The sequence below is a fragment of the Rhinolophus ferrumequinum genome, chromosome 21 (assembly GCF_004115265.2).
Source record: "Rhinolophus ferrumequinum isolate MPI-CBG mRhiFer1 chromosome 21, mRhiFer1_v1.p, whole genome shotgun sequence".
Taxonomy (NCBI): Eukaryota; Metazoa; Chordata; class Mammalia; order Chiroptera; family Rhinolophidae; genus Rhinolophus; species Rhinolophus ferrumequinum.
Window position 1 is genome coordinate 10,259,137 of NC_046304.1, and position 138,537 is coordinate 10,397,673.

The 138,537-nt window shown below is 44.7% G+C and overlaps 2 protein-coding genes and 1 long non-coding RNA gene across 5 annotated transcripts; all 3 read left to right on the forward strand.

Annotated features, from left to right (window-relative positions):
- Positions 1-2,457: 2,457 nt before the first annotated feature.
- On the forward strand, positions 2,458-61,153 carry PIK3R6 (phosphoinositide-3-kinase regulatory subunit 6). Of its 3 annotated transcripts, XM_033089093.1 has the most exons (20): positions 2,458-2,618; positions 18,274-18,375; positions 27,658-27,741; positions 28,365-28,456; positions 29,172-29,240; positions 29,738-29,870; positions 30,041-30,110; positions 31,128-31,311; positions 36,187-36,352; positions 38,559-38,645; positions 40,464-40,887; positions 41,186-41,264; positions 41,973-42,095; positions 45,077-45,187; positions 46,824-46,914; positions 47,216-47,286; positions 47,766-47,856; positions 50,563-50,633; positions 59,890-60,002; positions 60,594-61,153. In XM_033089093.1, exons 2-20 carry the CDS (start codon positions 18,363-18,365, stop codon positions 60,748-60,750), a joined length of 2,229 nt encoding a protein of 742 aa, XP_032944984.1. In that variant the 5' UTR covers positions 2,458-2,618; positions 18,274-18,362; the 3' UTR covers positions 60,751-61,153. The 3 variants fall into 3 exon arrangements, with proteins under 3 accessions (XP_032944984.1, XP_032944985.1, XP_032944986.1); XM_033089094.1 differs by lacking the exons at positions 50,563-50,633; positions 59,890-60,002; positions 60,594-61,153 and adding an exon at positions 50,221-50,505; XM_033089095.1 differs by lacking the exons at positions 2,458-2,618; positions 18,274-18,375; positions 27,658-27,741 and having other exon boundaries at positions 28,379-28,456; positions 29,172-29,224.
- Positions 61,154-63,534: 2,381 nt separating this feature from the next.
- LOC117012690 (major facilitator superfamily domain-containing protein 6-like) lies at positions 63,535-103,291 on the forward strand. The gene is made up of 6 exons (XM_033089072.1): positions 63,535-64,737; positions 94,499-94,603; positions 96,173-96,370; positions 99,304-99,525; positions 99,667-99,825; positions 103,095-103,291. The coding sequence occupies exons 1-6, from the start codon at positions 63,712-63,714 to the stop codon at positions 103,170-103,172; spliced, it is 1,788 nt and encodes a 595-aa protein (XP_032944963.1). The 5' UTR covers positions 63,535-63,711; the 3' UTR covers positions 103,173-103,291.
- Positions 103,292-128,170: 24,879 nt separating this feature from the next.
- On the forward strand, positions 128,171-128,910 carry LOC117012715 (uncharacterized). The gene is made up of 3 exons (XR_004421224.1): positions 128,171-128,294; positions 128,436-128,540; positions 128,654-128,910. It is a non-coding gene; the product is annotated as an uncharacterized LOC117012715 (long non-coding RNA).
- The last annotated feature ends 9,627 nt before the right edge of the window (positions 128,911-138,537 follow it).

The window sequence follows — 138,537 nt, forward strand, 5'->3', positions numbered from 1 at the left end:
AATCCCCTTGATGGAATCTTCCATAAAATCTACATTGCTTATTATTATTTTCTGTGAGTGGGTTCCTCAGAAAACTCAGAGATGATGAATTCGGCATCTGCTGCTGAACGATCCCAGAGACAACTCCCTGAGAAGATGGAGCTGGAGCAAGGACACAGGTTACCCTGGGTTGCTTGTTTCCAAAGCAAATATTTCTTTCCTGACTCCAATAACTTGGTCCTTCAGATCCCAGCACTGGTCCCCCTGCCCTCATGGCTTGGTTCACATTTGCAAGAGGATTTAGTTTTTGATTAAAGCTCTCAGATGCTTTGTAATAGATAAGAAGTATTTTTCTGAATAGAAGGGACTGGGGGCGGGAGGTTGTTCTCCTGAAGAGAGGGATGAGGATGGAACAGAACAGTCCATTGTCTTCAGAAAAGATCAGTAACTTCACAGCCCAAGGCGAGTTACTGAATACACTTCCCAGTGCCCAGGCTGAGATAGAGGAACCTGAGAAGAAGCCTCAGCTCCTCTTTGCAGGGGACAGCTCTGGAGCTGTCCTCAGGCACCGAGCTGTCCCCTTCGTGGTTACCACACCCAATGCCGTCTTGGACACAGCAGCTAATGATAAGAGGAGCAGGGCAGCCGCAAGAGGCAACATCAGCTTGTGATTTCCGATTCAGTTAGGCCATAGTTGATAAGGAGAGGGGCTGCCCTCGATGGCCACACTGCCTGGCTGTTGCTGAATCTTGAACCTACGGTGGCTGAGTTCTTGGTCTTTGTTCATTTCCTTCCTTCCTCCATTCACCCATTCATCAATTTGCTTTATTTAATGAGCCATGCATTCTCTTAACATTCTCTTGTCTTAATGAAAAAGACCCACTCTCTGCTTTCCCAGAACTTATTGTGCAAGGGCAGAGGGACAAGGCAGATATGGGACCTAGGAACTCTAATACAAAGATGCAAGATAGGACGTGATTCCAGTCACATGAGGGGGACAGAAAAGTACACGTGGGAGGGAAGCAGAGTCACAGAGTAAATGATTCAAATTTCTGGACCTTTTTTTTTCCCCCCCAAATGTCCTCTTCTGGGAAATGAGGGGATAGAACAGAATGCATTCAAGGCCTTGCAGAAAAAGTGACTTATCCTTTGGTTGCAAGTGACAGAAACCCAACTCAAAGTTTAATTTTAAAAAAGGGTGAATTTATTGGATCACATGGTTGAGCCACTTAAGAGTAGATCTAGGCATCAGGGTTTCAGGCATAGCTGAATCCACATGTTCAAACAAAGCTGTCAGCCATCTGTCTCTCTCCATTTACCTATTAGGCCAAATCAATGACAGCATAGAGTCATGAGAGCTTTACAAAGCTCTAGAAATGTGTCGGAGATTCCCCCAAACATTGCTTGGCTTTAAAACGTGAGAAAAAGAAAGAATGTGACAAACTAGCAAATATGTCCCACTGGCGGGAATCTGTTTCCCAGCACTGCTGTCTCCTAATTGTCCGGGCCAGCAGATGCTTTCTCATCCTCCACACCTTGTTCTCTTTGCAATCTTTGGCAGACTTGATTGTCATCTCCTTGACACTCTCTCCTCCCCCAGCTGGTGCAGCATTTCACTTTTCCTCCTTCCTCTTTTTTCGCTCTTCTCTGCTGAATGAAGGATAAGTAGGGATGAGCCAGGAGAAGGGTTGGGAAGAGAATCCCACAGCATAGGTGAAGGCCTGGATCACTGGGAGCTGCTGGGCGGGGTCAGAGTGAGGAGAGAAAGCCTGAGGCTGGAGATTTAAGGAAGGACCAGATCACGAAGTTCCTCGCAAGTCATGCTAAGGACTTTGGCAGTTCTCTTAAAGGTAATAGGGAGCCATTGAAGGTATAAAGTGATCAGATTGTGTTTCACTATTAGAAAGAGACCTTTGGCTGCAAGGTGGAGGCAGCATTAGATGATGACATCAGGCTGTTGCTGTAACTTAGGAGAAGGACAATGGTGGCCTGAGATGAAGCAGTGATGAGTGAGAAAAAGGGGTCGACTTACAAGATAGTGACTGGACTTGGTGCTGTTTAGATGTAAGAGGTGAGGGAGACAGAGGTGTTAAGAATGATACTTCTGATTCTAAGAAGAGGAGCAGAAAAGTGGCTTTAGATGGGGAAATGATGAGGTTGGTTCATATACATTGAGTTGGAGGTGCTTGCAGGCCATCTGGCTGACAACGTCCAGAAGTGGGGGTGGTTAGTGTGTCTGGAGCTCCAGAGAGAAGTCAGGGTTCCCCGCATCACTGCCCATGGGCATCAGAGGGGAACACTATGGAAATTTTCCTCTCCTGCCTGATAAGAATGGAGAACCTCCGGTGACCATGGGTGACCACAGATGCTTCTCTAAGAGCAACCTCACAGCAGGATGTGTTCAGGGAGGAGCTCTGAGGCCCTTGGGGAAGGGGAAGGAAGAGGAGGGGACAGAGCCAGGCCTGTGCGACACTGGGCTTTTCTCTGCAGATCTGGTGTCTGTAGCTGAGACTGAAAACACCAGTGTGGGATCCTCTAAAAGATCAGGTCCTCTGGGACAGACGGCCTCCCCGAGCAGGACTGTGGAGAGCTAATTGACTGACGGACTTGGGGAGTTGAGCTGCAGCAGCTGAACCGAGGTAGGTACTGGCTAGTGTGGGGTCTCCAGGGAGGCAGCCAGAAGAGGCAGATCTGAGCAGAACAGATGGGGGTGCCTGAAAAAGGATGCTGGAAGGGGCTCCTGTGAAGGGTTGAGACACCCCCAGCTCTTATAAACACAGGGCCCAGCCTTTCTGAGAAGGGTTACCCAGATCTGGGGGCTACAAGGATCGCTGCCAAATTAAGATCGTTCAGCCCTTTTTCACAAGAAGAAAGGACACAGGACGCTGTGAGAAGACCTCTCTTTTCTTCTCGGAATCCTGTGAATGTTAATAATAATAAGACTAATTATACATGCCTGGTGCTGTAGAGTGCACTCATTATCCCACTGAATTCTCACAAGCAATTGGAGGTAGTCTGAATATGTATTTTAACGCCCATTTTATAGGTTGGGAAACTGAGGCTTAAAGAGATAAAGCAACTTGCAAAGATTGCAGAGTGGATAAGCCGGGCACAGGACTCAGAATGAACCTTCTGGGTTCCCCTCTGCGTCCCTTCTGGGACATCATTTTTCTATTCCTCTGGTGGGGAATTTGGAGCCAGTCATGTTGGACTGGCCTTTCTTTCCACATACATGGATCGAGCGCATTTTCTACATGTGCAGCCAGTGCCAGAGTCCAAACGAGGCCAGGTCTCCATCCTTGAGAAGCTGACCAGCTGGTGTGGGGGTTGAGACATGGCTACAAATGACTAACCCAGAAAGTAAAATGTACCAAGGCCCTGGGCCAGGCAGTGTGTGAAGGCTGAGAGAGACCTTTGGATGCAGGATCAGGGAGGGCTCTGCAACAGGTACCCCTGGACCTTGAGGCAGGTGGATGGTTTGTGTGCCGACATGAGGCAACAGACATCCAGGTGAGGGGAACACTGTGCAAACCCATGGAGTAGGAAAGTGGTTGTGAAAGTTGGGATTAAAGGAAAAACAGCTCTAGATTCAATTTGGCTGCTAAAGTGGAGAGTTTATGGAGGAGTTACAGGCAGGGGACTGTTCCGTTTGTTTGGCTCTAAATGGTTTTCGAATATCATTTCATCTGGTCTTCACAGTATTTCTATGACGTAGGTGCTATTATTACGTCTCCTTCAAAGATATGGAAACTGAGGCATAAAGGTTTTAAGCAACTAGCCCAATTGCCATAGCAACAGAGGGTTGAACCCAGGCAGTCCAGCACCAAATGCTACCTCCCAGGCCACTTTGCCACAAAGCCTCTCCCCAGGGCCTGCTGCTTGCCTCTGTTCTCTGCGAGAGTGCTCGTGGGCTGACGTGGTACACATGAATGCCAGGCTTCGGTTATCACCATCTGGTCCCCTAGGCTTCCCAGTCTGCATCCAGGTCCCATCAGATTCCTCCCAGGCTCCCTGCCCCCAGGAACAATGCTCTCCTTCCCACCCCACCCCAATCTGGCTCTCCAACGTCCGAGTGTTTCCTTTCCAGCCAGTGGCAGACATAGAAGAGGAAATAGGCCTGCACCATCCACAGGGGAGCAGGTCTCTCACATCCCTGACCCCTCAGGATCTGGAAAGCCCAAGTGGGCCTCTTGGGATGAGGGTTAAGGGTTGAGGGAGCCTTCTCAGAACTCCGAGCTCTACGTTTCCACTCCCTTCCCCCCTCACTGGGAGTCCACTAATCACATGCTCTAAACTGGAAAACCAGGTATGTTGTCGGGCAAGTATGATTGTCTCAGTGGAGAGAAAAGGTCAGAGTACTGGAAATAGCATCTGCTCCTGAAACACTGGGGGTCTAAAGCAGCACACGTGGGAGGAGAGGAAAGCGGACTGACGTGGGGAGCAAGGAAGTGGCAGGCTCAGAAGTTTCCTTCTCTCTGTGCCAGAGTGCTGGGTAGAGGACAGGAGGGAATCAGAGGTGCCGTCCTCAGAAACTCTGTGTCTTTCTTCCCAGGTTTTAATCCGAGAGGGGTGGCCACAGGAAAGTCTGGGTGGTGGTTCTTCTGTTTGAACAGCCTGCCCTAGGAGCCAGCAATGGGCGATTGGAGTGCTGGGGTGGGTGGGGGATTGTCAGAACCTGAGATCTTCGTTGTGAAGCATTGACTCTGAGCCAGGCCATTTCACATCCTCTAAATCTTGCTTTCTTCAGTTCTTCCTCTATCCGGAAGACTTCACCATGTTTTCTTGCACGAACTTATGGGCAGCAGCAGCTGTGAACGTACTCCCATCGGCTTCTTCCTGCTGCGTCCCATAAAGCCACACCTATGGTTCTGTGGACAGTCCTGAGATCTACTTTACCCCAAGGCAGTGACCAGCTGTGTATTTGCACCTGCCCTGAGAAATGTTTATTGTGAATGTTCTGTATTTTAGGAGGAATGCCCTCTGAATCCCAGTTCATTCATTGACTCATCTTTTTCTCCGATCTTGTCCCTCTGTCAAGAACTGTAAAGGGCCCAAGATTTTACCCTACTTGTAACTAACAAGTTAACCATTCACAGTTTCAGAAACGCTGGCAGAAAACATGAGACTCTGGGATCAGAGACAAAGGACTTTATTACTCAAAGCACAACCAGCAACATGAGTGTTAGACTTTTTGGTTCCCTTTGACCCCAAGTCCCATGAAGGCAGTGCAGAGGTGGAGCCAAGTGTATGCTATGTGTCACAACCCAGGACCCCTGAGCTTAGGAAACCCAGTTTTCACAATGGGCTGCCAGCAAACCAGCCCAACCTTTGCCCTGGAAGGAGACATTGTCTTTACTACATTGGGTGGCAAATAAATCTGCCCTCTGCCCTGAAGGGAGATACCCTCTCTCCTTTCTTTCTTGATGAATCTGGTTAAAGATTTATTGATTTTGTTTATCTTTTCAAAGAACCACCTCTTGGTTTCACTAATCTTTTGTATTGTTTTTTTAAGACTCTATTTTGTTTAGTTCCACTTTGATCTTTATTATTTCTTCCTTCTACTCACTTTGGGCTTTGTTTGCTTTTCTTTCGCTAGTTCTTTTAAGTGTAAAGTTAGATTGTTCATTTGAACTTTTTCTTTTCTTGAGGTAGGTCTGTATTGCTATGAATTTCCCTCTTAGGACTGCTTTTGCTGTGTCTCATAGATTTGGGGTTGTTGTGTTTTCATTTTTATTTGTCTCGAGTTATCTTTTGGTTTCTTCCTTGATCTTGTTCTTGACCCATTCATTGTTTAGTAGCATGTTGTTTAGCATCCATGTGCTTGTGTGTTTTCTTTTCTTTCCTTTCCTTTCCACCCCCCTTCTTGTAATTGATTTCTCATTTCACACCATAGTGGTCAGGGAAGACGTTTGATATGATTTCAATCTTCTTAAATTTACTGAGACTTGTTTTCAGGCCTAACATATGGTCTATCTTGGAAAATGTTCCATGTGCACTTGAAAATAATGTATATTCTGCTGCTTTGAGGTGAAATGCTCTAAAAATATCAATTAAACCCATCTGGTCTAGTGTGTCATTTAAGGCCATTGTTTCCTTGTTGATTTTCTGTCTGGAAGATATGTTCACTGGTGTCAATGTGGTGTTAAAGTCACCTACTATTGTATTACTCTCCCTTTATGGCAGTCTCTCCCTTTATGGCAGTCATCATTTGCCTTATATGTTTTGGTGCTTCTATATTGGGTCCATAGATGTTTACAAGGATTATACCCTCTTGTTGGATTGATCCCTTCATCACTACGTAATGTTCCTCTTTGTCTCTTATTATAGCCTTTGTTTTAAACTCTATTTTGTCTGGTATAAGTATTGCTACCCCAGCATTTTTCTTTTTTCCATTTGCATGAAATACTTTTTTCCATTCTTTTACTTTTAGTTTGTGTGTGTCTTTCGATCTGCAGTGGGTCTCTTATAGACAGAATATGGATGGGTCTTGTTTTCTTATCCATTCAGCTACTCTATATCTTTTGATTGGTGATTTTAATCAATTTACATTTAAAGTGATTATTGATAGATGCATAGTTAATTCCATTTCATTATGCATATTTATATTCTTCCCCCCGCCTTCTTCTTTAAAAAGTCTCTTTAATATTTCTTGTGCTACTGGTTTGGTGATGATAAACTCCTTTAGATTTTTCTTGTCTGTGAAGCTCTTTATCTCTCCTTCAATTTTAAATGATAGACTTGCTGAGTAGAGTAGTCTTGGTTGTAGGTCCTTTTTTTTCCATCACTTTGAATATTTTGTGCCAATCCCTTCTTGCTTGCAAAGTTTTTGTTGAGAAATCTGTTGACAATCTTATGGGAGCTTGCTTTTAAGTAACTAGTTGCCTTTCTCTTGCTGCTTGTAAGATTCTTTCTTTGTCTTTAACCTTTGCCATTTTAATTATAATGTGTCTTGGTGTGGGCCTTTTTGGGTTCATCTTGTTTGGAACTCTCTGCACTTCCTGGGCTTGTATGTCTAGTTCCTTTACCAGATTAGGAAAGTTTTCAGTCATTATTTCTTGGAATAGGTTCTTGATATCTTGCTTTCTTTCTTCTCCTTCTGGTACTCTTCTGATATGAATGTTGTCATGCTTGATGTGGACACTGAGGTCCCTTAAATTATTCTCATGTTTTTTATTCTTTTTTCCTTTGCTCTTCTGATTTGGTGTTTCCTGCTACCTCCTCTTCCAAATTGCTGATTCGATCCTCTAGTCTGCTGGTGATTCCTTCCAGTGCATTCTTCATTTCAATTATTGTATTCTTCACTTCTGACTTGTTCTTTTTTATGGTTTCTATGTCCTTTTATGCTTCCTATCTCTTTGTTGAAGTTCTCACTGAGTTCATGTATTCTTCTAAATTAATTGAGCATCCTTATAAAGTCTGTCTCTGATAGTTTGCTTGCCTCTGTTTCATTTAGTTCTTTTTCTGGAGTTTACTCCTGTTCCTTCATTTGGGACATTATTTCTTTGTTTCCTCATTTTGGCTGCCTCTCTGTGTTTGTTTCTATGTATTAGGTAGGTCTGTCTTCCAGTCTGGGCTGGTGGCCTCATGTAGTAGATGCCTTGTGGGGCCCAGTGGTGCAGTCTCCATGGTCACCTGTATTGGGTGTTCCAGAAGTGTCCCTTGTGTGTGCCCTTCTATTATAGTTGAGCTTGGATTGCTATTGGCATGTCAGTGGGTGAGATTGACCCTCAGGCTGACCAGCTATTCTGTTTGGCCAAGTCCATAGCTTACAGGTTGTTGTGCAGGGGGCTTACCCCAGGGAGCAGGATTTGTCCCAGTGGGTCTGCTGAGACCACCTTTTAGGTGTGCTACTTCTGGGGCTAATTGGGTGTTGATCTGCTGTTGTCTGAAGCCAAACTCTAGGTATGTTGGTTCTGGGGCTTCTTGGGAGGGGGTCCAGTGTAGGCCCAGGTCAGCCACTGCCTGTGACCAGCTGGGAGTGACTACCTGGTAGGAGCTACAAGTGATTCACAGTTTGTCACTCCCTCTGCGGGACCTGGAGGCACATGGAAGAGGCCATGCTGTGAACCAGGGAAAACTGCCACCAGTACCGGGTCTGGGATAGCTCTGCAAAAACCCCAGGGCACCTCGAGGCCTGCTGCTGCCTGCCAGCCTTTGTAGGCTCAGACGCTGATAGAGCCTTGTGTGGTATATGAGTTGGGTGAGGTGGGATCTCAGGGAGTCACCAGGGTGGGGCGAATGGTGCTCACAAAATTAATGCAGATTCTGGTTTGGTGCCAGTGCTGAGCCTGGAGCTACTCAGCAAAAGTCTCAGAACATACCGAAGCCAGCTGCCACCCGCCTATGAAATCCCAAGAGTTGTCCAAGAAAGAGTACAACATGGGTGGGGCTGGCTGCTTGCCAAGAATGTGCCTCTGGCATTGTGTGAATTGGGTGGGGTGGGGGTCCCAAAGAGTCACCAGGGTGGAGCGAGCAGAGCTCATCAGGCCAGTGCAGATTCAGATTTGGCCTTGTCAGGGAGGGTTCAACACAGGAAAGATGACACCCACTTACCAGTTGCACAGGGGAAGAATTCTACACAGGGAGAATGGTGACTGTCCCTCCAGTCCTCACCCTGCAGCCACACAACTCAGTCTCTCCCCATATGTCTCTGACTCCTCCCAAGTAACCACTCCTCCACGGGAGCCCAGAGTGAGTGCCTGTGAGCTAGTGACTTTGTGCATGGGCCCTTTAAGAGGATATCTGGGTTTCCTACAGCCACTGTCTCACCCAGATGGTTGAAATCCCCACTGTTTTTCACAGCAGATGTTGTGGGAGCTCTGCTCCTCTTCCCGGCACCAGTAATCCAGGCTAGGGAACCCGGTGTGGGGTTGGGGTCCCTTACTTCTCTGGGGGGGAACTCTGTGGCTGAGATATCCCTCCTGATTTTCAACTGCCACATGCAGGTGTGGGCCAACTCCTTCTGCATCTCTGCCCTTTCTGCCACTCTTGACGTGGCTTCTTCTTGATATCACCAGTTATAGGACTTTTGTTCAGCTAGACTTAAGATGGTTCTCCAGGTCAATTGTTCTAAAATTTAGTTATAATTTTAATGTGCCCCCTCATGGGAGGAGGCAAGCATAGCATTTATTTACTCCACCGTTGGACCCTTCCCTCAGCTTTATTCTTATAGTACTGACCATCATCTAATATACAATTTAATTAGTGAGTTTGTGCCCTCCACCCTCACTACATGCCCACTAGAGAGCAACCTTTATGAGAACAGGTGTCTTTGTCTACTTTAAGTTTTTGCCATATCCCCAGGACCTAGAACAGTGTCTGACATATAGAAAGGGCTCAATAAATATTCATTGAAAGAATGAGTAAATCCATCCATTCATTTATTTGGTCTTCAATTGCAGACCTAGTTTTCTTCCATTGTGTCTGTAGGACAGTGTCCAGCATATAATAAGGCTCAATAACTATTGAACAAATGAAACAAATGAATGAATGCTGCTGGCAGCGTAGGGTAAGAGGCCACAGTGTGATGACCAGGAGTCTTCTCCCAGGTTGATGCAATTTGCCCCTTGACCACTTTCCCTGCTGTCTAGGCCAGAATCGTCCTAACTGGTGGCAGAGGCTGGTATATTTCTTTCCTGTGATGTTACATTCTTGCTGTGATGTGACTGGAAGAACTGGGAGAGGGCAGGACATGTGAGCGGAGCTCTGACGTGCCATTTGCTTGGTCAATGGCACAAATGCAGCAGTCGGACATTGCAGCCAGGTTGTCCAAGATGGGGCATGAGAAAGACCCCTGTGAAGAGGTGGCAGAGGTGCCCGCCATGTGAGTGTGGAAGAGCACAATGTCCTTCTCACCACTGAGTCTGTGTCCCCCCTTCCCATGGGATGACTGCCTGCTTTGCCAATACTCTGAGCATCAACATAATCTATTACCCCTGCCAGTTGTCCTACCAGCCAGGTCCGACAGTCTTGTTTCTGCTCCCCAGCCTGAGTGCAGCTTGGGGACACTGATCCAATCTGGTCTTTATATGAGTGCCTGCCAGTCATGTAAATATTCAGTGATATTTATCAAGGGCTTTTGATGTGGTAAAACTATGTTAACTAATGGGGACACAGCAGTGAACATAACAGAGTCCTGCCCTCATGGAGCTTGCAGTCTAATGGAGTCAATCAGGCAATTCACAAACACAACACAACATGTCAGGTGCTGTGGAGAAGTAGAGAGGTGCCCTGTAAGTGTTTGTCAAATGACTCACATGTGCACCGTGGGGCAACCCCAATGCCCAACTCACATCAGGCATTCTGTAACTAACTCTTTGAGAACTAGGACTCGAGCCACAATGTAACTCATAGATTGCAGACTTGTCTGCATCCAAGAGCCCAGCAGGGAGCCTGAATGATGTACAGACAAGGTGATAGTAATGGGTGCAGTAGGGAGGGTGGGTATTGAGGCCTTGGGAGCACATAGCCCTTCCCCAGGGGCAGCTACATCTCAACACCCATTGCTGTGTGAATTGTGGGACCAGTGTCGCCAGGTCTTCCAGTTCTTCCTTTAAACAAAAGCTGAGAATCTTGATTTTTATGTGAAATATGATTTGTGAATGTTGGCTGCAGATTCAGATTTTCTAACTTTATGGCTTCTTTTGGGGGAAGGGAACTGATGGGCCAGAGAATGGGTTTGCTTTTCACTGTATAAGCCACTTGTGTCTTGTAGATGTTTACCATAGGCATGCTTTTTATGTAAAAAGTGTATTTTAACAATATACTAGGCAGAGCTCGTCTCCAGTTCCTCTGTGTGAATCTGCGTGTTGTGAGCATGTTTTGAACATCGGGTCTGTAAGAGTGCCATGTGATATGCTGGTCATGCACTGGGAGCATGACAAGCAGGGCCACACTGCATTCATTAAGAAGTCACAGGCTGGTAGAGCCCCTAGCTCCTAAGGGCAAGGACTATGTCTCATTCATTTATCTCTTAGCTCTCGGGCCCCGCACACTTTCTGCCACATGGACTGTGTTCCACAGATGCTCTTTGATTTACTCAGCAACCTCAGTCGATCAAAACACTGCCAGAAACTAGGAAAAGAGCCAGAGGGCTTCTGAACAGCCCAAATTGATGTTCCAAGTCCATGGATGGAAATTTCATGCTCTTTGCATAGATCGGTGTCTCAGGCTTTGTTTTGTACGAGACAAGCCCATGTGTTCCTCTGGCTTCCCAGCCTTCCACAAATTGGCAGTTGGGTGGGAGAACAGAGACAGCTTGGACAGGGCTGCTGCCAGCACAGAGGGGCCTGTGTGCAAATTAGAAAGAAGCATCCCTCTGAGCAAATGACCACAAGCGCCTCTTTGGATGGATAAATTACAAAACCTCGTCCTCCCTGGCTGGGTAAATTACCAAAAGGTAAATTACCAAAAGGCCAATGAAATGGTGGGCTGGATGGCAGCCCCCATTCACCCACTATGTGCAAAGTGCAGCCCCCATTGCTGAAACAGAAATCATACGTGAGAAGTCAGAAAGTAGGAGCCATGCAGTGTAGGATGGAGATTTCCTTTCCCGACCAACAGCTCCTGAGATTTTCACTGTGTTATGGCATGGTACAGGCAGTTAGCTCCCATGAGATTAGTGAGAAAACCTTCAGAGGTGCATATAGGTGCTTAACAGGCAACTTTTATTTCCTAAAAATCTTGTGTCATCATGAAGTGAAGACAAATGAGATGTTAATGCCTTTTGAGAATGACCTATGTTCTGCTTGTTTCCATTTCCTGTCTCGGTGCAAACTTGTCCCCTGACAGCTCTCCCCCAACACTGGTGTGGTCAGCAGCCCCCAAAGACAGGAAATAGATTACAGAGGTCCCTGCGGGGGAGTTAGTGTGGCACAAAGCATCCCTAGCACCTGCACAACTATATATGCGCACTGAATAAATGTTTGATGAATGAATGAGCAGCTGAATAGACAAATGACTAAGGAGGCTTTCTAACAGTGACTGTTTATGCTTCTTAAAATTTTACTTTCAATGAAAAATCAGTCTGGAACATCCTAACTTTACACAGTAAAAGAGGACATACACTCCTCTTTTAATCTATATTTTTGTTATTTCTTTTCCTTCGAGGCTACTCGATGTTCATTATTAGCTGGTTCCACCTAGACAGAAGTTCACCTGTGTGTTCCTTTTATTTCACTAGGACAGAGTTTTGGAGGGGGGAGAAGAGGGGTGCAGAGGGTAAGGGAGGTGGCCATAATTGTACACCTCTCGTCGAGATCTAAGCTCTAGCTCTGGTTTTATCATTCACTGGCCATGGGACTTTTGGCAAGATACTTGACCTTCATTCATTCATCACATGTTTCTCCAAAATACATATTTATTGTCTACTGGGTGCCAATAGGTGCTGGACATGCTGCAGTAAATAAGACACACCAGGACCCAGTGTTTGTGGAGCTCACAGTCTAATGAGTAGCCAAGAAAATTAATCATTACACACACAAATTTCTGATACTGATAAATGCTATGAATATAATTAAAGCGTGTGCTAGAGCATGGCTGGGAGAGCTATTTCAGATAGATTAGTCAGGAAAGTCCCCTCATAGGAGGTGACAACGTAAAATGAGTCCTGAACATTGAGAAGGAGCCAGCTGTGGGGAAGCTGGGAGAAAGGTGCTCCAGGCAGAGGCATGCAAAGGCCCTGAGGTAGGATTGAGCTTGGCGAGTTGGAACAGCACAGAGAGCCATGAGGTGAGAGCCTGATGAGCCAGAGGGCGAGGGGAGGCTGGAGAGGGACACTGGGGCCAGATCAGGCAAACAGAATTGTGGAGTTCACTGTAAGATCTAAGAGAAGCCATTGGTGGGGCTTTAGTCTGGGACTGAATTGTGGGGGAACAGTGGAAGCTGGTAGATCCACTGGGGACACTGCCATAATCTGAGTAAGAGATGATGGTGGCTTGGACCCAGTGGGGGCAGTGGGGTTGGAGTAGAGGTTACTAAGATCATTCTTCACAACTACATAGCTTATATGGGGGGACCTGGTAACCTGGCTTCCTGGGTCCCACTTGGGAAGGTTCTCTTGGCCTCCCTCCACCACTGGATTTAGGGTCAGGACACAGATCTGCCCTCTCACCACTGCCTGTCCACCCTGTGTAGTGGCTCCTCTCCCTAGACTGGGAGCACCCAAGGTCAACCATAATCTTTGATTTACAGTTGAATTTTATGTTTGAGTTTTCATGGTTTATTCAGATATCAATGTCTACTCTTACCACAAAAACATGCCACGGAGCATTTTTAGAGAGAACAAACAGCATGAATGTTGACAGACACATTCCTCTCTTTAGCAGAGTGTTGGGTCCCTGAACTCCATACCCAGTCCTTGAACAAAACTATCATGAAATCGTCTGACATTCTATCTGGCACTTCGGGGTGCCCACCTCAAAAAGAAATGTTTTCATTTCTCTAGAGGAAACAGTTAAGAGTGGGATTGCAGGATCATATAGTAAGTGATGTTTAACTTTATGATAAATTGCCAGACTGTTTCCAGAATGGCTGTGCCATTTTGCATTCCAACCTGTAATGGATGAGAGTTCCAGTTTCTCCACATCCTCTCCAGTACTTGGTATTGTCCACTTTTAAATTTTAATCACGCTAATAAGTATATAGTGGTATCTCATGATTTTAATCTGCATTTCCCTGGCGGCTAATAACATACATTTTTTTTCTCGGGCTTCTTTGCCATCCACTTACATTATTCTTTTCCATCGATCTGTGTCTAGTTTTCATTGATAACTTTATAGTAATTCTTAAAATAAGGAAATGAGCACTCAAATGTTTTTTGTTTTTTTTCAAAATTGTTTGGCTGTTTCAGTTCCTTATACATTTTAGAATTTGCTTATCTGTATCTACAAAAAAATACTGCTGGTATTTTTATTAGAATTGATTACATTAAATGTATACATCAATTCGGGGAGAATTGACATCATCACTTTATTGGGTCTTCCAAATCATGAACACAGAGTGTGTCTCCCTTTATTTAGGTCTTCTTTGATTTCTTTCACCAGCATTTTATAGTTTTTATGATAGAGATCCTACATGTTTTGTTAGATTTATACCTAAATATTTCTGGTTTTTTTTTTTTTTGGAGCTATTTTCAATGGCATTGTATTTCAAATTTTGGTTTTCAAGTGCTCATTTTTAACATGTGTAAATACAACTGATGTATGTTGACATTATATTCTTTGACCCTGTCAAGGCTTCCAATATTATGTTGAATTGTTGAATAGGAATGGTGAGAGTGAGTGGTCTGGCCTTTTCCTAATCTCTGAGGGGAAACATTTAGTCTTTGACTATTACATATGTTAACTATGGTTTGTTGGGGTTTTTTTTTTGGTAGATTCCTTTTATCAGATTAATGACATTCTCTTATATTTCTAATTTGCTGTAAGTTTTTATCACGAATGATATTTTTGTCAAATGCTTTTACTGCATCAATTGATAGGATCACGTGGTTTTTCTTTTTTAGTCTTTAATATGGTGGTGTACACAGATTGACTTTTTAAGATTGAACAAGTCTTGCATCCCTGGGATAAACCCCATCATGTTGTTATGCATTATTCTTTTTCTGTTTTGCTGGACTTGGTTTACTAATATTTTGGTGAACATTTTTTCATATACGTTCATAAGGGATATTGGTCTGTTTTCTTGTACTATCTTTGGTATAAGAATAATGCTGAACTCATAAAATGAGTTGGGAAGTGCTTGCTCCTCTTTTATTTTCTGGGTCCATGGATTATTTAGAAATGTGTTGTTTAATATTCAAGTATTTGGATGTTGTCTGGTTTTCTTTATGTTATTGATTTCAAGTTTAATTTCATTATGATCAGCAAACCAGCTTTGTATAACTTCAATTATTTTAAATTTGTTAAGGTTTGTTTTACGACCCTATCTGGGTGAATGTTTCATGTGCACTTGAAAAGAATTTATATTCTGCTATTGTTGTGTGTAGTGTTTTATAAATGCTAGTAAAATTCAATTGGTTCGAGGTATGATTCAGTTTTTCTCTAACCTTGCTGATTTTCCATGTGCTTGCTCTGTCGATTACTGAGAGAGTACTGTTAAAATCTTCAACTATAATTGAAGATTTGTCCACTTATCCTTTAGTTTTATTAGTTATTCCTTCATGTATTTTGAATCCCTGTTGTTAGGTGCATACTTGTTTAGGATTGTTACAGCTTCTTCATGAATTGGCCCTTTCATCATTATGCAATTTCTCCCTTTATTCCTGGTAATTTTCCTTGCTCTGAAATCTACTTTTCACATATTAACATAAACACTCAGCTTTCTTTTGATTAGTGTTTGTATAGTATATTTTTTTCTGTTCTTTTACTTTTAACTTATCTATGGTATTTTAAAGTGACTTTATTGTAAACAGCTTTAAAAAGCTGGGTAAGTTTTGTTTTTTAATCTATGCTGACAATCTGTGTTTTAATGGGTGTTTAGATATTTAATGTAATTATTGATATTTAGATATATCATTTTATTATTCATTTTGTTTGTTATTTCTGGGTTTTGTTCCTCTAATAGAGGAAAAAAACAATAAGGATTCTTCCCATGCCCTTGGGACCACAGTTGGCTCTAGTCAAAGGGAAGACTTCCCCTCATGTTTTAGGTACCTGCATGTCCACCAGAGCCATCACTGCTGCGTGGAAGCTAGAGTGGGAGAAAATGGAAAAGAAAAAGGGAACTCCCCCCTTCTCTCCAATCCTGAGGGAACATGTTTCTGCTCCTCAGGCCAGAAAAAGAAGGCTTTTCTTCTAGCTTTTTCTGCCATCAGTGTGCACTTCTGAGTTTCAGGCTACATTTGTGTCCAGGTCAGGGTACAATGGGAGTGGGGGCAAAAAAATCATTGCCAGGTTGTTCTTACTTCAGGTACTGGTTTCCTTTCCCATTCTGCCTGCTACTATTTCCTTTCCAGAATCCTTAGATAGCTGTTCATGCATGTTATCCGGAGAGCTTTTAGTTGCATTCAGTGGGAGAGTCACACAGCATAGTGTACTTACTCCATCTAAACCAGGTCGAGAAACTCCAATGCCACATTTTGATGTTTAGTTTTTCCTGACTTTTTAAATGTATATATGCAAGTTTAGAAATCTACTTTTCAAAATTAATGTGTTAGAAATGTGTTTGCTGTTTTAGTACTGTTTAAAATGAACACTTCTAAAAATCTTTTCAATTCAGTAACTATAGATGTACATTATCATTTTTATGTATGTATAGTATTCCATTGCACAGATTACTCCAATTTGCTTAATTGATACTCTATAAGTTTCTTCTGGTTTTTCTTCATTATAAACAACATTTTAATGAACATTGTTGTTCTCACTCCTTAGTCACTAGTCCAATTATTTCCTTAGGATAAATTCTTAAAAGTGGGATTGCTTAGACAAAAAGTATGCACATTTTGAATTTTGATACTTATTGCCCAACTGCCCTCCAGAAAAGCTATACCAATTTCCATTCTCACTGAGTATCCTCACCAACAGTTGATGTTATTATCTTTTCTAGCCTTTGCCAATGGTGTATCATGTTTCAATATTCATCTCTATGATTAGCAATAGGCTAAAATTCTTCAGAGTACATTATAATTTGAATACTTTGAATTCAATTCATTGATATTTAAAATGTTTACATCTATATTTATAGGTGAGCCGATCTATTTATTTTATTGTAGCAAAATACCATAAAATGTACCATTTTAACCATTTTAAAATGTACAATTCAGTGGCATTAAGTATATTCACAATGTTGTACAACCATCACCACTGTCCATTTCCAGAATGTCATCCTAAACTGAAGTCCGTACTCATTCAACAATACCTCCCCGTTCTTCCCTCCTCATCACCCTTAGTAATCTCTATTATACTTTCTGTCTCTATGAATTTGCCTATTCTAGGTGTCTCATATAGAGGGGAATCATATGTTTGTCCTTTTGTGTCTGACTTGTTTCACTTAGCGTGAAGTTTTCAAGGTTCATCTACATTATAGCATGTTATGAGAATTTCATTCTTTTTTAAGGCTGAAAAATTTTCCTTTGTATGTATATACCACATTCTGTCTATTCATTCATCTGTTGGGTATTTGGAGTGTTTGCATCTTTTGGCTATTTTGAATAGTGCTGCTATGAACATTGGTGCGCAAGTATCTGTTGGAATCTGTTTTCCATTATTTGAGGGTATTTATTCACCTAGGAGTGGAATTGCTGGGTCATACGGGAACTCTATGTTGAACTTTTTGAGGAATTACCGTACTGTTTCCCACAGCAGCTGCTCCATTTTAAATACTAACCAACAATGCACCAGTGCTCTAACGTCTCCACATCCTTGCCAACACTTGTTATTTTCTGTTGTTTTTCTTTTTGAAATAGATATTCTGATGGGTGTGAAATACTTCATCTATTATTTTTAACTATCTTTATTAGATTTTGATATCAAGGATAAGCTGGCTTCTTCAGAGAATCTTTCCTTCTTTCTCCTGCTTTGGGACAGTTTAAATAACACAGCAAATTTCTTTACTCTGCAGGTTTGAGAAAACTTATGACAGGAACCATCTGAGCCAGCCAGACACCACTTTTTAAGAGCTAGTTCTTTGACACCTTTCTCTATTTCCTCACAGGTTACTAATATACGCAGTTTTTCTAATTCTTCTGGAGCCTTTTGAGTCATTTTTATTTTCCTAGGAAACTATGTATGACATAGCAGGTTCAGATTATGTGTGTGTGTGTGTGTGTGTGTGTGTGTGTGTGTGTGTGTGTGTGTTTATGTGATTTATTTTTCTTTAGGGAACAAGGTCTTGGGTTCATTCAGTTCTCTGCTTTTCAGTTGTGGAGTTTGTTGCTCTGGGAAGCAGACTTTGGGAGCCCCTCCCATTGGGGTCACAGTGGGGCAGCCTGGGTCATGATTGAGGTCACGGCCTCTAGAGCCAGATGGTCTGAGTTCAAGTGCTCATTCCTTTCCTTGACCTTGAATCGTCATTTAAGCTCTCTGTGCTTTAATTTCTCCATCTGTAGATGGGGAGGAAACAGCACCTACCTCACAAGGTTAATATTAATATTAAGGAGTTAACCATTTTTAAGTGCTTAGAAGACTGCTTGGCATATAGCAAGCACCATAGAAAGTTTCTTAAATAAATCTAGACTTCCCTCTAGTGTGCTAAAAGCCTAGGTCCCCTGGAAGCCTCTCCATTTCTCAAATATATTTTCTGCGTCTTCCTATCATTTACACTGACTGCCTCTTTTTTTTTTTTTTTTTTTTGCAGAACTACCTCTGTGCAGAAAAACAACCATTTTACTTTCCATTCTGCTGCCTGAGACAACCACATCCTCCTCACACATACCCCAGGCTCTAATGGAGAGCTCAGGTCAGTATGGTCAGGGGAGAGGAGTCCAGTGCACCTGGCTGCATTGTGGGGAAGGCCCCTCTTGCAGGTGAGAATGACCCCAGGGCTGGCAGGACCACCGCCACCCAGCCAGGCTGTGAGATGCCAATTCAGCTGCCCCAATGTGAGCACATCTTGAGAGATGGACATCCACACACTTGTATGAGCCGCAACTGTTTGCAGGTCACTGAGCTGGACATTGGGAGTAACGACAACAATGGCCAATGAGTTACTAAACACTTGCATTTGTTTAACAAAATATCTCTATAAAGCTCTATAGAGCTTACAATATATCAAGAAGTAATAAAAGCACTTGACAAATATTAACTCATTTAGTCTTTATAAAGACCCCACAAGATAAATATTATCATTACTCTCATTTTAGAGAAGGAGAAAGTGTAAGAAGACAGGCATTATTCCCAAGATCACCTAGATACTGTATGGTCAAATCAGGATTTGAACCCAACCATCTAGCTCCAGTATCCATGCTCTTAGTGATTTCACTACGGATTGCCTCATGCAAACATCAGAAGGATTCTGTGAGGGAGGGATATCAGTGTGATTATCCTCATTTTACTGAAAGGGAAACGGAGACTCAGAGAGGTTAGGTAATGTACTCAAAGCTAGGAAGTGGCAGAATCAGGTTTGGGACCCAGGTCTGGCTGATTCCAAAGTCCAGACTCTTCTCCCTATCTCCCTATATCAACCTGAGACAACAAGGGGAGATGACCCTTCCCCCAAGACATGTATCAACTAATGCTCATCTAACAAGTCAGAGCCTACTCTCCTCAGGTCACAGGCATCAACTCTAGTGCCCTTGAAGGGTGCTGTCCTGGGGAAGGAGAGAAGACACCCCACGGAGGCACAGCTCCCAGGTTATCACTCCTAAGACATACACCCTTTCCACACCCCACTCACCATCAGAGAGCTTCGCCCAGTCCAAAGATCCAGCTGACACAGACAAGCCCTGTGAATCCTGGTGTTGCAATATCTCAGGTTGTCTCAAACCAGCAGGGGTTTGCACTGGGAGGATAGCAACGAAGCCAACACTACAAAAATCTCCCAAACGTTTCAAAGCCAACTTACTTTGCACCCACTTTAATTATAACGATAAACATACATCGTGCCGTGTTTTAGTAAGAGAGGTGTACCCATAATGGTTCTTTGGATACAGGCAATAAAAACCCACATGGCTAATTTAATTTTTTTAAATTAATTTTTTTAATTTAATTTTTTTAAAAAGTGGCCAAGCATTAAAGGAACAGCTAAAGCACTAGATAGCAGAAAGGGCAAGGAACAGGACGGATCTGCCAGCAGGACAGGAAGAGGGAGACAGCGACCTCGGAGAGCTCTCCAGGTGTTCTTCCCTCTTGGCTGTTATTGGAATAGGGTTCACCTAGAAGGAAAGAGAGTTGCTAGCTGGCCTGGTCCTGTGCCCACTCCGAGGCCAGTGCAAAGCAGGGCACCTGGGCCGCAGTCTCATCAGGACTATAGTGAGTAGGAAAGGCTGCTGGGCAGGTGATACCACTGACATCCACTCCCAAAGATGTAACAAATGACACCCCCCTCCCCTAATTCCAATAGGTGAAAGAAATGTCCCCAAATTAGCATGTTTGCCTTGGGAGGTCTGAAGGGTAGTTTTCCTATTTTGACCAGGCTGTCTTCCCAAATTGCTGTTGTTTAAAACTTTTCCTACCTTCCTATAGCTTTTAGAGCCCCAGAGTTAAGAAGAGGGGCATCTGAAACGTAAGATATTTATTCTGAAGGATGCAAAAGAGCAATGTTTCAAGGGCACCAAAGGTATTATTATTTTGCCATCCCTGCAAACATGGGCAAGATTGCAAACATTTTTACAACAATCTTGAGCCTTTATTCCTTATTGAAGGTGAAGGGGCTGAGGGAGGATTAGGCATGGATGAAGGAGGAGCATGAGCCGTGTTGCTCTAGCCACTGGAGCATCTGGGTGCTGAGCTGGTGTCATTCAGGGTGTCATGCGGGGTCTCAGCTCCCGCTCCCCACACAAGAACGCAGGATATGGTGAGGTCAAAAAGGAACACCAACGGAGCCATAGATAGGGGAGTCATACCACTATAGTCTCTCTGGCAGCTGGATTGGAGACATAGGAAGCAGGATCCACATGACCTGCAACCTGCTGTCTGCTTCTCTGTCAACCAACCAACCCCACTTGCTAGCCACAATCCGCCATGCTAACTACAATCTGCACTTGCTAGCTCAGCCACCATCTTCTTGCTAGCCCCCATTTGCTGCTAGCGTAGCCACGGCAGTTATATTAGCGGCCAATGGCTCACTGGTTACAGCTGACAGCCAACTAGCCACAGCTGATAGCCATCCAATCACAGTTGATGGCCATTTACTACCCAAGTGAGCACCTTTCCACGTGAGGCCAAGATCCTGGAAACTGCTCTCTGGGGCTCTGTCCCCACACTGGGATGCTGAGCTGGAGCTGTCTGCACACCAAAGGATTCTCAGACAAGTCCTTACTCCTGGTTGGAAAGGCAGTCAGTGAGGTCCAGGTGTCAGCGGGTGGGGACCCATGGGCTCCAGGAGGATGGACCCCAGCTCAAGGGTCAAAGTTAGGAAGTCACCCTTTGAAATGAAAACTAATAAATGTAACACGTACCAAATGACATTCACCTGTACAGAACTAACCTACCTTGGGAACTACATTCTGAATTACATAAACAAACCATAATCTTCTCAATTGTATTAAGGCTCACCTGGCATGAGGTAATGGGACCCAGGGTTAGTGATTTTATAGTGATTTTTTTAAAGGAGTAGACCGGAAAGGGTTCATTGGGGCTTTTCCATTTCCACTTCAGGGAGGGGGTGTCAGTTCTGATGGCTGACATCCAGAGAGTGGAAAAGGACAATTCTCCTCAACACCCTAGTTTGAAGGAAATATTCCTTAGGAATTACAAATTCAATTCCTTTGGCAATCATTTTGGGTAAACCAAATAACCTGACGGTCCCTGGAATCCTTTCACCTGGATGTCCACCCTTCTCACTCTCTACTCCTCAGCTGGGGAAGCCTGAGGATAGATTAAGTTGATTGTTCCACCAGCTTTCCCCAGAGGACTGATGCCACAGTCCTCTATGGGTGTTTTAGTTAAGGGGTTTCCACAGAGAAAGAGAACCAGCAAGATGTATGTACAAATATAGAATGAAATTTATTATAAGGAACTAGCTCACATGATTATGGCAGCTGGCAAGTCCCAAGATCTGCCAGCTGGAGGCCAATGAGGTAGCTCTAATTCAAAGGCCAGCAGGCTCAAGACTCAGGAAGAACCAATGTTTCAGTTCAAGTCCAAAGGCAGGAAAAAAAAATAGGATGTCCCAGCTGGAAGGCAGTTAGGCAGAAGGAGTTTCCTCTTATTTGGGGGAGGGTCAGCCTTTTGTTCTATTTAGGCCTTCAACTGATTGGATGACGCCCACCAACATTAGGGAGAGCAATCTGCTTTGCTCAGTCTGTTGATTTAAACTCATGTAAAACACCCTCACAGACACCCCCACAATGATGTCTGACCAAATTCATGGACACTCTGTGGCCCAATCAATCTGACACATAAAAATTAACCATCACAAGTGGGTATGAGATAATTTCAAAAAGACAAAAACTGGTCTGCTGGAAAAAAATCGTAGATTTTATTAATGTCATGGCTGCACCCAAGGAGCATTAGAGCACTGGTATCTGCAAGGGTTACATTTCTGAACAAAGCTTTTACAAAGTAAGCTAATGAACAACAACATAAATAAATGAATAATAAATAAATGAATGAATAAATAAATAATAACTTTCCCCAATTCTATTTTTAAAAATCCCTCCCACAACCATGATAGCCAGGAGCATTGCCAGGAGGGGCTGTCCTGACACTGTGACCTTCATCCTTAATTCGGGGATGATTGTCTTCTGTGAACTCTGAGCATCTTGTCACTTGACTCCTTCCTTGACTAACAGGTCAAGTATCCACAATTCCAAGCTTATCACCTAAGACAGTAATTCTCCTTCTGGCTGTACATTAGATTCCCCTGGGGAGTTCTTTTAAAAATTGATTATTAGGCCCCACCCTCAGAGATCTGATTTAATTGGTTCGGGGTGGGCTGTGCATTGGTATTTTTAAAGCTTTGCAGGTGATTCTAACGTGCAGCCAAGGTTGGAAACCAGGAGAAATGCAAACAATCCTAAGAGGGAGCTGGGGAGAGATTTGACTCTGTCTAGGATCACAAGGCAATGGCCACCTTTGTCAAGTCCTAGGACAGCTTTCAGTGGCCTGAAACTGAGGAGTGGACAGTGAACTATGAGGGAGCTACCAGGTCAGCACCTTGTCAGCCTTTCTTCTCTTTCCTTCCCTGCTGTTTCTCTAGTTATAATGACATCCACCTTGGTCTTAGAGCTGAGAACATTTTTTTTCAGGCAACTTAGCAGGGCATTTATTTCTGCATTCAAACCCCAAGCTCTGACTATTAAGTTCGCGAACTTGTTGCAACAATGTTGCTAATCTTTTTTGATATCAGAGGGATTATTCATTATGAATTTGTACCAATTGGATAAACAGTTAACCAAGTTTACTGTTTGGAAGTGCTGAAAAGGCTGCGTGAAAAAGTTAGACGACTTGAACTTGTCACCAACAATTCATGGCTCTTGCATCGCGACAATGCACCAACGCACAGGGCACTGTCCGTGAGGAAGTTTTCAGCCAGTAAACAAATAACTGTATTGGAACACCCTCCCTACTCACCTGATCTGACCCCCAGTGACTTCTTTCTTTACTCGAAGATAAAGGAAATATTGAAAGGAAGACATTTTGATAATGTTCAGGACATCAAGGGTACTACGACAACAGCTCTGATGGCCATTCCAGAAAAAGAGTTCCAAAATTGCTTTGAAGGGTGGACTAGGCACTGGCATTGGTGCATAGCTTCCCAAGGGGAGTACTTCGAAGGTGACCATACTGATATTCAGCAATGAGGTATGTAGCACTTTTTCTAGGATGAGTTCACGAACCTAACTGTCAGACCTCGTAAGTTATAAAACACTTTACATAACCATGAGTCAGTTAGAGAATGCTAGCTAGCTGCTATAACAAATGACCCCAACATCAGAGGATTAACACAACAAATGCTCATTTCTCATAGCATTATCCAACCTCAGGTCCAAACAGTCTTTCAGTGACTGTGGCCTCTTCCCTCTCATGGTGCTATCATCTTCAACACGTCTTCCAAAGTCACCACAGAATGTCTGGAGAGAATATGGAGGATAGCGCAGAGGAGTTTATGACCAGGGCTGAAAGTGGTATATATCACTTCCACCACATTCCATAGGCCAGAATTCAATAATATGGCTCCTATCTGATTCCGGAGGAATCTGAGAAATGCAGTCTTCCCATCTACCTATGATAAAAATGAAATTGGTTTGATGAACACATAATATCGTCTTGCCACACCTACGAGTATGTAAGACTCCCTGAGTGTATGCCTTTCAAGTGCTATTTAAATGTTAGGTATTAATGTTAGGCAATATGGATACCTGATAGTAGTAATTTATATGCCTGGATGGAGGAGAAGATAATAATAATTAATGCCATTTATTTATCGGTGGTTCTGAATCAAGAATAATGTTAGACATGCATATCATATATGAACAACCCGGAGACTCTTGAAGCACAAGAAATGTCCTGTTCATTTCTTTTACTTAAATCAAATCAAATCCAACTTCGAGCTCTCATTTTCCAAAATTAGTATGGATTCCAATGTCATTTATTTGAGGTGCCTCCCCCCAACTTGGGAGCATGTGAAAAGCCCAGGGCTTGTAAGTCTGGATGGTGAGAAAAGTCTGTGGTCTTTAGTCAACTGTGGCTGCAGCCCCCAGAACAGCTTGGCCAGGCTTGCATGGTCTATAAGGAGAGAGAGGGCTCCTTTGAGGACATTCTTGTGCTCTGGCAAAGGTGGCCCAGGAGACCATAGCAGTGGCATTCAAGGGCACAATTTGTTGCTTAGTTGCCCTCCTGTGAGATCTTGCCACCACCAGTAAGCTATGTCCCAGCCAGGTCTTCTTCATTCCCGGGGTCCCCATAACCCTTGTACGCCATAATCTTTGGTGAATCCATCCTTACACTCTTGGGTTGCCACTTTCCTCTTTAACTAAAGGCAGCAGTCTTCCTCCCCATCCCCTTAAGACAATCCAGTTTGATTATCTCAATCGCATAGCCGGGAGTCTCAAACTTCTGGGCCTGGGGAGAGGATGCAGATGAGTGAAACAAGGAGAATGGGAACTAAGAAGAACTAGAGAACCTGTGCCCCCTCTCAAAGGGGCAGCTGCTCCCAGCCCGTCGATTGTCACATGGGAGAAGAATGCATGTCCTGTGTCAGCAGACTTTCAAGAGATGCCAGAAACCCCAACTTTAATGCAAAGTCTCCTGATTTGTGAATGTTGGCAGCTAATTCATTTTTTAAGACACTGTACAAGCTCAAACGAAACATGTCTGCAAGCCAGATGTGGACGAAAGCCTGAGAGCTTGTTCCAGCTGCCCAGACTTTTGAAAACAAAGTTTATTTGGGACTGTCTCCCAGGGCTACTGGCAACTTCTCTATTTTTCTCTGAAACATAAAAACTTAACTCCCTTTGCAAAGCAGGGGTAACGAAAGCTCAGAGGACAAAACGTGTCTGCCCTTCTAGTGAGGGGGCAGGGAGGAGATCACGGTTATCACAGTTGTAAGTCTTTGTGTGCAGTCCACAGGAAAAGAAAGAAATAGAGATGGGGAGAGAGAGAAGGAAGGGAGGGGTGAGGGAGGAGGAAAGAAGGAAGGAAGGAAGGAAGGAAGGAAGGAAGGAAGGAAGGAAGGAAGGAAGGAAGGAAGGAAGGGACACTTGAAACCAATTACTTTTTAATAACTCACTCTGCATTATTAAAGTTTCGTGCAAGGTGGAGATGGGCAGATGGAAGGAGAGCTAGTGACCAGCCTCCATGCCAGGCTAAATGATTTCCTGTCCAGTTTTGGGAGATGCTGCACTGCCCCGCAGAGTTGCCAGGTGGGCAAACATGAGCTGTAACAGCCTGCCCACTCGCTGCCTGCTCTCAGCCTGGAGGGGACTTAGCATCAGGTCTTGACGTGATCCAGGGGGACAAGTGAGAGGCAGGAGGAAAGTGTGCATTTCAGAGATGTCAGGTGGCCCCAGCACACTTTGCACAAGCCCATGCCAGAGCCATGGAGGGGCCAGTCTGCTCCAGGGCACGGGGTGCCTTGGCCTAAACACCTTTTGATTCCTGGACGGCAACCTGTTGATTTTTTCAATTGGTAATTTCTATCCCATCCACTTCAGAGGCACCAGAGGTATCTGAGGCAATTAAGACACATGTTAAGTTGAACATAAAGCAGGAACAACAAAGAGGAACAAAGAAGAAATGAGGTGATTTTTGAGGCTCGGCTGCAGTTTGGCTGTAAGTTTCGTGACAGCTAAGGCAAAAAGGGAACCCCTGAGGCATGTGGCTTGTATTGTCTGACAACCAGAGAATGCACACTTGTCTATAAAGTGAAACTCTTGGTTGGCTTTAATCATAATGGGGAAATTATGGTACAAGTAGTGTCTACTGTTCTTCCTGTGCTAGTCGGATCCTCCAAGAGGCAGATACCAAGACAGGATTAGATATGCGAGGATTTACTGTGTTGCCCTGAAAATAAGACCGGGTCTTATACCGTATTTCCCCAAAAATAAGACCTAGTCTTATATTAATTTTTGCTCCAAGAGATACAGTAGGGCGTATTTTCAGGGGATGTCTTATTTTTTCATGTATAACAATTTACATTTATTCAAATACAGTCATGTCATCTTCTTCTGGAACATCGTCATAACGTACTAAATGCGTCCGTATGGCTGACGATCTTAACTGGGGCTTATTTTCGGGGTAGGTCTTATTTTCAGGGAAACATGGTATGTGGGGAAACATCTGTGGGAGAGAAAATGGAGAGGCTGGGAGAGCAAGCTGTCAAACTATGATGCAAAACTGACTCTGAAGGAGAAAGGGAGGAAAGGTTGCGTGGAAATGTCTTAGACTGACAGGTAATCGAGAAAGGCTCAGCAGGGCGGCTGGGGAATCCCTGCGCCAAAGTCAATCACCAGAGAAGGCTTGCATCTCCCCCAGGAGGAGCTTGCTTTAGAATCCCTGCTGCTCTCTGTGTTGCCTGGGAAGGGTGGCTGTGGCACAACACGATGGATTTCACAGCACAGCAACCCAAAGCTCCCCCACCCTGGTCCATTAAACTTCTTGTAGTAGGAGATCAGGGGTGCTTTCTCACAGCTACCACACTTTCCAAATGTGAGTTACTTAGTTTTGTACCACCTTCACGGTTTTGCCATGTCAACATACCACTGTGAAAGAAAAAAATTATTCTGACACTTGTTAAAGCCCTAAGGAAGACTTTATTCAAGACAATTTCAATAGAGGAGAGACGTTGGCTCAACTCTGAATAAGGCGAACATAGCTGGGGATTTACAGCCAGTAAACAGAGTGCGGGGGCCAGTGGATGGACAATTGCTAGGAAGAGATGTCAACAGGGGAGGAATTCTTATTCAACTGACCTGACAGGATTCTTGCTAGAGGCATGTCAAGGACTTATACGTCAAAGGTGGGGGGGTGAAGAACTTGATCAATATCAAGTGGGGGATTCTCTATAAACTGACAGCAGGATTCTTGCTAAAACTGGGCGAGGCAAGCCAAAGACAGGACTGGGGCCAAGGTCAGGGCCCGCTGGAGAAGAGGGCTCTCAAGAGCCTGAGTGAAGTTTGGTCAGGGAGAGTCTTTGTCACTTCCTGGTATTATCTGGTAAGTTTCTTTAAATTGACTTTAATTTTATCTTCATTCATAGGTTGAGGAACTAGTCATATATATATTTTTCTAATACAAATAAAATTGAGTGCACCATTATTCAAAATCAAAAAAAGTTGCATCCAAATTTTAGGATCATTTGTGTACCATCTGAAACGCTCGTGTGCCACCGGTGGTATACATACTGCGCTTTGGGAAATGGTGCTTTTACAAAGAACAGAGATGCTGATTACAAAGCTCTATTCCAGCCCTGGCCCGTATGCTGGCTGCCAGCTCTAAGGTGATTACTTCCGGGCACCTCTTGAGGCTCATAGAAGGAGCTAAAGACCTTTTCAGGGAGAGTGCAGGTGGGTGAGGATAAGGCCAGGGGGGCTGAGTTCCAAAGCGCCTGGCCTAAAGCTCTCCCCACCCCTGCTGCCAGATGTGGAGCTGGACCTCCAGCGGAGCGTGCATGCTGTGCTCCGGGAGCTCAGCGCCCAGGCCCCGGCCCTGCAGAAGCACCAAGGTAAGGGCCTCTAGGCCTCACCTGTCTGCCCCCACTGCTCCCCCACCCACACCAGCCAGCTCTTCCCACACATTCTTGGGAAAGGGCCTGGCTTGGAGCTCACAGAGTGAGGGGCTTCCAGCCGAGCCCCCATCCTGCTGGAAATCCTTGGAGCCCAAAGGACCCAGAAGACTTCTCTGCCCTTGGCTCACTCTGCCAGCAACTATGACAGAGCCCTTTGGGGATCCACAGCCCTCTTTCCTAACCTCCTTCCCCATCTCCAAATAACACTCCCCTGGGCCCCCCAGGCCACATGACTTCCAGAACATAGCATGAGGCGCTGATCAGGAAGCACTGCTGATCCACAAACCACACGCACACACCCCTCCCCACTAACGTCCCACCTCCCCTTCTTTCTATCCTGGGAATCCCAGTCCACCTCGGGCAGCAGATCAGAGCTCCCCCACACATGAGAAGCCCACTCATGTGCACCTGGAGCCAAGCACCCAGCTGAGTCGTCAGCCCTGTGGCTGGTCAAAATCATGGTCTGGGGCTCCAGAACTGAGCGTCCTGCTCAGAGGCGTCTCCTCTGAGAGCTGCCCGGCCCGCCTGCTTGTGCGGGGCTCCCCTTTCTTCTGGCCCAGGTATGTGGAGATGGTCCCTGCACAAGAAGGTCGAGCGAGATCCTGGTAAGAGTCCGGCGCTGGTCCGAATTCTGCTCCGAGAACTGGAGAAGGTGGGTTCTCGGGCTTTGGGAGGCCAACAGGGATTAGATAAGGAGAAGCCAATCCATTGGGGACAATGTCCCATCAGTGCTGCATCCCTCAAACTGTGGTCCTTTGTGGACCATCTGCATGATTTTTACCACATGTGTCTCCCTCCCGTACTTTTCTACAAGCAGTGTTTTCTTTACATAGACTCACATTGTTTAACCTGAGCTAACATATTTTAAAAAGAAACCATAATATGACCATCAATGGAAAACCCGTATCACTCGATAGAAACAGAAAACACCTATAAACCTAAATGCATAACTATTAAAAGTGTTCAAAATTATCCTTGTACCCCCTGAGGTTATCCTCCATACCGCTCAATGCTCTGAATACAACTGTTGGGGAAACGCTGCACTGAAGGGAGCCTCCAAGCTGGGGACTTCCTTGTTGCTTTGCTGCCAGCTCCTGCCCTGGGTCAATGCTGCCCCGCCCCCACGGAGTTCCCTGCATCCTCCCTCTCCCCTCACACCCTCATACTCGGACTCCCACACCTGTGCACTCTCCACATCCCATTTCTCCTCGACCAGGGCAGACTGTAGCCCCTGGCATGGTGGGACGCTGCCTTCCACCCCGTCTCTTGCCCACCCCTCTACCCCCTCAAACTACATGCTTCTGGGATGTAGTGAGCCTCCCTCAACCTCCAGCCCAATAAATGTCTCGTGATCCCCTGTTTTCTAGGCAGAAAGGGAGGACGTCCGGCATGTCATCATTCCCTTGCTGCACACTCTAATGTACGTGCTCACTAAGGTGAGCTGGGATGAGGGTCCGGGTGGTCGTGGTGATCCACGACGAGCGACTGGGCTGGATGCTGTCCTCTCCCCTCAGTGGACACCCACTCTTGGCCAGGCAGCAGCCTAGAAAACCTCTTGGCTTGCCTGCCCCAAATTGGCTTCTCTGCACTAGCTGTGCCCTCTCCCTTTTAGATGAAGATAAACCTGTGGAGCCAGTGGAGTCATGGGTGGCCCGAGCGAGCAAAAGGGTTGGGAGAGGAGCTGCTTTGCTAGAGGAACAGGATGGGATGAATTCCCCTCTTAGAAAGTTTGAGTGGGGTGTCAAACAGGTGATGTCTTACAGACGCTGGGGGAAGAGGCTGAAGGTGTAGATTTGGGAAGTGTAGCCCAGGTCCAGCTGCCAGGCCCTACCTTCCTCCTCTCCCACCCCACCCCACCCCACCCCACCCCACCCCAGCCAGGACCCTTTGTGACCTGCGGCTCTAGGTACCTCAACTCCTCCCTCTCGCCCAGGCCACCGGCATCACGGAGGAGCTCTACCGGAGGACCTACGCCTTTTGCATGAAGTCACTGACCCTGCCCGCCCCCTACTGTACGGTTGCCCTGGACTGCGCCATAAGGCTGAAAACAGAGAAGGCCGTCCCAGGTAGGAGCTGTGCAGCTTCCTCTCCCATGCTGCAACTCCAGCTGTGCCCAAGGTCTTTTGTTTGTCTCCAGGACTCTGGGGAGCTCAAAAAATCCTGGCACCTCCTTTGGGAAGGTGGGGAGTAGGGGTCAGAGACTCGGGCTGGCTGGCTAAAGTGGTCTGCTTTGCAGGAACCCTGTACCAACGGCTGATCATTGCTGAGCAGAACTTGAGGAGTGAACTGTATCCCTACCAGGAGAGGTGAGTGGCCCCAGACCACGTGCTGCCTTCCGCCCCCTGAGTGACTGCTCACTGACAGGAGGACAAAAGAGGAGGCTGGATTGAGAGGAGCCCCAGCAGAGTTTTTGTCCAGCAATGGGGGGGTGTTTTCAAGGTGGACGGGGCATGTGCTTCTCTGGAGACCACTGAAAGCAGGATAGGTCTTTCTTCTGGGGCCGGATTCAGAGCTATCCTGCTCACATGCAGAGGTTGGGCAGGACCACTGGCCTCTGGAGTTCTCTTGTTTCACCTCCATCCTGCCTTTGACCATGGTGCAGCATCAACCATCCAGGCAGCCAGAGGCAGCTCAGAACGTCTGTATAATGGAAGGGGTTCAGGCCACAGTCACACCATAAAATCTTCAGGCTTTGTGTGTGTGCCTCACCCTTTAGATAAGATTGAGGAAATATCCACTGTTCGTGTTGGGGACAGGGACTGAAGGTGTTGGGGGTACATAGCTTCCTCCCCTACAGGTACATACCTCTGAGGCTCTGTGTTCAGGGAGGCTGCAGGGAGGTGAAGGGATCCTTAGGAATAAGCACTGGAGAGGTTGGAAGGACAGAGTTGAGTGAAGAGGAGAAGGTGGGTGAGGTTGGTTTTCTGGTGTGATAAGGGTGATGAGAGAAGATGGGACTCACTCAGCGCTCAGAGTTCCAGTTTTGGAAGGAAAGGTTTAGGGCCTCTGGAGGATATGGTCGATGAGCCAGGACACTGAGGGAGGGAGCAGGATTTAGGTGAGACCTTACCTAGATGTGAAACTAGAGGGACGGAGACGGACTAGCTGCCCCTGTAGAAGGGTCATTCATTCTCCTATTTGCCACAGTCCCCACCACTCCCTATAGCTCCCCCATAGAATTTTTAAATTTGTGGCTCCTGGTTTTGGAGGGGCTAAATAACTGGGGTGGAGGGTGCTGCATGGTTCTGAGGGTACCCCTCCTGTCGCTCCACTCCCCGTAGTCAGCCTCATCAGCACCGCCTTCCCTCCACTTCTGCCCTCAGAGTGTTCCTCTTCGTGGATCCTGAGCTGATATCTCCCTCGGTGTGCAGTGCCCTGCTGCTGGAGATCGAGGCAGCCCAGGTGCAGCAGACACCCGAGGCCTGCATGCGCCATGTGGTCTCCCACGCCCTGCAGGCAGCCCTGGGGGAGGCCTGCCACACAGGTGCTCTGCAAAGGAAGCTGCAGGTAATTGCCCTGCCCCTGCCCATGTTGGTTCCAGCCCAGGGCCCTGCACGCCCACACCAGTTGCTCACTCTATTCATCTTCCTCCCTCTCCTGTTGCCATATCACCCTCCTCCCCCCAAATCAAAAATTAAAACACTTTCAATAAGCAACATCGGAAAAAATGCAGATAAGTCACAGAAGAAAATAAAAATCACTCACACCCCTCTACCCAGACATATTAGCAATTAACATTTTGGTATATTTTCTTAATAATAATGACAATGATAGTTGTAATAGCTACTGTGTATTGAATGCCTGTTATGTTCCAGGCACTGTGTTAAACATCTCAGATGTATCATATTTTAAAATTCTCACCGCAACATTGTGAAATGGATAGCTTTTTCAAAACTAAGGCCCAGAGAAATTGATAACCTACTTGTGGTCACACGTGCAGCGTCACTGAGTCAGGATTTGAACTCAGATCGATCTGACGGCAAGCCTATGTTCAGTCGCCTCCTAGCCCCACTCTCCTGTCTCTTTTTTGACAAATTGAGATGTCAAACTCTGCATACAGTTTTATATACTGTATATATATATATGTGCACACATATAATCTTTATTTTCCCATGCCATTGGAAATGTGCCATGTGGAAATATTTTCCTTGGAAAATAGGTACTTCTAGTAGGCAAATATTCTCTCTCGTGAAGGTGCTATTATTTGTGTAACTACTCGCCTGTTCCTGTTGCGGGTATTTAGTTTGTTTCCAACACTTACCCATTTATTCCCTAGCTTTCTCTCTGACTCAGCTGTGACCCCATCCACAGCCAAGGCTCCAGAAGGTTGGAAATCCTCTGGCCAAGGGTTGTACCAGGGGCTGGATTTCTTGGGTGGGAGAAGATGCTGCCCGGGGCACTGTTGGGAACAACCTTTTTGCAGGGAAAGGTGCCTGTCCTCCAGGAAGGCTGGACTGGATAATGGCTAAGTTTCTGGGCTGCTTGGACTCAGGGCTGTGGTGTTGCCACTGCAGGAGGGAGCAGGTGCCAGTAGGGAAGGTGACCACGAGGGGTCAGCTATCCCCTGCTTGTCCTGCCCCAGAAAGTGGGTACTCGTCCTTTTGCCGATCCATGTCTCAGACCCTGCTTTGCCCATCAAAATGCATTGGAGGTGTTGCTCTTCCTTCTTTCGTTTTCCATCTGGAATCATCTCTATCCTGAGCATTCCATCTTGGGTCCTTTCTTTGACGGATGTGTTTCATGTATGGCTGGGTCCCTCCTTAAACCATGTTGATTTCATTGATATCATTCCTTTCCTCTAAAAGTAGTACCATGCACACCTTGAAAATACCATTCTTTTGTGGTTGCCCACCCACTTGGGCCTGTAGAAGGTTCTTGACTCACTGCCCCCCACCCCACCAAACTTGGACGTCTCTCCTTCTACAACACCTCCTTTGGGGAGTTCAGAACACACAGCGCATTGTGGAGGAATTTCCACATACACACACTAACTCGTACCTAAACCTCATTTTGGTTCTAGCACAGATTATCTATGGCCCCTCTGTGGGCTACTGTCCCCTCTCCCTGCGATTGGCTGTGGCTCTTGGAAAGGTAAGGAGGGGAGAAGCCCTCCTGACCAGAGTTTGTCTGCTGACCCAGCAGCCCCACCACCCGTCCAGTGGCTCTGGAGGTTGATTTTGGCCGTAGTGATGGCGCCATTTTGACAAAACCACGTCAAACAAGGAAGAACATTCATTTTTGTTTCTCAGTGATGTGGCGAATAGACGATGCCAAGCCGCATTCCATCACTCAGGTGGCTGCAGCGGGGGTTCAGGGGTAGACTTAGGAATGAGGCTAGGCTGGGTTTCAGGGTGTCAGGAATGGGATGGGATTGGGAGATGTCAGGTCAAGAATAAAGTGGGGCTCATGGCTGGAATTAGCAGGTCTGTTGCATAAACTATTTTGCAATAGAAAAAAGAAATGCTGAAAGTAAAGGCTGTATTTAGGCACAGTCAAAATGTTAGGCACTCCACCCCCTACCTCACGTTATCCAGAGCCCAGTGCTCTGAGTCTTCACTGTTGTGTATAGAGAACTGGGGGGAAGGGAGGAAGACGAGCAGGGAGAGACTTGGGGAATGCATCATTGAGCTCATGTTAGAGACCCTCAGAAGCTTAGAGTTAAGCTTCAGGGGACCTCAACAGTCCCCTGGCATCTATCTTCCCCTATTGGGTGCAGGGGCTCCTAGATATCAGCCTGGCCTGGGGACGTTGACCACTCTGCATCCTACTGAGAACTCCGGCCCCCTTATCTGGAATTCTGCCTCTTAAGGCAGCTTTAGGGATGCCCTTCCCGTCATACCTGCTGGCTAAAGGACAAGTGGGGCCTGGGAGAGATGGCTCAGCCAGTCCTAGTCTGGTGGGTAAGCCTTATCTGACCACCAGCCCACATCCTTTCTGCTGAGGGCCTGGTCTGAGGCCCAGGTGGGAAGTACATCTGTCTCTCCACATGTTTAGGGAACCAGCTGACAAGGCCTTGAGACTGGGAGGTTAGCTTGGGATAAGCCATCTCTCTGACGCTCTGCACTGTGTTATGGGTACTACAGCTGGGTGTCTCCAGCTAGGGCTGCCAAATGTGGGGTCAGGGTAGCAAGAACCAGGGGAGGCTTCTTTGCAAAGCCTGAAGCCAGGGATTTCTGGAGGGACGTGGGAATGAGGCCAAGGAAGGAGTCTGGGGACACACCTTTGTCAGTCACCTCTCGGTGGGTTGGCAGCAGGACTGCGAACCAGCCACAGCTTCTCGACGTCTAATTTTCCTCATTCTTTTGTTCTACTGAGCTTCAGAAAGAGCTCACCCACAGCGGATTCTATAGGAGCCTCTGGAGCTGAGCTGGCCTTTCAGAGTTGTCCCGAATTGGGGTGAGGGGACCAGGCCTTTATACTTCCATGTCTACTAGTTATTAGATGTGGACTGTCCTCGGGAAGGGGCATGACCTTGGAGAGGTGGCTTTCTTCAGCTGAGGGCAATTTTGGAGAGGGACTCAGTTGAGAGCTATCAGCTGCCAACACTCCCAGCAGCGAGGCTAAGGAATGCCTCCGTCCTGAAAGTGGGGAACGGGGGAGCCACCATGGTATTTATCACACCATCTCACTCAGAGTCAAAGCCAAAGTCATTACAATGGCCAGAAGACCCTCATGATGCCCCACTTCCTCCTTTCCATCACTGATCCATCTCCTACACTCTCCCTCTGTCTCTGCTTCAGCTACACAGGCCTCCTTATTGCTGCTCAAACATGCCAGACACACTTACACCCCAGGGCCCTTGCACTTGCTGTTCCCCATGCTGGGAATGTTCTCTCAGATATCCACGTGGCTCGCTCACTTCCTTTAGGTCTTTACTCAAAAGTCACCTTTCAGTGAGGCTTCTCTGATCACACTAAAATTTAGCCCCGCCCCCAAATTTCACATCCTCCTTTCCTGCTTTATTTTTTCTTCAGCACTTATTGTTATTTACAATACTATAAATTGTACTTACCTTGTTTATTATCTCCCCCAACCTCCCCCCGCCCCACTACCACCACCCACAGAGACACACTATAATATGAGCTCCATGAGGACAGGACTTTTTATCTGTTTTGTTCACTGCTGTACCCCAGCACCTAGAACAGTGCCCGGCACATAAGAGGTGCTTGATAAATATTTAATTCACTTATTTATAATGAATTTATAAAATGAAGCAACAAGATGAGATTCTCCTTGTGGCCCTTTCCAACTTTGATTCCATATCCCTCTAATTGCCTTTGTTCATTCAGTTGCTCATTCAATAAATATTAGAGCCCTAGCTAGTCAGAAGGACCCACTCTCCCTTATCCCGGGAAGGTAAGACCCCGCGCAGCACATCCCCAGCACAGAACAGATTAGAGCAAGTCCTGTTGTACCTGCCCATGTCACTTGTTTGGACCCTGCAACCCCAGCGATGAGATGGGATTGGTTGGTGGTGGGTGGGGTGAGGAAAGACAGCCAGAAAATATGATCCAGGGCAGTTCTTCTTAGGGTGTCAGAGCTGTACCGCTGGAGGCAGGAGGCCACGTGCTAAGGAGCATGGAATGGCACCGTGAGAAACTCTTTCAGAACCTGTTTCTATTAAGATGAAAGGCTCAGCTTGGTGCTTTACCTGTAACCTCTTTAACACTTACTAATCTCCCTTTTTAAAAAGAGAAAGCAAACTTCAAGCTTGAAAGCCTTGGCAGGCCATGGTACGTGGCTAGAATTTAATGATGCTTTGTGATCATCTTAGTTATTTTCTATTTACTACAGGTGACACTAGCCTTTTTATTTAGAGTAGCAATATAAAATTTCCTTTTAAAATAATTTTGAACCAAAACAGTGAGATGATTTAAATAAAAATAATGAGTAAATAACAGTATAGGTGCTATGACAAGGCAGTATAGGAATGACAGAAGTTAAGGAAATACTCGACAAATATTTATTGAACACCTACTACGTGCCAGGTGCTGTTCTAGGTGCTTGGGATACGGCTGTAAACAAAACAGACAAAACCCCTAATATTCCTGGAGTTTACAGATCCGAGGGCTTGGTGATGCTCCAAGGAGGGTGGGCGCCAGAGGCCATTCCTGTCCCTCTGGGTTCCCGACATTGCTGGGCACCAGCTGTCTCCCCACACCAGGTAGAGGGGACCTGCAGTTGCAGGCAGCTTCTGGCAACAGCGGTGGAGAGTCAGGAGCGGTGCCCTGGTTGTGGGGCGCAGACGCCTTGGCGGGGAAGCTCCGCCCAGACCCCAGCACAGAGGGGAGGTGCCAGATAGAGCAATCCGTGCACCTGTGGACTTGGCTGGGGTGGGTGGGTACTGGGCTGGATCGAGGCTCTGACGCTCCTCCCCGACAGGCCAGTCCCCGCCGCGCCCTGGAGCGCTATTTCCACGCCGTGGTGACAGCCGTGGAGCAGATGGCTAGCGAGCCCAGCCCGAGTCGGGAGGGACACCTGAGAACGCTGGAAGAGATTTACCGCTCGTTGCTGGGGCCGGCGGTGGCCTCCAGGGGGCGCTGCAGCGGTAAGCGGCCGACGGACGGGCGCGGGCAGCGAGGCCCCTCCCAGCGCCGTGGGCGGCGGTCGGGGGACCCTGAAGGAAGGGCCAGAAAGCAGCGCTGTCCCTGCTCAGAGACTGCGTAGCTGAGGCCGGGTGGGACCCTTGGCCGCTCCTAGGAGCCTGGGGAACTGAGGGTGGCAGGAACTTGGAAGGTTCTGGGCTAAGAAGGTGGGTAATTTGTCATGATAACAGTTGACACCAACAGGGCACCTACTATACTCCAGTTGCTGTTCTAAGCACTTTACATATATTCAAATATATTACATATATTAAATCAATTAATCCTCATAGTAAATTTATGAGGTAGGAAAGCATTATCCCCATCTTATGATGAGAAAACTGAGTTATAAAGAGGCTATCCATCTTGCCCAAGATCACACAACTACAAGATTCAAACCCAGGATGACTGGTTCTTAACCACTGTACTAATCAAAGGATCTCATGGTCCAGTAGCCGGATCAACATCACTGACATCTGGTATCATCGATTTTTATTCCACACACTTCCTTTCTATTTGCATTTTTATAAGACAATATCATACACTGATGGGAAGCAAGCCCATGTGGATTGGGAACCCCTAAGGAGCCCTGAGAAGTGTCCTGCAACATGTATTTCCGGAGAATGGTTCTAATGTATTTCCTGTTTCATGGTCGCCCATGGAATTCATCAACCTGCATGTCCCAGAACACAATGTGCCCCCCCATGGGTACATGGCACTGGCCTAAGGACTAGAAACCGCGGGCAGGGGTCAGTGTGTCAGCCCTGGCCTGGCACTTGACCTTGGCAGCCCAGGGATGATAGAGGCTGCAGAAGTCACGATGAGGCAGGCAGGATGCCCCCGCCCCAAAGATTTCCTCCATCTTCTCAGTCTTCTGTGTTTTGTTTTGCTTTAATATTCTATATCGCTGATTACCTCTGTGCCTCTAACACCTACATAGAAAGGTCTGCTCAAGAAGCCTCCCTCCTCCTGAAGCTGGGACATACTCTGGGGCAAATCTGGCTTTGCTCTCCTTGGATACCACTTGTTAACTCAGCAGTAATTCTGTTTAGACAGGATGAGGTCTGAGCTGGGCCACCCCCACCATCCCAGCCACATTCAGCACCTGTCTCCTACCTTGACTTGTCCAGCACATCTTAATGGCCAGCCAGCACCCCTTTGAGCCCCTGCTGCTACAGGGACAGCATGGGACAGTGATGATGAGCACAGTGTCTTGGGTGAGAGCATGCACTTTGAAGCTGGGCTGCCTGGGCTCAAATTCTGGCTCTGCCACTTACTGTGTGACCTTGGGCCCGTTACTTAACCTCTCTGTGCCTTCGGCTCCTCTGTAAAGTGAGGATAATGATATTACCTGTGGCCCAGGGTCACTGGCCAGGATCCAGTGAGATGATGGCAGTGTGTACAAGGTGAGGAGAACAGTGTCTGGCAGTAGTAAGTGTTCTGTGAACACTGGTTGCTCTCCCCTGAGGAAGCTTGCAGCCTCATTAGGGAGGGAGGCATGCTATGTAGAAGTTAGGTGTGCCCAGTGAACAGCCAGTAAGGTCTGCTGGGGAGGGAATGACCGCTGGGCCTGGAGTGGTCAGGAAGGCTTCCAGAAGGAGGAGGGGAGGAGGGGCAGGCCCTGGTCTCTGCCAGACCCTGGTCGGCAGGCTTCCTGCTGCCCTTAGTCCTTGGCTGATGAGATCTCTTCAGCATCACCCACAGGAGCAAACATTAATTGTCTATTGTATGCAAGCTATTGGATGAGACCCTGAGAAATACAGCAGCAGTTTTCCCACCTCCTCTGGATGTAGGCAGGGCATCTAAGAACAATGATAGAGGCAGCACGGCTGCAGCACGGAGTTGGGGGAGGGACCAACCATAGAAGAAAAGGTTGGGAAAGACCGTGAGCTGTTTTGTGAAGACTCCGAAAGGCTCAGTTAGGAAGTTTGCAGGAAACAGGGAGCTTCTAAGCATTCCCGAGCAGGGAGGGGACTCCTGCATGCAGCGTTAGGCCCCCAATGAGCTGATGGCGGCAGAGGGACAGAAATGGAACAAAACCAGACACGGGAGGGCCAGGGTCTCTGCCACCCGCTCTAGGCCCCACCGGGAGCTGGAGGTGGGTTGGGGAGGGCTGAGGAAAATCCAACAATGCTCTCCTTCGTGGTCTCCACAGCTTGCTCCTTCCTTCAGGTGACCCCGTCCCAGATCGGCCGCCGAGCACCCCTCTGCCCAGCCCGCACATCACCTTCCGCCTGTGGACGGATGAGGAGCAGCTGTGTAAGTGCCACGCCTTCGACCTCCTCCGCGGGAGCTGGCTGCGAGCAGTGGCACGTGTGTGTGCGCTTCTGTGTATGCGTGTGTGTATACATGTGTCTGTGTGTGTCTCCATATGTCTGTGTGTGCACGTGTGTCTGAGCGTGTCTGTGTATGTGTATGTGCCTGTGTGTAGCTGTGGTGTCGGCGTGTGTCTATGTATCTGTGTATGTGCTGTGTGTGTCAATGTCTGTGTCGAGGTGTAGCTGTGTCTGTGTGTCTGTGTGTACATCTGCTGTATGGCTGTACGTGTGCTCCTCGTACCCTGAGTTGTTCTGCACGTCTGGCAGAAGGATGCATTTTCTGTACGTCAGAATAGCTCAGTGCCTTAGCCCCTGGCCTCACATGTCCGGAAAGTGCCACATGCCCACAGTGATGCCAGCAGACAATGCGTGTCCCCAAGAAGGAGGCAGTCACCAGAGTAACGGTTCCTGGAGCTGGAGGGGGCCTTCCAGAGAGACGTGCCTACCTGACACTTCCCCACCACACTAGTGTTCCCTCCCCACTGTCCCCTGGCTCTTGCCAAGGGAGAGGGGAAGACAAAGGTACAGGTTGTAGCGGCAGTGCGGGGACAAGTCCTGGCACTTCCTTTCACATGCTGACCCTAGACACTCAGTTTTCCCTCTGGGCCTCAGTTTCCTCGTGGGAAATAAAATGAAGGTAGGTTAGAAAAGCCTGTGAGTCTTTCCAGGAGCTGCTGGTCTGTTATCTGTGTCTCGGGGGAAGCTACAGGGAGTCAGAGAATGGGAGGAGGCTAAAGAGTAAATGTGAAAAAGAGGGCTCTTAGAGTCAGGAGGTACTGGGTTCAGCTGATTTCTGTCGCGTGCAGCACAACACGGGCAGTGAGAGAACGAGAAGGGGCGGCAAAGGGTTAAGAAAGAAACAGAAATCAAGAAAGTTGTGAAACAGGGGGCCAAGGGTCTCCCAGCCTCAAAGGACTGAGAGCCCCGAATCGGGCCGCCTTCTGGCTTTTTTTGATGAACACACAAGTAGCCTTGTTTTCTCCACAGTCTGTGAGTCTCATACATCATACCAGAAAACTGATTCAAACCAATCACCCTTGCCTGCAAACAGCTGGAATAGAAAGTCCCATGATGTCTTAACAATTATGATATGTGCCTCCCCAGGAACAAATCCTTTATGCTAAAACTTATTGTTAAGAATGGAAGGAGAACTGATGTTATCACACCATTGACTCACTTCCCAAGCAGGTTGTGGGAAGGAGGATAGCCACAGAGGCAGAAGCTCTCCTTAGCGGGGGAAGGTGGGGGCTGTACCCACCACTATCGACCCTGTGAGTTCTCCTGGTGGTCCCCACACGGTTCTGCCTGGCTTGGGTTGTTCCTCCCGTGAGGAATCTTACCCGTCATTGGCTGACCAACCATTTTTTGGGGGCCAAACAGAGAGACATGAAGTGTAAGCACAAAGGTGAAGCGAAGTCCCTGGAAGGAACGGTCTCACAGACTCTTCTTTCTTTAGGGATAGGCACGAGCGGACGGACGGTTAGGCTGCTGCGTGACAACAGATTTCTTTACTGCAGGACTTCTTCTCAGAGCCTTTAAGATGTTTACTAATGGAATTCAACAAGAGGTGGCAGACGTGTGTGGGGTTCTCAGTTCTGTGGCCACAGAACCTAAGTTTCTTTATGGAGCATCTTGTGGGGCTTCTGTTCAACTAAACAATGTTTGAGAAACATGGAACCTCAGGCCTTGCCAGGATGAGGCCCTGCCAGCCTCGTGTATCCTCCACCCTTACGCTCCCCCGTTGTTCTCCACATTCCAGGGAAGGAATTGGTGTTCTTCCTGAAGCCACAATCCCAGCTCCACCTCAGTGCTGACTTGGACGCCTTGGATTTGCAGGGCTTCCTGCCAGACCGGGAGCTGGCCCGGGTGTCCATGCTGTCCACCGACAGCGGCATCGAACGAGACCTTCCTCCAGGGGCTCAGGAGCTGCCTGCACCCAGCAGCCCTGAAATGGAGCACACTGTGCTGCAGCGCAAAGGGGGCATCAAGAAGCGGGTGTGGCTACCGGACATCTTGATGCCCAGCAGCTGGGATGGGCCCCCAGGGCTGCACCGGAGGACAGGCAGGCCAAGTGGGGATGGGGAACTGCTCCCCGGGGTCTCCCGGCTGCACACCGCCCGGGTGCTGGTGCTAGGGGATGACAGGATGCTGGGGCGCCTGGCCCGGGCCTACCACATTCTCAGGTAGGGCCCTGAGAGGAATGGCTGAGGGTGGGGGAGAGTGGGGGCACAGGTGGACCTGGCATGGGCTGGTGGAGGGGCAAGGAATGGCTAGGGAGGATCAGGGGGCAAAGGCCAGGATAGGATGGGGGAGGATGGTACACAGTGCACCCATTCCATAGATGAGAAAACAGAGGCTCAGAGAGATTAGGTAAATTGCCCAAAGTCAAGAGATAATCAAGAGCAGAGCCAGGATGTGAACCAAGCCTGTTTGAAGCCCAAACCCCTGCCCTCACCCCTGTGCTCTGCTGCCCTTTGCCAGGAAACGAGAGATGCAGATGTTCTGCCTTACTCCTAGACTCAGCCTGCAGCTCTACTACATTCCTGTGTTGACACCTGAGGTAGCTGGACGGGAGGGGGACACGGGGGGAAGGGATGGAGGGGGTGTCAGGAGCAGGGCTCTGGGTTAGGGGCTGGGCAGTGACACACTGCAGCCTTGCCTCCCCTGACTCTGGGAACTGGGATCACCCTTCCTTGGGATATGGAGCTGGGCGAGACTTCAGGTCTTGTGTTCCAGGAGCCAGAGACACAGGCCCTATGCACTAAATGTGGCCAGAGAGATGTCCTCTCCTGTGGCAGCCTGCCCATTGCTGGTTCTTGTTTTGCTTTGCAAAGGGAATTAATTGCAAGGTTCTCTTCAAACAGGGGGCTCACGCACACATGCGCTTGCTTCCTTGGAATTTCAGGCAGTGGAAGCTGCTGACCTCCTGGGGGAGATGAAGTCCCACTTGCAGTTTTTCATTTCTGTTGCCCATTCTGCTGCGTATTGGGGGCATTAAATGCAAAGCAACACTTGTCTCTCCCGTTTTAAAACTGATGATCATTTTTCAACATCCCTGGCAAGTGCCTCAGAGAAGAATAGTCCAGCTTCATCTGAGGCATAAAACAGAACAGCCTTTACATGGGGCAGAAATGGCTCTACGAGGTTAAATGATTTGACTGCATTCCCAAAGCCAGTTTGCCTAGGACTGGGGCCTGGGGACCTTCCAGCCAGGAAAGGAGTGTCAGAGAGAGGGCCTGACAGGTGGGCTTCAACCCCTTGTCCACAGAAGCCCACATCATCCAGGCATTTGGAGCTGGGAGAGCTGGCTGCGTTCCTGGGCCGTGCAGACCCGTGGTATGAGAGCACCATCAACACCCTGTGCCCGGCTATCCACAAGCTGGCAGAGATGGTAGGGGCAGCGAGGGTAGGAGGTGGGGAAGAAGGGGGGAGGGCAGGGGGTGGGAGCTATTTCAGATATTACTCTTGACCCTTGATCTCGAGGGTCAGCCCAGGTGGGAGGAGGCAGGAAAGGAATACAGGAGGGGAGCCTTAACCACCTAGTGGTTGGAATTTACTTGGAATACTTACCAGGTACCTACAGTCAGCCCTCCATATCCACAGGTTCTACATCTGCGGATTCAACCAACCCAGGATGGAAAATATTCAGGAAAAAAAAGTATATTGTTGCTGATGTGTACTATGTAGTTAGGCCTATGATGCTTGTGTCTGTACTGAACATGTACAGACCTTTTTTCTAGTCATCATTCCCTAAATAATACAGTACAACAACTATTCACGTAGCATTTCTATTGTACTAGGTATTATAAGTAATCCGGAGATGATTTAAAGTCTATAGGAGACCATGCGTAGATTATATGCAAATACTACACCATTTTGCGTAAGGGACTTGAGCATCTGAGGATTTTGGTATACACGGGGGTTGGGGTTGCTGGGACACCAAGGGACAACTGTACTTTGGACAGGACCATTGTGGAAAAGATAAAGTAAAACATTCTTTCATAAGGGTGTAGGCCAATTAAATTCCTTCTTTTATGGGTTTCCTGTGGTGATTTCACCAATTCCAATAGCTTTTGCTTCTAGAGCACTTCCATGTGGCAGGCTCTGTTCTAAGCACTTACACACAGCCTTCCTACCAAGTATATACTCTTGTCGGCAGGTGCTATTGTCACCATGTCCCCATTTTACAGATCAAACAGCTGAGGCGCAAAGAGATTAGGTAACTTGTCCAAAATAAGAAAATGAATGGCAGAGTTCCACCAGGAATCAGGCCCTTGATTCCAGAGCAAAACCATAGTGCTGCTGCCTAACCCCTGCTGACCAGGGGGAGGGAGCTAGTCTTTTACTGATTTAAAAAGGCCTTTACACATATATGTTAAGGGAATCGTATCCTTTTTGAGGTCATACGTGTTGCCGACATTTTATTCCGCTTTGTTATTTGCCTGTCAATTAAGTAAGCAGTGTTTTTTCATCTTCAGAACTTTAATGTTTTCATAGTCATACATACCGTTTTTATGCTTTGAAAAGTCTTCTCTACTGATGAAATTATATCCAAGATTAAATAAATATTCACTGTAACTTTAACACTTTTAATATCTCAATTTGTACATTTAAACAACCTATCTGCAACTAATTTCAATGTTTAGGGTGAAATATGTAATTTCATTTTTTCCAAGTGTTCAGCCAGTTGTTCTAAGCTATTTATTGCATAAACTATCTTACCCCATCAATCTGAAATGCCACTTTTGTCATTTACTAAACTCTTACATATGCTTCAGTTTATTTCTGGATACCTATTCTTTCTCATTGATCTATCATCTCTGTACAAATTAGCAGTTTTATATTTTAATAGCTGTCAGGGTAAGCCTCCCCCATGGCTCATCTTTTTCAAAACTTTTCAGACTATGCTATTTATGTTTGTTTCCAAATAAGTTTTAGAATTTTATTGTCATTTTATTTTTAATTCCCTTGGGATTTTATTTAAATTTGAAGGAGAATTAGCATCTTTAGCATAATAAGTCACCCTCTCTGGGAGCATGGTAATAACTCTACATTTATTAAAGTCTTCTTGTATATCCCTCTGGATAGTTATACATTTTTCATCATGTAGCCCTTACCAATTTCTTGCTAAATTTCATCCTCATGTTTGATAGTGTTTTCTTGCAGTTGTGGATGGTATCTTTCTCCCATTATACTTGGGTAGTAGTTACTGCTACTATAAAAGGAACCTATTGATTTTTACATATTTATTTTTAAACTTGCCACTTTACTGAGCTCTCCATTTTGTTACATTGCCTGATTGATTGGAGTGCCTTCGTATATATTTTCTTCCAATGAAGATGTTGAGGAAAGGCATGTTTTCTGAATTATGGCTTGTCTAAAAATGTCTTTGCATATACATGGAAGACTGTTTAGCTGGGTATTAAAATACCTTTCCCTCAAAACTTGGAGGCTATTATAGGCGGAACATCGGATGCAGGTCTCATTTATGTGCCTTTGTTGGTAGCTTTCTTCCCTGCCAGGACACATGTAGGATTTTGTTTTTCCCCTGCTCTCCTTCCACTTATAATTAACCATTTGTATGGCCCTTACACTTGCTCCAAAAACAAATTTCCAGATGAAGAGACAGGAAACAGTGTGAGCAATGGCAGCATCATTAGAATAAGTTCATAGATTCTCAGCGTGACCTTTTTAAGGGAACAGTATTTCAATAGACAAGATATGAGAAGCAGAAGAGATATAGGATTGGATACGAGATAGATTAGATAAATTCTGAGTTCTTTCCATCTCTGATACTATCAGATTCTATGTAGACATTCTGTTCCATTTACCAAAAAACCCCAGGATTATGCTTTATAACTATACAGGGTTGAGGAAGGCCTGTAGGACATGGCACTAGTTCTTTCCCAATAACAAATAAACATTAATTAGTTTATTAATATATTCAGATACCATAAGAGCTAAAAGAGACATCAGCTCCTCTGGTTCAACCTCTCACGTCCAAGGTTACCTGGCTAGTGAGTAGCTAATCTAAACCTAGAACTCATTCCAGACTATTTTATCATTAGTTATATTCTCAAGCATCTTGTCTACCTCAAGCACCCAGCACAGTGCCTTACACATAGAGGTCCCAATATGCCTTGTACAATTGAAATGAATCAGTCCCTGGGGAAATGGGGCTTTGGATGTGTATATTTTGACTAGGAGTGGAAATTGGATAGTAGGAAAGGCTTGGACTGTTTTGAAGGACAAGCTGGGTTAGTGCGTCACAGAGGGCATGTGGGGGCTTTGGAGTTTCTCTGTTAAGAAAGTGGCACCTCCCACAGTAGCATAGAGGGAGATGGCTGAAGACATTCTCTGTCTCCCTCATAGCCTCCTTCCCTGGATACATCCCAGACTGTAGACCCTTTCATCCTAGATGTTATCACCTACTATGTTCGCATGGGCACCCAACCCATCTATTTCCAGATCTACACAGTCAAGGTAAGCTGTCCACCTGGGGCTCCAAGGATACCATGGCACCCTCCTGGACCCCAGGACCCCACAATCTAAATACCCTGGCTCCGCGGAAACACAGGTTACCAGGATGCAAGTCATAAACTCACCCAGACACTCTTGGTTGTTAATTTTATCTTCTTAATCTCTGGATTTCTGTGAGTGCCCACAGACTACTTTCTCATGGCTGCCTCTGCTTCTAGCTTCCTGTCTTACTGAATTCTTGTTTATCACTCTATCAACTTTATCTTCTTAATCTCTGGATTTCTGTGAGTGCCCACAGACTACTTTCTCATGGCTGCCTCTGCTTCTAGCTTCCTGTCTTACTGAATTCTTGTTTATCACTCTACCAAAGATCCTGTGGTAGATCTTTTCTTTATTGCCTTCCTGATTTTGATCTCAATGAGGGGCTTAGGCCCTTTCCTTGATTTCCAAAATGCAAACCAAAACAACACAAAACAAACAAATGGAAAAAACCTCTCAAAGTTCCCTGGTAAAGGGAGTAAACATCTCAGCAATGCAAATGACTTAAAATTAAAGATGAGGTAGCTGTCACTGCCCTTCAGCCCGTGGCCCCCAGGAGCACCTGTAGCTGAACAGAGTTGGGTTTCCTGCTGCAGTGAGGGGGAACACACACCATGGAGAACCATAAGGCATCTCAGGAAGAGGCGGTTAGAAAGAACTTACAGGATTTGGGCTCCTGTTGGGAGATTTTGGAGAGGGTTCCAAAAAGCAGGACTCTGCTCTGGATCCGATGCTGTCAGGAAGCGGGAGTGATTCTATGACTGGCATCTCCGTAGTTCTTACCATCATTCTTTGACTCTAAGAGGCAGGAGCCACTTATATTTGCCGGGATAGGAGGGTAGGGCATGTGGCCTACACAGAGTTCCCATTTTTGCCTCTGTTCGGATGTGATAGCTTACAGTCAACAGGAGAACACCAAGGCCTGGCTGTGAGTGCGCGGCCAGCTCCCAGCTTCTGGCGGCCACTTTTCTCTCTCCATCCCTGTTCTGAAAAATTCTGTGGTCATTCGTTCCTGTTGTTCCCACGTCCTCCCTCCCTCCCTCTTGCTCCATCCACACCTTGCCTCTCTCCTCTTCTCGGTCCCTCTCCCCTCAGGAACAACTCCTCCTGTCAAATTTCCTCCAGGTCTCACCAAGAACAAATCAGCTCTCAGTAGCTCTTCTCTCATGCAGCCCAGAGCTTCCCTGCACATGACGAGGATGGTCAAAGTGCTCCTCTCTGGCCCTCTCCCTTTCATCCTCTCCTACCCATGTCTACAAGAGGTTTTATTACCTTCCCTTCTCTGAATTTTGTCCCCTGCTCCTGCTATCCCCATTAGTAGTGGTTACAGGTAGTTTGGGTTTTAATAATAGTTTCCTCCATTATTTATAAATATATGGCTGTAGATATATGAACAGATATACAGACAGGATCAGATCAAGTAATCATTGGGTGCAACTTAGAATATTAATTGTAATATTCTAAGGACCCCTTCCCTGCCTCTGAACACTCCCCACTGTCCATATCCTCGGGCTCTGGGGGGTTAGAGGTGGGAGCTGCCTCTGGTAGACAGTCAGCCATCTCCCACCCCCTCTCTCCCTCTCACACGTCCTCTCTCCAGATCTTCTTCAGTGACCTGAGCCAAGACCCTGCAGAGGACATTTTCCTCACTGAGCTGAAGGTGAAGATCCAAGACTCCAAATTCCCCAAAGGTGAGCATGTGCTCCCCCCTTTCCAAAGCTCACCCTGACTCAGCTTCCCCAAGCCCCATTTCTAGAATGTCCTCCCACCTCTCACTTAATGATCCCCTCCATTCCACCTGCCCTGAACACTGGGGTGCCCTCAGCTCCCTCCAAGCTCATCCAGACTGAAGGGCAGCCGGGCACTCCTGAGGTGCTGTCTTTCCATTGAGGAAGAGATGCTGAGAAAATTCTGCAGCTTAGCCTCAGTGAGCTGAGGAAGCTGGGGTGGGGATGGGGCTCCCACCTTCAGCCTGTTCTCATCTTCCCTCAGACTGTTCCTCACCCAGGAAGAGAGGCGTGGCAGAGGGCCCAGGTGCCGAGCTCTCCCTTTGCTACCAGAAGGTCAGTGGTGGGGGCACGGTCAGGAGGTGGTCAGGAGGTACAGCTGGATGGAAGCAGGTGTTAGGAAGCTGTGGGGGAAAAGCAGACAGAGCCAGAGGAACTTTCTGCCCTTTTCTCAGCACTGCCCCGTTTCCCAGCCTTCGAGGGGTTTTGCCAGGAGGGGAGGATTACGACTGGCCTTACATTAGACAAGGAGGTCATGTAATTTAAGGAACAAGGGGGTTATCCCCTTGCTCAAAAATACCTTTCTCACTAGCTGACCAGATGCATTGGAGACAGAGTCCTTTGGGTCTAGAAGGCTGTACACAGTCCCTGGGGCTAAGAGTGCTCTATACCCTAATCCCCTAACCCCTATTGGACATTAGTGACACAGAAAAGGCCTTTGGGGCAGGGGCAGGAAGCAAGACTGTTGACGTGAGGATGCGTGGGGACAGGATTTTCCTGAAGACCCCCATCTGTGCCTGCGTCCCCCTCCCCAGGCCCTGCTCAGCCACCGTACCCGAGAGGTCACTGTTTCCCTGCGGGCCACTGGGCTGGTCCTGAAGGCCCTTCCAGCCAATGACACTGAAGGTGAGGAGCTGGGAAAACAGAGCAGAGAAAGGACAAGGAAGGGAAATCTGGGGATGGGGAGAGAAGGAGAAAGGGTTGAGGGACAGGAGATGCAGTGAGCCGGGGGAAGGAGGCCTCCCAGCCCGTCCCTGGGATCATGGAGTGTGGCCGAGTTCGTACTCATGCTGGGCCCCGGCCTGAGTGCCGGGCTGCCGGGGTGAAGCACACTCCCTGCCCTCAGATGCTCACCATTAAGTAACTCATGCTGGATTGCACCTCTGCAGCCTGATGAGACACCAGCTGGAAGCTGGAGGGGCCACATGGAGGGGGTGCAGTTGGCTTCCTGCCTCTGCGTTGGGCCTGTAGAGCTAGCTGAGTTTTGTTCGGAGTTGTTTTATTTTGAATGTTGTTCTATGGGGCAGGTACTCTCCAGTTCACAAAAAGGCATCACAAGTTCAAATTATCTAATTCTAGCTGATTATCTACCCTGTTTCCCCGAAAATAAGACCTAGATGAACCATCAGTTCTAATGCGTCTTTTGGAGCAAAAATTAATATAAGACCCGGTCTTATATAATGTAATATAAATAATTAACATATAAATAATTATTTATAATATAAATAAGTATAATATAATTAATAAAATAATTAATATAATTAAAAGCAAAAATTAATATAAGACCCGGTCTTATATATTATACTATATAAGGCCGGGTAAAATTAATATAAGACCCGGTCTTATATATTATATTATATAAGACCGGGTCTTATATAAGACCAGATCTATTATATTATATTATATTATATTATATTATATTATATTATACCCAGTGTTATATTATAGTAAAATAAGAACGGGTCTTATATTAATTTTTGCTCCAAAAGATGCATTAGAGCTGACGGTCCAGCTAGGTCTTATTTTCAAGGAAACACGGTAAATACCTATATATATATAAGATAGTTACCTAATTATCTAAATTCAAATGAAGGTAATAAAAGATACCTATTTATATGCAGATAGTTATATGCATAATTTATAAATATGAGTTCTTGTTAGCTCCGTGGTCTCCTGGAATAATGAAAAGGTTGGTAACGTGGATTACTAACCATTGCACCCAGTGATCATAGGCCAGGTAAGGTTCTATGTTAAACATATTAACTCTTTTAAGCATATTCACCCTATGAGATAGATACTATTAGTATTAGCCACTTTTTACTGGAGAGGAAATTGAAATAAAAAACTAATAATTTGCGCAAGGTCATGTCTCAGATGTCTCACACAAGTTCCTCACCACTGTGCCCTACCATCTCCTCTGTGATTGCCAAATCTCAACAGAGCAGACTTAATCTCAATGGATGTGACCCACAGATGCTTGTAGATCATTTCAGAGCAAACAAGAAACTTGACCCCGGTAGAGATGTATCTTGTTCACCACTCTACCCCTAGTGCCTACCACATATTCTGGCACATAGTAGACAATATATTTGCTGAATAAATAAAATGCTACTTTATACTCAAAAATTTGTTTTAATGAGTCTGGAATATTCCAGAAGAAACACAGAATGAAAATACACATTAGCCAGGCTGGAATGCCTACAAGGAAGCCATCTCTGATCCTTCCTCTTCTCCCGTCCAACCACGAGTAATCACTCTGTCTCTAAAATTCTCCGGTTTTGCTAGCATTCCAACGATGACACCTGTCTGTCCGAAAGCATTTGGGTTCATATAGGAGTATCATTGTTCCTAAATTTTCTTGGCATCTGGCACAAAGAAAAAACTCAAGAAAAAATTACTGATTGGATCACTTCCTAGTGAAATGGCTTCCAGGTGGGTTGAATGTGTGGATGACGTATGAAACTCTATCACAGCGAGACATTCTTTACTTGTAGGTCTTGAACACCACAAAGGAGATGTGTGACTTTGGCAATAGCTCTTAACCGAGAGGTGATCAGAGAATGGGTCAAGAGTGCCGAGTTTAGAAATTTAAGGGCAGGCTTCAAAGCCCAGCTTTCCCCCTTACCACTGTGTGACCTGGGGCAAGTTACTTGTGACTTCTTTATCTGTTTTGTTCACTTTTAAAATGGAGATAAAATACTAATTTATGTGCATATAGTAAACTGTAATGTTAACTCTTATTATTAAAAATTGTATTTCTTCTATTTAATTCACAAGACTCCCACCCGCCCAGCCCCACTCTAACTGATGCCTCCTCCAAGTTTTCCGTCACAAAACCCTATTAGAACTGATGCCAGACCCTCCTCCGAGGCACAAACATCTGAGAACCTTCCTTTATTGTACTCAACATCCTGGGCTAGTTGTTCCTTCTGTGTTTAGCATGTCCAGTAGCTGCAGGGAAGTTCAACAGAGTTTCTTCTGTTGAAAAAGGGGGTGCAGAAGGAGGTGAAGAAAGAGATCTGGGTTGGTGATGACTGCTATGCCTGAGGACTCAGAAGCTTTGTGGATTCACCAAGGAAAGGAAATGGATAATCAGGAAGAAACTGAAACTTGGCTAGGACCAAGGTGGTATCAGGAAGTGGGGACTAAACTGGGTGTGGGGCGGGATTACAATGGAGGGGGTCCAGAGGGGCTCATCGAGGTCTTCTTAGGACCTAGAATCTCAATCTCTCCTACTTTCCTGAAGGCCCATTCATAGCTTCCTACCCCCTTTTCATTCTTCCCCGTTGCAAGGCCCACCCACTGCCCCCGCAACTGTTGCTTCCCTTACAGACCACATGTGCCTGCGTGTCAGCCTGACGGAGGTTGTCAAGTCATCCAACTTGGCAGGAAGGTCCTTCTCTGTAAGTACTGGGTAGAAGGGGAACTGAGGATATTCAAACAGAGAGGTGGCTGGGAGCCCCGGGGGAGGGAGTTCAGAGAAAGGGATTTGTGAGCCTTTGCTATCGAAGTGGGCCTTCCTATTGGAAAGAATCTGCTTTCCAGTCAGTTGGTTTGAAATACTGAACATCAGCTGGCCTCAATAAGGCATTATAAGAGTTGTGGCCTTGCCCTCCACCTGCTGGCTGCCTGAAGACCTGAGACATACCCAGATAACTACAAAATGCACCCACATTCTGGCTTCCCCCTGCACTACACAACAGCCAGACTCCTTAAACAACCACCACCACCCAACCTTTGCCCAAATCCAACCAGCTCTTTCAACATCATTACTCTTTGCCCTCTGCTTTGCCCTTATTGATACTTATAGATATGGATTCCCTTACTGATACACACATAGGACTCACCAAGTTTTTCCCTGTCTGATGGCCCCTTTGGATTTCACTTCCCTACTCAGCTGGGCCTTGGATCCCATGATTATACCTGAACAGTGTTCTCAGATACCCTCAACGCCCCCACACCACTTACCAGGCAGACCCTCACTTTAGATCAAGCCGCCTCCCCAGTCTGTATGCTCAGGTGGCTGAATGTTTCCAGAATAAACCCGACATCCATGTAGACTAGGGCCTCAGCAAACTTATGACCTCCCACCTCAACCAGATCTTTGGTATCACTCAACCCTTTTCTCTTCCATCTCCTCCAGGCTCTTCTCTACCTGTTTTCAGTTCTCTTTTCTCAGCTTTGACCTCGCCCTTGCTACTGCTCTTTCATCTTAGCCTATAAACACGCTCAAGTCTTTTTCATCCTAAAAAGAAAAATCTTTACCATGACCCAACTAACTCTAGCTACCACTTCCTTCCCTTCTCAGTCAAGCTTCTTGAAAGATACCTCTAAAGGAGTTTCCAGTGCCTTATCAATGACTGTCTTACCCACTGCCATCTGCTTACAGCCCACCCCATGGTGGCAAAGTCACCTCCAGGTCACCAAAACCAAAGGTCACTTTTCAGTCCATATATTTCTTTAGCCTCCCTTTTAATTATTTAAAAAAATTAATTTTTTAAAAAATTATTTTAAAAAATAATGTTTTAACCTATAAACAAAAGTTTAGTTATTTATTTTGGGAAATACAAAAAAGGCACAAAGAAGTAACTCTACTAGAAGTCCCATCACCTAGAGAGGATGACTATGAATGTTTTTAAGTATAAATATCCCGCCTTTTTTTCTATGTATTTTTACATAATTGATAGCTACATATGTACTGGTCTGTAACTTGACATTTTTACTCAAAAATATACTAAAGCGTTATAAATATGGCTTGGCAGTATCTGTCATTAAATATGTCATTAAATACTGGTATATTTTATGAAATATTTATTACATGATGGCTACATATGCCTGTGTAATTATCTAATTGACTTCTTATAACAGATTTCAGTAAGTTCTCATTTTTCACTATTATAAGCAATGCTGTGAGGAACATACTTGGAGATAAATATGTGCTGAAAATCATTGTTATGCCTTTTTTTAAAAAATGCTTAGAAGTAATATTACTCTCAAACAGCATCCATATTTTAGGATTTTTGGTATGTTTTGCCAAATTGCCATCCAGTAAGTCTATACCAAATCCCACTCTAGTGTTTGAATGCTAATTTCACTGCACAATTAACACATTAACTAATTTTTTTTCAGCTTTGGAAATTTGATTGTCAAAATTTTCATTTCTTTTTTCAATTTGTATTTCTTTCATTTGTGTATTTCCTGTTTATAGTCTCATCCTATATTAATACTGTGGTGTCCCTATTTTATAATATGAGAACACTAACCCCTTATTTGTCAGATATTTTAGAAATCCTTTCCTCAGTTTGTCTTTTAATGTTGTTTATGATTTTTTGTAGAGGTAGCAAAAGCTACGGATTGTTTTCCTTTGGTGATTTCTGCCTCTGGTATGATTATACATTACATATGTCTGATTCTTTTTCAAGCACCATATTTCATCAAATTAAAGACATACCATAATTTTACATACCAGTAGGAAAGAAACAATACTTCCTGCGCTGTGAACAATGCTTTCTTATCACATTGGTTGCAAAATATTTCCTAATTTCAGAGATGTTAAAATATTTCTCATGGTTTTTATTCCCTCTCATGTTTCTTTACTCATTTTAAACATTTTTATTTTATAGTCAGATTTCTGTAATTACATCATGTGTAATTATTGGGAGTATAATTCTTCTGTTTATTGGGTCCACTGACCCCCATGGTAGCTTAATTTCTTGTATGTTTCCTCAATAGTGAGCGCATATTTATTGGAGTTTTGTCTGTGGGAAACCTGGGTGGAAAACTTGTCCTCCTAGAGAAATTCTGTATTTGTTCTTGCCAAGAGTCCAGGACCATATTTCAAATTAATTTCTTGGCTCATAAATTCCCAGACCATGCAGACAATGTAAATGTGTACCCCAAATCCACACAAGGACAGGTTTGTGGCTATGAATTTTTCCGGGGAGACTTTTCGCCCTCACTCATAGCACAAGCCACAGCAGACAAGCTTCCCTGTGATCGCCCATCGCTGCTCGTGCCTTTTTCCTAATCTAGTCTTTCACTGAGACTATATGGCCTTCAAGAATCCTTAATGGGGACCTCAGTTTCAAACTCCTGCTTCATGGAGGCCCATGGCCTTGTCTCCTGTTTCCCCATGGCTGTTGAAACCCAAGCTCTTTGATTCCTGATACTAGCAAACTCCCCTGGGACAGCCAAACACAACTTTCGACCTTAGTATTTGTTAACATTTTCTTCAGTGCCTGGCACATGATCAATTTTTTAATATCCTGAGACAACTAAAAAGTACATGTGTGTGTTCTATCTACAGAATGCAAAGTGTCATTATCAAATCAAACACATCCTATTACTCTAATCTACAACTTTTAAAGTTTTTTGTCCACCTCATCGTCCAAAATTGAGAGAGGTTTGTCAACATTCCTGCTATGGTTTTGATTTTGTCAATTCTATCTGTTTGAACCCAAAGTTTCTTCTAGTTTCTGATCCTGCTGATGTGAAATATGACGCCTTCGTAAGCCCAGTCTTTGTATGAGACTTTTTCTCTCTCTCTCTCTCTCTCTCTCTAGAAGCTTTAGATACTTCATTTCAAAGGATTTTGAAGGGTCACCAGCATGTGCCATGGTGGAATCATTTTCATTCATTATTTTGGATCTGTGAAGAACATTCTCAGTCTGGAGACTTACATCCTCTGGTTCTGAGATATTTTCTAATATAGTTTCAAAAATTATTTCCTTCCTTTATTTCATTGCTGTCTATTTCTGAACTAGATAGTCAGATGTTAGGCCTCCTAGAGTGATACTCTAATTTTCGAGTCTTTTCTCTGCCATTGATTTTCTCTTCAAGTTTAGGGAGCTTTCTTCAAATTCATTTTTTGAACGTTTAAATTTCAAGAATTCTTTCTTGTTTTCTGGTTATGCATTTTAGTAGCAATCTATTCTTGCTTCATTGGTACAATATCTTCTTTGATCTCTCAAAAAATCATAATTATTATTTATTTGAAATTTTCTTCTGCTCCCTGCATTGTGTCTGTTTCTTCTGAATTCCTATTCTCTGTTTGCTTGTTTGGGTATCTCTCCTTTTTCTTGTTTTAAACAGTTAGAGGCTGTTTCCAAATATCTGGTGATCCTTGGATGTGTGTTCAAATTGAAAAGTGGGGCAGTAAAAACCAGAGTCAGTGGTGGGCTTCTCAGTGAGCAGTCACTCAGAAGGCCATGTTCCTTTCCGTGGGGAAACCCAAATGTCAGTATCTGCAAGTGTCTTTGCTAGGACAGTCTCTTTTTCCTAAAAAAAGGGTCCTTCAGGCTCCTGCCTTGGAGAATGAGGGCAGGAAGGGTATAGGACTGCTGGTGTCTGTACTCTGGAGCTGGACTGGATGAGGGAATTAGGGCTCACACCATTCAGTGAGCAGCCTTTCATGTAATCTACCTAAATGGAGTAGAGCACCTTACTCCATCCTCCTCCAATTGTGATGTCCCCAAGTCCAGAGTCTCTCTTGTCCAGTTTCTCTGGTCTCTGTGGCACAGCGGAGGGTTCATTGCTTGGCTGCTGAGGGTGGGAGTGGGAACCTGAAGCCGCCTAACTGTTCCTCATACGAATTCTCAAACAATTCCCTGTTTTCAGGCTCCATCCCATCCCCACCATCTGTGGAAGCTATGGCTTCCAATTCAGAAGCCTTTTCCAGAGTTTTGATCCTTATGTTTGACCTCCTTCTCTGCACTCAAGTATTATCGTTAGGGCTTTAAGTGTCTTCTAGTTTCATTAAAGATGCACCTCCTTGTTTTGAGGTGAATTATAACAGGAAAAAGAGAAAATACACACTGACATTTTGAAATCAGAAATCTTCATCCCTTCATTTTTAAAACATTTAAATTTTATTTTAGCGATGCTTCTTGTAAATAGCATATAATTGGATTTATCTTGACTCAGTCTGAAAGTCTGTTTTTTAATAAATCCATCAGCACTATATGCTATTTGACCTTACTCTGCCATCTTATGTTGTACTTTCAGGGTTTTGTTTTGTTTTTTTAATGCTTTTTTCTTATGTTTCTTTCTGCTCAGAGTTTGTTTACTTATTATTCCCCCTCTGATGATTTGGAAGTTATATGTACTTTTTTATTTTTTTAATCAGTGGTTACCATTAACTTGAAAATATTTATATTTGAAATTATAGTTATATGTCAATACTCCAATAAAGCTGGCTTGGAACACTGTCATGGAAGTTTTCCCTAGTTTTCAATTCCTCTGATCAATATAAATGACTTCCACCACTAGAACTGAAGCCCTGTTCTCTGAGTCTTTAAACTCCCTAAATCTGTGAATTCTGAGATACCACTTTCTCATAGTTCTTCTTCTGCATGTCTGATTGTTATTTTTTAGCCTCTTTCCCTGGACTCTTTTTCCTAAACCAGTTCCTTAAATAGCTTCTGTTCTCTACTTCTACCCATGGCCCACTTCTTTTCTCATTCCCTGGGCTGTCAAAACCCTCATACAGTTTTAGTCCAATTTGTTAAGGATGCTGAATCTATATCTCCTGCTCTGAATTTACCCCTGAGTTTCTGACTCCTGCATTTAGTTAAGTTATCACGAACTCAATGTCCCACAACAGTCCAAACCAAAGCCAGTGCTTTCTAATGGGTAAGAGCTCACTAGAGCCAGACTGCCTGGGTTTAGATCTTGGCTGTGCCATTTACCACCTTTGTGACTTTAGGCAAGATACTCAAGCTCTCTGTGCCTCAGTCTCATTATCTGTAAAATGGAGATAATAACAGTTCCTACCTTATCTAATGGTGGGGATGAAATGGTTGTAATATGTAAAGCTCTTTAGAAGAGTGTTTGGCCAAGTCAGAGCCATGTGCTCGTGGTTGTTTTCTTTTCCTCCCCTCCTCCCCTATGTCCCATCTCTCAATTAATGGTACCATCAATTAACCAGTCACCTCTGCCAGAGACCTAGGAGTCATCTCACATGCCTCCTCTTCCTCCCTTTCCTGTGTCCTGCTTGTTTTCTGTTTCAAACCTCTCCCTTCCTCTCTATCGACCTTCTCCAGGTCCAGCCAGGTTAACCAACCATCCCAATTTGCCCAGAACTGAGGCGTTTCCTGGGACATGGGACGTTCAGTGCTAAAACCAGGACAGTCCCAGGCAAACCAGGACAAGTTGTTCACCCTCAGTCTAGACCTTCATCCATCCCCTTTCCCTGGACAAATGCAGTAGCCTCTCAGCTGCCCTCCCTGATACCATCCCCATGCTCTTTAGGTCCACCTTCCACATCTCTGCCCAAGCGATCTTTCTAAAACAGAACTTGGACACATCACTCTGCGCTTAAACCCCCTCTGCCATTTCCCATTCTCCATGTCAGAAGGACAGAAAAAGTCTTCAGTGTTGCACAGCGTGGCTCCTCCTCTCCATCCACAACTCCAGCCACCCCTGCAGGGCCTTTACACGGTGGTATTTGGAAGTGTTCCCGCAGTCACACCCCTGTACCTTTGCTCATGTGTTGTGCTCGGCCTGAAACCTCATTCCTCCCTTCCTCTTCCCCATCTTCCTTTCATAACACCTCTTTCTCTTTCAAGATGAAACTCAGGTGTCACCTCCCCCTGGAGGCCCGTCCTGATGCTCTTTACCTTTCCCTCCATGCTCTCCACCCCACCCCACTCTCCACTCCCTGGTAAGCTAGGTGCCCCACCTCTGTGCTCCTAGAGAGCCTTGGGGACACAAATGCTTCCATGTGCAACACCGTAAATGACGTGCTCTTTGGTGTTGATGGACTGTGAGCTCCTGTCTGAATCCCTATTCTCCCCAGCACTCAGCCTGGTGTCTGGCCCACACCTGATGTTTGCTGGGTCGGCTAGTCCATCCTCCATCCCCACAGGACCTCATCCCGAACAGAAACTCACTTTTTCTGAGGCAGCCTGTCCACCGCAGGAGAGCTCTGATTAGCTGAGAGGTCTACGGCATTGAGCTGAAATCTTCCTTCCCACAGGCTAGCTCTGTATTTAACCTGTAAGCTCCAAGGTGGACCTATTTACCCTGACGTAGTTCCTCTTTCAAAGTCAGTTCCTTATAATGGTTTCAGTTTTTAATGACCTCTTTAAACAACCTGGTTGTGGGCTTTTTGAGACTCTAAACTTATTGCCCCGGTGAGTTCCCTTTTACTCCTACACTGACTTGCTGGGGCAAATGCCAGTAGCTGTGCTTTCCTCTTTGAACACAGGTAGGTACATGTGCATGATCTGTCCAGATGGGTCAGATGATAAACACTGAGCGACCGGAAGTTCATGGTGAGCCAGAGTGAAGGTATTCTGGGCTCTGAGAACAGCAGGGCTGGATTGTAATTTTGCTGTAGAAAAGTAGTGAAGAATGGTAGAATTTGGGTGTGGAAAGTAGGAAGCCACCAGCAGAGAACAAGCAGCAGCATTTTGCTTATCCCCTCAGGAGCTAAGACTGGGGCCCTTTGCAAATTCTACATCTGATCCTTGCCACTGACTTCCAGGGATGCATTTATAGACTGAAATCGCCTGCGGTCCTCACAGGCCAAAGCCAGGCAGGTCGGATGTGTCTAGCAGTGCAGACCACAAAAGGGAAATGAAGGCATCTGCCTACATGGCAGGCAGGTGGGAGGAGGCCCCAAGATTGCCTCTGATTATCTAAGGGCAGGACCATGCAGGCCCAGGTCCTGCCGGGAGACACCAAGAGCAGCCTGATGCAGTAAAGAACACTGGAGAGGCAGGGAGCTGGGTCCCACACCTAGCACTGTGACACCTTCCATGGGTGACAGTCAGTCCTTCCAGATGTCTGTCTTCTCTGTGGGAACCTTGAGTTTCCCTCACCGGCTGGGGCATTTCAGATGGAATACCACCCGTACCATAAACTGAATGCCCTGGCTTGCCCCCAGACCCCAGCTCACGAGGACGTCAGCCTCTCTGCTGTCTTTCCAGGTATTTCTGGAAGGTCATGGATGACATCTGAATGCTCGTGATCCCCAGCTACCTGTCTGGCCCATTTCCACTCGGTTCCACTGCCCCCCCACCCCGCCATACCTGCCCACCATGACTGAGAGAGCTCCAAAGCTGCCACAGGTTCTGTTGCACAGAAAGGAGAAGTCCCCTCTCCCTTTATGTTACCCTCTGTCTTAGAAAGATTTTGGGAAATCTTTCTGTCTTTACTCACAACCCACCAGTCCAGACTCACATGAGTCTATAGAATGATGGTAGGAGGGGGTTTGGGCCAGGAGACAGGCTGAAGAGTGAAAGAATCCACAGTGGATTCCCTTCTTCTCTGACAGCTGAGGCCACTATTCATGCCTAGCTTCTTCTTGGAAAATTATGACTAATAATAATAATAAACAGCCAACACTGATACAGTGCTTACCATGTCCCAGGCACTTAACATACGAGTATACCGTCTCTTTTAATCTTCACAATAGTCCTGCAAGGTACTTACTATTATTACCATAGATATTTTTCTAAATAGGACAGAAATAAAAGCACAGAGTGATTAAGAAATATGTCCAAGGTCACACAGCTAATAAGTGGCAGAGCCCAGATTAGAACCTGGGCTGTCTGGCTGTAGTCTGTGCTTTGACCCTCCTCCTGGGAGATTCTTGCACACTCTGCCCGTAGATTTCTGGCTGGCCTCCCCTACACCACAAAAGTGCAACAGAAATGCCAGGACATGCTTAACTCCCAGTTTAGGCTGCTGCCAGAGCCTCTGCTCTGTGACAGTGAAAAGTTAGATTAGCTCAGTGGTTCTCAGCCCTGCCTACAATAAGGAGCTTATTTTAAAAGGCCCATATCTGGATGGACTCCAGACGACTTAAATCAGATCCTCTACTTTTGTGTTTTGAAAGATGATTCTTATGAGCAGCTAGGGTTGAGAACACTTGGATGAGACAGAGTGTAAGGTTCTAGCACCTCGTGTTCTGTGGTGGTGCATCATCCAAAGCTACTGTTTGCGTGTGGATTGGGCCAGTGATCTGGAAAAGCCCCCTGAAAGCCCTACCTGGAACCCAGGCTACTCCAATTCTCCACCAGTGGGACAGGGCCCCTCAGGACCAGGCTCCCCAGGTCGGGGGTTAGAGAGCTACCTGGGAGCTGCTTTCCTTCGGTTCTAGGTACTTTCTAGAGAAGCCACACAGGGTTTTGGGGTGTGGAAGGCTAGAATGCCTTGCTTCAGGTTCCCTGTGCAGAGGATGGACTGCTTCCACCTGCATCTGGCCCCCAGAAAATTCCATGGTACAAACTAATACGACATGCTCTGAGTAATGCAGATAGGTGGCTGCTTTCTAGACCGTGATTCTGACACAGGTAAGTAATTTTGTATGTAATCCAACATAGAACTGGGGTCAAGACTTACAAAATTCCACCCATAATATGCCTGTCATCTAGGAGGTGCTCAGGTAACTTGATAACCTGGCAAGCACTAGCCACAGGTTATGTTCAAAATTAAGGACAACAGATTGGGGGAAAAAACTGCAGACACAATGAGAGACCCAGGGCCAAGTGCAGGCTAGAAGCAGTTTCTGCAGGATTGACTGCTCCAAGTCACTTGCAGGAAGAGAGCCAGGGACCCCATGTGCTGAACTGAAGAAACACACCAGTCTCAGATGGGAGAACCTGCAAAGCCATCTGTCACAAAGGTGACACGTGAGCTATCTCTTTGTTGCAGATGGTGACAAACACCTTCCGGACGGCCAGCATCCGGATCCAGAGCCAGGACCAGAGGCTGCTGACACTGTTGCTGGACAAGGACCATCGGCGTACTTTCAGGGATGTGGTCAGGTGAGGCTGGGCCTGCCATCCCTAGCGTTCCATGCCTCATGGGGCAAACCTAAGCTGCAGCCAGCCCTGCCATCTTCTGCTTCTAGCCCAGGACGTCTGGCCAGAGGCAGATCCTGTGCCAGGCAGGTGTCCCTAGTGGGCAGGGACTTAGGCCACTGCCCTATGACTCGAACACAGGAAGAAGGACAAATGAAGGGCTGACCCTGGACAGCAGCTGATATTTTAAAGTTTCCTGAGATTCCTCTATGCATATTAAGCCTGCACCCCTCCTGATCCAACCCCCGGTGCTGGCAGTGGCCCCTCCAACACAGGCTGACCTAATGTGGCAGCTGTGCCCAGTTAACATGACCCTTACGGGTCTCCCCTGGGGAGGTGTATTTGGGTCAGGAAAGTATACACAGTGACCCAAGCAGGCATGTCCACCTTTCCCAGTGTTCGCTCTAGGCGTAGGGTGCGCTTTCCTGTCCTGACCCTTCCTCTTCCCTCTGTTGGGCCCCCTCTTCTATACCCTACACTAAAGGGGCTACCTTTAAAATCCCTGAGCAGATTTTCTGAGATCGGTCTCCTGAGCTGGCCTTTATCCACCCACAGATTCGAGGTTGCTCCCTGCCCAGAACCGTGCTCCGGGGCCCAAAAGTCCAAAGCACTATGGCTCAGTTCACAGCAGCAGAAGGAGATGGAAAGGACCAAAGCCGAGCTCAAACCCCTTCAAATGCCCATCAACACATTCTCCGGCATCGTCCAGTGAGCCTGAAGAGGCAGTGGAGGTGCTGAGTCTGAAAGCCACTGGCCCCAGAGGAAGGATACACTAAGAGCCAGCGAGGGCCCAGAGTCCAGGAGGCTGGCTGTGGGGGGTGATGGAGCCGGGCCTACACAAAGGCCCCAGGATGGCCCGGGCAAAGCTGCACACACACAAAGCCCAGCTCCTTGTACAAATGTCCACCCCTTCGTTGATTGTCAGTTCCCACCTCTCCCACTCAAGCTCCCCACCCAGCCCTTAAAAGCAAAGTGAGAGCTGCTGTTCTGTCCAGGGCCCTGTGGCCTGGGGGAATATGGGAAGTAGGCAGATGCAACTACAGCACCTCCTACCCAGTCTGCTCCCTTCCCTCACTCAGGCCTCTGCCCACCTCACCCACTCCCAGGCGGGCGCCTCTCCCTGTTGAGAGGAAAGTGTCAGATTCAATAAACGCACACTAAAGTGTTCCTGCTTTTATCTAATACCCAGCAATATATGTATTTTAATAGAGATTAGGGGTGGTACTTAATCTAACTGAATGAATTTGCTTAGGCCACGTAAGAGTCTTGTGAAGTATTTACTGGTGTGTTCTGTCTATATACCAACCCTTCTCATTCACATTGACTCAGGGATTCCTGACCAGCACTGTCCCAAAACAGAGGTGGGAATGCAGGCTATTTTCAGAGGAACCAGAGATTAAAGACATCAAAATTCTTGGCTTTTGAGCTCAAACACTTACACCCCCATGTAAAACAGGGAAGATCAGTGACACAGAATCAGTTCCTTCACCCCCAGGACCAGGGGTGGGGTGGGGAAGAAAGTGACGAAAAGAACATAAAGGCTTCACATGAGCCCATCCCTATCACCTGGGCGGAGTCCCTAGGTACCGTGGGGGTGGGGGCGGGGGTGGAAGGATCCTTTTTGCATTTGGGGATCCCAGGGTAGAGAAGTGGGCACTTCACTTTTGGCCTCATTGGCCCAGGAACGGTGGCAAGTCCCAGGGCACATTCTCAATGCCTAGGGGAACAGTGTAAGAGGGGCTGCCTGGAGTGTCTGGGTGGATGGGCCCAAGGGCAGCCTTAGAGGGAGTCCCTGTGCCCCCATGGGCATGAAGAGCAGGTGAGGTTTTCCTCAGGTCATTGAAGCAAACAAGTCAAAGGGTCTGATGGTAAAAGGAAAGAGGTACAGCTGTGAGTGGCGGTGGGGACCACAGACCAGAATCCCAAATGATGGACACCAGCGTGGCGAGTGCCTCCCCTCAGTGGAGATCAGCCCCGGACAGGTGAAGATGGAGGAGCAGATGGATGTGAGCTCCTCCACTGACGCTGCAAAACCCAGGGAGGAGAGGGATTAGAGACAGCCCTCAATCTAACGGAGGTGGTTTTAAAGCACAGTGACTGATATCACTGAATACGAGTGAGTTTACCTGGAAGTGGCCAGATTCTTTTTTCTGCCATTGGGTGATGTGAACTGATTCATTTCAACTTGGGCATTCATAGTTCCTAGGTTCTTTAAGTAAACATTCACAGGGTTTACTGGTTGTTAGAGGTAGATGAGGGCTCTGGGCCTCCTCCCCCAATAATCTCTCTACCAGCTTGCAATGAAAGCAACTCCTAAACCATACACCCCCCCAAGTCCTCACCCCCAGCCAAATTCGGTGCTCTGAACAAACCTGGCAAGGCAAGTTCACTGAACAGGTGGCTGGACACTGGACCATCTTGGAGTAAAGCTCATGGCACCATTCCGAAGGATTTGGACTGCAGGAATATTTAGACTCTGTTCACCTAGGGAAGAAATGCTCCAAAAAATTATAACCAATCCATGTGACTTGGACACCATATATTTTGCCAGTGAAAGTTTACCAATATCTACCGTGCTAATTAACAAAGTCACTTTTGTTCTAAGATAATTGAAATGCTAGTATTTGCTGCCTCTGCAGTGTGGCTTTTTTATTATATGTTAGCTAACCACCTCTGAAGTGTGTATTCCCAAATTGGACGATTTAGGTGTAGGTTAAAACTACCCAATATATACATACTGTTTCAGGGACTGGGATGGTGGCCTGGATGTAGTGCTGGAGTGACACTCCAAGGCAGCCCTCAGCTGTCAGCCCTCTCTGGGGATAGTCCCAGCTGAGAAAAGTTGTGTCACCCAAAGTCATGCCCCTTCTAGGGGGAGCTCACATCCGATGAAACAGCTCTGGGCCCTGGGGACAAAAATAGCTGCCTTGCTGGAGCTTTGATTCTGATGGAGGCAGACAATAAATAAGATAAACACGTGAAATAGAAACCGGTGGTGTGTTGGACAGTGAGTAATACGTGCTATGGAGGAAAATAAAGCAGGGAAGGGGAGTGCGCGAGTCTGGGGAGGGGCTGGGATTTGGTATTTCAGTAAGGGTGTACAGGAACGGCCCCTGACAGTAACAGGGGGGTCCTTGTTGGGAGGGCATTTAAGTAAAGATCGGAAGAAGATGAGGGAGGGAGCTCCTATCGTGACTTCCATTCTCACTGTCCCCCAACCCCTGCCCCTGCCCCAAACAGTTTTACTCGCCTGAAGCAGTTTTGAGATTTAACTCAGGTCAGTGGACGACGCGAAGCAGCACCAGGGTCCTGGGGGCCCAGTTTGGAGCGCACCCTGCAGGCCACAGGCCGCGACCCTCGCGCACCTGCACACGTCCGGCAGGGGCCCGCCTCGCCCCAGGTCTTGGCAGGTGCGGCGGCAGGTGCGCCGGCCCCGCCCCCAGGTGCACTGGCCCGCGGGGCGGGGCCACTTCCGGGCCGGAGGCCGGACGTGGAGGCGGGGGCGGCGGTTGACCGGGTGACTGCGGCGCGGCCCGAGGCTGCAGGCACGGCTGGCTCGCCCCCCCGCATGACCCTCCCTCCGGGGGACATGCCGCCTCGCCCTCCTCGGCCGCGCCCGCCCGCTGCCCAGTTCCGCCCTCGGCCGGACCGGGTCTGACGGAGCCGGGCAGCCATGAGCGCCAACCCGCAGTGGGACATAAGCAGGGCGCTGGGAGTGGCCAGGCTCTTCCACGTGGTGTGTGGGGTCCGGGATGCCTGCGTGACCCCGTTTCTGACCCTCTACCTGAGGCAACTGGGCTTGGCCGCGCCCTGGGTGGGCATCCTAATGGGAACCAAGCACCTGATCGCAGCCTTCTGGGCTCCCTTCTGTGCCTTCCTGGCCAAAAGCTTCCAGAAAAGGAGGGCGCTTCTGATAGGCTCGCTGCTTGGCTCGGTGGGAGCCAGCCTGTTGATGGTCCTGGTGCCGCCGCTGGACAAAGATCTGGGGTACCGCTCCTGTAACGGCAGCCGCAGCGTGACCACCACAGTCCGACCCCCCGGGGTCGTACTAACTGTGAACTTCACCTTGGCCCCAGAGCCTGCCTCAAACCACCCAGCGGGGGCACCCAGCCTCCCAGCCAGGAGGAGTATTGGGATCCGGAACGCCTCTGGCTTCAGAAAAGGACCTGGGGCAAGTGTCCAAGAACCTTTCAGTTACCTACCCAGCTACTTTGTGAGCTCCGCTGAAGGAGCCAGGACCACATCCGGAGTTCATCCTATCACTTCAGGGGTGAAAGATGCTTCCCGGGAAGGTGCTTTTAAGGTGGTCAGTACTGCCCTCCCTTTGCTTGCTGAGGGTCCAGTGCTGGGAAGTCCAGCCAACTTGTCTGCAACCAACGGGGACACAGGGGCCCTTGACCTCTCCTTGGAAGGCTTACGATGGACCCTCATTCTCTCGTTGGGGGCCATGGCGTTCTGGGAGCTGCTGACAGCCCCTCTGGAGCGGGTTGCGGATGACAGCCTTTATGAGTACCTGGATTTTGTGGATGCCACTGACCGTTACAGAAACCTATGGATCTGGAGGCTTCTGGGCATGTCGGCAGGCGTGTGTGGCATTGCAGCCTTGGTGGGACAGCTGGACTGCTTCCTGATGCCAAGTGGCCCCCGGGGTGTGCTACACTTCTATGGCTACTCGCTGGTCAGCACCCTGGCTTTACTGGTGAGCATTGCATTTCCCATCCCCGCCTGCAGGTGGCGGGAGCCCAGCTACAAAACGGTCAAAGCACTGTCTCTGGTAGGAAGCGACCCCCGCCTCATACTCCTGGCCTTCACTGTCTTTCTGATAGGAGCCGCTACTAGCACAGTACAGAACTTTCTGTTCTGGCACATGGAAGACCATGGGAGCAGCGAGCTGGTCATGGGTTTCTCGGTCTCCCTGGGCTTACTGGGGGAAATTCTACTTCATCCGTTCAAAACAATGTTGCTTAGAAAACTGTCCAGGGCGGGCACGGTGGGGCTGGGGCTGGGCTGCCTCTCAGGGCAGCTGCTGTACTACTCTTTCCTCTGGAGCTGGTGGTCTGTCCTGCCTGCTCAGATCTTGAGCGCCATCAGCAGTGGGGCTCTGTGGTGGGCAGTGGTGGCCTCAATAGAGGACCTGGCCACTCCCAGAACGGAGAGACCTCTGAGTGCCATGTTCCGAAGCCACTTCTACGGGGGCGGGGCCAGCCTGGGCAGCTTTGTGGGGGGGTTTGTGGTGTCGCACTTCAGCCTGGCTGTGCTCTACCAGGCCAGCTGTGTGGTCCTGTTGCTCTGGCTGCTCTTGTTCCTGTCCATCCGGCCGAAACTGCCCCAGGAACAGAAAATCAACTACTCGAAGTTGCTGGCCGTGGAGGCGAGTGACACAAGCGACTCTGAGCAGGGGACTGAACGGGACTGGCTTGTGAAGGCCATGAGGGAGGAACACTCAGACTGGAAGGGCTGAGAGAAAGGCAAGATGTGCAGCTCTGGGAAGGAGCCAAAGGATTGGGCAAAACTCAGCCTGCGGAGGACAAAAGCCACGAGTCCCTCCTGGGGCTACAGGGAGGCTTGGGAGAGAGACAGCATGTCTATGCAGAAGCCCCCCGGGATCATCTCATTGTATGATTTTTCTTTACTTTTATAGTAAAAGGGGAGTTGGCTTTTTGCAGTTCAGTCTTTTTTAAATAATGGAGGAAAAATACATTTGCTAAAAAACAAAAAAAGTTCCCTTTGTGTTCTCCGTATTTTGGTGTGTAAGCTTGCAAGAGCTTTACTAGGACTGACCTGGTGCCACTGATTTCAGCCACGGCTGGAGTGCTCAGATCAAACTGGCAGTGCCAGGAAGGCAGTGGGGACCTGCAGGATTCAGGTTGCAGAGGGGGTGGTCGGCTTGGATTGAGTCATCCACATTCCTATGTGTCCTGCAGGGCATAAGCCTGATGCTATTAAAGCCATGCCGTGAGCAGGTAAGAATTGTACTGAAAACCAAGACTCTGCTCTCTCTCCTCCCACTGATATACAGGTGCTCACACTCACCCCCAGGTACTTAAGTTTCCAATAAGAGAAAATGATGGGAAATGACATATGTGTCCAGGGGAGAGAGGGTGGAGGTTAATAGGTTTTCATTCTTCTCTCAAATGTGTGTGTCACCGGGGATAGGCTCCTTAGGGTCGCTATACTCTATGGCTAACGCATTGAAGAAAAAAAGGAGAAATTCAATGTTAAGATTTAAGACAGCCATCACTTGAAATTTACTGGATAGTAGATAGTATTTACTATGTACACAGAACATACGATAATACCCAAATACAAACACATGTGTGTCCCCAAAACATAAACAAGAGGATGAAGGAACAGGACTTGGCTTAAGGAAAGAGTTAAAAGTAAGTGTGGTTTAGCCTGAAGAAGAGGAAAAGGTAGAGAAAGAGAAGCACGAGGTGGAAGAGGAGTGAGAGGTGGAGGGCGAGATGAGTAATATAATAGTTTAAGGATCTAAAAGATTTTATGGGGAGGATGCTGGGAAATTTGTGATTTGGCTACTTAATATTTGACTAGCCTCTATTTGTAAAGAATTGTGTTATTTGTCGTGGGAAATGCGAGAATGAATAAAATGGATAGCCCCTACTCTCAAGAAGCTGATAGCATAACTGAGAGATTTACTTCTGTACATGCACACATTTACAGGGAAGCACAGGACACTGTGAAAAATGCTGTGAAAAAAAGCATTACGGGAATTTAGAAAAGGGACAGATCATTTCTGATTCAAGAACTCAAGGAAGATTTTTGTGGAATTACATTTAAACTAAGCTTGAAGGATAGTAAACCTAATAGGTAGAGAGGGTGGTAACTCGAGGAAGGGTATTTTAGGCAGAGGGAATAGCATGAGCAAATTTACGGAGGTGGGAAAGCATGGGGTCTACTTGGAAAATAGCAAGAAATATAGCTTAGCTGGAGCAAAGGATTCATGGAGGGAATGCTGAAAGGTAAGGCTGGAGAAATAGCTTAGGAACAGATCATGGAAAACCTTGATTCTGTAGGTTTTGGGCAAACCATGAAAGGTTCTGGACAGGGTCATGACAGGTGAGGACTGCACTGAGCTTCAAAAAAAATAATCAGCTTTATTGACATATTATTGACATATAAGAAACTGTGCATATTTAAATTATACAATTCGAAACGTTTTTAACATACGTACATATATACTTGTATGTACGTATATACATATATATGTATTGGTATGCTTATTATGTATATATAGATATGGATATAGATATATAGATGTATATACAAACAGACACACACACTATGGTGTCTGTGGTTTTTTATAGGGGCTTCATGACTCATTGAGTCATTGGCCCATGACTCAATCTTTAGTCCCTCTCTCTTCCTCAGAAATCAGGCTATCAGGATATCACATGGCTCAAAGCCCCAAATTTCTAACCACATGGTTGGTCTTTCTGGCATGGCCAGCCCCCTTTCTGAGTCACCTTGTTCACATAAACACAGATGTGGTCTGAGAGGCCCACTATGAATAACAAAGATACTCTTATAACTCGGAAAAATTCCAAGGATGTAGAGGCTACCTCTCAGGCAGGAGGAGCAAAGACCAGCCAGAAGTTCTAACAGAAAAACATGTACACAAACAGAACAAGACAGGACCAGCTAAATGTCAAGTGAGAAGTTCAAATAGTGAGTATTTCACGAAGTCTAGGGCAGGTATGCTGGTTGAGGGCTGGGGCATTCAGAAGACACCCTCAATGGAGATAATGAAGTCGACTTGCATATTGAAGGAAGGATTGGGTCATAGAGACTTAGTCTTTGAGTTGTGACTTTTACTCTATTGACTAGCCAGTAGGTCAGTTAAGCTTCATAAAATCAAAAGTAAATAAATTTCTTAGCTCCCAACCTTATGGCTATCAGAGATACTGAGTTCTAACATATCTTGGTTCCAGCTAAAAGGAAAGTAAATATTGAATGAGCCATTAACTTTTATTCTAAGTCTTACTTAAATCATTATTTCCCAAATAAGTTTTGTAGAATACTTAATCCCTGTAGGATGGGGGTAGGGACATTAACAAAGATTCTGTGGCTAGAAAATGATATAAATTATTGTCACCTCTTAAACTTACAATATATATTAGCAATTAAAGACTCAGAAACGCCCTGTAGTCAACACTCGTTCAGCTCTGTTGGACCTGTAATTCCTCTTATACATCCGGTATCACAACCTTCTTCCCGGTTACACCGTCCACTATCTCGCAGAACTAGTATTCCCTAGAATAGACCTTGGAAAACACCAACGTTGGTGGTTTTCTGTGTGACTTGTCAACTCAGCAGAGTCGGTGATCGTTGACAAACCTGGGCTACCACACCCCAACTGGCAAGAATCGTGGGTATCCCTGCCAAGAACTTGGCAAAGCGTATCTCATTAAGTCAGATCATCAATTCATTTCACAGGTGAAGTAACTAAAGTTCAGGAAGGTTAAAGTTCAAAACCAGTTACATTTGAGCCCATCCTCTCAACCTCTATGTAAAAACTGATTCTGATAAATGAAGAGGCTACTCCTAGCAGGGGAGCGAGTGATGACCCGTGGTAGGGGCACGGTGGGGACGAGTTACTAGGGTGGCTTGTGGATTTTTGTATGAGGAGTCGTGGAAAATAGGTTGGAGACATGGGCTGTAATCAGATTTGCACATCCTCAATGCCACTCTAGGGGAAAGGGAACTCACACAGGTTGAACTATGCCTGCCTTCTCTGTGCCTAACACCTGCATGTGACAATGCTTATAATCCTCACAACACTAATGCTCATTTTACCGCAGGGGAAACTGAGGCACAGGAGGTTAACTGACTTAGCTGTTCAGGGTCATGACCATTAGGTGGTAGAGCATGGCTTGAACCCAAATCTGACCACTGCAAATCCCATGTCTTTTCTCCAAATATCATGCTGCTTCCAGGAAGTGAAGATTTTACCAGCCAGTGGAGAGGCACTGAAAGTTTTTGTACTCTCTCTTGCCAGTTGCATTGTGAAAAATGTGTCTGAGTTGGGGGAGCTTCTGTTTTGGACAGACCATTGCAACTGTCCAGGCAGGAAGGAGCTGTATCTCAAAAGCATGTGAGATATGACCCAGCAATCCCTCTCCTGGGTATCTACCCCAAAAATCTGAAAACATTTATACATAAAGACACGTGTGCTCCAATGTTCATTGCAGCTTTGTTTACGGTGGCCAAGACATGGAAACAACCAAAATGTCCTTCGATAGATGAATGGATAAAGAAGTTGTGGTATATATACACAATGGAATACTATTCGGCGGTAACAAAAGATGATATAGGAACATTTGTGACAACATGGATGGATCTTGAGAGTATGATGCTAAGCGAAATAAGTGAGACAGAAAAAGCAGAGAACCATATGATTTCACTGATAAGTGGTATATAAACCAAAAACAACAAAAGAACAAGACAAACAAATGAGAAACAAAAACTCATAGACACAGACAATAGTTTAGTGGTTACCAAAGGGTAAGGGGGGGTGGGGGATGGGAGATAAGGGTAAGGGGGGTCAAATATATGGTGATGGAAGGAGAACTGACTCTGGGTGGTGAACACACAATGGGATTTATAGATGATGTAATACAGAATTGTACACCTGAAATCTATGTAATTTTACTAACAATTGTCACCCCAATAAATTTAAAAAAAAAAAAAAAAAAGCATGTGAGGATCTAATGACAAGGAAATGTCCCAAGGATGAAGGACTGACAATTCAGTTCGCAAACTTGTTGCAACAATGTTGCTAACCTCTTTTTATATCAGAAGAATTATTCATTATGAATTTGTACCAACTGCACAAACAGTTACCAAGTTTACTATTTGGAAGTTCTGAAAAGGCTACATGAAAAAGTTAGATGAAAACGACCTCAACTTTTCACCAACAATTCATAGCTCTTGCATCACGACAATGCACCAGCTCACAGGGCACTGTCTGTGAGGGAGTTTTTTAGCCAGTAAACAAATAACTGCGTTGGAACACCCTCCCTACTCACCTGATCTGGCCCCCAATGACTTCTTTCTTTACCTGAAAATAAAGGAAATATTGAAAAGAAGACATTTTGATGACATTCAGGACATCAAGGGTAATACAATGACAGCTCTGATGGCCGTTCCAGAAAAAGAGTTCCAACATTGCTTTGCAGGGTGGACTAGGCGCTGGCGTCGGTGCATAGCTTCCCAAGGGGAGCACTTCAAAGGTGACCATAGTGATATTCAGCAATGAGGTGTGTAGCACTTTTTCTAGGATGAGTTCGTGAACTTAATTGTCAGACCCCGTATGTGCTATGTACTGAATTGTGTCCCCTCCAAATTCATTGAAGCCCTAACCCCCAATATTTAGTGGGTCCTTTAGGAGGTAATTAGGGTGAAGAAGTCATAAGGGTGGGGCCCTCTTCCGATAAGATTGGTGTCTTTATAAGAGGAGGAGGAGACATCAGAAAGGGTTCATGCACATTCTTCCTCTCCACCTCTTTCTTCTCTCTCTCTCTCTCTCTCTCTCTCTCTCTGCCTGTCCCTCTGTGAGAGCACAGAAGAAAAGCCATGTGAGGACCAATGAAAAGGAAGACATCTATAAGCCAGGGAGAGAGGCCTCACCAGAAATTGAATTTACCAGCACCTCGATCATGGACTCCCAGCCTCCAGAACTGTGATAAAATAAATGTTGTTTAAACCACCCAGCCTGTGGTGTTTTCTTATGGTGGCCTGAGAAGAGTAACACAGTGTGCAAAGGAGTTTCAGAGCTGGAATCAATTATACAGCCCTTGGCTTTTGATTGAATAATGAGGTGAAGGGTTAAGGAAGAAGGAGGTACAAGGATCAGGGATGATTTTGCAATTTTGAACCCATGTGACGAAGGAGAAAGTCTGTAGAAATGGCAGAATTCAGAATGACAGAAAAGCAATGCATAGATCATAAAAATTAAAGACAATACAGCAAAAACATTACTCATAATCCTGCTAGCTTCCTTCTACAATTGCTGACTGGCACTGAGACGAGGGACATCACTGTTTGGTGACATGGGAAAGAGCAGAAGACATTCCCAACATCCAGAGGCTTTTCATAGCCACCTTTTGAAACTTCACTTTCTTTTCAAGCCTGGTGGGAAATAGTTTGGAGAAATGAGGTTGGACTGACGTTCTTTTCAAACCTGGGAGCTGGTGGTCTGTGAAAGGAACGTGATTTGGTGAGGTGTCTTCTGCTACAGAGTGAAGTTTAAGATAAGACCCCTTGGGGCAAATCACTTACCCCACTGAGTCTCAGTTTCCATGTCTGAAAAACAAGGGCCTTGGCCGCCATCCTGATCTACCAAATTTGTGCCACTTGACTATGACATGATTCTTTCCTTTGAGCAGCCCCAAGTATTACCTCCTGAGGAGACAGGCTACCCTAATTCTGCCATTGTCACTCCGCCCACCTCAGCCCTTCTCACCTGGCAGAGTAGCACGGCATCCTGGAACACGAGGGGTGACAGGACATTGAATGTCCATTTCCTTCCCTGAATCTGGCACTAAGTCCCTGGTCTGGTGTGCAGTGTGGCCATATTGAGCCCCAAGCCCCAGGGGAAGGGGAAAGAGAGAGCCCCTAGCCCCGCCTACCCTCAAAGCCAGGGCCCAGGGGGTGGTGGGATGAACCAGAGGGTCATTCTGTGGGGACTGGGATTGCGTGCCTGTGGGTGGAAACTCCAGCGTGGGGTCTGTGGTGGAAGAGGGAGGCTTGGGTAAGCACCTTTAGTGTGGGGAACTCATTTCTGGTGGCATCCAACTTGCGACTCCTACACCCCTTTGCAAGGGGTGAGGGCATCCTTCAGGCCTGAGAAGCCATTTTCTACCTCCACGTGGGGGTGGAAGCGCCATCAGCTGGAGCTGAAGAGGGCTTCTGAGAACAAAGACTAGGAGGGTGAGAGGGAGGAAGAGATTCCACCAGCAGTTCAAAAGTATTCCACCAGGGGGCAGCAAACACACTGGGAAAACTCCCCAGTGGCTTCCTTGGGCAAACCCAGTCCTGTGCCCTTCCCCAAAACTTCAGCTCAGGACGAGGTGGGCTCCCTGAAGACCCTTCAATTCTTGGAGCCTGGAACTACAGAAAAACCCAAGAATCAGGTGCCAGTGCTGAGCTGGCTTTGCGTGAGAGATAAGAGGTATGTCCTGGAGAGGGGCCTGGGTAAAGGGGACAGCTGCGAGGGTTTGCACTGGATTTGGCCAGTAAGAAGCACAGGTACCAACAGCCATGCCAGTCCAGAGCAGCCCTAGGCATTTCTTCCTGAGGATACAGGCTACCCTAATGCCACTTAAGTCTTGGTCAGGGTGGGTGGGAGTCGGTGTGGGTGTAAAAGAAACAGGAGAAATGACTGCACGTTCCACTTGAGTTTCCTAGAACTGATAAGGTGCCAGATGGGGCAGAGCCACAAAAATATCAGTTTCACAGATCCTCACTTCCTGCTTCTCAGCCCGCATCCCCTTAAACCTTGATTGCCCAAGACTCATCAATTTATATCTGGGTACCTGCAGAGAGGGGCTCTGAGTGTTTACAGATAAGTCTGATCTCACCAGGCATTCACTGGGCCCCCATGACCAATGGAAAAAGATGAGAGGATTTGTCACAGGAGACCTTCAAGAAAATCCTGAGACCCTCTGCTATCACCATGTTACAAAGTCTTCCTTTTCTCAAGAAGCAGATGGCATCAACAATCTTTCTATTGTTCTTGGCAAGTTAAGTCAAAATCTGTGTGCCCTTTTCCCAGAAAAGAAACTACACTTCCAGGAAGGAGAGAATCTAACATGTATTTTTGCTTAGAGGTTGTACTGGCTGGCCTTCTAGGTTTTTCTTGGAGAGAAAGTGAGAAGCTTGCCCTCAGTAAGATGGATTAGGTGAGAGATCCACTGAACCTGCCTTAAATGAAGTCAGAGAGCTGTGAATGGATGCCACCAGGGGTCCACCATTTCTAAGGAAAGTTGTGAGAAAGATCTGAATGTCTTCCCCTTCACTATAGCTGCTTCCCTTCCCTCAGAGCCCAGCTGTGAGCAGCAAACACAGCTGGCTGTGTCTGTCCCTGGGACTAGTGAGCCAGACCAACTCAAGGAATCTGGATGTTTACACATTTGAAGAAATCCTGCCTTCCACAGAAGGCCAAAGGTAGTGTGGGTAATATCTAAATTTTGCTTAGCATTGTCTTAGATAGGGACTAAAGCAGCATTTAGAAAACAAACTAATTTTAAAAAATAACTCTTCTTTGTTAGTTGGTGCCTAAAAATCTTTGTCTCAGTGCAACCAAAGGAATCTAAGTAGGGACGACCTGGGAGAGAAGCGCCACCAGGTGCCACGACTACTTTCAAATTTGGGCCCACCACCACCTTCATGGCCACCACCAAAGGAAATGAGTAATAGGCTTCACAGGTGGAGGACAGACTGCAAAGAGGCAGGTCTAGCGTCAAAGGACACAATCAACAGAGTGAAAAGGCAACCTACAGAATGGGAGAAAATATTTGCAAATCATACATCTGACAAGGAGTTAATATCCAGAATATATAACAAACTCCTACAATTTAACAACAAGGAAACCCCAACAATCCCAAGTTTTAAAATGCAAAGGACTTGAAGAGATATTTGGATAACCATGTTCGTAGCAGCATCATTCACAATAGGCGAAAGGTAGAAGCAACCCAAGTGTCCACTGACAGATGAATGGATAAACAAATGTGGTATACACATAGAAAAGAATATTATTAATCTTTAAATAGGAAGCCATTTCTCCAAGGAAGACATACAAGTGGCCAACAAACACATAAAAAGATGCTCCGCGTCGCTAATGATTAGAGAAATGCAAAACAAAACCACAATGAGATACCAATTCACACCCATTAGGATGGCTAATTAAAACAAAACAAAAAACAGAAAATAACAAGTGTTGACAAAAATATGGAGAAATTGTAACCCTTGTGCACTGTTGGAGGGAATGCAAAATGATGTGCGGTCAAATGGAAAACAGTATGGCGGTAACTCAAAAAATGGAACATAGAACTACTATATGACCCAGTAATACTACTTTTGGTGTATACCCAAAAGAATTAGAAGCAGGGTCCGGAAGAGATATTTGGATAACCATGTTCGTAGCAGCATCATTCACAATAGGCAAAAGGTAGAAGCAACCCAAGTGTCCACTGACAGATGAATGGATAAACAACTGTGGTATACACATAGAAAAGAATATTATTAATCCTTAAAAAGGAAGGAAACCTATCACATGCTCCAAAATGGATGAACCTTGAGAACACTATGCTAAATGAAATAAGCCAGTCACAAAAAGACGAACACTGTATAATTTCATTACATGATGTCCCTAGAGTAGTCAAATTCAGAGACAGAAAGTAGAATGGTGTTTGCCAGGAGCTGGGCGGGTCCCTAGAGTAGTCAAATTCAGAGACAGAAAGTAGAATGGTGTTTGCCAGGAGCTGGGCGGAGTGGGAAATGGGAAGTTGTTTAATTAGGTATAGAGTTTTAGTTTTACAAGATAAAAAGAATTCTGAAAATTTGGTTGCATAATGATGTGAATGTATTTAACACTACTGAACTGTACACTTTAAAATGTGTTAAGATAGATTTTGTGTGTGTTTTACCACAATTAAAATATTTTTACAATAAAAAAGGGCAGGTCTAACAGAAATAGAATCTGTCTCTGCCTGAGTTTGGCTCTTGGAGCTGAGGGTTTTGGAGTGGGAAGTAGGATTCCTATCCCTGACCTTTGAAGTGCTAAGAAAAGTTGAGATTCCACGAGGAGGGAAGGGGCATGTTTCATTCAGCAAAGCAGCTACTCCTTCTCTCTTCAGCTACTAAGACTTAGCAAGGCCTAAGCAAGTGGAGGGCCGGGAGAATGGTGTTCTTCACCCCAACGGCATTTAAACTGTTTGGAAAATGAAGGAATTTCAGGGAACTCACAGCCCTGCTAGATGTCTCCCTAGATTTGTGAGCAAGGATAATGCCTTGCATTTTCAAAAGTATTTTTCTCCCAAGATTTTCTAGTTGTGATTTGTGACCTTTGTTTCCAAATACAATTTTAAATTAACCAAGGTTAAGTTAAAACATTTGAAGCTGGAAGCTCGTATTTCCACAATATCCTTTGTTCAGTTTTCTGTCAGGTTTCCTCTTTTTTCATTTCTTTTCTTGTTGTTCTGCAGCAGTATCTTACATATTTCAGATATTAATCCTGTGTGGATTTTCATGATGGAAATATCTTTCTCTAGTCTGTCACCCCCGCCTGCTAACTTTGTCTCTGGTATCCTTTTTTGAACAGGAATCCTTGATTTTGATGTAATCAAACCTTTACATTTTTCCTCTTACAATTTGTTTTGAGGATCTTATTTAAGACTCTTTCTTACTATGCCCCACTCCCAGGTTACAAAATATCTTCTACATTTTTCAATAATCTTGAACATAGCAAATTTTGACATTGTAATTCAGCACAAGTCATAGTTTTAATCTCTTACATTTAGGTCTTTAATCTATTTGGGGTTGCTTCCACATATGCTTAAGATAGAGATCCACCTTTATCTTTCTCATTTAACCTATTTTTAAAACACCATAAACTAAATAACATACCTCACTGATTTTATGGTACTATCTCTGTATACCTAGGTCTGCCTTAGAGTTCTCTATTTAGTTTTATTAATCTATTTGTTCCTGCACTGATGTGATACTGTTTCTAGCACTTGGTTTTTGCTGCCTCAGCGTTTGGTAAGGTGAGTTCTTTGCTCTTATTTTTCAAGCTTTATTTTCTTTTGTAAATTTTAGAATAATTTTGTCACCATCCCCCCCAAATAAAGTCTGGAATTTTTATTGGAATTGCATAGAATTTGTGCATTCATTTGGAGGAATTTAGCATCTTTACAATGTTAAGTCACTTTATTAATGAATATGGTATAACTCTCCATGTATTCAAGTCTTCTTTATGTCCGTTAATAGAGTTTTAAATTTTACTCCATAAAGATCTTATGTGGTTTTCATTATATAAGGTCCTAAATACTTGATAGTTTTTGATGCTACTGAGAAAGTCTATTTTACTTTCTCTTAAATTTTCTAATTGGTCATTGACTATGCCTTGTAAAACAAAAACAAAACCCTATTGTTTTTTTGTGTGCTGGGCACAATCTCCATCTATCTTGCTAAACTCTTTTTTAATTCTATGTCTCTTGACTCAGTTGGGTTTACTATGTAAATGAGCATATCATCTGCAAATAATAACAGTTTTGTCTTTACCCTGTTGGCTACTTTTGTTGTTACTGGTGTTGGTGTTGGCCATCTTAATGTATTAGTAAGCACTTCTAATATCTAATACCATATGGAATCGTAGTGGTAAAGTAACCATTTTGGTTTTGTTCCAAACCTTAAAAAGATGCATCTAAAGTTTTCAACATGATGTTTGCTGAAGGTTTTATTAAACAAAAGAAATTCTCTTTTCTTCCTAGTTTTCATAACATTTTCATCTTAAACTTTATTAAATGTCCCGCATCTATTGAGATCATGTGATCTTTCTTCTCAAATTTGTGTAGAGAATTTTACATTAATATACTTTTGATTTTTAACTAACTTGAATTCTTATATAACCCCTATTTGATTCTGATAAATTGTATTTTTTAAAATATACTGTTGGATTTGGCTGGCCAATAATTTTTTTTTTTCATCAATGTTCACTTTGTTTTCTTTCCTTTTACTTTCTTAATCAGTTTTGTCATTTTAGTTATACTAGCCTCATAAAATAAGTAAAGCCACTTTCCCTACCTTTTAAATTATCTATTTTATGGCAAAACTTGTATAAGATAAGAGTCATCTGTTCAACAAATGGTAAAACTGATTGTGCCCAGAGGTCAGTAGGAACAAGTTTTCTTTTGTACAAGAAAACTGTATATGAGTATTACACTGATGAAAGGTTTGTGTTTAGTATTTTCAAAGGGCCTGTTTTTAGTTTTGTTAATTTTATGCATTGTTTTTGTTTTCTCTTTTCATTTCTGCCATCATGTTTGTTACTTACTTCCTTCTTATTTTTGTGGATTTGCTCTGTTGCTCTTTTTCTTTTTTACTTCTTGAGTTACACACTTACCTCATCTGTTCTCATTATTTCTCATTATTTCTCATTTTTTCATATATGTAGTAAAAAATTTTAATTTCCCTTATGTATTACTGTAGTGAAAATCTTGACATTGTAATTCAGTATAAACTTTGGCATTGTAATTCAGTTCTAAGTATTTCATAATTTCCCTTGTCATTTCCTCTTTAGTCCAAAGGTCATTTTTTCTAGGAAAAGGGGATTTTTAAGTGTTCTTTTAAAATTAAATTCAAACTTTATTTCAATATGGTTGGAAATTGTAACCAATATTGTTCTTTGTAATTTGTGGAGATTTCCTTTGTTAGGTATTAAGAGGTGCAGGTGTTTGTGTACACATATTTTAGTTCAAGATTGTATTAGTCAAATATTCTATCCTACTTATTTTGGGTCTGATTGATGTATCCTATTCTAAAAGAGTTGTGCTAAAATCTCCAAATATAATTTTTGATATATCCATTTCCCCCATTTTAGCTGTTTGTTGCTTTATATATTTTGAGGCTACATTGATGGGTGCATATACATTTATGATTTTTTCTTCTTGATTAGTATGTAATTCCTTATTAGTATATAACATTTGTATTTGTTCCTTATGTTATATTTTTTACCTTAAATTCATTTTTTCTTCAGATGCTATGATTGCTACCCTGAAGTACTTTCTTTTTTTAATGTGCCAGAGCTTTTTAACCTTTTATTTTGCAATTTTGCTAAAATGATCTCTTGCTAACATATATTATTGCATGTTGTCTTTATAGCCAATCAGAGAGTCTCTGTATTTTGATTTGTGAGCTTAATTCATCATCATTTATATTTATTAATGTTATTTTAGGACTTCTTTCTGCTACCTCATTTTGTGTTTTCTATTTATTATACTTTCTTGCTACTCTTTTATATCTTTGGACTAGTTCAGAATTTCCTTCCGTCAAATGAAAAGTCTGGATTTTCTATTTTCTATTGACAAGATCAAATTATTCTGTAGAACATAAAACATTTCACTTATATTCTCCTCATGGTTAACCATAACTTATGACCCTTACTTATGTATATTCTTTCCCCTGTCAATTTCTTAAGCTTAAAAAGGACAAGTACCGTAGCATACTTCTATAACCCTCCGGTCTTTCCTCCTTCCACCAGTATCCTATCTTATTCTCCTTCCCCAGCCATGCTTCTAATCTATGACTTTATTTCTGGATTGTCATATATATTATATATGACAAATATATTATATATGACAAATATATGCACACACACACACAGGGGGTGCCAAAAAAATGTATATACATTTTAAGAAAGGAAAAAGTTGTATTAAAATTGTAATACTATATACCAATAACAAAGGATAAATACAAGTCATGAGCATACATTTTTTTGGCACCCCCAATTTTGTGTGCCAAAATATATATATATATATTTCCCCCCCAGGGGATAAGCATTGCTTATTAGATAACATTACACTTTCTAAGATATGGTTTCCCCTTTACATGCCTCATTTCTTCAACCTGGATTCATTTCCCAACTTACTGAGGTTCTTCTCTTTTAAAAATACTTTCAAGGAAGATCGACTTCTGGAATGGTGAAGTGAGGATCTTGGTGAACCACTCTCCCATAAAAACAACAAAAATACTAGCAAAACAACTTAAATCAACCATTTCAGAACTCTGGAAATGTACCAAAGTCACTGAATGAACTGAAAACCATCTATCCAAGAGAAACTACCGAACTTCAATAAGACAGTGGTGTCTGTGGAATTTTCACTTGGGCCTATTCCCAATTTTCTCTTTCCCTCCCCATTTTGGTGGCCTAGTAGCCATGAAAAGTCAGCAGTCTCAAAGCTAAAGGAGGAAGACTGACCTCTTTTGGAGCTCTGTTAAACGCTCCATCCCTAGAGCACAGTCAATATTTTGTCCAAATTAGCATCTACCTGGAAAATACCCATTCCAAGGTGCTGTGGCTATGTGATTTGACTCCCAGCTGGGTAGGGGCAGTCAGGGTAACCACCCTAGGGCATTACCAAAAACAATAGCAATCTGCTGGCAATATCTCAGCTGCCTAAGTCTGTGATTTTGGTTGGAGCAAACAAGAACATGGCCAACTACAACAAAAGTTTAAAAGTAAGCCCTGGAGAACTGAAAAACCACAGGGAACTTTGAAAAGCTCCAACATATTCTTGGGGATCTAGAAGGCTGCACACATATGCACGCTTGGGAAAGACCTTGGCTAGAAGGCCCCAGTCACTCACCTCTGGCTGACCTTCAAGCCCTGTGCACTCAGGAAATGAAAGCTAAGGCTGTTCAGGCATTCAAACTGTCTGAAGTTTGAAGGTGTGCCTTCAGAGAGTTTCCCTTGTCAAAAGGTAGAAGACATATAGACAAGACATTTAAGGAAATCTTCAAACCAATCACTAACTCACCACTAAATTATACTGAACTAGAAATGAACCCTTGGAAACCAGATTTAAAAACACAAACTTAAAAAAAGACTCGAGGGCTGCACACTGCAGGGAATATAGAATCTATAGAATTAGTTCAGGAAAGTCACTAAACAAATAAGCAGCAACAAGAAAATAATCACGTTAGTAGTAGTAGTAATAATAATAATAATACAGCAAAACTACAAACCAAGGGAGAGGGAATCTGATTTCAAGTTGTCATAAATACCAATTAAATGTTTAATTTTTGGCAAAAATTTACAAGATATGTAAAGAAATATAAAAGTATGCTACATACACAGTAAAGCAAACAGCCAACAAAAAATATCTCTGAGGGGGCACAGATGTTTAATTTAGTAGACAAGGACTCTAAATCAGCTATTATAAATATATTTTAAAAACTAAAGGGTACCATGTCTAAAAAATTAAAGTATGACAACAATGTCTCACCAAATAGAGAATAATAACAAAAAAAATAGAAATTACAAAAAAAGGAATCAAATAGAAATTCTGGAGTTGAAGTGAAAAATTCATTAAGCAAATTAGGGCTATCAGAAGAAAGAATCAGCAAACTGGGGATAGGTTAATAGAGATTATACCGTCTAAGGAAAAGAATGAAAACAAACAAACAGAGCCTCAGAGACCTAGAGGATACCTTCAAGTATACCACATATACCTAATAGAAGTCCCAGAAGGAGAAGAAAACATAGGGAGAATAAAGATTATTTGAAAAAATTGTGATTAAAAACTTCCCAAATTTGTTGAAAACAATTAATTACTCATCCAGGACAGTTAACAAACTCCAAGTAGAATAATTCAAAGAAATCCACACCTACACACATCATAGTCCAACTGGTGAAAGTCAAAGACAGAAAGAAAATCTTGAAGGCAGTAAAAGAAAAACCATTTATCATGTATCAGGAAATTTCAATAAGATTAACAGCTAACTCCTTATCAGAAATGATAGAAGCAGATCAACAAACAAGTGTTGGAGAGGAGGAGGAAAAAAGGGCACCCTTGTGCTCTGTTGGTGGGATTGCAAATTAGTGCAGCCACTATGGAAAACAGTGTGGAGGTTCCTCAAGAAATTAAAAATAGAACTACCTTATGATCTAGCAGTTCCACTTCTGGGTATTTTATCTGAGGAAATCCAAAACACTAATTCAAAAAGACACATGCACCCCTATGTTCACTGCAATGCTATTTACAATAGCCAAGATATATAAGCAACCTAAGTGTCCATCAGTAAACGATTGGATAAAGAAGATGTGGTACAAAAAGGTTTTCTCCCTACAAATCTGTAAGGAAAAGACCAACAAGCCCAATCAACTGATGGGCAGAGGTTAATACAGGCAATTCATAGAAAAGGAAATACAAATGGATTGACCCAAAAATCCCACTTCTTGAAACTTATCCTACAGATATACCTGCTTGTAACTGAAATGATATTTATACAAAGATACTTATTACAAAAAAATGGAAATAACCCAAATGTCCCTCAAAGAGACCAGTTAAATAAAGTGTGATATATCCACATAATGGAACATTATGCAATTAAAAGCAGCCCTTCACGTATTGATATGGAGAAATACCTAACATATATTAACAAACTCGAAGTAAGGGGCAGAACAATGTCTATATGCCACCTTTTATATAGAAAGGGAGAAAAATAAGAATATTCATGTCTGCTTGTATTTGCATAAAGAAACTCTGGAAAATACACAAAAAGTAATGAAAGTGGCAATATTTGGAGAAGGAGTGGGAACTGGGTGGATGAAAGATGGGATGGAAGTTAGACTTTTCACTGTACACCTCTTTTTTGAACTTTTTGAACCACAAGAATAATTTATCTGTTCAAAATTTAAAAATTAAATTAAAAATACTTTTCTACTTGTCTTTGATATTCTTAAATTTCACTGTACTATGTCTACATGTGATTGTTTTTTCTTAGAGAAGAGTTTTTTTTCAAATTGAGGTCTCTTCTGGAAAAATTTGGCCATTATTTCTTCAAATATTCCAAATATTCCTCTCCATTTTTTTCTTCTTATGAAATTCCCACTATTATTTAGATTTTCTATTCTTTATTTCAATCCTTTGTAGTTTAGCTTTTATTCTTTCTTTATCTCTTCCTGATGCCTCTGGAAGAGTTCCTAGAAATGGTCTTCCAATCACTAATTGTTCTTTTTCTGTACCCATCCTGTATCAATGGAGTTATTTCACTGTTTTCATATCTAGTATGTCCATTGAATTTGTTCATCATTTTTGTTTGCTTCTGGCTTCATGTTTCCAATATATTCCCTCATTTCTAGAAGGATATTTGTTATACTTATTTTAAATTCTTATTCCTTTGATCTATTACCATGTTTCCCCAAAAATATGACCTAGCCAGACAATCAGCTCTAATGCATCTTTTGGAGCAAAAATTAATATAAGACCCGGTCTTATTTTACTATAAGACCGTGTATAATATAAGTATAATATAATATATGTAATGTAATACCTGGTCTCATATTAATTTTTGCTCCAAAAGCCGCATTAGAGCTGATTGTCCAGCTGGGTCTTATTTTCGGGGAAACAGGATGCTTCCTTTGGTACAGTTTCTTCAGTCTGTTGACTTTTATAATGGTTGGATTCCTCAGGCATATCCTGTTATTTTTCATCATGTACTTACATGTCCTTGACCTCACCAACTATCTTGGCTGGCAATGTGTACTTGGGCAGTCAGAGACCCTCTGATATTGCTGTCTGAGAGCAACCACTCTCCTTTTGCCTCTCCCAACCAGGCAATACTGTTTCTCAGTAAATCTTCTGGAACCTCCACCCTAGACATTGCCCTTTTCCAGGGGCTGCCTCCCTCTCTTGCAACTCCCTGTTCTGTGGAAGAAGGAACACTTACCTGGGTGCCCCTGATCTGCTCCAATGCTGCCACCTTCTCATCCTACTTCTCTGGGCTAGCACTAAGTTGGCACTGGGTCAATGTAGTTTTCTTGCCACACGTGGCAATAGGATATGTGCAGCAATCTTCCCAGAGCAATGTGAAAGAGAAATGGCACAGTCTGACCCTCATTCTTGGTATCTGGCCCTCTTCTGCTCCAGACTGCCATTTCACAGAGAGAGAGAGACATCTAATCACTTTCTGCCTCCATAGGGGTTTCCTCTTAGTTTCTGTGTTTAGTTCAAGGATCCATCAACCTCCCTCCCACCTCTGCACCATCTCCAGGGAGAGAAGCAAAGAGCCTCTCCTGGTTTGGAATCTTGTGGGAAACCTAAAGTTAGTCTCATTTGGGATCCCAGCTTTACCGTTGCTGAAGATGAAGTTAAATCCCCAAGTCTCTTTTATAGATAGATAGATAGATAGATAGATAGATAGATAGATAGATAGATAGATATGGAAGTTTGGAAGAGATGATCTCAAGTTGTTCTAGCTCTAAAATTCTGTGGTTCCATGTGGTAAATGAAGAGGCAGCAGGTAATAGACATTGAGATATTTTAAGACTACAGTTTCCAAGGAGATAAAGAGCCATAATGGGGAACACCCAACAAGAGGGTTATTAGCAAAAATGGATGCCAAGTTTAGAAGGAGGAATGTCAATCACATTTCGAGGAACGAAGAGAAGAGGGAGGACGTTGGCAGAGGTTCACAGGAGAAAAGAAGTACGAAGAATCAGCAAGTGAGAATGACAAATACCATGAAGAGATGCAATACTTTCTTCTCAATTTATTATTACACACTTCTAACATAGCAAACCATAACTTGGATCCGAGCATGAGAAGCTTCTTCCTGCTCACTTAGGACTCCCCTAGGTGAGGTCACCAGCAGGAGCTCCCTCTCATAGGTTAGGTGGACTGAGAGTGTCGGCCTCCTGATGATGCAGGGCGAGGGCCATCCTCCTAGAACATCAAGGTCAAAGTAAAGGGATGATTGCAGCTACTGCCTAGCAGAGCTATTCATTTGGACCAGTGGGATTCTCTTCTCAGAAATATCAGCATTGGGAAATCAGGCATCAAAATACAGCAAGGAGTCATTTACTATTTCAAGCACAAGCCATGGAGCAGGCTGAAGTTTGGGGCCAGGCTCCAAGATCAGTGTTGGCCCATGACTAACCAGTGAGATGAATACAACCAGGGTTCTGCCTCTTTCTTTCCCTGTAGAAGGCCCTTGAAACTGTTTACAAAGAAACCTGTCATCCTCAGCCCCCACAAACTGCCAAAATGGGTAACAGAATCATTCTGTGAAAAGTGGCACAAGTCTGTCACTGAAAACAATGCTATCAGTGAAAACCCACCTGGGCCATCTTTAGAAACCTGACCATGTAAGAGAACATAACTGAGCTCTAGACCTGTATTAACAACTTAAAATGCACTCTAAATATAATTTGGGGGAAAATAATAATAATAATAATTTAGTTGACACTAAATATAATTTGGGGAAAAGTGAGGATTTTTGTAAATTTTTTTTTTAAAGATTTTATTGGGGATGGGGAACAGGACTTTATTAGGGAACAGTGTGTACTTCCAGGATTTTTTTCCAAGTCAAGTTGTTGTCCTTTCAGTCTTAGTTGTGGAGGGTGCAGCTCAGCTCCAGGTCCCGTTGCTAGTTGCAGGGGGCGCAGCCTACCATCCCTTGTGGGACTCGAGGAGTTGAACCGGCAACCTTATGGTTGAGAGCCCACTGGCCCATGTGGGAATCAAACTGGCAGCCTTTGGAGTTAGGAGCACGGAGCTCCAACCACCTGAGCCACCAGGCGGGCCCCAATTTTTATAACTTTGCTTTTGAAATTATTTGTCTATTAGTAACTCATTTAATTTGCAATTTGCTTTGATTTTTTTCCCCAAAAAACCTGTGCATAATTGGGAATTCTTGAGAAGTGAGGAAATCAAATCTACAGATTACTTTCAAATGTGTGAAATGATATATGAATGTTAAAGTTAGCAAGTCATGAAGTTGGAATATTACCTTTGTACGCATTTAATTAAACATTTACTCTTTATTTTGTGGCCTTTCTGTATTTTAAAGCCAATAATCATTTCCAGGCTTCAAATACTGTTGTAGGCTCTTGAAAAACTCATAGACCTTGACCTTGTGCCCACAAGACCTAGAGGATAAACTATCCAGTTGGGGAGATTTTATGGGAGGTGCCTGTGTCTGTGGGCACCACTGGCTCCTTTGTTGCAACTCCCCACCCTTCCCCACTCATGGTCACTCATGTTGATAGTGAAGGCATCGCCCTGAAGAGAACATCCCCAGATGTCGTCACCAGAGTTTGTTTATTCCCTGTTTCCTCCCTTGACTACAGTAATAGTGGAAATCTTGTTTTGTTCACTGCTGTCTCCAGCCTAGGAGAGTGTCTGGCACATCACAGGTACTCAATGTAAATATTTGTTGAAAGCACGGTCACCTCTAGGAAACAGGATTAGGTGGTGGACAAACAGAGCTCCAGCTGTATCTTTATTTTTCGAATGATACATAATGAGAATGTATTCACTTATTATCCTTCTAATTCAAAAATACCATCATTTGACAATGACATATCACCTCACACCTATCAGGATGGCTACTATCAAAAAATTAGAAATATTAATAACGGGTTGGTAAGGATGTGAAGAAATTGGAACCCTCGTGTATTGCTGGTGGGAATGTGCAGCCACTCTGGAAAACAATATGGTGGTTGCTCAAAAAATTGAAAATAGGATTATCATACGGTCCAGCAATTCCTCTTCTGGATATACATCCAAAAGAATTGAAAGCAGGTTCTCCAAGAGATATTTTCACGACTGTTTTCACAGCAGCGTTATTCACAATAGCCAAAAGGTAGATGCAACTCAAGTGTCTATGAGCAGATGAATGGATAAACAAAATGTATATACAGGGCCGGCCCGGTGGCTCAGGCGGTTAGAGCTCCATGCTCCTAACTCCGAAGGCTGCCGGTTCGATTCCCACATGGGCCAGTGGTCTCTCAACCACAAGGTTGCCAGTTCAATTCCTCAAGTCCCGCAAGGGATGGTGGGCTGTGCCCCCTGCAACTAGCAACGGGCAACTGGACCTGGAGCTGAGCTGTGCCCAACATAACTAAGACTGAAAGGACAACGACTTGAAGCTGAACGGTACCCTCCACAACTAAGATTGAAAGGACAACAACTTGACTTGGAAAAACAGGCCTGGAAGTACACACTGTTCCCCAATAAAGTCCTGTTCCCCTTCCCCAATAAAAAATGTATATACACACAATAGAATGTTATTCAGCCTTAAAAAGAAAGGAAATCCTGCCACATGCTCCAATATGGATGAAATTATGTTAAGTGAAATAAGCCAGTCACAAAAGAACAAATACTGTATGATTCCACCTATATGAGGTACCTAGAGTGGTCAAATTCATACAAACAGAAAGCAGAATAGTGGTTGCCAAGAGCTGGGGAAGAGAGGGGAATGGGGAGTTGTGGATTGATAGGTATAGAGTTTCAGTTTTGCAAGATGAAAATGTTCTGGAAATTGGTTGCACAACAATACTGAACAGTACATTTAAAAATGGTTAAGGTGGTAAATGTTATGTTATGCATATTTTGCCACAACTAAAAAAACAAACCTTTTAAATAACATAATTCTAAAAGTAAATGAGTTGGAATACATTTATAATTTTGAGTATGGAACACTTTTTTAAATGAAACACAAAAACCCCCCCAAAATTAAAAAAAAAAAAGATAAGTAGATTTGACTAGATAAATATTTTAAATTTCAACAATAAAAGAAACCACAAAGTTAAAAGACAAATAATAGGCTGGGAGAAAATATTTGCATATATATGTTGGGCTGTATTGATCATAAAAGAAAACTATTGTATGGGAGCAGGGAAGTATAGAGGGTTTAGTTAGTAGAAATCAAATGACTAAAGTCAATGAATTTAGAGGAGACACTGGGAGAAACAAACAAGATAAAGAGGAGGAGGCTGCAGTGTTGATGTTTTTGTAACCACAAGAGTGGCAAGACGAGAACCCAATTATTCAAGCAAGTGGAACTGTGCAGGTCCCACTCCAGATCGGCCCCCATCCCAGGAGCCCTCCTCAAGTCACTGATACCATAAACTACATGCAAATGAGGCAAGTAAGTTCTGAGAGGGGTTTGGGAAAAGTCTGTGCAATGTCAAAGAATGAACTCACAAAGGGGTGGACTTAAGGTTGTTGAAAGAGTCTGCATTGAGCCTGAGAGCACAAAACATCTTTGGGAACTACAGGTCGACTGTATTTCCTGTGAGGCAGTCACAAGGTAAAAAGACCAAAGTTGCCTCCCCCTCTTCTGCTTAGTGTCATCTCTGCTTTTAAGCTCATTCTCCCAGTGATTTGATGAGTTGGCTTGGGTTACTATTAGTCAGTCTGCCCTTGCTTGCTTTCCCTCCCATTTGGTGCTTCTAATGTAGGTCTAACCCACTCAAAAATATTAGGATGGGTATAAGAGAGCATAAAAATTGTAGGATTACTACCCAGAATACATAAAGACCTCCTCTAAATCAATAAAAATACAAAACAACTCAATTTTTAATGTACATCAAATATGAACAAGAAACAGAGGAAAAAATGGCTATATATATGGAAAAGATGCATAGCTTCACTAATAATTAGGGAAATTGATTTAAAACAACAGTGAAATATCATTTTCACCTATTAGACTGTCAAAAAAAGAGAGAGAGAGGGAGGGACGGAGGGAGGAAAGAAAGAGAGAGAGAGAGAGAGAGAGAGAGAGAGAGAGAGAGAGAGAGAGAGAGAGAGAGAGAAAGAAAGAAAGAAAGAAAGAAAGAAAGAAAGAAAGAAAGAAAGAAAGAAAGAAAGAAAGAAAGAAAGAAAGAAAGAAAGAAAGGGAAAGAAAGATTAGTAACATATAGTGTGAGTGAGGATGTAGGGAAATGGGGACTCTATGCTTTGGGGCAGAATATAAATTTGCAAAGTGTTCATTGACTCAAATATGACTTATGTACTTCATTGCATCAGGCTATATTCTGGAAGCTGTCTCACCAAGGGAAGAATAGTATCAATTCCATTGGAAAACAAAATAATGTCATTTTCATTGGATATCCTCCTACACAATTTATTTTTACATTTAACTCTAATCCATTTGTAATTTAAATTCATATACTCTTGAACAACCACTAGATTAAAAAGGAAAATCAAAAGGAAACTTAAAAAATATCTCAAGACAAACGAAAAGGAGAACACAACTTATGAGATACAACAAAAGCAGTACTAAGAGGGAATTTTATAGCAATAAACGCCTACATTAAAAAAGAAAAGAGATCTCAAATAAACAACCTAACTTTATACCTCAAGGAACTAAAAAAGAAAGACAAACTAAACCCAAAGTTAGCAGAATGTAGAAAATAATAAGGATCAAAACAGAAATAAATCAAATAGAGAATAGAAAAACAACAGAAAAAATCAATAAAACTAAGAATTGGGTTTTTGGAAAAATAAAAACAACAAACCCTCAGCTAGACTAAGAAAAACAAAAGAGAAGATTCAAATAAAATCAGGAAAGAAAGAGGAGACATTACAACAGATGCCTCAAAAATAAAATTTAAAAATTATAAGGGACTTTTATGAACGATTATATGTGAACAAATTGGATAACCTAGAAGAAATGAGTAAATTCCTAGAAACATACAACCTACCAAGACTAAATCAAGAAGAAATAAAACGCCTGAGCAGACCAATAACAAATAAGGAGATTAAAGTTGTAATCTAAAACCTCCCAACAAAGAAAAGCCCAGAACCAGATTGCTTCATGGCTAAATTCTACCAAGCATTCAAAGAATTAATACCAATCCTTCTCAAACTTTTCCAAAAAATAGAATAAGAGGGAACACTTCCAAACTCATTTTGTGAGGCAAGCATCACCGTGATACCAGCCAAAGCCACCACAAGAAAACTACAGACCAATATCTCTGATCAACATAGTTGCAAAAATCCTCAGTAAAATACTAGCAAATGTACAACAACAGCTCTTCAAAAAGATTATACACCACAACCAAATGGGATTTATCCCTGGGATGCAAGATTGGTTTAACATACAAAACTTAATCAATGAGATACACCATATTAACAGAATGAAAGATAAAAACCACATAATTATCTCAATAGATGCAGAAAAAAATTTGAAAAAACTCAACATGCATTTGTGATAAACACTCTCAATAAAGCAGGTATAAAAGGACATTTCCTCAACGCAATAAAAGCAATTTATGAAAAGTCCATAGCTAACATCATAATCCATGGGGAAAAACTGAAAGCTTTTCCTCTAAGATCCAGTACAAGGCAAGGATACCCACTCTAGCCATGTATAGACGTTGTAAAAAATAGTAATAATAATAAAAATAAACAATACAGGACTATAAAGAGGAAAAAGTAAAAGAACCACCCTCCCTCAATGTCATTTCCTTCCCCAGAAGTATGGTAATATCTTTCTAAAGCTTTTTTTATACTTAATCATACACACATGCATGTATGCACACACACACACACACACACACACACACACACACACACACACACACACCTGACTAGGTCACACTATACAGACTCTTCTGCATCTTGCTTTTGTCACAAAGCAGTTTACCACAGATACCTCTCCATGTCTATGCATATAAACCAAACTCTCTCTTCTTGTAAATTATATACTATTACATTAAATTCTAACAGTTTTTCATTAATTAACCATTCTCTTGGATTTTCACAGTACACGATCACAGCATCTGCCATTATGTAAAAAAAGAAAACAATTTTATCATGTTTCTGCAATAGCTAGAGTATCCAAAACAGTGTTAAATGATTCTAGTGACAGAAGAAAGCTTATGTCCCTAACTTTAACAAGAATATCTCTAATGCAAATTTTAATGTTATCTGGAGGGTTTAGATATATTTTACCATGTTAATTAAGTACCTTTGTATACTAATAGTTTGTTTTTTAATCAAGATAAATGTTGAATTTTTTCAACGCCATGTTGGCATCTATCACAATGATAATAAGTCTTTTCTCTTGAGACATACTGATAGCATTAATTCTATTAATAGATTTCCCAATATTAAACCATTTTTGTATTCATGGATCTGCTGAATTCTTCTTTTAATATCGCACTAAATTAAATTTGATAATGTTACCGTTAAGATTTTCATACATAAGATTGTGATTGACCTTTTTTTTTTGTTTCTTTGTCAATTAGTTTCTTTACGAAGCTCTGCTTTCAGCTTACTTCCAAACATTCTTTTAATTCTCAAAAGGAGTACAGTACAAACTGGTTTGATGCTTATCAAATTAGTTTCTGCTTTTTGGGCACACAGCTACACCACATCACCAGCCCCTTGCAACGTAAGTAGCTATGTGACTGGTTCCCACCAAAGGTCAGAGAATAAAAGTGATGATTAGTTTGTTCAGAGCAGAAGGGCCTTTTTTCTTTCTCTCTTTCCCGTTCCACAGAAACCATAGAGGTCACAAAGCTGCACGAGGGAAGGGGCTTAAACCCTCCACTGTTTGGAAGAAAATCTCCCAGGAGAGCTACCCCACTAGGAAAATCCACATTGGATCTTGTTAAGCTATTGAGACTTGTTTGTTACAGCAACTATTAGGATACAATACAATACAATATAATAATTGGTCCCTTAAGATTATATAGTGAAGGGGTTAGCAGAAGCTTTTGCAGACTTCAACAAGCTCCCTAAAAAGTTTGAAAACATGGACCCCAATACTGAGAGGTTTTCGTTAATAGAAAGGAATGAATGTTCATCGTGCATTATCTGTTTACAAGCAAATCTATGATGGAAAAAAGAAACCAGTCAAGCAAACCACCATGGACATATTTCTGAAAAGAGTGACACCTCCTCAGGAAGAGCCTGAGACAGGTCCTTCAGGAGTTGTTCCAGAAGAAAGCTTTGTTATCACAGGAGATAACGACTCCATGTAAGTTTTTCACCTGAAGACTTTCCAATGGGACAAGTTGTGGAGATTCTGACCCTTTGTAGGCTTAAGCTAATGTGTGTGTTTATATCTTAATTTTTAACAAAAGCTTTTTTAAGAATTAAAAAAATTAAAGTGAAAAATAAGCTTATAGAATAAGGATACAAAGACGAGAAATGTTTTTGTACAGCTATACAATATGTTTGTGTTTCAAGCTGTTATTGCAAAACAGTAGAAAAGTAAAAAAAGAGTTAAAAGTTAAAAAATATTAAAAAGTTAATAAAGTAAAAAAGGTTACAATTAGCTAAAGTTAATTTATTATAAGAGAAAGAAAAATGTTTTTATAAATTTAGTAGCCTACGGGTACAATGTTTATAAAGTCTGCAGTAATGGACACATATATCCTAGGCCTTCACATTCACTCTCCACTCACTCACTTACTGAGAGCAACATGCATCCTGCGAGTTCCATTCATGGTAAGTGCCCCATACAGGTGCATAATTTTTCATCTTTTATACTGAAGTTTTACTGTACCTTTTCTATTTAGATATGTTTAAATACACAAATACCACTGTTACAATTGCCTGCAGTATTCAGTACAGTATTCAGTATTGTAGCCCAGGAGCAATAGGCTATCCCATGGAGCCCAGGCGTGTAGTGGGCTGTACCATCTAGGTTCGTGTAAGTGCCCTCTGTGATGTTCACACAACTACAGAATCACCTAACATTGCATTTCTCGGAACAAATCCCTGTCGTTAAGTGATACATGACTGTATTTAATATAATTTATCTTGCATGACTCCACTTATATGAAATAGAAGACACATATAGAATGGAATATAACAGTCAAAAGTGATTTCCTCATACCCAGTACTCTTTTGTGTACCCAGCATTATACTAGTCTGTATGGTAGGAGAATATTTTTTGAGATATTAACCTAGTTTTTTTTCCTGATGTTTTCCCCTCCCCTCTTTTAAGCAGATACTTGTCTCAGAGGGAGGGTGGGACAGGACAGAAAACAGAATATTATGGCTATTGGTTTCCAACAGCCTCAGTTTATTAGGAGATTTTGCTAGATGCCTCACAGTTAAATCTCAAGATAGAAAAGGAGGTGGGGAGAAAGCAGGGCTCACCTGGGGAGGGCAGAGGAGGGGACTTCTGTGAATTACAGCCAGTGGCCTCTGTGAAGACAGTGACACCCCAGAGAGGGATGGCGGTGGGTGATAGGGATGAAGATTCTCGTGACTCTCATGCAAGGTACAGAGGAAGGGGCAGAAAACAAACAAAAACACAAAAAAACTCCCAGGTGTGAGGGGTACACAAGCAGGAGAAGAGGATGTCTTAGCAGCTACCTGTAGGCACCAACCTAGGCCTGGACCACCTGATTCCATAGATGCAACCAAGGATGTGTCTATATGCCAGGGCAAACAGGTGATTTGGGAAACAGAGAGCCTTCTCCTAAAGCTTGGCATTCCACAGCCAACCTTTGGGGAAAAGGAGGGGAAAAGGAGGGAAACCCCATATTGACTGTGCTAGGCTCTCAAGATAAACAAGAGAGAAACATACCCCGTGAGGAGCTCACCGTCATGGGGTTCTTGTTATCACCTTGCTGGGTCTGTTTCTTCTGGGTGTTCCGGGTGGAGAACCATCTTTGGTTAAGGGGCTTAGGGTGGGCTGGGCATGGTGGGGGTGGGGGTTGTGTTCTGGGTAGGGTAAAGGGCAGTTCTGCGGCCTCTGCTGAGCCTGCGGGGCCGGGTGGAAGCGGTCGGCTCAGCAGGGGAGTCTGGAGGTGAGCATGGAGGAGGGCGAGGGTGGACAGCTCCCCGCACCAGTCTCCTCCTCCTCCTCCTGGGCCAGGATTTAGGGGGGTCTGGCAGACAGCAGGGGGCGCCAGAGGACAGACAATGTTGCGGGGTTGGGCTTGCTGCGCTCCGGACGCCATCCCAGCTCGAGACCCCTCCGTTCCACCCTGGGTCCCCCTACAAGACCGAGAGGGAAGCAAGTTAGCACGGTGGACGTGGGGAGGGGAAGCAGAGAATGCAGAGCGGAGCCCGGGAGCCTGGGCAGGGCAGCAGCGAGCCCAAGGTCACGGAGGAGGGCAGTTACCTCCAGGCCAGGACACCAAGGCGCCAGCCAGACACGCAGGGTCTCCAATTTAGACGCTAGACCTCAAGCCAAATGAGCTTATGTGTAATGCTCTGATGGAATCTAGGAAGGAAGCCATCATAAACATATAAAATATATGACATTTATGTTACCATGGTTTGGCATTTCTTCATATTTTAATATTCCGCCAACCGTAAAACATCGCACTGGCCCTGTGTCTGTTATCTTCCAAGGGGCCTTGCCCTGGACCCTCCTCCATATTCCCAGGGGTGGGGGGCAGCTTCTTTGGTCCCCAGCCTTGTTGCCTGTCCCCCACCCTACCCGACCCCCACACACATCCCTACACATCCTTCACCCATAGCTGGGTTCTCAACTTCAGGCCTCCTTCCATCCTCCCACAGGCCCCAGGCTTCTCTGTCCACCCCCACCCTGCCTCAGCTAAGCATATCCCTTCCTTATGTCCTTTTCTTCTCAGCCATCTGTCCCAGGTCCAGTCCCCTCCCTCACCCTCACCCATCTGTGAATGAGGGAGGTAAGACCCAGGGCAGGGCTCCCTCACAAGGACACCCCTCTACCAAAGCCCGCTTTCTCAGCCATGACACCCAGACCCTGCCTCCCACCCCTGGGTACCAGCATCTAATCAGTCCTATTTCTCCCCAAAGTTCCTGAGGGGTAAATGCAGGAGCAGAGAGTGGGACCCCAGCAAGAGTGGGGTCAGTGGGGACAGGGATCAGAGGGCAAAGCCTGGGTTCCATGCATGGTCCACAGAACCAGGCAACCTGTTGCTAGGTAACCAGCCCTCACCTCCCCAACACATCATCTTGTGCTGATGGTTTGCCTCTAGCCATTTTCCCTAGAGTCTCTCAGACACACCCTTGGTGGACCCTGAAAAGCAAGAGGAAGTGATAAGGGAGAGCCCAACCACCACCCCTAAGCCACCTGTGGCTCTACCACCCACTGTTTCACTGTGAAGATTCAGCCGTCTGGGCCATTAGGTCACCGCCACCATGAGCCTGGGCATAATGGAAGAGGAAGATCTGTCCGAGTACTTCCGGATGCAGTATGGGGAGCGGCTGCTACAACTGCTGCAGTGGGTGTCTGAGGGTCTGGGCCACCCTCTCTGTGCTTGGGATCTCCAACACCCACCCATGCCACCTCCCAACCTGTCTCGTCTGATTCCTATAGCCTAGTGCCCCTCAAATCACCCTGGCACCAAACCCACCCCCATCACCCAGATCCCCACCCCTTATCACCCTGCTTCAGCTTGCTTCCCTGTCACCAATACAGCCTTCTCTCCCTCTCAACACACCAATCCTTTCACTCAGATTGGAGACAGGATCCTCGTGCCCCCCCTGGGTATCTCCATGGGTTACTCCCAGTCCCAGCCTGCCCCAGGTGTCCACGGGCCCCTCTTGCCCATGTCTCGAGCAGGAAGTTCCCCAACATTGAGGACCAGTCAGAGTCCCCATCCATTCGGCTACTGGAGAAGAAAAAGGAGGCCAAGGTCATGCACCATGCTATGTTGCAGAAGAAAGAGGTAGGGGATTAGGGCGTGGAGTGCAGGAAGGGCCCCAGGGCTCAGGGAGAGTCTGAGGACAGCCCTTCGTTTTGTGGGTGGCGGTGGCTAGAGCCAGGAGTTCTGGGTGGTGGTTCTGTGTTCCCTCTGCAGAGACAGAAACAATCCAAGCTTGGGGGTACCAGTGTCTTGGGATGCTCTTCTCTGAACCAGGAATGGGCTGGAAAGCGGGAGGCCTGGTGATAGAGGCAGTGGAGCAGGGGATGCTAGGGCCTTCCTCGGTCCCTATGTCAGGGGCTCTCCTGACCTCTGCTACCCCCACCCCAAGACATTTCAGCGCAGAATGGAAACCCTGAACCTACGCTGGGAGGAACTGGGCATCAAGGAGACGCAGCTGAAGGCCCACATTCAGAAGTTTGAGCAATTCATCCAGGTATGAAGGGGTGTGGCCTGCTGCAGCAGGCCAGGGGCACCCACACTCTGTGGTCCCTGCTCTCCCCTCCTCCCCCTTCTCCTTGCTTTTGCTGACTCTTCACCCTGGGTTAGATGTCTCTTCCGTGCTCAATAATGCCTGGGGCTTCTCCCTTTATGTCCCCACTTATTGCTGTTGGTAATTTCTTGCTCACCTGTCAGTCTCTGCCCCTTCTAGATTGCTGTGACTGCTTTTTACCATGTCCTTGCCCGTACCCAATATATATAATTTATCCAATGAATGAATTAATGGATGGATGATGATGAATGAATGAATATGCTGCAGTCAGGGCTAGGCACTTGGATATACAAAGATGAATCAGACAGGATTTTAGTCCCCCCAACTCACGCCACCCCTCCCTCCTGGCACTGAGGGTCCAAGGAGGGGATGGTTGAAGGACCGAGTACCAGAGTCCATTCTGAGATAACTCCTCTCAATTGGTCCTTTGAAGAGTGAGTTAACCATTTTAAAATGCAGATTTCTCCAGGGAGGAAAGGCCTGGCCCAGCTCCAGGGAGTAATTGCTGGCCTCTGCTACAGGAGACTCCCGCTCATAAGCATCTTCTGTCTTGCTCTGCGCCTAAACTACTAGGTGGGAAAAGAAGCTGATGGACCAGGCATATTCTTCAGAGGGCCAGTCCTTCTTTACTGGCCAGAGAAACGCTAGTGGAGTGGGTGGGGCAGCAGGAGATTTGGAGGTGAAGCGTTCTCCAAATGGCTACCAGAGGGCCCATAGCAGCGTCAGAATTTTGAAAGCTTGTTACAGAGTCCCCCGGGACTCTCCTCGCTTTCAGCAGGCATGAGTCAGGCTCAAGCAACTGTATTTTTTAAAAGCTCCCCAGAGCATTGTGGTGCACAGTTGAAATTGAAAACCATTGGTTTAGGGTCCCTTAGTCTTCCTGGGCTTACCAGGCACAGTGCAAATCCTCCCTGCGCCTTCTCCATGTGTTTCCAAGTATCCTCCAAATGCTACCACCATACGTGCCCATCCAGTGGCACCACAGGAGTCCCTGAATAGGTAAAGACGCCACACAAGTTCATTGTGAGGGGTGGGTTTCTCCCCTAATCTTGGAGAGAGGGATTTGCAGAAGGAAGGAGAAGGGGGGTCGGTCCGATTGCAGTAGCTGAGCCTCATGTCTTTTTCTGGGCATTGAATTGCCTGCACCATCTCCTCCTGCCTGAGCCTGATGCCAGTCTGAGCTACTAGCTACATGCTCTACGAATGGCCTTGCCCTGCCAGGCCTCGGGATCAGGCCCATCTCCTATCTCACCTCCATATAGCTCGAACGCCGTTGCTCCCGCTTTTGGAAGGAAGAGGGGGGGCTACTGGCCTCTCATTTCTATATTTGGAGAAATTGAGGCACCAAGTACCAAATTGGGAGAAAATTCGGGCCTCCTTGCTCACAAGGGTGGCCCAGTGATCCCTGCCCATCTTCAGGGTGGCCCGAGCTCAGGAAACAGGGGCACGACCAGCCTGGGCCCAGGGAGAGCAGGGCGAGTGCTTGAGAGGCACCCTCTTCCCTGGTTCCAGGAGAATGACCAGAAACGAATCCGAGCCCTGAAGAAAGCCACCAAGGAGCGAGAACTCAAGAGGCAGCGCATGCATGAGCTGGCCAAGGCCAAGCAGGAGATGGCGGTTCTGAAGCTGGAGCACCAGCGGTTGAGCAGCAAGCTGCAGGACTACTCCATCTTCAACAAGTACCTGGAGAAGGTGGTGGAGAACTCCGAGGTGAGTGGGGGCGGGAGTGCCTTCCTCAGCCCCATCTCCCCTTCCCCAGGTCCCCGCGTTATGAGGGGCTTGGGGACACTCTGCAGGGATGGTCACTACTCTGAGGATGTGCCTCCAGCCCTGGAGGGCAGCTGGAAGGGGCCCCTGGTAGGGGTTGGAGACCAGGTGGTGTATTTTGGTGTCTGTGAGTGAGCTGTATAAAATCTCTGTATGGTGGTGTGTTGTGTCTGTTGGGGAATGAGGTTTCTTTTCGCAGCACCAAGTTGTACAAAGGTCAACTGTATTTGACACTGTTGATGCTCCTCCTTTAAACATACCTTTGCCCTTTCCTCTGGGACTCCTCCCTGAACCTCTTACTTTCTTCCTACCTCTGGCCCTTCCTCCTCAGACTCTTCTGGGCCCTCCTCTTCCTAGCTCATTCCTTAACCGTTCCTTGTCCTAGACCCTCTTTGTCCTAGACCCTCCACTTTTCTCTCTGGTCGATTCCCTGGGCCTCCTGTGGTTGCCACCTGTATCAGAGGCTATCCACCCTGTTTTCCCCATGCCCTCATGTGACAGCAGCAGGTAAGGCTCCTCACCAGGGCAGAGTGAGGTACGCTATCTCGGATGTGGATCAATGTCCCGTGGGGGCCCGGAGAGACAAAGGATGCAGAGCTTTTTAAAGTCCCAGCAATTTCCACATAGAACCACTGACCTAATTTATGGATGCCTGAGTCCCAAATCTGTGTTATTTCCTCCCAATCTAAGGTACTACTTACTGTATGATAAATTGTGTACAATTAATAATTGGGGTTTTTGTGTTTTTTGGGGTTTTTTTTTGGTGGGGGAGTGAGGGAAGACTGCTATATGAAAGCGGCCGTTAAATGATAAGATATGAGTCAAATTCAGAGCTGGTAAAATGTATGTGTTAGAGCTGAGGAGACTGGCCTGTATCTTGCCGGTGCATATCTCCCTCCTGAGCTTCAGGTCCCTGCATCTAATTTATTGAGTCTACAACTCATCTCATGCCAGCCTGCTGCTGGCGTGTCTGGTGCCGGTGAATGGAACACCCACCCACCCACAGCCTCATCCTTGACCCCTCCTCCTCCCGCATTCCCCACAGCCATCCATCAGCAGCTCTGGTCTAGTCTGACTCCGAAGTATTTCTGGAATCCGTCCCCTGCCCCGTCCTCATCCACACCACGACGCACCTCATCTGGGATTGGGCTTTGCATTATTCCTGGCCACCAGCCTGTCCAGCATTTGACGTCCAGCGTGATCCCTCTCTCTCTCTTTCTTTCTTTCTCTCTCTCTCTTTCCTTCTTTATTTCTTTCAAAATATTTCAAACAGACTGAAAAGTGTAAAGAAATATATAACAGCACACAAGTACTCGCCATGGCTTTGTCAAGCCTTAATATTGCCCCCGATGGGCCCTCAACTTTTTTTTCTTTAATAAAACACTACAGGTAATTGAAACCCCTTCGGGGCCCCCCTTCCAGACCTCATTCTTCTGCTGCTCTCCTCAGAGGTAACCAGATCTCTGATCATTCTAATTCCTAATTTCTAAATTCTAATTTCTTATTCGCATGCTTGTTTTTATCGCTTTGGCAATACATTAAATATCCATAAGCTATGAATAGTATTGTACATGTCCTGTTGTGACTTGCTTTTTCCCATCAATATCTTTTAAAACCTTTTTATTATGGAAAACTTCAAACATACACAAAAGTGGAGCAAATAGTCTATTGAACGCCCATCACTCATCACCTAATTTCAATAATCAACTCATGGTCATATATCCCCCTTATCTCCTACCTCTGCCATTTGGAAGCAAATAATATTTTTTTATCCATAAGTATTTCAGTGTGTAACCCGAAAAGGGAAGAGCTCTTTTTAACATAGTCACAATACCATTATCACACCTGTATCATATTTTTGGAGAAAGGCCAGCAGGGCAGTTCCCAGAACACCAATCTATCACTGGAAATGTCATGAGATGAACAAAGTTCTCAGGGAGTATCCCCTGGGTGAGTGGAAGGAACACTTTGATAAACCCCTGGGGAGGTGAGTTGGCATCCTGGTGCTCACACCGCCTTCTAAAGAGGGAGGGTTTCAGGGCTTCTCTTCTGCATGTTAGGGTCAGTGCGGCACGGCTCTGGACCACATTGGAGGAGGCAGCTGAGCCTGGCAGGCCTCCTGCCCCACTGGTGCCCTCTCCAGCCCCTGCTAGAGAGAGATCTCAACAAATGTTGAACAAATACCAGAGAGCACCATGTTAAAGATATTACCCCTGCAGTCTCCATCCAGACCCATGCCCCAGTCATAGATAGGGCTTATCACTCTGTGCTCTAACGGACTATTCACTTGTCTGTTTTCCCTCCACCCCACCCCAAGCCATAGGCTTCACAAGAGCAGGGTCTGGCTTTCCTATCTCCTGCTCTGTCCCTAGCATTTAGCATAGTTCCTGACTTGAACGTGGTTCTTGATACATTCTTGTTGACTAGGATCATTATTGCCTTGGGAGACATCTCAAAATGCACCCTCCCCATATTCTCCTTTCCCACCCCCACCAGCAATTCTCAACCTAGAATCAGCTGAGTGGCCTTTTGCAAAATTCAGATGCCAGGGACCACCTCAGACCTGTTTATTAATCCAAATCTCTGGGGATGGAGCCTGCCAGGTGTCCTTTTTAAAGCTCCCCGGGTGATTCTAACATGTAGTCAAGATTGAGAACCCTAGGTCCAGTGGCATGTGCCCCCAACACATGGCCCATACCAACCCAGAAGGAGCAAGCCGCCGGGCTGCAACGTCTTCACGGCCTCTTGCCCCATAACCTTGGCCCAGGGCCTCTGTGTTAGGCCAAGGCATCTAAGCCAGGAGTTGGTGGGCGGCAGGGGCAGCTGCGCTGGTCCCCCAGGGCGGCAGTGCAGTGACCCGAACCCCCCCCATGCAGTTCGAAGAGATCCACGAGGTGATGGCGCGCTACAAGACGCTGGTAAGCATGCACCACGACCTCATGCAGTCAGCACAGGAGGGCCAGGAGAAGATCGAGCATGCCAAGGCGCGGCTGGCACACTACATGGAGGAGAAGGACGATGAAATCCTGCAGCACAACAACGAGCTAGCGCGCCTGCAGATGCGCTTCGACCGCGCCCGCAGTGATGTCATCGTCTGGGTGAGCGGCCAGGGGCAGGCAGGGGGCTTCTGAGTGAGTGACGGAAGGACTCGGTCTCTCTCTCTCTGTCTCTCTCTCTCTCTTTGTCTCACACACACTCATTCTATGGGTGCTCAAGCCCCACCCTCATCCCCTCCCTAGGAATCTCGCTGGGCACACATCCAGAACACCGCCGCCAAGAAGACCCTCTTGCTGGGCACAATTAAGATGGCAACACTGAATCTCTTCCAGATTGTGAGCAAGCAGCTGAAGGAGACGACCTATGTGTCCCTGGAGGACACGCACAAACAGCTGGACATGGTAAGAAGAGGCCCAGGTGCCCGGCAGGCTGCATCTACTTTGCCAAGATGGTTCTCTATTGGTTGAGTCAAGGAATGAACTGGACAGAGCCGTGGTTCTCAAATGTTAACAAGATCAGAATCACCTGGGGGCTGGGGAGGGTTCTGGCCCCCCCTCCCCCACTCAGTAGGTCTGAGATGAGAACCCACGAATTTCCATTTTTAACAAGCTTCCCTGTGCTGGTGCTGGTCTGGGTTCCACGCTTGGAGAAACACTGCATTGGAGCTAAGACCCTGTTGGCCCCAATCACCATGAGCAGTAGCAGGGACCCATTATGGACTTCATTCGTTATGCACAACAGGCTTATTAAATTCTAGTGTGTTGCCGAACGCTTGTGCCCAAGGCTCCCTCTTTGGGAAAAGAGAAAATTGGTGGGGTTAGAGCCATGTTAGAACCGATCTGAGATTTTTCTCTTTGAAGCCATTGAAAGGCAATTGAAAAGGAAATAACTTCTTCACTATGATCCAAAGCTATTTGATGCCATGTCCATGTGCCACCTAAAATCATGTCACTTCTGACCAAAGACAAACACATCCCACAATTTGGGAATCTCCCCACCAGCAGATAGATGCATTGTCCTTATCTCTGCTGTGAAATAATAGAAAGGAAGCTCATGAAGACTGAGATTTTGGTGCTGTTTCCTGCTGGATCCCCAGTGTCTAGCACAATGCCTAGCACATAGTAGAAACTCAATAAGTATTTGGTGAATTAAGATGAAACACACACACAAAAAAACAATTGACTGAGAGGCACTTCCCCTATTTAACAACAACAACCAAAAAAAAAAATGGTGAAACTCATAAAGTGTTAAAAATTTCACCCACTGACCAGCCAAGAAAGAAGGATTTCCCTAAACCAAAGAATCTGCCTGCTTCTTAAGGCATATTAGAGCAGAATTATTGACAGTTTAAAAACTATAAATGACATTTGTAAGAAACTGTTCTGAAGCCACGATTCTCAAACTTTTGGATACATTTACACTCTTAAAATTTACTGAAGACCCCCAAAGAGCTTCTCTTTATATGGGTAATAGCTATTGATATTTACCATATTAGAAACTCAAGCAGAAAAATTAAAAATACTTCATTTCAAAATGACAATAAGAAGCGTGTTAATATAAATAGCATTTTTAATGAATATGCTTTCAAAAAATATATTTTTTTTGCATTATTCGACACTTTTGCAAATGTCTTTAATGTCGGGCTTCATAGAGAACAGGTGGATTATCATATCTGCTTCTGCATTCATTCCCTTGGAATAGCTTATATCATGAAAACATTCCACTCTGGTTAAAGCCACTGTACACTTGTGAGACAATAAACGAAAAAGACAAATAATGTCTTAGTATTATTATAAAAAGAGTTTTTGTCTTGCAGCCCCTCTACCCAGCAGTAGGGTCTGAGGGACTCCCAGAGGTCCCCAGGCCCCTTCCCTTTAGCTATTGTAAAGAAAGGGGGAGCGGGAGTAGTGGTCTCCAGCTCCTTGCCCCTGCCTGAGCATTCTGTGCTGAGACCATAGCTTCCAGTCCATCCAGGCCCATCCGTGAGCTTTCTGACTCCCTCTCAACCTTGATTTGCCTCTGCAGGAATACTTCATATTGCCCAAATATTATTTTAAAATATCTCACTTTGTTCCCATAGGATATGAACCTACTGACAGAAATACACATAGTCAAGTAGCCTGAAGAATTAAAAAAAAGGAACCAGGAAAAATATAAGTTAAAATCTGAGGTCAAGGCAAGAGAGAATTAGAGACTGTAGATTCTTGTATTATAAAGGACTGTCGTTCAGAAGGGACAGTGGTTGGCTATGAGCTTCCTGGTAACTAGCAGGAAAAGCAACACACAGCTCTGGTACCAAAATAAGAAAACATAAGGTTTCCCCAGAGAGAGTGACCCTTTTCCAGCACTTAACTCTGAAATTTCTCAAGGAGGCTTTAGAGACACTCAATGGATAATGTTCTCAGCAACATCCGTACAACAGATCCAAGCACGGGCTTCGGAAGGCAGCCGCTTATCTAGAACTGGGCGCATGGTACCACACACAGTACAACTTAGGAAAAGTGGTTTTGCAAAAGGCTAAGACAATTTGAATTCAATATACTGTGCCATGGAAAGCCCAGAATTATCCCTGAATAAAGCCCAAACTGTCTGGAGCAGCACTTTCCAAACTGTGCTTGGAAAATCCTAGAATCCCAAGCTATGGGGGAATCAAAGGACTCCATGGACTAATAAATTCAGAAAACTCTAAAGTTAAACAAATTTAGATGGTTTTTAAATACTTTGCAGAGTCTTTGCTGTGATTCTGCCCTGAGACTCTCGAAGCAGATAACGTTTCCAAAACTTATTTGACCACAGAACCCTTTTGGGAGGTATGTGATTACTTGTTATAAGAACATAGTTTGGAAAATGCTGGACTTGTCTTCTCTGTAATCTTGGGAAAGTTACTTTAATATATTGACTCTTTGTTTCCTTTTTTGCAAAATAGGAATTATGTCAGTAAAAATAACAGTATTAGTGACTGACAGAGTTGTTGAGAGTTTTGGACAGGCTGTGTAGTCCCATCTCCAGGAACCTTCTTAAAAAGGAGAAATTTTAGAACCGAGATCTTAGAGGCCATCTAGGCCAACCTTTTCTCCCTCTTCCATTTTTAAAGATGAAGAAACTGAGTGCCAGAAAGATGAAGGGATTTCCCCAGAGCTGCATTGGGACCCCAGATCTTCTGACTTGTGAGGCAGCGTTCTTTCCACTGTCATACTGATTGCATGTTCTTTAAAACAGAAGCTAGTGAATAGAATTTAAACTTCCCTCGATGAATCCAGATTATCATAATAAGCATCAGTTCTGGGTTTCAGGTGAAGGTTATTGAATCGTGGCGAGCGGTCTGCCCCAATGCTGGCTGGACCCTGCCTGCTAAATGTTTCCAGTCCCCAGTCTGCTCAGGGTCCTCTCTCTCTTTTCCCTTTAGTTAGACGGTCAACCTGTACTTCTTCCTACTGTCCCTGTATCTGCCCCTATGAGTTCCCAACTCCATTCCTACTGATTGCTTTTAGTCTACTAAGCCTGATCCTCCATCTCAACTAGAATAGTTGTCCAATGAGGGAAAGCGGCCTTAAGAAGTCAGTCACAGGAAAACGGTGACTCCTTGCAGCTTATGCCTGGACATGCTCCATTTTTGGATGGGGTGGTCTGTCGATGGGTGGGGTTAACTCTGGTCCCCTTGCCTTGTTAGATCCAGCAGTTTATCCAGGACCTGTCAGACCTCTGGGCAGAGGTAAAGAAAAAGGACCAACAGCAGATCCGGTTTTAAGGAGCAGCTATGGTTCCACAGTGTTCTGAGACAGAGACAGAGAGAATAAGTTCCTGGTGAGCTTGCAGTCCGGTTAGCCAAGTCCAGCCCCCTGGGACCCCTGCCCCTTTCTACCGCCAGACAGCCTGCCGTTTTCCCCCTCGACACTGAGTCTGTCCCCCTCCTGAAAACATTAAATTCTGTAAGAAGTTTGTTCCCACGTTCTCTCTCTTTTTGGTTGTTTATTCACGGAGAAGAGGGTTCACTGAGGGGAGAACCCCCAAAACCACCCTCTCTTGAGGTTGGTCACTTAGGCTGCCCGGGGTATAAAAACCAAATCTCAGGTCTGGTGTCTCCCAGGCTTTGGATTTGCACACATTATTCACATGGGCAGCAGACGAGCAAGGTGAGTACATGGGACCCTTTTTCCCGCTGCCATTTAAAAAACAAAAATTAAGTTGGTGTTTCTAATTGGGGTGCAGAGGCTCACTAGAAACTATGAAGGCAGCTTCCCAAGTCAGAATTCCAACTCTTCCCTGACCGGAGCAAGCCCTTCTCTCCCACCCTCTGTGAACCCTACAACTATAATATGGTGTCAGCAACGCTAACATTGGAATAATAGGCAGGCAGTCAAATAACAGCATCTGAGCAGGCTGGGATGATAGTTTAAAACCAGCAAAACTAAACGGAGAAGAGGTAAATGTAAAGTCTTACACTTACAGGGTCAGAAAGTCAATTGTACATTTTAAATCACCAGTGGCAAAAGTCAGGTCGGAGGCTGGACAAAGGAAGCAGTATTTATTGAGCAAACACTTCAGGTTCAACATCACAGTGAAAACTCTGTGTAGCACCACTGTCCCTGTGTGACCCAACAGGCCACTTACTCAAGGACAGTGGCTACAGATGACAGGGTCAGGATTCACCCTGGATCTGCCTGACCTGAGCCTGGGCTCCCTCAGCCAGCCTTCCTCTCCGAAGGCACAGACACTGCTGCTTTCCCCTCCAAAGCAGGCTGAGGAGCAGGCCCGAACAAAGCTCTTTGTTTCCTCACTGGCCCCATGATCTCAGAGGGCCTGCTGGGATCCCCATTACCTCCAGGGGACAGCGCTGCTGCACTCTCCACTGCTGGGATCCAGGTGGCAGCAGTACCCCCACCTGTCTGGTTCTCAGCATGCCCCCTGGACAAGCAGCAGTGCCATCACCTGGGAACTTATTAGAAATGCAAATTCTCAGGCCCCACCTCAGACCTGAGAATTAGACACTCTGGGTGGGAACCAGCCATCTAGAGTTTAACAAGCTCTCCAGGTGTTTCTGACGCATGCTCACGTATGAGAACCGCTGCTTGATAGTGAACCAAGCACTTTCAAGGACCTGGGCACCTTTCATCTCCTACCGTGTGAGTAATAACCTGGATCAGTAATAACCTGTATCAGTAATAACCTGTATCAGTCCGAGAAGCAGAACCACAGACGATAGATAGAGATGTACGAGTATGTAAAGGGCTTCGTTACAGGAATTTGACCTTAGGCAGCTGTGGAGCGCTGTTGTTAAGCAGTCTTTACGAAGCTGTTGTCTTCACCTCTGATGCTCGACCTTCAAGCCCACAGGGGAAGGTAGTTGGGACAGAAATATGGATGTAAAGAGGGCGAGATCAAGAGTGAGTCAGAATCCACAGGCTGGGCCCACGAGGAGGACAGAAACCTAAGGCAGTTCTTGTCGCTTCCTAGCTTGATGGTATGTCTGTCCTACAGGACCCTTCATCTTGGAGCTGAGCACACACACCAGGCCCAGGAGCAGCTGAAGGAGGATGGGGAGGGTGGAGTAGCACCGCCAGGCTGCTGCCTCACAGAGATGAGGTGATGAGGTCAGCGGGCTGAGCAGCACAGCAGCTATGTGAGCGACAAAGTGGCTGCGGCTTCACTGCCACCTCCAAATCTCCCACAGGAGTCTCTGTGACATCTCCCCCACACCACCACCACCACCTTGGAAACACCTAGGAAAAAGAGTTCTGGGAAATATAGTTCAGCTTAACCAAGGTGCCATGTCCCCAAGCCTCCACAGTGTCATTATCTACAGTGTCATTATCGCTGTTTCACAGGTGAGGAAAAGAATAGGGGTTTGGAGCTGGCCACGGCCCAAGGGACTTCTCTCTGGAAGGGGTTGGAGGGCAGAGAGCATTTCACACACCCAGGAGGGATAAGTGCTGCGAGTGGTGCTCAGAGGGGAATGGGTACAGTCAGTCTCTCACTGGAAGGAGAAGTCAGGGCCTTGCAGAAATAAGTTTGTGGGTGAAGGATATTTCTCTAAAATAGCTTCCCCTCACCTTTGAGCCTCCTGGACTGTGTTCTGGGAGGCAGGAGAGGGTGCAGGACAGACAGTTCCCCAAAACCCCTAAATATACACACCCCCCCGCACCATTTTCTGCTGTATCTGTAAGGTGATGTTTGAGAAGTCCAACCTGTAAGGACCGAACACATTTTCTTGGAGGGCCAGGCCCCCCTCAGCCCACCCCCTTTCCAGTCCTGAGCCAGAGACCTTCCCTCTCCCCTACCCTCCTTTCTCCCTCTTGGCTCCTCAGTTTGAGTGTCAAGTTTCCTGCTTGATGGAAAGGAGGAGTTGTGTAGAGTCGCACTTAGGATTCCTGTGATCACACACAAGCTTATCCTAACCCACAACATGTTTATAAACGTGCATAACTCACTCTGATACTACTGCATTTTTTAGGCTTCAAAATGGGCCCAGGAATAGGGCAGAATAAATTCTGTGGATCTAGGCAGATTTCTTGATTATAAGCAAAGCCACAAATCCACACTCATTCCCAAGCCCACAGAATAGGGCAGAGCAAATCCAGAAGGTAGAGGGATTCACATAAGCCTGAGCAAGAGGGCTTCCCATGAGGAGTGGGGGTGGGCAGCGGTCACAGACAGACCCTCACTCCTCCCCAGTCCCTCAGCGTGTCCACCCCGGGCCCTGGACCCACAGAAAGAAGCCGAAGGCTGCCAAATCAAGAGAGATTTGGGCTCCCAGATGCATGAGATCATGTTCCAAGAAAAGGAAGAAAGAGTTAAGGGCCGATTGGAGTTTTCCCAGCAAGAAAAGATACCAGCTTATTAAAGCAGAAAAAACTGATTGGTTCCAGAAATGAATGGTATTCATCAGCACAGGCAGGAAGCGGGGCTCTGGGTGTTTTATGGGTAAAGAGAGGCAAGACTTTCAAGGACTCACTTTCAATGCTAGAGGATCTCATTCCTTCATCAAACCTGCTTGCGCTTCCTGATAGAAAGGAGGAGAGGGAGGGAGGGAAGAAGAAAAGGGGAGGAACAGGGCCTCAAGGTGTGAAAGAGCTCAGCCTGCAAGCAGCCACGTAGACTGACATCCCCATGTTTGTCACATATGTCACACCATATACACAGCCCCCCAAACAGCAACTGATGTCCAAAAGCTGCTGGTGAGGACGGGCTTAGAATAGAGAATTGAAAGCTTTTTGAAATGATCTGTCTCTCTGGAGTAGCTAAAGTGTTGAGGCTTCATTGGGATTAGCTATTGGCATTTGGGATCAGACCCCGCCCTCACACGATTTTACCCTCACAACCCCTTTCCCAGACTCCAGACCAGGGTCCCATGTCTTATATATAAGGTTTTCAGCCAAGGCTGTCAAGAAGTGCTGGGCACTGAGATGAGATAAGGCGATGGAGATGGGGAACAAACCAAGTCTTTCTGAGAAAGTTATGTAATGTTTAGGAAGAGACTTATAGGATGAGTAGGTTGTTTGTTTGTTGTTTTGGGTTTTTTGTAGCCAGACAATGATTAGAAGGAGAATGAGGAGGAGGTGGACGGAGTGTAAGGCTGTCCTAACACAAAATGGGGAGACTTAGGGTCTGGAAGGGATGGATCAGAAGGCCAGTGTCACTGGACAGAGCTGGGCAGGGCTAGATCAGGTGGGGCCTTTGGGGTAGATATTTCCGAGGATCTTGTGTTTTATTTATTCTATAGGGACTGAAGAGCACTAGAGGATTTGATTTAAAAAGAAGGAGGAGGTGGAAGATGGGGATAGGAAAGGGAGAGGGCGGAGGAGAAGGAGGGGGAGGAGAAGGAGAAACAGGAGAAAAGAAGAAGGAGGAGGAGGAGGGACTAAAGATTGAACTCTGAGTAGAAGTTTATTTGGTTTTTGTTTTACAGTGACAGGCTTAGAAACCCTATTTGGCACAGAATCTAGGATCTGGGGAATGAGGTTTAGGGAAGGGAAAAGGGAGTAGATCTTTCCATCTGAAAATATAAAACAAAGCAAAATTCACAAACCTTCTCTGTCCTGTGCTAAAAAGGCTAGTCTCTGCTGCTGGTGAAATCTGGGCTTAATCAGGTGGGCCCAGGGCTTCTACCCCCTCCCTGGAGAGCCTTCCTTGCAGGGCTGTCCCACTGTTTCCTGCAAGGTGAGGGACCAGACTCAGGATGATGGCACACAGTTGTCTTAGCAGCAGCCAGACCTGCACTCCTGTCAGCAGTACACAGCATGTCAGTTTCAAACCGGGGAGGAGCATGGTCAGATTTACTCTTGGAAAAGATGGCTCTAGCTCCTGTGTGAATGGATTGGATGGGGTACAAAAAGAAGGGAGGCCAGAGTGGATTCAGGGAGGCCATTTTGCTAAAGGATAATTTTTTTAAAATAAAATTATGACTGCCAGATACATATAGAATGGGCACATCCTTAAAGATTTTATTGAACTCATCAGTTGAGAGAACTGGTATGCCGTAAAACCCAGTTCAAAGGAGAACCCAAAGAACAGGTGCATACAGAGACAGTCAGGAATGCTGAGGCTAATTTGCTAATAGATGCAAAAATGATCTCTGCCACAGGGCAGAAGTTCAATAGTGTCTTCCCTGTGCAGCATTCATTTGCATTTCTATGAACAGAAATCATTTGCATCACCTCCATAAGTGAACTTCTGTCTCTACAGAGCTGCAAAACGGTAAAGAAAAAGAAAAGAAAGGTGCAAACCCCTATAGAATCAGATAACACTAGAAGGGTCCTCTAGAGATACCACCACTGAAAGGAAACACAGTACTATTTTTGCCTATTTCAAAGCTTTTCGCAAATTTTGCTAACAATCTGGAGCTGCTGCAGTGGTCCATGCAAACCTGGCCTTATGTACAGAAGAATAGTATGTGAAACAGATCCAAGACAGGTGCTGTGGTTAAATTGGAGTGGTGAGGGTTCACAGAGTTCCCTCACTCCTGACAAGCAGATCCTGGAACAATTCAGAAAGCCTGGGACTCTTCAGAATCCAGTAGGAAAACTTTTGGCTTAGGTGTTTCCTAGGTTCCTGCTTGCTTAGCATTTTAGGATACTTGGGCTTTTGTTCCCCAAATCTTACTCTCAATTATTTATGTACTATGGAAGTACGACCTGCTGCTTCTATTTACATATCCTAAAATGTAACAAATAAATTGTGTCATTTTTAAGAGGCAATCTAGCACAGTAGTTTTAAGTACAGACCCTTGGAATCAGACTCTGAACTCTGTGACCCTGGGCACATTTCTTAATCTCTCTGTGCCTCTGTTTCCTCATCCATAAAATGGAGATAATAGCAGCTCAATGGAGTACTTTCAGGATTAAATCAATAAATATATGTACATCACTGAGAACAGAACCTGGGACATGAGAATAATTTTTTATCCCTGTGATTCTAGTGATTGAATGCATTCATAAGCCGTCATTCTGTTCCACTCTGCTCATGAGATGCCTGGTGGTTGGGATCAGGATGCCAGTCTCTCATCAAAATCGTGATTCTTACTAATCAACAAGCATCAGAAGTGAATACATAGACACGTAGGAAGATTCAGTCATATAAACAAACGGCAAACGTGTGAGTCTTTAACATCATTACCATCAAATACTTAACAAGTGTCTGCAGTACCCACAGGTGTGACATGCGCGACACCAGAGAAGGGATACCAAAGATAGCGGAAGCCCACCTAACCATGCTGCACAACCCATCCTTCGGGGAAGAATCACAGAAAATTTGACGGGAACTCCTGGTATCCTCTTCCTTCCTGAGGCACAGCAAATGTGATGAAGGGAGAGGTTAAGGGTTGTTCGAACGCAAAGTTTTTTTGCCCAGCTTTCTCTCCTTCCCCACAAATGTTTTCCTGCATATGCCCTCAGGCCCTTAATCACAGAGAGAGAGTTGAGGACTGATTAGAAGAAGGTCTATGGCATGCCCCTCTTCCATTGGAGGTACCAGCAGAGTTAAACATATTGATAATAATATTACAATAACAAATCTTGTGTAGCATTTACAAAGAGTATTCTTTGATACTTTGCTTTTCAAAGAGGTAGAACTAATTCCCATCTGTCTGAGTGTGGACTGGACTTAGTGCCCACTTCTGAAGAATAGAATATGGCAGAAGTGAAGGTATAGGACATCTATGACTAGGTCATAAAAAGCATGGTGGCTTCCTCCTTTCTCTCTCTCTCTGGGTTCATTCAAGCTGGAGGATGCCAACTGCATTGTCATAAGGACACTCAAGCAGCCCCTATGGAGAAGTCCATATGATAAAACACTGAGGCCACCTGCCAGAGCCCTGTGAGTGCATCTTGGAAGATCCTCCTCCCTTAGATAAGCCATCAGTAGCCTTGGTCAACACCTTGACTGCACTTCACCATAGATCTGGAGCCAGAATCACCCAGTTAAGCTGCCTACAGATTCTGATCCTCGGAAATCGTGTGAGATAATATTGTGATTTTTTTTCTTTTTTGTCACCTCACTTTCTCAGGGAGCCCTTTCTTGACTGATAACCTAATCTAAAGTAGCCACCCGATCACTCTCTAGTATATAAGCCCACTGTATTTTTTATAGTGTGTTTTCCCAAAAATAAGACGTAGCCGGACAATCAGATCTAATGCATCTTTTGGAGCAAAAATTAATATAAGACCGGGTCTTACATTAATTTTTGCTCCAAAGATGCATTAGAGTTGATATAATATATATTATATTATATAAGACCCAGTTTTATATTACAGTAAAATAAGACTGGGTCTTATATTAATTTTTGCTCCGAAAGACGCATTAGAGCTGATTGTCCAGCTAGGTCTTATTTTGGGGGAAACAGGGTAGCACCTATCACTAATTTTCTTATTTGTTCATTGTTAACTAGCTCCATTATAATTTAAGCTCCATGAGAGCCAAAATTTAGTTTCTGTCTTATTCAGGGATGTGTCCTTGTTGTCCAGAGCAATGACTGCTACATTGTAGGTGCTCATTAAATGTCTGTTGGGTGAATAAAATCAATGAAGTATACATTCTTTAATGGAAATACCTATGTTAATCTTTAAGTCTCTACAATTCTGAACACTATAGCTTAAACATGCTTGACGCTCAATTAACATTACAGATTGAAATACTATACTTTATAAGAAAATAAAGAAGTGAAAAATGAACAGTGATAATCTCAGAATCCCTCATTTAATGTGTGTGAATTACCTAAGTTTGAGGTAATTTACTATGCAGTGATAGATAACTATTAAGAATAGCTAGGTTTTTTTCCTTTGTTCCCTAATCATTTGAAAATAAGTTGCAGCCATGATGACGCTTCAGCTTAAATACTTCAGCATGTTTCTTCTAAGAACAATGACACATATGAATTTGTTTCAACTTATTAGGAATTATCACACCCATAAATTTGAATACTGATTAAATAATATCTAATATATTGTTCATAATTTTCTCCAATAGTCCCTTAAATATTCCAATTGCTTTCCACTTCATTTACAGTAAAAGCTGAAGTCCTTACTGAAGCCATGAGGTCCTCCATGATCAGCTACCACTCCTGCTGCGATCACCTCTCTGACCTCATCTCCTACCCTCTCCCTTGCTCATTCTTCTCCAGCCTCACCAGCCTCCTCCAATACTCAAGGCACACTCTCACATCATGGCCTTTGCACTTGCTGCTCCCTGTGTGCAGAATTTGCTCTCACCTCCTTAAGATCTTGGCTCAAATGGCTCAGATGTCTTCTCCTCAGTGGGGTCTACCATGGCTACCCATTCTAAAATTGCAGTTCTGGGGATTCTGTCAACATGGCAGAGTAGATAAGTGCTGTACTTACCTTCTCTCACAGCCACATCAAAATTACAACTAAACTACAGAACATTCATCACTGAGAATCACCTAAAGTCTAGCTGAACCGAAGACCTACAACAAAGGACATACAGAAGAAACCACCTCGAGATTGGTAGGAGGGTTGGAAATGCGGAACAGGCTGGTGCCATACCCACCCATGACCATTAAAAATCAGGAGGATTTGTTGGCTGTGTAGCCCCCTCCAGAGGAGTGAGGGGTCCCAGGCCCACATTAGGCTCCCCAGCTCACAGTTCCAGTGCCAGGGAGAGAAATCTCTATAACTTCTAGCTGTGAAAACCAGCATAGATTGCAGCTGAGAGAGAGAGGGCAGCTAGAGTCCCAGGTATTCCTCTTACAGGGCTCATGCCTGGACTTACTCACTGATGGACTCACTTGCTCTGATCTCCAGGGCTGGGGCAGCAACTCGAAAGGCACCAGGGACATATGGGGAGGAACTGAGTTGTCTGGCTGCAGGGTCAGGGCTGAAGGGCAGCTTTCTCCCTGACGGAGGAGCTGAGGGAAGCCATTGTTTCTTTGTTGAGCCCTCCCCACTCCTAGCGTGTATATGCAGGCAGCTAGCTGCCTTATCTGAGTCTCCATCATCCTAGCTAACTTGGTTCATTTGCACTGCCCTGGTGATTCCTTGAGACTCTGCCCATCTTTTGGACACACCCAAGCTGCTTCTGGTGGCTTTCCTGTACAAATGCCTTGCTTTGGCTCATGCTGCAGAATTTCCTAAAATTGCTCAAAGGTTCACAAAACCCAAACAAGCGCATCTTGCTTCAACGTATCCTGTACCTCTGGCTGAGCAGTCCTAAACCCAGCACTAGTAGCAGCCAGCCTCAGTTCGTGGCGTAGCCTCTGGAGGCACCTCCAAGCTCAGCACGGGTGGCAGCCATCTGTGCATTGCTTTGTGGCTCATGCCAGGTGGCCCCAGGCAGGACACGAGCTGCAGCTGAACTTGGTCTATGGTGGGGCTTCTCCTAGGAGGCCCCGGGGCTGGCATACCAGCTTCAGACCAAGTCGAAGCCTCACCCGGCTGCCTCCACGAACAACACATCCAAAGGGCAGACTGGGCAGGCACCAGAGCCCTGCTAAAGCAAATCCTACTCTATAGGGTCAGCCCCTGCATCATAGCTCCCCCACTATAGTCATAGCCAGTCCTCACAGTGAATTAGCCCTACAGTCAATCCCTCCCATTGATTTGCAAACAGCAACCAAGGCTCAACTACAACTGGAGGGCACACACAACCCACACAAGGGACCCAGCTTTGGAACCAGGGAGACTGCCCTACTGGCCCACAGGACACCTACATATAAGGCCACTCTATAAGACTGGGAAGCATAACAGCCCTACTTAATACATAGAAACAAATACAGGGAGGCAGCCAAATGGGGAGACAAAGAAACACTTCCCAAATAAAAGAACAGAAAAAGAACTAAACAAAATGGAGACAAGTAATCTACCAGAAGTAGAGTTCAAAACACTGGTTATACTATGCTCAGTGATCTCAGGGAGAACTTCAACAAAGAGATAGGAAACATAGAAATGGCGATAGAAAACAAACAAAAAAAAGAACCAGTCAGAAATAAAGAATACAGTAACTGAAATGAAGAATACATTAGAAGGAATCTACAGTAGATTAACTGAAGCAGAGAATCAAATCAGCAATTTTGAAGATAAGATTGCAGAAAACACCTAAACAGAACAGCAAAAAGAAAAAAAAATTTTTTTTAAAGTTAGACTAGCTTACGGCGCCTTTGGGAAAACATCAAGCATACCAACATTTGCATCATATGGGTACCAGAAGGAGAAAAGAGAAAGCAAGGAATTGGAAACCTATTTGAAGAAATAATGACAGAAAACTTCCCTTCCTGGTGAAGGAAATAGATATATAAGACTAGGAAGAACAGAGAATACCAAACAAGATGAACTCAAAGAGGCCCACACCAAGACACATCATAATTAAAATGCCAAAGCTTAAAGACAAAGAAAAAAATCTTAAAAGCAGCAGGAGAAAGACAACTAGTAACTTATAAGGGAGCTCCATTAAGATTGTCAGTTGATTTCTCAAGAGCAATATTGCAGGCCAGAAGGGACTGACACAAAACATTCAAAGTGATGAAAAGCAAGGACCTACAACTAAGATTAATCTACCCAGCAAAGTGATCATTTAAAATCGAAGGACAGATAGAGTTTCCCAGACAAGAAAAAACTGAAGGAGTTCATCATCACTGAACCTGTATTACAGGAATCTTAGAGGGACTTCTTTAAGATGGAAAAAAAGAAAGAAAAGGAAAAAACATGAATAATAAAATGGCAATAACTACATATGTATCAATAATAAATAAATGTAAATGGATTAAATTCTCCAATCAAAAGACACAGGGTGGGGGCCGGCCCGGCGCTGGCCCGGTGGCTCAGGCCCTGAGGCTCAGGCCCTGAGAGCTCCATGCTCCTAACTCCGAAGGCTCCAGTTCGATTCCCACATGGGCCAGTGGGCTCTCAACCACAAGGTTGCTGGTTCAACTCCTCGAGTCCTGCAAGGGATGGTGGGCTCCGCCCCCTGCAACTAAGATTGAACACGGCACCTTGAGTTGAGCTGCCACTGAACTCCCGGATGGCTCAATTGGTTGGAGTGCGTCCTCTCAACCACAAGGTTGCCAGTTCGACTCCCACAAGGGATGGTGGGCTGTGTCCCCTGCAACTAGCAACGGCAACCTGACCTGGAGCTGAGCTGCACCCTCCACAACTAAGACTGAAAGGACAACAACTTGAAGCTGAACAGCACCCTCTACAACTAAGATTGAAAGGACAACAACTTGATTTGGAAAAAGTCCTGAAAGTACACACTGTTCTCCAATAAAGTCCTGTTCCCCTTCCCAAATAAAATCTTTAAAAAAAAAAAAAAAAAAAAGACACAGGGTGGTTGAATGAATAAGAAAAAAAGACCCTGATAAATATTCATATGCTGCCTACAAGAGACTCACTTCAGAGCAAAAGACACACAGAGACTGAAAGTAAAGAGATGGAAAGAGATATTTCATGAAAATGGAAACAAACAAATAAAGAAAGAATAGCTGTGGTAGCAATACTTATACCAGACAAAAACTTATACCAGACTTTAAAACAAATAGATTTTATAACAAGAGACAAAGAAGGACCTAATAATCCTACTTCTGGGTATTTATCCGAACAAAGAAACCCAAAATGCTACTTTGAGGGGACGCATGGATCCATATGTTCATTGCAGCTTTGTTTACAATGGCTAAGGTGTGGAGGCAGCCCAGTGTCCATTGATGGGAGAATTGATAAAGAGGAGGTGGTACATATATACAATGGAATATTGCTCGGCCATGGATGGGAATGAGTGTCTGCCATCTGCGGTGGCATGGATGGACCTGGAGGGTGTTGTGCTGAGTGGAGTATATCAGACAGATGCAATGCTTATATGTGGAATCTAAAGAACTAAATAAACAAACAAATAAAACAGAAACAAACTCATAGATACAGAGAACATTTTGATGGTTGCCAGATGGGAGGGGGCTTGGAGGGCAAGGTGAAAAAGGTGAGTTTAGGAACAAATTGGTAGTTACAAAATAGTCCTGGGGATATAAAGTACAGCACAGAGAATACAGTCAATGACATGCTACTAACTATGTATAGTGCCAGGTGGGCACTAGAGTAGTCAAGGGGATCACTTCTTAAATTACATAAATGTCTAACCACTATGCTATATACCTGAAATTAATACAAAGTAATATTGAATGCCACCTGTAACTGAAAAATGTAAAAAGGGAGGAAAAAGGTAAAAAGGTAAAAAGGGAAATAAGAGGTTCAAATTTCTAGGTATAAAACAAATAAACCAAGGAGATTCATGTACAGCACAGTCAATAATATTGTGATAGCATGATACAGAATCAGATGGTTGCTGAGCTTATGGTGATCACTTCCTTAGGTATATAAATGTTAAACAACTATAGTGTACACCTAAAACTAATATAATATTGTATGTTAGCTATATTTTAATAAATATCCTTCTAAAAATATTAAATCCATTAAAAAGTAATAAAAATAAATTAAATAAAATTGCAGTCCCCAATGTTGGCACTCCCATCCTCTTGCCCTGTAGCTTTTTCTCCATAAACATATCCTCTTCTAACATACTGCATCATTTACTTGTTGATTTTATGCAATGTCTGTCTTCCGTATTAGAATATAAGCTCCCCGCGGGCAGGATTGTCATCTGTGTTCACTACAGTACGTCACTGCTTAGAACGGTGTCTGGTAAAAACATCAATGGATGTTTGTAGGATGGATGAATGAGTGAATGAATGAGTGAACTGAGAGAAATGCCTCCCCTGCGCATTGGCAAAGTGGACATTGAGTGGTGTAATGATAATAAACTGAACACCACTCCTGCTGGAGAAGTCTGCCATGTTTTGGGGAGACCCAGACAAGATGAGGGTGAGCCTAGCTAGTCAGAGAGGGACTGAGGGGCAAAGTTGTGGCGTGGGTATCTTACCCTGCCACCTGGATTGCCGGTGTTCTATGTCACATCCTGTGTCTCAGAACATCCCTATTATCTCAGAAGAGTTTTATACTCTCTTCTAAGAAACAGTTGATAATATTAAGAATTGCTGGCATGTCATATTGAATGCTTACAATGTAACAGTTATGGTGCCATTATTTTAATGTTGCAGCTGTTAAAAAAATGTTTTTTTTCAATTACAGTTGACATTCAATATTACATTAGTGATTAGACATTTATATAACTTACGAAGTGATACCCCTGATAAGTCTAGTATCCACCTGGCACCATACATAGTTATTACAATACTATTGACCATATTCGCTATACTGTACTTTACATCCCCATGACTATTTTGTAACTGCCAACATGATGCCAAACATTTTAAACCCAGTGTCTCATTTAATCCTCTCAACAATCCTACAAGGCATGTATTACCATAAATCTCATTTTCTAGACAAGGTTGATTCAGAGGTTTAACTGACTTTTTAAATTAATATTTAATTTATTGAAATTACTATTCAAAAAATCTAGTTCTTCCTTAAGTTTCAGCTTACAAATCTTATTCTGTTTGTGTCCAACATATTTTAACAATCACTATTTAAAGGATTTTGAATGTTTGATTCCAGTTACAAAGTTAAACTCCCTTAAACATCTTAAATTGCATTTAAACATTTATGGTGTTCAGTTTCCTTATATATTTTAATGGTCTGACTTTAACAAGCAAAATACTTCCAAGTATTTAAATTTAAATTATTCATCCAATAAATTAAACTTATAAATATGGTGAACTTTGAGTTCTCTTAAATGTTTCAATACTGAATATGAGTTTAGAAGTTCACAGTTTAAAATTTTGAACCTGAATCAGTTACATACTTACTAATTTTCCATTGGAATTTCAAGATTTTTACTCCAAATACGCCAAATCCTATTGAGCTATAAATACATAAGCACCAAATGTACCCAGACTCTTTTACATATTAATACCATGATTTGGACTCTCTTAAACTTTCTATATTTAATTTTAAATCTTTAAAGATGCTCACTCACCAAGGAAACCATAATACTATTCATTTCACACTGTTTTGGGAGTTGCCTTCTAGACTCCTCTGAGATTACAGAACATCTACTCTGCCCTGTTTATCGTTGCTATGTCAATGACTTCACAATTCAAAGGTGGTGCCACATGGCGTAGGACACCTAGATCTAAGTTACATGTTTTTCCCCTACCTGGGAAATTCTACTGCCTGATTTGATTTTGCATATCTTTGGCTTTTAAGATTAGTCGTTTCTATCTAAAGCTTCAGATCTTTGAATCAGAGGGAATCCTGCATTCTTTCACGTCCTACTGTCTCTTTGGATCGTGCAAGTCTTAGAGATATTAAACCGATATCTGATGGAATCATGGCTTAGGAATCAGCTCTTTTTTGTCTAGTGATGGAACTTCAGGCGTCTATCAACAATGGGACCGGACTTAGGGGGTCATAAGTTCCTTCCCTGGTCTGCGACATCACACCCTGTACAGCCTGCGAGGTGGGTCAGCTCTTAGGGCAGGAAATAGGGAGACTTCCTCCCGGAGTTCTATGTTGGATTCTCTCCTACCCTAAAGGATAAAGTTCATACAGATGGGACTAGAAGACACAGAAGCAGCAGAATTACAGCTAGATACGTTCCTCCAGAGGAAACAGAGTTGCCTGAGTAATTGTTTCATCTCCTTTTCAATTATAGTAGTCCCCCCTTATCCAAGGGTGATATGTTTCAAGACCTCCAGTAGATGCCTGAAACCACAGATTGTACCAAACCATATATACATATATAAAATGTTCTTCCTATACATACATAACTAAGATAGTGTAAGTTATAAATTAGGCACCATAAGAGTTAATACAATAACTAATAATAAAATAGAATAATTATGACAATATACTATAATAAAAGGCTTAATACAGACGGGGACATTTGACATTCAACTCTGTTTACTGGGTATCTATTATATGCCAGGCACTACTGAGTCCTGGGATTGAGGGGAGGGGTTTGGGGATGAATAAGAAGAAATTAAACAAAGTAATTTCAGGTTGTGAGGAGCTAACATTTATTGAGTGCTTACAATGCGCTGACACTGTTCTTAGCGCTTTATGTAGATTGACTTGTTTAATCCTCCCAGGCCTTCTGTGAGGCAGGAAACCATTGATATTCCATTTTGTAGGTGAGGTGACTATTTCATTGATCTATTGCTGCATAGCAATCCACCACAAAATTTAGTGGCTTAAAACAGCAGTCATTTTATTTTGGTCTGGAATTCAGGCAGGGCTCAGCAGGGACAGCTCAGGTCTGCTCCACAGTGTTAGCTGGGCTTTGGGCTGGGGCTGGAGGGTTGAGATGGTAGACTAGGGCCTTGGAGTTGGCTGTCACCTGGGACACTTCAGTTGTCCTTTATGGGACCTCTCTCTCTAGCTAGATAGCTGGGACTTCTTTATACAGCGGCTGGCTTCCCAGGGTGCAAACACAGAAGCTGCAAGTGACAGCAGCAAGTCCATTACATTCAATTGGTCAGTGAATGTCACAGAGCCAGCCCAGGTTCAAGTGGAAGGGAAATTGACATGGGAGTTGTGGCCAAGTCACATTGCAAAGGACATGTAGGATGGAAGGAAGTGCTGTGGCTGTCTTTGGAAACAATCTTACATAGACATGGGGTTTAAGTAACTTGCTCAAGGTCATACAGGTAATAATTAGGCTGCGGGGAAATCAGAAGTGTAAAGGTCAGACGTGCAGAAATGAGGAGAAGAATAATTTCAGATAAAATGATGCATGTGAGTGAGGACCCAGAGACGTGAGATCTGGGGTAGAATTGTTCAGTTTGCTGGAAGATGTAGGTAGACAAGAATGAAGCAAAAAAGGTAGACTGGGGCCAGACCAATGGATGACCTGGAACACCAGGCTAGACTGCTGGGACTTGATTCTATAGGCAGTGGGAAGCTATGGAAAATGTTGGAGCAAGTGAGTGACTTGATCAGAACTGTGCTTTAGGGAGATGAAGGCAGCCCTGTGTGTGCTGGATGAATGGAGGCTGTCCAGTAAATGAGGAGACCCGTGCAGGACTGCTGAAGACCTGACCTAGATAGTATATGTGGGAGCACAGGAGTGAGTATGGCTGCAGGAAATGTCTCAGGGGTGGATGTGACACACTTGACCAGTTGGTATTTTACAGATAAGGAAATTGTAGCTCTGAGAGGTAAACACTGCAGGATCTTCTAGCAAAGCAATGGCAAAGGTAGAGGGTAAGAAGTCAGCGGGCAAAAGAATAAGTGGAGAGTGGGGCCCAGGAGCCCAGGTCCTGGGATTCCTAGTGCATTCCAGTACAATGAGAGCATTCATGGTGGAAACCAGAAAAGTTGGCTCTGGCGACTGTTCTGTGGGGCACGTTGGCATCAGCATGGCATGAGAGCCCATGAATTGTCCAGTAAGAGATGACTTGGCTTGAGCCAACAGAAAGAGCCCACCTTGATGGGTGACCTGAACTCTTCCCGCTGTGAGGAGCTCACTCACAAAGCAGTGAGGCCTGGTCCATTCAGGGTTAGATGGCGGCTGAGTTTGGACAAGGCAATGGAGCCTTGAATTTTTCCACCTCCACACACGCACACCCGGAGTTGCTCTGAGGGTCTTTCTAAGTAATAATTTTTTTTTTAAAAGCCGCAGGGAAAGAGAAGAAAGGATGTGATGTGCAGCGCTTTCAAAACTCTTAGTTTGAAAAGACACTGAGGTTTTTTTTTCTTTCTTTTAAGCCTGGTTGATCTCATTCTTCGCATCTCTGGCTGAAAGGGACTCCCCACCCCCTCTGTACTAGTTGCTCTTTGGGATTTGTATCTTTTATTCTTCTGACACACTTCATGCAGGGAGAGCTCGTTTGGCTCCCTTAAAAATTGAACTCTAAATTTAGAACTGGCCTCAAAACTTCTGATCTTTGAGCTCAACTTGTCTGGCTTGGCCCAGTCTCTAACAGCCACCTCTTATCACCATTAATGTTGTTCCTATTTGGTTCTCCAGTTGTCTTAGAAACATGAATTGGTATGATCAGTCATGGCCAAGAAATGTAAGCCAGAGCCCACCAGTCTACGGCTCTTCTCTTATAAATAATGTTCTCTCAGAGCAGAACATGTTTTCCCCTCATTTTCTAAGAGCCGGGCCCCCTGGGCCCATTCCAAATTCCTCTGGTCTCCCTTCCATCTGTTGCGAGTTCCTTCCCTGCCTTCTAACCCCTGGAATCACCAGAAAGGGAAGGAAGCAGTGCTTGGTTTGTGCCTCCGCCCAGCTGCTTACCATCTGGATTCAGGCCTGTTAACCCCTGACCTTCGGCCATAATCCTTCCCCTCACCTCCTTCCACATGACCCATGTTGGGAGAAGGAGTGAGGAGCCAAGGGGCCTCCCAGGCCCCACCGGGTGGTCCTTCACATGCCCAGTTCTAACCAAAGAGACGTCATCTCCCTTGGAGTCCGGCTTCTATCTTCCAGTGTGCACCAGGCAGCTGGTTCTGAGTTCTGAACACTGCCCCTCGCTTCTACACGTCTCTGGGCAAGTCACATGACTTTCTAGCTGAGTCTGTTTTCCCATCTATAAAATGAATAGTAAAACGAGTGGGCCTCTAACCTTAAGGTGCACCCCACTTAAAGCAATCCATGCCTCTATGACCTCGGCCAGTCTTTGCCAGAAAAAGTGTCCTTTTGGCATTAAAGAGAGGAGCATCACTCGATGTCATCCACAACACCCCTGCAGAGCAACAGTCATGGAACACATTCAAGAGTTCCAGCATCCCTCAATGAAATCCAGAAACATCACGCCCCAAACTCAATTCAAAACAATTCTGTAGGAGGCCAAGGCCACCTGGATCTCATCTGTGATTATTTTAAAGGTCCACAGAGTTCTAAAAATAAAAGCTAAATTCTTTAGAGCAGTGTTTTCAGAAGTGTTTTCCATAGAACCCTAGGATCCTATGCACGCTTGGGTTTTGCTAACCTGTTGCCCAATAATTTTGAGGAAAGCTTCTTTACTGTAGGATTTCCCGGAGCCTTTAATAGGCTAATGTGCCTTGACATGAGAGCCACGACTACAGATATTCCGCTTATCCTTGGCCATTTTGCTATTTCTATTTTACAGATAAGAAAATGAGGCTCAGAAAATGAGGTATAAAGTAACTTGCCCAGAGCCCTGCAGCTTGGAAGTGAAGGGGCTGGGGTTTGAATCTAGAGCTCATGTTCCTAACAGAAGGTTATACTTTCATCTCGTGTCAGTAAGTTAGTGGCCCTGAGGGGCTACCCTTGTCCCAGCTCAAACACCTCAGGAAAAATAGAAGAAAGAGCAGACTCCCGTGGAAGGAGAGGGGAGAGTAAAGGGACATGCTGTGTGTATATAAAAGTCTCAGGTAAAAGGGCCTGTAGCTGTTTCCTGGGGACAACTCATTCAAGGGGTTGGGGACTCACAGACATCTATGCTGCTCCTCACAACTGGAACTAGTCTCTGGAATAAATCAGGTGAAGGAAGATACACAAAGATTTATGGAGGTTCAGAGATGCTGTGGTGACAGAGCCCCAGAGAGCAGTTTCCAGGCTCTCGGCCTCACGTGGAGGGGTGCTGGCTCGGGTAGTTGATGGCCGTCGGCTGTGGCTAGTTGGCCGTCAGCTGTAACCAGTGAGCCATTGGCCACTAATATAACTGCCTTAAAGGTTTTCTTACATTAACTCTGTCACGCGGGGTGTCATGCGGGGTCTCAGCTCCCGCTCCCCACACAAGAACACAGGATATGGTGAGGCCAAAAAGGAACACCCACGGAGCCATAGGTAGAGGAGTCACACCACTATAGTCTCACTGGAGGCTGGATTCACATGACATGCGACCTGCTCTCCGCTTTTCTGCCAACCGACCGACTCTCTGAGTTCCCTCGACTCTCCTCGACTCCCCAACGCAGCCACGGCAGTTATATTAGTGGCCAATGGCTCACTGGTTACAGCTGACGGCCAACTAGCCACAGCTGATGGCCATCCAAATACAGTTGATGTCCATTTACTACCTGAGCCAGCACCTTTCCACATGAGGCCGAGAGCCTGGAAACTGTGCTCCTGGCTCTGTCCCCACAGATGCCCATTCTAGAAATATCCACCATTGTAGCCAAATTTGTACCACACAACTCCCCTCCCTAACATAGCTGATTGGACGGGCATCAGCCCCCGAGGTGGCCAGTCTGCAACTAGGGGACTCTAAGAGACTGAATTAGTTATTAGTCTCTTGTTCCTTCTTTTGTTTCTCTAACAAGCATTTATTGAATACTGCTGTGCATGGGAGACGCAATAGTGAGCAAGTCCATTGTCCCTGTTCTCAAGCAGAAACAGACCTTGAACAAAAATAATGCTCATGAGTAGTGTAGTTACAACCAAAGTAAGTTCTCTAAAGGGAAGGGACATTGTTCTGTGACAATATGTATCAAAGGCACTTGATCTAGTTTAAGGAGGTGTTGTGTGGCTACAGAAGGGTACTACCCACAATTCCCTTCAAAAGACCGTCTTTCAAGGAATGTAGTTGGCTGACAGCTCCCAACTGCCACACCTTCAGATCAGCCTCAGTCTTCACACCAAGGCTATTCCCTCCAGGTAGCTCCCAGCCAATAACTGATCTCAGCAGGAAAACTAGAGCTGGGCCATTTCTGCTGACATAGGACACTCTAATGGGCACGGTTTGCTGCTGGCCCTCTATCAGCTTGACTGACACTTTTTCAGAGCTGCATTGCAGTCTGAAGCTCTTCCCGCTCTCCTTTCACAGGTGTCTGACCTGAAAGGCTCTCCCCACCTACTCCTGTTTCTTCACTCCCCTTCATCCTTCACATCATTTTGTCATCTGCTTCTTAAAAAACATAATTCAACTGAGTAAACTTTAAAGATCTGATTGGGTTTATTCAGTGATTCATAAGTCAGGCAGCATCCAGTTTAGCAGATAGAAAGGAGCTCTGAGGAACTGTACAAAATGAAAAATTTTTATAGGCAGAAGGGAACAGGAACAACAAACTTATGCCAGGCAAAAAAGTGACTTGGTTATTGCAAAGTTACTTTCCTTTAGGGGACGGCAGGGTTCTATCAGGCAGATTACCTAACTAATATTTTTGAGGCAATTATTCATTGGCTGGCCTAAGATTCCATGTTTGCGAGAGCCAAAATTAAGTAATTAAGTCTTGGTTTGGTAACATGGGCCTGAGCATTGACTCCATTTTAGTCTTATTGTCTTGTTTTTAACACAAGGAAAATTAGAATTTAAATACTTTGAGCTAAATGATAAATGAAAATATAATCTATCAAAAGTTGTAGTATACAGCGAAAGGAGTTCTTAAAGGAAACTATTTAGCTTTATTAGAAAAGAAGAAAAATATATAATCAATGATCTAAGAGTCTACTTCAAAAACCTAGAAAAAGAAGAGCAAAGTAAACCCAAAGTAAGTAAGAGGATGGAAATAATAATAAGAGCAAACATTTGTGAAATAGAAAACAGACAAACAGAAAATTAACAAAGCCAAAATTTCACTCATTGAAAATATCAACGGGGCATCCGGATGGCTCAGTTGGTTAGAGCACGAGCTCTCAACAACAAGGTTGCCGGTTCAATTCCTGCATGGGATGGTGGGCTGCGCCTCTGCAGTTAAAGATTGAAAATGGAAACTGGACTTAGAGCTGAGCTGCACCCTCCACAACTAGATTGAAGGGCAACGACTTGGAGCTGTGGGCCCTGGAGAAGCACACTGTTCCCCAATATTCCCCAATAAAATTAAAAAAAAATATATATATATATATATATATACACACACACACACACATATATATATATATATATATCTCAACAAAATTGGTAAATTCCTAGCTAATTGATCAAGGAAAGAGAGAGGGAGAATAAATTGTGAACATAACGAACAAAAGAAAAGATATCATAACAGAGTGTGCAGACATTAAAAAGAATAATAAAAATAATAAGACAATTAAAAAATAATAAGAAAATATTATGAACAACATTATACCAGTACATTTGACAACATAAATGAAATGGACAAATTGCGTGACAAATTACAACTTACCAAAACTGACACAAAATTAAATTAAAAATCCAAATCATTTTATCTTTTAAAGAAATTAAATTCATTACCAAAAACCTTCCCATAAAAGAAACATTTAAGGAAGAAATAACACCAAACTTACGCAAACTTTCAGAAAATAGAGGAGGGAACACTTCCCCATTCGTTTTATGAGGCCAGAAATACCCTGACACCGAAATTCAACAAAGACATTATAAGTAGAATAGATAGATGACAGATAGATAGATGGAATCCAGATCTCAGGATCTTTATTCAACAAGATTTATTTCTTATTATGCTACGTATCTAAAATGGGTCATCAGGAAGGCTTTGCTAGTCATGGACACTCAGGGACCAGGTTGATGAAACTTCCTTCCACCTCAACACATGCTCCCATTATGATTAAGGCAGAGAAAGGAGACATCATGAATTGCTTACTGATTCTCAAAGCCGTGGAGTGACATAAGGCACTTATGCGCATGTTCATGACCAGGTCCTGAGGAGATGGGGAAGTCCTAATATGTTCTTGGAATAAGAAGAAAATGGATAGTGATTATCTCAAGAGTCATGGATGTGTATACAGTAACAGAAAAGCCTATGTAAGTAACATGAATGACCTGCCCAATGAGCGAGTACAAAATGGGCAACAAGGGGACTCAGGGGCCTGGTCTTAATAAATTCCACCAGCCTGAGAGAGGAGGGGTGAGCTTGTGAAGGAGGCTGAGATGGAGCAAGCAACTAGGGGAAGTGGGGGGAACCCAATGAATTCATGAAAGGATTGGCCAACTGTGTTTAATGTGATTGAGGGGTCATGCAAGAAGGGGATGTGACCAACTAGGTGTCACCGGTACCAGAGCAAGACTTAAGTCAGTGGAGTGAGTCAGAACTGAGTGTGAGGTGGAAAACGTAAAATGGAATATGGACACCCTTTTAAGAAGTTGGTTGTGAAGGGATGGAAAGCAGTAACTGGAAGAGGACATGTGTTAAGAGAGGATTTGTTAGTTATTTCAATGGGAGAGCCTAGAGAATCTTTAAATGTTGAAGGGAAAGATCTAGTTTGGAGGAAGTGGTTAGGTATATGAGAAGGGAGTCAGGGACAGCATAAGCTTCCTACAAGGCAGGACCTGAACGTTAGAAGTAAAGAATACCATGAAGAAGCCTAGGGGCTTGGAAAGCTGAGCTGGTGTGAGTGGAGACAAGTCGGCAGAGAAAGCCAGAGGGCAAGGAAGTAGAACAGAGCCAATGCATAGTGAGGAAGAAACACTGGGCGGGAGGAAATCTATAGCAGTCTTGCAGGTCCCTGAGGCTGCTTCCCTTCTGACTTCCACTTCTGGTCTGGACCTTCCGTAGCCTTACAACAACTCCCGTTTTCTTGAAAATATGTCATTCATTCAACGAATATTTATAGATCATCTGCTATGTGCCAAGCCTGATCCTAAGACTGTGGATCAAGCATGACAGATGCCATTCTTCCCCACAGCATGTATTCCTTGCATCCAAAGAAACTGAGTGGCCCAACCTTTTCGGCAGAGCAGGGGCCTGCAGTTTGGACTGATTTACTGAAAAGCAGCAAATATATGCCACAGACATGGGGGTTAGAGCAAAGTGGACTTCCCATAATGGGAAGGGGACTGCTGGATAAGGCTTGTCATCTGGAAGGTCTTGAGGACTTTGGGGGAGAGGTGTCCAGATATGTCCCTGGAGCAAATCAATGCAGAGAATCACTCTGTGCCCTGAGGTTGTCGTGCTGTGCACATGATTGTGGTTAACACTATACATGTGAAGACAGAGAGACAGACCATAAAAATGAAGAGAATAGTACAGTGAACCTACGTGAGCTGTTACTTTCCCTTCTACTGACGTTTTCTTCCTCCAAACATCTCTAACTTGTCCCTGTCTCCCATTTGGCAAAATTAGTCATGTACTTTCCCATGAAATCTTAATTTCAGCTACTCCTGAAACCAGCACTATTTCTAGGCTTTTCTGTTATATGAGTCAATAAATATCTATACTTCAGTTTGAAGTGAATTTTTATCTCTCACAATGGAAAAAAAATCCTGTCTAATATAGAGACATAAAGAATCCCGTCTAATAAAGAGAATATAGAGTTAAGTCCACCCAACCTTATCTGCCTGTCACCCTGTCAAGGGCATCCACGCTGTGTTAGTTTTCTAGAGCTGCATAATAAATAACCCAAAATCTAGTAACTATGGTAACCAGCCTCCAAGATGGCCCTTAAAGATCTTAACCTCCTGGTATTTGTGCCTGAGTGGCGTCTCCTGCTTGTCTTACTCTATGAGATAAACAGAATATAATGTAAGTGACAATGAGTGACTTACAAGCTAGGTCAGAAGAGACCTTGCTCCTTGTTCCCTCTGGACATATCCCACTGCATTGTGGGATACATAGAATCCCACTCATCCAGGTGAGTACATAGAAGGGTACCTGGGGAACCAGGTCTTGTGGAAGCAATGACTAAGCTGGGTCCTAAAATCTATCCTTCCCTGTGAATGTTCAGTGAACACAAGTCTCTGAAGGCATGTTGACACATGATGACATTAACTCTCCTTCAGGATAGGCTCTCATGCTTCCAGGATGTCAGGGGACGTAGCTGGTCAATATATGCACCCTGGAGGAGAGAAAGCCAAACAAGGCCCCCAGGCCCTACTTCCCTGTTGGATCACACTGGAGCATTTTCTCAGGGACCTCCTGCAGCCAGTGCCCCAGACTTGTGATCAGCTCAGAGAAGTAGAATTAAAGGGGCCACAGTTCCCACAGGTGTGGACGTGAGAGACGGGTGATGGAGAGGGGGTGTTGACCCCTGCAAAGACTCATACACACGTTTCCTGAGCTGAGCTGTTGGTTGGGGGAGGCTGAACTAGAAAGCCTATGCTTGGTCCCCACCCCACCTCTGCTGACCAGCTGTCTCCATTATTGTCTGTTTCTTCCCCAAAAGAGGCACTCAGAGTATGCTAGAAAGTTCCTGCCCTTCAACAATAGCTCCTGGCTCTCCCTCCCACACACTTCCCACTCCCACCACCCACCCCTTCCTGGCAGGGTGCCTTCACTGGGCCTGCCATGTCTCCCTCATTCTCGTTCCTATTCCATTGTTCTTCTTTTCTTCCTCTTTGCCAAATTTCCTTGCTTATGTGATGTGCAATGGGTGTGCATGAGCACGTATAGCTGCACATTTCTAAGAGTGTGTGTGTGTGTGCTGTGTGTCTGTGTACACCACAGGATATTGGCATGTGTGCTGGACCTGGCACATGCTCGGGGAGTGTGGGCTCAGATGTGATTGGAGGCCGGGGAGGTCTGCAGAGGTCCAGACCTTTCAGTACTTCCTGGAAAAGGCCTCCCTGCTCTGGCTCCTGCCTACCTCCCAGTTTCATGTCTCACCTCACCAACCTGGATCTCACCCACCCACTCTCACCCTCTCTCCTCAGCCTAGGGTTTCTGTTCCTAATCCCCATCCATTGCGAGGCAAACTACTGGTCGCCCTTTAAACTTGGCTCCAGTGTCCCTCCTTCGCTTCCTGTGTCTGGGCTGGATACCCGCTGTAGCAATGGCCAGTGCCTCATATCTCTCCCCCAGGGCCAGCTGATTGAGGGCTGCCTTCGCCCAGCTTCCAGCACAGCGCCTGGCCCAGAGTGGAAATTAACTGCTGAGGGTTCATGTAGCCATGAGGTTTGGCTGCTGGGGGCAAGACAGAGGGGAAGAGAAAGGAAATTGTAGAGGGGATATAATAATCTATCATCCCCACTATCCACCCCCAGCTAAGTAATCTAGACAGCATCTTTCTCCTGGTGAGTTAAGGTTCAAGGGGATTGTAGATATGTTGGGGAACACGGGTTAACTTTATCCTTGGAATTTGGGGTGGGCTGTACCCCTACTACCCACATACACACTGGCGTCATACCAGACTGTTTTCTGGAAAGAATATGAGTTATCATCCTTAACTTCTAATCTTCCTGATTTAAGGCCACGCTCAAACACACTCACAGCTCTGACGCTCGCTAACCGTGCTCCCCACCCCAAACAAACGTTGAAGTCAGTCTGGACCCGAGCTTGCAGGGAAGGCATTGAAGGAGAGGAGAGTCCCCTCCCCTCAAGTCCCCCAGCCAATCGCTGAGCACCTTTGGTTTCCCGAGCAAGGGTTGGGGGCGGGAGGCAGAGAGTGGGGCTACAAGGGTTTCAAGCCAAGCTGGCTGCATGCTCCGGGGGCTGACGCAACTGGAGAATTTGGCTTCTTTTTATCACATATATCATTTTGCCATATATGGTCACTGAGAGCTACTGGCAGCGAGGCCCGGGTCCAGATGGTGGGCTCCCAGAGTGCAATGAGCTACATACCAGCCCAGAACAAACAGACCATCGCTCACTCGGCTGGACAGGTGGGTGGGCCAAGAGAGGGGTTATATATAGTTCTGGTCACATTCCTTCACTAATGCATGTTGGCCCCCAAATGCACAAACAATCTCCATTTCTGGCTCTTTTTTACTGAATTTGCTAATTGTTATTCTTCTATAACCAAGGGAATGAAAAAAATCCCAGGAGGAATGTGGGGGAAGAGATCTGCTGGCCGTCATTTCCCTTCGTTGATCCTCCCCTCTTCCCACCCGCTCTCCAACTTCTTTCCTGTATGTGTCGCCCCTGAAGCCTTACCCAACATGGCCACCCCAGCAGGCTTCCTCTGCTGACTGTCCTCCTTTCTTCCCTTGCCCACATACCCTTCTTCCCTGCACACCTCCAGCCCAGGTGAAGCCGGCCAGGTGCGGATGATCCCTGAGGCTGGACAGGATTCAGTGGTGGCACAGCAGAAAAGATACCCCGCTCCCAGAACCTGTCTTCGCAAGGTGTTGGAGGCTCGCCCTCCCCACCTGGCCCGACCAAGCAAGAGACGCTGCCCCAGCCTGTCTAGGGAACTGAAGGCAGCGAAAATGGCAGCACAGGGAGCCAATCCTGGAGATCCCAACAGTCCCGAATATTGGTGATCCCCAAAAGCCATTATCTGGACTTCACGTTCTACCTCCAACCTGAGACAATCAAGATTTCTGAGGCTTATCACCTATGGAGTCAAGTAGACCTGAAAATGGATGGTGCTTATACCTGGCTGTCTCTGGGAGTCAAAAGATGATATGATATGATATGATATATATATATATATTTCAGCCCTGAGAAAGGAGGATATCCTGCCATTTGTGACAACATGGATGGACCTTGAGCACACTGTGTTAAGTGAAATAAGTCAGACAGAAAGATATCTCTTATATGTGGAATCTAAAAAAGTCAAACTTGTAAAAAACAGAGTAAAATGGAGATGAGATAGATGTTGTTTAGGGGTACAAACTTGCCACATGTAGTAAAAAAAAAAAAAAAAGCCATAGAGATCTAATGCACAGTATAATGATTGAATATAGACAACAGTATTGTCCTAGAATTATGCAATGTGATAGAGGCGCTAAGTATTGCTACAACAGTAATCATATTGCAATGTATGAATGTATCAAGTTAACACATTGTACACCTTAAATTTACACAATGTTATATGTCAGATATATTCAATAAGTAAAATAATTAAGGTCTGTAGTATTAACCAAAAAAACAACAACAACAAAAAAAGGGATTTCCGAGGTTTTCACCACTAGCCCCATCTCCAGAACTCCAGACCCACAAGTCAGAGCTGACACTGTTTATCCGTGGATGGTGGTGCCAGCCTAAAGCAAAGACAGATAGGGCAGTGTTAGACCAACTCTTGAGTGGTGGGCACAAGCCTGGGGGATGTTCACAGGAGTAGCTGAACATCTGATGTCACAGGCAAGGAAGGCAGCCAGCTTCTCACAAGGTGTCTGGAAGCCATTCTCAGAAAGAGCACTCTGGATGAAATGTGGCTTTGGTGGTCTCTGTCTTCGTATTCACGCCAAATAATAGGGACTGGTTCTTCCAGGATGGCACTCACTGTGCCTACGGATGGACCTTGAGCACATTATGCTCAGTGATGTGTACAGGAGGAGTCACCCTTGCTACCCATGAGAAACACGGGGATGCTTTTACAAACTGCTGGTGTCTGGGCCCAATGAATTCCGATGTAATGATCTGGGATAGGTCTCAGGCATGTGATGTGATATATATCTACTCCTCCCAGCTTCCCGGGTGATGCTGATGTGTGCACAGCTACAAATCAGGCTGGCTCTTTCTGGGGGAATCTGACCCACCAGCTTCTGATTCCCCAACCTGTGGCAGCCTCGGGTCCCCCAAGCAAAGCCACTGACCAGGGGCCTGAGAGATCTAGCTGGGAGTCAGAATCCTGACTCCCACCTGGCTCTGCCCTAAATTACCAGAGCCCCCTACTTACTGCTCCTAATTTCTTCAAACCCCAGTTTCTTCAAACACAAAATCGTGAAGTAGGGAAGTTTTATAAATACAAATGAGATTATTTACATAGTGGTAAAGCTACTAAACAATTGCTGTGTAACCATATTATACTGGGTGCTGAAGACATGTTATTTCATTTGGATCTACTACTCTGCCCACTCTAAAGATGAGAAAAATGAGGCTCAGAGAAGCTAAATCATGTTGCCAAAGTCCCACAACCACTTCGTGGGGGAGCTGGAGTACAGTTCCAGAGCTTGTATGCCTAAGCACCATCATTGCTTTACAAACCAGAGAAATATTGCTGGCTGTCTCTTCCCAGGATGTCAAGGCTAAACCTGGCAAGACACACTCTGGGAGGACACTTCAGGTCATGCAGAGAAAGGCCTTTGGCACACCCCTTGACTTTGGTACAAGCAGCGTGATGTTTCCGCCCACCCTCCATCATGGACTGCCAAGGAGTGGGTTTCAAAGCTTGCTTCTTTATTTAATAAGACTGCAAAATAGTTGTTGGCCCCAAGATGAGGTGACATCACCCAGCTTAGAGAGAACAGCAACCCCTCTTTGCCCAACAAGAAGGAAAGAAAAAAGCAAAACAAAAGGAGGACGCCGGAGTGAGTAGTAGGCCTGTCTCCAACCCAGAAAGTCAGTAGCACGTAGGTTCAGGTCTCCCTCCATCCTGCCTCTGCTTTTCATCTTCTTTGGAGCAAAATCAGAAGGAAAGGGAATGTGAGTTTACACGAGGGTCAAAAATGAGGTTACTATCGTGAGAGAGTGAAGGTAGAAGCTGCCTGAATCAGAAAACTGGAATGGGCAAGCCCAGGTAAAAGCCAAGAGGCCAAGTGAGAGAGGGCAGAGAAATGGTTTGTACTTGTGTGTTCATTGTTGACAGCACTTAATGGAACTTGGACTCAAGATGTGAGACTTCAAGAGGTTGTTGAATGTCTCTGAGGTACTCTGTCTGAATTTAGGATAAGCTGCCACTAGTGGGACTTTGTCATAGGGTCTGAACAATCTGACTGCAGTCAGAGAATGGATAACTATACAGTTAGCATCACTTTCCTTTCATTGTTTATATTAAACACACACACACACACACACACGCACACACAACTCTTAAGTTAAAAATCAAGAAAACCGAGTTTGAAAAACAGTACGTAACTCTATAAGACAAAACATAGAAAAACCAGTTCCCGATTTGGCACAATCGCCAAAATGAAGGCTGCAAATATCCTTTGACCCCGTAATCCACCTGATAGGAATTTAACCTATGATACATCTGTCATGATGGTCACTGCAATTGTTTGTAATAGTGAAAGCATAGGAAACAACCAAAGTGTTCATCCACAGGGGCCAGACTAAAGAAAAAAAATGTGAAGGGCTCTTTGTTTCCTAGAATCATGGCTGCATTCTCCATCCTGAGGTTCAAAGTCACACGGAGTTCTAAAGATGAAAACAACTTAGCCCTGTCTCAGCCGGCCACCATGCGTGTGACTTCCCTGGTTGATTCAGCAAATGGCAGGCCCAAGATATTCCTACTGTGACAGAGGAGGGAAGAGTAATGGAGACCACAGCCCTTGGAGACCATGATCAAGCAGAACAAGGACCCCCTCGACTCTCTTTGCAAGTGGCCAAACCCTTAGTTGTTCTGCGAGAGAAATTCGCCTGAAAACCTAAAGATATGCCTTGAGAAAGACCTGGCTTCCCAGCACCCCCCAACCCCCACCCCCAAGATAAAAAGTGAGACAGCACAACCACAGTAGCTTCCTATAAGCCAAATTAAATGAGCTAATTTAAAAAACAAAAAATGCAATTCCCAGGTACGCTTTTTACTAAGTCCAGACTCCAATAGTTCTTGCTCTTCTCTTTTCTCTGATAATTTATTTCATGAGAGAAAACCTTGTCTTTTTGATTCACCTGCTTTATTGGATGACCACATGCCTCTCTCCTCTAAGAGAGGCTCAGCTTTACAGATGCACTTGGAATTCACATCTCTGTGGCTCTTTGTCTCCTTTTTAATTTTATTATCCCTTTCAAAGAATAAAATGTGTATTTTGTATCATGTAACATAGAATATGTATTATATTACCAAAAAATTAAGGAACAGTGTCTTAAATTAGATAAAAGTTTATTTCTCTTTCACGTAAAAGAGGTCCAGAGGGGTGCAGCCTGGGACTGTGTGGGGACAGAGTCCCCGAGAGCAGTTTCCAGGCTCTCGGCCTCACGTGAAAAGGTGCTGGCTCGGTTATTAGATGGCCATCAGCTGTAATCAGATGGCCATCCGCTGTGGCTGGGTGGCCATCAGCTGTTACCTGTTAGCCATTAGCCACTAATATAACTGCTGTGGCTACGCTAGCAAGCACGGATTGCAGCTAGCAATTTGGTTGGTTGGTTGGTTGGTTGGTTGGTTGGTTGGTTGGTTGGTTGGCAGAGAAGCGGATGGCGGATCGCACATTGTGTGACTCCTGCTTCCTGTATCTCCAACCCAGCCACCATTGAGAATATAGTGGTATGAACCCCCATCCATAGCTCCGTTGGTGTGCCTTTTTGGCCTCACCATATCCTGCGTTCTTGTGCGGCGAGCAGGAGCTGAGTCCCTGCATGACAGACTGGTCTGTCCACACCCTGGCAGCATCAGGGACTCAGACTTAGTCTTCACGCTCTGGCTTCCATCTTTGTGATCCTTAAAATTCATGATAACTGTTGGAGATCTAATGATCAGAGTCATGTTTCTGGCCAGCAACAGCAAAGTATGGTCAGCAACTTCTGGGAAGGCTAATAAAGGGGTTTGAATCATTGGTTAAACGATCCTTTTATCTTTTCCTCCTTCTGTCGTTCTTTCTGCTGCACCACCGATGGAGTTGTTGGAAAGGGCAAGGTCGGCTAGGTTTGAAGGTCGAAGAGGGAAGCCGCTAGTTGAAGCTCTGATGATGAGGCCCCTTGCTCCTGCACTGACGTGGGTTTCAATGTATTAGAGAGGATGTGAAATGTCAGCAGCAAAGCGCCCCTCTGGTTTTAGTTTTCCGCTTTCTTCTTAGGGGGAAGAAGCAGGTAAGGGAACCGCAGGGAAAGCTTGTATAAGCCTCTTGATCCAATCAAGTACACCCCAGAGGAAATAAGAAACCGCCAAAGGGAGGTGCTGACAAGGCCCAGGTAAGGCTGGGTCAAGAAAATCAGACTCGAGGAGCTCGGGTCTTCAAATCCTTACAGACAGTGTCATTCTTTAGAAATGTTTTCATTATTGAAATTTTCAAACATACACAAAAGTAGAGAAAATAATAGAAAGAACCCCCTCCCCAGCCTGTACCTATCACCAGTTTCAGCAGTTAGCAACACTCTGCCTGCCATTCTTGCTTCATCGTTTCCTCCCACTTTTTTTTTTTCTAAAATACTGAAAAGCTAATTTCAGGTATATTACTTCATCCTTAAATATGTCAGCATTTATCTCTAACTGGTAAGAACTAAAGATAAGGATAAAGACTTTGTTTTTAACACTGCCATCACACCAGTATCATGAAGGGGTTTGGAACCAGCCTCCCCAAGATGTGCTACTTTGCCATGTGGATTATTTTGAGCTGAGGGCTCATGAGAAACTTACCTCTTCCTTAATTTAAATTGGGGGCCTTGCCTATAATAAGAGTTATCAACAGAAATAACTTTTTATGACCTATCTATGGGGCAGAACAAAGTTCTAAATACAAAACATCTACTCTTCTTATCATCCAGCAAATGACCTCCCTCCCCTCTGAAGTCCCAAGGTGCCTTACTTCATCCTTAGCTCAGAATATCTCGTCTACCACATTTTCCTTTTCTGTCTCTGAACCTCTCATCTATATGGGGTTCCCATATGTACCTATATAATTAAATTTGCTTTTTTTCTCCTGGCAGTCTATCTCCCATCAATTTGATTATTAGATCAGCTGAAAAATCTAGAAGGGTAGAGGAAAGTTTCTTCCACACCCCACAATAATATCCAACAAAATTATTAATAATTCCTTAATATAAAATAATCTGTGTTTGGTTTTCTCTATCTCAAAAGTGCCTATTTTTAGTTTGTTCAAAGCAGGATCCAAACAAGTTCTACGCATTGTAGTTGGTTGATATGTTTTAAGTCGTTTCACTTATGACACTTTCCACTCTCCTGCTCCGCTTTTCATGTCATTTATTTGCTGAAGAAACTTGGTCATTTGTCCTATAGAATTAGTCACATTGGCTGACTGTATCTTCATTGAGTCGTTTACCTGTTCCTCAAGGATGAAGTCGTATGTTAAAAGTCAAGACCTGAGTATTCTAAATCCTGGCTGCACATTACATTTTTTTTTAAGGATTTTTTTTTTTTTTTCAGAATTGCCTGATTTTTTTTTTTTAATTGGGGAATATTGGGGAACAGTGTGTTTCTCCAGGGCCCATCAGCTCCAAGTTGTTATCCTTCAATCTAGTTGTGGAGGGCGCAGCTCAGCTCCAAGTGCAGTTGCCGTTTTCAATCTTTAGTTGCAGGGGTCACAGCCCAGCATCCCATGCGGGAATTGAACCCTGTTGTTCAGAGCTCGTGCTCTTACCGACTGAGACATCCGGCCGCCCCACCTGGGGAAATTGTAAATATTTCAGAACTCCTGGCCTCACCACTGGTGATTCTGATTCAGAGAATATAGGGTGGAGCCCAGTAGTCTTTTTTCTTTTTAAGCTGCCCATGTGATTCTGATGTGCATGTCTCAGTTGAGAATCACTGACCCCAATAGTTGGGCTTTTCTCAAAAGGGTTACTGATTATTCAGAAGGAGGGCAGGGAGGAGCGGGAAAGGGAGGAGAAGTTGACAAATACTTATGAAGCACCGAGCACTTAGATTGGGATGACATTGTTGAGAAAGAAATAAAAGAGGCTCAATTTACTGGTTTGAAAGTTTAGACCAGGGAACCAGGTCTCTGAGTATAAAAATGTAATAGACAACAAATGCAAGACCTAGCCCATATTTTCACTCCCTGTCCCTCCCAAGTAAACGTGATAGGGAGATAACTGATTATGGTGGCAATGGAGGAGGTGTGAGAATCAGACCCTGTGCCCGGAATGGCAGTCTGGCCACCCATGGGTCCTGTGGGCACCCATCTTTTTTCTGTATTCTAGGCCCCCTGCCTTAAAGCCCGATTTCACTTAGTACTGCAGATTATTTCCATCCTTTGTGAGCCTACTTGTGAACAAGGAAAAGACTGAAATGAAAGATAATGCCTATAAGTTCAAAAGCTTTCTGACATTCAGTACGTGGGATAAATCCATTATTTGGTGTATAAAAAAGCCATATTCTGCTATAATTAAAAGAAAAGTAGCTTTTTTCTGTCCTCTTAAATAAAAGTCTAACAAATATTTAAATACTATCAATTTGAAAGGGTATTCTATGATAAATTTCTCATTCGCAGAGGTGAGTCACTAGATATTAAGATTCAAATTAGAAAAAAAGCATAAAGGAAAAGATGAATGTTTGATTCATTAAAATATAACATATTTAATACAGACTAGAAAGATACCGTAAAGTTAAGTCGAAAGCAACAGATTAGGAAAAATACTTATAATACTTAACAATTTTTCCAAAATAAATAAAGATCTCCCAGAAATCAATACACAAAATAGAAGTAACAAAGTAGGAAAGTGACAAGAAACAGGAACAAGTAATTTGCAAATAAGGATTTCCACAGGGCCAAGGAACAAAAACATGATCGACTGCAGTAGAATCCAAAGAAATATAAATTAGCACTGCAGTAAGATACATTTTTTTCACTCATAAATTGAATAAAAAGTTGTTTGTTAATGGTCAATATTGATAAGAGTGTGAAGAAGTGAATTCTCTCATATATTATTGGTCAGACTGGAAGTCAACTTGACCGTATCTATTGAAATTGTAAATGCTTGAACCTTTTGTCTGAAAGCTCCACTTCTGGGTACCTAATCTGAAGAAACAATAACGTATACCCCCAAAGAGCCATTTACAAAGATGGTCTTTCATTCATCCATTTATTCAGTGAATATTTGAGTGCCTACTGTGTATCAGACACAGTTTTAGGCACAGTAGGAACAAGGCAGAAAAAGGTTTTTCTTTGAACAAGTTGAAGTTCTAGTGCAGGCAGGCAGAAAAATAAACAAATGAACATTCTAACAAACAAATGATTACATAGGATAAAATCAGACACTTATAAGTGATATGGAAAAATATTTAATTCAGCGTGATAATGAAGAAAATTTGGAACCCACTTAGATGTCCCTCAAATAGGAAATAGTTTTAAATATTTCCATACTATGGACTATTATCCAGTATTTATAAAGGATGAGGTAGGTCTATATGTACTGAGGTGGTAAGTTCTCCAAGACAAATTTGCTAAGTAAAAACAAGACAAAAAAGTACACAAAAACTTGCAATTCAGTATGTAGAATTTAATCCCATCTTATATAAAAGAGAAAAGTACTAAATTATATATGTATATATGCTCATGTATGGAAATGAAAAGGTCTGGAAGAATACACAGCAAATAGTCACTTCTAGGCAGGGGATTAGGATTTGAAAGGAAAGTCAATGGGAATTTTTGTTTTTTCTGTATGGTTTGAATTTTTTTTCTTTCAAGAATTTTTTTTTTTTTTTTTTTTTTTTACTGGGGAAGGGGAACAGGACTTTATTGGGGAACAGTGTGTACTTCCACAACTTTTTTCCAAGTCAGGTTGTTGTCCTTTCAATCTTAGTTGTGGAGAGTGCTGTTCAGCTTCAAGTTGTTGTCCTTTCAGTCTTAGTTGTGGAGGGCGCAGCTCAGCTCCAGGTCCAGTTGCAGGGGGCGCAGCCCACCATCCCTTGTGGGAGTCGAGGAATTGAACTGGCAACCTTGTGGTTGAGAGCCCGCCCATGTGGGAATCAAACCGGCAGCCTTCGGAGTTAGGAGCACCGAGCTCCAACCGCCTGAGTAACCAGGCCGGCCCCTGGTTTGAATTTTTTACACTGAGAATGTTTTTATAAATGCCTCACTTTTTTAAAAGAACAAAATAACTGTTACAGAACGTAGAAGATGGAAAGCTTCCCAATTCAATTTACAGAACTAGCATAACCCTGATATTGAAACCTGACATCATTAGCATAAATAAGGAAGACTAGAGATCAGGGTCGCTTAGGAAAATGGATGGAAAATTCCTATGTAGAACATTAGCAAATGGAATCCAGCAGCATATAAAAACCCATGATTAAACAGAGTTTACTCCAGAGTCACAAGGATGGATGAATATCAGGAAATCTATTAATATAACCTATCAGGACAATCAGTACTGCCCCGGAATCTGGGCATCAGGAGTCACCCCCTCACTAACCCTCCTCCAGCCCTACTTCTCCCAAAGGTAAAGGTTTCCTCTGGGCCAAGAGGACTTGTCCTGTGTTCCTCCTCCCTATTGGACCACATTTTTGATATCAGAACTCCAGAATTGCCCCAAGCCTGTTTCCAGGGCTTATCCTGACCCCTTCCCCTGTTCGATCCCCCCGAGGCTGGATCCTGCCACAAAAGTAGTACACACGCCAAGACCTGAGGGACGGCCAAAGTGAAGCTGTTTGTGGGGGATGGCAGTGTAGTAAGGTGGAGCTTGGATGTGGGAGCTGGGGCGTCCAGAGCTGTGCACATAAGGCTTCTCACGGTGTGGGATGGAGCTGGGAGTGAGAAGAGAAAGATAGTGGGCTACAGCCTGGGGTTAGAGATGGACAGGCTCTCTCTGAGCTTCCATATTCCAAGGAGTATGAGAATTCTAACTTCAAACCTGGCCTCCCAGGTTGTTATGAAGGTAAATGTCAAGGTAGGAGACAAGAACATGTTTAACGGTTTAACATCTTACTTCGCAATTTCTAAATATTTAGAAATATAACAGGCCAGGCCTCCATTTGTACTTTTGGCCCAGGGCTCACAATTGTTAAAGGTAGCCCAACAATAATAGGACCTAGAAGAAAAAAGTGTGATACCAAAAAACGAAAAGATATTGTGAAGATGAACTGAGAGGAAGAAGAGACAGACAGTGAGAGGGAAGATGGAAATGGGGACATCCTGAAATTCAATCACTTGGTCCTTAATGTATGCTCTCCAACGCCTTCCTTCTTCTAGTTAGGGTGAGGAATACCAGTGTAAGGAAAGGAAGAGAAGAGACCCTATGAATTTTGAAACTTTGAGGGGGTGAGAGTGGGAACTGCAATTTAAAAGTTGGAAACAGTTTTTTTTGTCATTAAAGATGGAGTCTTCAATTTATGTTTAAGGTGAA

Bases quoted from the DNA above. Each gene is read 5' to 3' on its own strand.
- PIK3R6 (XM_033089093.1), top strand. The intron at 29,871-30,040 runs GTAGGAGCTGTG...TCTGCTTTGCAG, and splicing joins AACAGAGAAGGCCGTCCCAG to GAACCCTGTACCAACGGCTG. The intron at 47,287-47,765 runs GTCAGTGGTGGG...CCCCCTCCCCAG, and splicing joins TCTCCCTTTGCTACCAGAAG to GCCCTGCTCAGCCACCGTAC.
- LOC117012690 (XM_033089072.1), top strand. From the start codon at position 63,712: ATGAGCGCCAACCCGCAGTGGGACATAAGCAGGGCGCTGGGAGTGGCC. The intron at 64,738-94,498 runs GTGAGCATTGCA...CCCCACCCCAAG, and splicing joins TCAGCACCCTGGCTTTACTG to ACATTTCAGCGCAGAATGGA. The intron at 96,371-99,303 runs GTGAGTGGGGGC...CCCCCCATGCAG, and splicing joins AGGTGGTGGAGAACTCCGAG to TTCGAAGAGATCCACGAGGT.